This window comes from Lathyrus oleraceus, chromosome 4, assembly GCF_024323335.1.
Source record: "Lathyrus oleraceus cultivar Zhongwan6 chromosome 4, CAAS_Psat_ZW6_1.0, whole genome shotgun sequence".
NCBI classification, from domain to species: domain Eukaryota; kingdom Viridiplantae; phylum Streptophyta; class Magnoliopsida; order Fabales; family Fabaceae; genus Lathyrus; species Lathyrus oleraceus.
In genome coordinates, this window is record NC_066582.1 from 470,771,176 (window position 1) to 470,915,354 (window position 144,179).

The window sequence follows — 144,179 nt, forward strand, 5'->3', positions numbered from 1 at the left end:
CCTGTCCCTTAAGCCTTCTCCCCGGGTTGATGTAACCCACAGGTTTCTGGTCCTTCTTCTTCTCCATCAAAAGAGCTTTCAGTTCTTCCTGCCCCTTAGATAAGCTCAGCATCATTTCCTGGAATTGAGCATTCTGGGCCTGGAGATCTTTGACAGTTTGTTCGAGAGCCATTGTTCAATCTGTTTGAATCTGCTGGAATCTGTTGGAATCTGTTTGATAGGAAAATCGTGAGAACACTGATCCTTTAGAATACCTGTTATGCGATGCAATGCAATGTATGAAATGTTTTCAAGGACTTTCGGGATTTAACTTTGCATAAACTAACAAAAAGAGCTTTTTTTTTTCTTTTCTCTTTTGTTTTTGCTTTTGTTTTTGTTTTTTTTTAGCAGAGTTAAATCCCTAAATCCTTGAAATGGTTAGTACAATGCCATGATATTATGATGTTATGATGTTATGTTGTTAGATAAATAACAAGCACAAGCAAGTCACACAACAATCATTCCTAGGTTTTAAGGCTTGCGTGAGTTCCATAGGTAAATACCCTCCCCACTGAAGTTTGGTTGGTTCAACCTGTCTTAGAATAGTAACCGGGTTCTAGAAGGATCTCAAATCATTGACCTTTCCTTAAGTCCACTTCAGTGCAACACCAAGTGGTTGACCGAAGCTTCCCTAAAGTCCAATCTCAAAGAGTGTAGTATCGAGTCTCAACCAACTCCAGTCGGAACCGAAGCCAGTTATCTCACTACTTTCTAATGGCCAGGATGAGTCAATTAGGGTTCTAAAGGTCTGGTTAATGCTTTTATGACACCACGCGAATGCCAAATATTTCCTCAACTAACATGAGGAACATCAGGACATCCAAAGTGCCACATTAACCGTAGCCATCATTTTGACCATTCCAGTATACGCCGGACAGTCGCGATGATCTCTTGCTACTTACCTAAGGTACACTAGATCCGGGTGTAGGATCTTTCACTCACGCATAACATACCCAAGCAATCCCTTAAAAATAAATCAGACAAATTGAATAAGTGATCTTGTTTTTAAGGTAACCTCTCTTTTTAAATATTTAGGCTCCCCAGCAGAGTCGCCAGTTCTGTCATACGGTGAACTGGACTTTTTTGTGGTTTTAATCGCAATGTCGCGGTTAGCAAGAGTCGCCACCGACTTTTCTTTTATCCAATAAGGAAAGGTGGAAAAGAACAGGAAAGACCTTAATTTAGATTTTGGGTTCGGGAGGTACATTATACAAAGGGAAGGTGTTAGCACCCTTTGTATCCATGGTTATCCATGGGCTCTTAATTGCTCGATCACTTATATTGTTTTTAAAAAAAAAGTGTTTGTGAATTGTTTAGAAAAATTGTTTTGAAAAGAGAATTTAACTTTGTAATGATTCTTGTATGAATGTATACAAAGTGATTATCTCGTTTAGTTTTGAAAATTGTTTAGAAAAATATAACTCGGTAATGATTCTAGTATGAATGTATACCAAGTGGTGATTTTCTGAAGGTATTTTGAAAGGTGTGAGGTGTGAAAAAATGTTTTAGGTTGTGAGCCAGCAATTAAGAGTTATACCGACCCAAGGTCTTTATGAGTATTTCCTATCCTTATGAGGGTAAAACTGTCCTTATTATTGAGAAATAAGTAGTTTTATCCTTTGGATGTAAAAGGGTCATCGTAGGGTCATCGATAGGTCATTGAAGGCAACAGTTACGAGGATATCTTAGCATTCGAAGGGACTATCATCTTTTAACCGTAGGCAACATCGGAGGGTCATCGAGGGACAAAGTTGTATATTCGAAGGCAACATCCGAGGGACTATAATTTATTTTATGATGATTTAACCGAAGGGTCTTTGCTAAGGGTATCCCCACGTTCGCGGGACATGACCGTAATATCGTAATCGTAAGGCAACAAAGAGAGGTCCAAGATCACTTATTCAAAGGCAAAGTTTTACAATTAATTATATAATTAGGATGAAACTCCACATTAAAATTATTAAAAATAATATATTAAAAAATTAATACATTAGAAATTAATACATTAAAAGTTAATTTAGGATGAAACTCCACAAGGGTATCCCACAAATAAAGTGGAATACCTAGCCAATAACCTTTTCCTGGGATATGTGAACCTTTACGAAACTCAAAAAAAGAAACATGTCAGAACACCAAATCAGGGTGCAATCGAAGATTACACCGGAGAAATATCACAACAATAAATAGGATAGGATGAATAATGCATGGCTATGATAAAAACATAAAAAAAACAGACTAGAAGAATCAGGTACTGTCTCGTTCGCCTCTGCCTCGCCTAGCAAAGGCCACGGATTTTGAATTTGAAAACAGCCCCATGTTAGGAACTTTGAATTTTATGGCATTTTATCACAGGAATAACATGGTCAAACATTCAGGGTATTCAGGCGTATTTAGATTCCCATACGAAAGCAAATTATATATCAACATTTAATCATGATACATTATATATGTAGATATGGCCAATTGAAAGTATAAACAATAGAGATACGCAAACCTGTTTGCCAATTCAAGGTTGAAGGGATTGACCACTTGTAGTATCGGAATAAGTTAGGCAGCGGGAATTGGACGGCGATGGCTTCGGTGCAGATGGGCTGCCTTCAGGGTTTCTTTACTCTGAATTCTCCGGGTAGGCAGGGTTCCTATGCCAAAGTTTCTATCCGTCCTTCTCTGTTCTCTCTCTTTCTTTTTCCTCAAGGTTTTGTTCCAAGGAAACCTCAGAGTGTTTTGCTTCTCTTCCTTCTTTCTCCAGTGAATCTCCCAGTGTAAACTCCAAGTCTAACTCCCCCTACTGAAACTTCAGTATTTATAGACTAATTTCGTGGGTAATGGGCTTGGACTGAGGGAGACCCAAGTCCAAAATAATTTGTTATATTTTATTTATTTATTTATTTTAATTATTTAATTAATTAATTAATTAATTAATTAATTAAAAAAAAATTTCTCTTTTTTTTTTTTTTTTTTTGTTTTTTTTTTCGTTTTTTTTTTTATTTTATTTTATTTTATTTTATTTTATTTTTTTTTTATTTTTTTTTTTTAGGAAAAATGATGGGTAACTTTTGGGGTATGACACTCTTCTTTTTCTACTTCTTATTCTTCATCAACATGAAGAATCATCTTCCCTAGTTTCTTTGTAGGAGCTGGTATGACAGAAAAAGAAGTTATCTTTTGAGGAGTCTTCATAGTAGCTCCACTTCTGGTCTTGGTAGGGATCAAGGCAGCATAAGAGACTACCTTCTTCACCTCCTTCAAAACATATGTTAAAGTCTTTTCTTTGGTGGCTTATGAGTCTCCTTATGAGCTTCAGAAGCAACTTGTTTCCTCTTCCTTGAAGGTTTGTATGCATTTTCAGGAGCATCTAAAATATCGTCCATATTTAGAATGACACCGACTTGTTCTCTGGCCATATTGATAAACTCCTGAATCACTTCAGGATTGTCCAACTTGGAGATGACAGGAAAATCCTCATGATAAGTAGTCTTGCTACTTCTGATGCTTAGACTTACTTATTGAATAACCACTTCCTTCTTTGTGATGATTTCCATATTCCCCATAACAACAACAAACATGACATTTCCATATGACTCTTGTAGATTCTGAGCGGCATTAGTAGCTTTTATATTATCAATCACTCTGCTCTGATGAAATAATTCAGACAAGAGTCTGGTATAAGGCACATTCTTCTTATCATGCTTGTAGCTTTCCTTGATAATTTCACACAAATGATTGAAGATATATGAAGCCAGATTTATCTTCTGTCTATTCACCAGAAACGAGATGAAATGTTTATGATCCCATGAAATTTGATCAGTACTTCCTTCCATAGGAATCATAAAACCAATGAGAATTTTGAAACGAAGCCTATGAGTAATCTTCATGTTCTTCACCTTTCCAAAGTCATCAGAGTTGAGAAATAAACTAGACTTAATCATATTTTCATCTTTGTGGCTTTCTTTGATCTTCATAGCAAATCTTCCTTTATTTATCACACTGATGAGCTGAGCAATGTGAGTTTGAGTGATGGTTACTCCATCTCCCATCACTAAAAATCTAATATCCACTTCTTTGAACTCATTCAATCCAATTTCGGCTCTACTCTTCTCTTTGTTAGAAGCAACAATATCTTCATCAAAAACTGCATCCCTAACCGATAAATATTTTACAATAAAAGGGTAGGTTGGTCCATTATACATATCGAAGTAGGGAATCCATCCTTGAACTTCAAAGTACTCTCTCAGAGGATACCCATTTACTCTGAAGGATTCAAAATCAACTATTTGCTCTAGAATCAACTTGAGATCGTGCTCTCTGACCCTCATCGTTTTGGGTTTGATTTGGAAAGCCTTTCTAGAATCTACTTGCATGGGAGCTTGAGAAGAAGAAGATGTAATGTCCCAAATTACTTTTAGGATTATCGATTGACCCCACAAACCAACACGGGTCTTTTCAGCATGCTTTGTCCTCAGTCACACGCTTTTCTGGAAACTTCCTAGAAGGTCACTCATCCAAAGACTACTCCAAGTCAAGCACGCTTAACTACGAAGTTCTTATTTTCCAGGCTACTGAAAAGAAGATGCATCTTGTTTTCGATAGCCTAACATATAAGAACTACATAGTTAAGTGTGCTTGACTTGGAGTAGTATTTAGATGGGTGAGCTTCTAGGAAGTTTCCCGAAAAGCGTATGAGTGAAGATAGAACATGCTGAAAAGACTCGTGTTGGTTTATGGGGTTAGTCGATAATCTTGAAAGCAGTTTGGGGCGTTACAAATAGTATCAGAGTCATACCTCTCGCAGTACGATGTGGTTCGGGGACGAACCAAGCGGAAGTTGGTGAGCATGTAACACTGAGGCCAGAGAGGGCGGAGAGTGGTTACATGTAACACCCGATGGCAATAGAGTGGTTGCCGGTGCACGAGGCATGACAATGAGACATCCCTAGCAGCTTCTAGGGAAAAACCGATTTCACATCGGAATGAGAGGGATCCCGAGGCTGTGTAGGTATGAGACTGCATGGTTGAAGGGAGGCTTATAAGGATCAATTGGTACTACCTATACCAACATGACACATCTTCTTTTCAGTAGCCTAACATATAAGAACTTCATAGTTAAGCATGCTTGACTTGGAGTAGTATTTTGATGGGTGACCTTCTGGGAAGTTTCCCGGAAAGCGTATGAGTGAGGACACAACATGCTGAAAAGACTCGTGTTGGTTTGTGGAGTCAATAAAAAATCTTGAAAGCAGTTTGGAGAGTTACAAAAGACGCCATTGAAAATAGGTTTTAGGGTTCTAAAAGGGTTTTTGAAAAAATTGGTTGTTTTTTTTAGAAGGTTTGAGAACAAAGGTGTAGGTTGTAAAGTGAGAGAAAGTGTGTGGGTATTGAATTTCAAAGTGTTTTGAGTAAAAAGTAATTTTAATTTTGATTAAAATAAAACTTAATGACAAAGAAGGTGTGAAATACAATATTCAAAGTTATTCATCATTATCTGAAGATCATTACTCAACAATTAATATGCACATATTCGAAAACCTTTCATATTTGTGACACATAAGTGGGACAAATGTCAAAAGAAGTTGAAAAGATTTTCCACTTACATGCTATCATAGTCTGATCATCAGAGGTTGGGATGCTTCAGAGGCTAGTCCAAAGCCTCTGATCATCATTAGACTCTGATTCTCCATTAAGAAGTAAGAATTATTCTTTAAAAAAATGCATGTTCAGATTCTTTATGATAAAATCAAATCTTTCTATTTCGAGAGACTTGGTAAATATATCAACCCATTGGTGATTAGTATCAATGAATTGTATATCTATTACACCTTTCTGAACATAGTCTCTAATAAAATGATGTTTTATTTGAATGTGATTGGTTCTTGAAAGTTGAATAGGATTTTTTGTCAAACACATATCAACAATATTATCACAATAAATTGGAATATTGCTTCCACAAATTTGATAGTCTTCTAACTGATATTTCATCCATAGTAGTTGTATGCAACAACTTGTAGTTGGGATGTATGTTGCTTCTACTATAGACAAGGCAATAGTTACTTGTCTTTTACTATCCCAAGATATAAGGGTTTCACCTATGAATTGACAGTTTCCACTACTGGATTTCCTCTCGAGTATATCCCCAACATAGTCAGCATCATAAAATCCAACTAGCGTGTGATCTAGTTTTTTTTATAAAGTAGTCCTAGATTAGTAATTCCTTTCAGATACCTACATAATCTTGCACATAAACATACACTGGATAAAATGTCAAGTCTATAAGTTGTTAAGTAAAGTAAAGAACCTATCATACCTTTATACAACTTCTGACACACTTTGGTGCTAATTTCCTCTTTGCTCAGATTGCAGGCTAGATGCACAAGAGTAGTCATGATCTTGCAATCATCTAATTTGAATTTCTTCAGATTCTCCTTTGTGTACTTTGTCTGGTGTACATATACTCCATCCTTGCATAGGTTGATTTTAATTCCAAGGAAAAACTTCAGCTCCCCCATCATACTCATTTCAAATCCAGCATGTATTAACTCAGAAGACTCTTTGCAAAGAGTAACATTAGTATACCAAAAATGATATCATCAACATATACTTGAACAATTAAGATGTCATTTTTAAGTTCCTTTTTGAATAGTGTAGTGTCAACTTATCCTTTTTGAAAACCATTTTCTAATAGGAAATTACTTAGTCTCTCATACCAAGCTCTGGGAGCTTGTTTGAGTCCATAAAGTGATTTCTTAAGTTTAAAGACATTTTTTGGGTGGGTTGAATCCTCAAAACCAGGTGGTTGTTTGACATACACTTCTTTATAAATAACACCATTTGAAAAAACACTCTTAAAACTCATTTGATATAAAGTGATATTATGATTAATAGCATAGGATAAACGTGATTTGATTGCCTCTAACCTTGCAACATGTGCAAATATTTTAGAAAAATCAATACCTTCTTGTTGATTGTATCTTTGAGCTACAAGTCTAGCTTTACTCCTTACCACTTTATAATGCTCATTAAGTTTGTTTCTAAAGACCCATTATGTTCCAATAACGTTCTTCTTATGAGGTTTGGGTACCAGATCCCAAACATCATTCCTTTGAAATTGATTCAACTCTTTTTCCATTGCCACAATCCATCCATCATCTGATAGTGCTTCATCAATAGAAGTAGGCTCAATCATAGAGATGAGTCATAGCATTGAGAGTTCATCTCGGATTGTAGATCTTATCTTTAAATGACTATCTTTATTTTCAATAATTAGATCTTTTGGATGTGAATACTTATACTTGAAGGTATTCTTGGATTGTGTTTCCTCTTGTGAGCCATCATGAGCTTTTTCAGAAGCTTTGTCCTCTAGATGAGCTTCAGAAGTTGGATTAGCTTCTAGACCATCAACTTCTGGATATTCAGCTTCTGCAGGCTTGGTAGCTTCTGAACCACCAGATTCTGAAGTGTCTTCAGATACATGAACTTCTGAAAAACTTTCAACTAGTTATGACATTTTATTGCCAGACTCTTTGTCGTCAAATTTGATGTGTATTGAATCTTCAACCATTTCGGTTTCAGAGTTATACACCTTGTATGCCTATGAGCATTTAAAGTATCCTAAGAAGATAACCTTTTAAGCTTTGGCATCAAATTTCTTTATATAGACTTTGTTGTTTAAGATGTAACATGTACATCCAGACTGATGAAAATAAGAAATACTTGGTTTTCTTCCTTTGAATAGCTCATATGAAGTTTTGTTTAGAATGAATGTAATCTAGATTCTATTATGAACATAACATGACCTGTTTACAACTTCTGCCCACAAGTACTTAGGTAAATTATTTTCATGGATCATGCATCTAGCCATTTCTTATAAATATTTGTTCTTTCTCTCTACAACTCCATTTTGCTGTGGAGTTCTAGGATAAGAGAACTCATGGATAATTCCATGTTTTTCACAAAATATTTCAAATGAATCATTTTCAAATTCTCCTCCATGATCACTTATGACTTTTAAAATCTTTGATTCTTTTTCAGTTTGTACTTGTATAAAGAAGATGTTGAACACATCCTATGACTCATCTTTAGTTCTAAAGAATTTGACCCGAGGTCATCTTCTATAGTCATCAACTATGACTAATCCATATTTCTTCCTGTCATACGGTGAACTGACTTGGGGTATTTTGCTTTTTATCGCAATGTCGCGGATAGCAAGAGTCGCCACCGACTTTTCTTTTATCCAATAAGGAAAGGTGGAAAAGAACAGGAAAGACCTCAATAAATTTTGGGTTCGAGAGGTACATTATACAAAGGGAAGGTATTAGCGCCCTTTGTATCCATGGTTATCCATGGGCTCTTAATTGCTGGATCACTTATATTTTTGTCTGAAAAGTGTTGGTGAATTGTTTAAAAATGTTTCGAAAAGAGAGTTTAACTTTGTAATGATTCTCGTATGAATGTATACAAAGTATTTATCTCGTTTGATTTTGAAAAAACAGTTTAGAAAAATATAACTTGGTAATGATTCTAGTATGAAGGTATACCAAGTGGTGATTTTCTAGGACTTGCAAAGTGTGAGGGGTGGGAAATGTTTTAGGTTATGATCCAGTAATTGAGAGTTATACCTTCCTAAGGTCGTTATGGGCATTTCCTATCCTTATGAGGGTAAAACTGTCCTTACTATTGAGAAGTAAGTAGTTTTATCCTTTGGATGTAAAAGGGTCATTGTAGGGTCATCGATAGGTCATTGAAGGCAACAGTTGTAAGGATACCTTAGCATTCGAAGGGACGATCATCATTTAACCGTAGGCTACACCGAAGGGTCATCGAGGGACAAAATCGTATTTTCGAAGGCAACATCCGAGGGACCATGATTTATTTTATGATGATTTAACCGAAGGGTCTTTGCTAAGTGTATCCCTACATTCGCGGGACACGACCGTTATACCGTAATACCGTAGGGCAGCAAAGAGAGGTCCAAGATCACATATTTAAAGGCCGTATTTTACAATCAATTAGGCAATTAGGATGAATCACCATATTAAAATCAATACATTAAAATCAGCTAAGTAATTGAGGGTGGATCTCCACATTAAAATTAATACATTAAAATTAATACATTAAAATTAATTAGGTAATTTAGGGTGAAACTCCACAAAGGGCATCCCACAAATAAAGTGGAATACCTATCTAGCTAGCTTTCCCGGCGATGTGTGAACCTTTGCAAAACTCAGCAAACATGTCAGAATACCAAATCAGGGTGCAATCGAGAATTACACCACAAAAGAAACCAGAACAGCAGTAGGGTCAGATAAACAATGCATGGCTATGATAAAAACATGACAGGTGGGCAAAAGTCAGAATAGAAAAGTCGGCTGCTGTCGCGTTCGCTCCTGCTTCGCCTAGCAAAGTCTTAGCGAACACTCGTTGCATGCTCGCTTAGCGATGTGCTAGCGAGCGGCTGCGGATTCCGGTTTTAATAACGATATAATGGCAGCAAGCTTCACACCTTATAGCATTCATTACAGAGATTATGTGGTTAGACATTCAGATGTTCATGCATACTTAAATTCGTATGTAAAACTTAAGATAGTTTCATAAATTCAATCATGATACCATGTGCAAATTAAGAACATAAGGTAGGAATAGCAATGCCAACCTGTTTGTAATCGAATTGTAACCTTGAATTGGCCGATCGGATCGAATTGAGCGGAAGTGACCTTGCTGCCGCCGGCTTTTCCTTCAGGGTTTCCTTTAGGGTTACTCGGAATTCTCAGGGTTAGCCTCCAGGGTTTTCCGTCTGTGAGCGCTAGGGTTTGCTTGCTAGGGTTCTCCTTTCGTCCTTTTTCGTCCTCCCTTTTTCTGACTGGAGTTGTGGTATTTATAATGCCTTTTTTTCATGACCTAATGGGCTCAGAGTGAAGCCCAGAATTTTCTGTTATCTGCCAGCTTCGCTAGGCGAGCGTGTAGCGAACGTTCGCTAGGCGAGCGTGCAGCGAACGTTCGCTAGGCGAGCGTGCAGCGAACGTTCGCTAGGCGAAGGATTTGCTCGCCTAGCGAGCAGGCCAGTTTGGGTCATTTTCTGGATTGGGCCACTCGTGAGCTGGGCCTTTGTTCCTTTAAGATCAGTGTCATAAAAAATGAGTCGGAGTGCCCTGAAAAATGTCTTGAAATATTAATGGGCAAATTTTGGGGTATGACAGCTGCCCCTGTTCAATATTCTTGAACCGAGAGAGTCAGAATGGTATGTACGCCATTCGTGGTCTGGAGGTGGAAGATTATTGAACACTTAGGATGCCCCAAAAATTTGCACTTGTCAATTAGTTAGTCTTGATGGAGATGGGTTTAAAGATGCCATCTAGGAAGTTTGATGATGAGAGCTTCAGAGTACGTCGTACGTTAGAAGATATCTGAAGTCATGGGTGTCACTGGGTCATACGCTAGACCGTATAGTGAGTCATTCATTAGGCCGTCGACTTCACTGGGGAGTTAGAATGGGTCATACGCCGCTGGGGATAACAGATCAGAATGGATCATACGCTAGATCGTATCTGAGTTGCAGAATGGGCCGTCTGTTAGGCTGTATCTGACGAAAAGTAGTCGTACGCTAGACTACACCTCGGGATGTACCGTACGCTAGGTAGTATCTGAGGAATGAAGATCCGAATGGGTCGTACGCTAGACCGTATTGTTGGAGGAGTAATATGTTGTGCCGAATCAAAATGAGATAAGAATCCGAATGAGTCATACACTGCTGGGGATAAAGGATCAGAATGGATCGTACGCTAGATCGTATCTGAGTTGCGGAACGAGTCGTCCGTTAGGCTGTATCGTTACTGGGGGTGAAGGATCAGAATGGATCGTATGCTAGATCGTATCTGAGGTGTAGACTGAGCCGTCCGTTAGGCTGTACCTGATGATGAAGGGGGTAGTCATACGCAGGACTACACTTCAGAATGTACCGTACGCTAGGTAGCATTTGAGGCCTTGAAGGTCCAAATCGGTCGTATGCTAGACCGTATTGGAGTTGTTGAAGGTCGGAATGGATCGTACGTTAGATCGCATCTGAGTTGAAAGAGTCATATGTTGAGCTGAATCAGAATGAACCGTACGCTAGGCTATATCTGATAGTATTTGTATATGTTGTATTTGCAATAAATGTCTGGGATGGGCTTATAGATGCCATCGTTAGGAGGATGTCAAAATGAATGTTGACATGGAGTATATCTGAAAGATGTAGTTGAATCCTGAACGTAATTGATGAGGATGTCCGTCTGAATGGACCTTTGTTTTGACTGTATCAGGGGAATAATTAACCTGAAAAATAAAGTTAGCTTCATGCCATGTCATGATGCATGAGATGTTTTATGCTTTCGAAAATAACTGCGAACGATGTATGCATGCGTATGCTGTGAAATGATGTAATGAATGAATTATGCATCTGAAAAGTTCTTCCAGAGGACTCTACTGGGGAAAACAAATCTCAATCTTCTGGTTGGGAGATACTGGTATCGATGACCCTTTCTTAGCCGGGGATGCTTGATTTCTGTCTGATGGTAGAAATGTTCAACAGAAGCCTGGCTGGGGGTGGAAGAGATGACCCATTTGTCTAGTAATGCCACTCTCTTCTGGGAATGACTGGCTTTGCTGGGGGATAGGATTAGCAACGGATTCATTGGAAAGCATGATTAGACCTTCTCCTCGATCCTGAAGTCTAGTAGTAATCGCTATTTCTATTTTATGCACGCATTTTTGGTAAACATCGATCATATCCAAATGCATATATTAATTCGAATTAAATCAATGGACGCTTATGCAAACAAAACAGAGAAAGTAAAACAAAAGCATTTTTTTTAAACTAAAATTATATTGATTTCGAAAGAGGGCCTATAAACAGGCAATTTGTGTACAAGGAGACAGAAATCCTAGTAAGAGGAAATTGTCAAGAAAACAAAGAGAAAGCTATGCCGAAAACGTCCTATTGACTTTAATTCCCTTACTGCCATTATGTCTTCAAGCCTCTCATCTCCTGCTGTCGGATAGAAGTGATTAGCTTGTTCAGTCCTTTGATCTTGGATGAAGCTGTCTGAGAACGGGACATAGTCATACGCTTTGATCCCTAATTTTTGCCTGGACCGCCTTTTCAGGTTTTCAATCCACCAGGATACCCCTTTTTGCCCAAGCCGCCTTTTCAGGTTTTCGACTTGCCGGGTGCACATTTTTTTATGTTTATCCCTAATTTTTGCCCGAACCTTTTTGGTTTGCCGGGATGCCCTTACTTTTGCCTAGGTACGTCGACCTAGCAGGTCTCTTTTATGCGTAGTATTTTTTGACTATGTCTGCGTTCACGGGATGCGGGAAGTCTTCGCCGTCCATTGTAGCTAGTATCATGGCTCCACCAGAGAATACCTTCTTAACTACAAACGGCCCTTCGTACGTGGGAATCCATTTGCCTCTGGGATCACCCTGTGGTAGAATGATACGCTTTATTACCAAATCGCCAATTCGATATACCTGTCTCTTGACTCTTTTGTTAAATGCCTGGGTCATGCGCTTCTGATATATCTGTCCATGACACACAGCCGCAAGTCTCTTCTCATCGATCAAGTTTATCTGGTCGAGTCGAGTCTGAATCCATTCATCTTCATCTAAGCCCGCCTCTTTTATGATTCTTAGAGAGGGAATCTGGACTTCCACTGGTAAAACGGCTTCCATTCCGTAGACTAAAGAGAAAGGAGTTGCTCCTGTCGAAGTGCGTACTGAAGTGCGATAACCGTGAAGAGCAAACGGTAACATCTCATGCCAGTCTTTGTACGTCACCGTCATCTTTTGTATGATCTTCTTGATATTCTTATTAGCAGCCTCCACGGCACCGTTCATCTTTGGCCGGTACGGAGAAGAGTTATGGTGTTTTATTTTGAACTGCGTGCAGAGTTCAGTAATCATCTTGTTGTTCAAATTAGTACCATTGTCAGTAATAATTCTTTCAGGGATGCCATATCGACAAATGAGATTATTCTTGATGAATCGTGCCACCACATTCTTGGTGACAGAAGCGAATGAGGCGGCCTCTACCCACTTTGTAAAGTAATCAATAGCAACAAGGATGAAACGATGCCCGTTAGAAGCAGTAGGTTTAATCTCTCCAATCATATCAATGCCCCACATTGCAAAGGGCCAAGGTGCTGTCAACACGTTCAATGGAGCAGGAGGCACATGTACTTTATCCGCATATATCTGGCACTTGTGACAGGTTCTGGAGTGATGATGGCAATCAGCTTCCATGGTAGACCAATAATACCCTGATCTCAGAATCTTCTTGGCCATCGTGTGCCCACTAGAATGAGTCCCAAAAATACCATCATGCATGTCTTCCATAATCTTTTCTGCTTCCTTTTTATCCACACAGCGAAGCAAAGTCGAATCATGATTACGTTTGTATAATAATCCATTACTCAAAAAGAATTTAGCGGAGAACTTCCTCAGAAATTTTCTGTCATTGATAGATGCCTCTTCAGGGTATTCCTGAGTTTCCAAATATCTTTTTACTTCGTGGAACCAAGGTTTCTCCTCTACTCCATCAGCGTTAAGTTCATAACAATACGCTGGTTCATCTAACCGTTCAATGGTGATCATGGGAGCTTCGCTGCCCCATCTGACTCTGAACATAGATGACATGGTAGCCAATGCGTCTGCCAACTGATTCTCTTCTCGTGGAATGTGTTCGAATGTAATCTCTTCGAAGTATGGGATTAATGTTAACACCCGCTCTCGATAAGGGATGAGATTCGGATGTTTAGTGTCCCATTCTCCTTTGATCTGACTGACTACTAGGGCCGAGTCTCCATACACCCTCAAAAACTTGATTCTCAGGTCTATAGCAGCCTTAAGTCCCAAAATACATGCTTCATACTCAGCCATATTGTTGGTGCAATCAAAGCATAGTCTGGCAGTGAAGGGCGTATGGCAACCCCGGGGAGATATAATTACAACACCAACACCGTTGCCCAATGCATTAGAAGATCCATCGAAAACCATAGTCCATCGGGATCCAAGTTCGGGTCTTTCATCCGGTCCATGTTCTTCCTGATCAGTAACAAGCATGACATCTTCATCTGGGAACTCAAAATTCATAGATTGGTAATCATTCACCGCTTGATGAGCCAAATGATCGGCTAGCACGCTTCCTTTGATTGCTTTTGGGTAGTATACTGGATGTCATACTCTGTTAAAATCATCTGCCATCTTGCTTTTTTTCCGGAGAGGGCAGGTTTCTCAAATATGTATTTGATAGGATCCATCTTAGAAATCAATAAAGTGGTATGATTCAACATGTATTGTCTTAGTCGGCGAGCAGCCCAGGCCAAAGCACAGCAAGTTTTCTCGAGCAGTGAGTATCTTGTTTCACAGTCGGTAAACTTTTTGCTAAGGTAGTATATGGCATGCTCTTTTCGGCCAGACTCGTCATGTTGTCCCAACACACACCCCATTGAATTTTCTAACACGGTCAAATACATGATTAAAGGTCTTCCTTCAACTGGTGGCATCAGAATGGGAGGTTTTTGAAGATACTCCTTGATTTTGTCGAAAGCTTCTTGACATTCATCATTCCATCTCATCTCTTGATTTTTCCTCAGTAGTTTGAAGAGGGGTTTGCAGGTAGCAGTCAAGTGGGAGATAAATCGGGCAATATAATTCAAACGTCCCAAGAAACCTCTGACCTCTTTATCTGTACGGGGAACTGGCATTTCTTGAATAGCCCTCACCTTAGCCGGGTCAACCTCAATCCCTTTACCACTGACAATAAAGCCCAAGAGTTTGCCGGATCTTACTCCAAAGGTGCATTTGTTCGGGTTCAACCTCAACTTGTATTTCTTCAACCTCTCGAACAGTTTGTATAAATGATCGAGATGCTCTCCCTCAGTATGAGATCTAGCTATCATGTCATCCACATACACTTCTATTTCATGATGGATCATATCATGGAACAAAACCACCATAGCACGCTGGTACGTTGCCCCTGCATTCTTTAAACCAAATGGCATTACTTTATAACAGAACGTGCCCCATTGCGTTACAAACGTAGTTTTTTCCATGTCCTCAGGCGCCATCTTAATCTGGTTATAACCTGAGAATCCATCCATGAATGAGAATACCTTGTGTTGAGCGGTGTTATCTACCAGAACATCAATGTGCGGAAGTGGAAAGTCGTCTTTGGGACTCGCTTTATTCAAATATCTGTAGTCTACACACATTCGCACCTTGCCATCCTTCTTCGGCACTGGTACCACATTAGCAACCCATTGAGGATAAGAAGTAACAGCCAGAAAACCTGCATCAAATTGTTTCATAACCTCGGCTTTGATTTTCTCAGACATTTCAGGACGCATGCGACGAACCTTTTGCTTAACAGGACGACAATCTTCCCTCGTTGGCAGCCGATGTACTACTATATCAGTATCCAGTCCTGGCATGTCGTCATAAGACCAAGCAAAAATCTCTACATAGTCATGTAACATCTGAATCAACCTTCTTTTGACACTGTTTTCCAAGCCTGCTCCTATTTTGACTTCTTTCTTGTCTACTTCGGTACCCAGATTTACAATCTCAACTGACTCCTCGTGCGGCTGTATAGTCCTCTCTTCCTGCAGTAACAGTCTGGCAAGTTCTCCAGGTACTTCACAATCTTCCACACTTCCATCCTCGGCTTGGTAGATCGGATTTTCAAAGTCATAATGAACAGTAGTAGAACTATTATCAACAGGATCCAGAGTGGGTATGGATCTGCAATTCGTTACGTGAGTGTGTGTAAGAAAACATAGCTTGTTTGGAAGATGACAGAAAAGACAAAGAGCGCAATATTTGAATGCAAAAAGTCCATTGATTTATTGAATATGAATATGCTTATGAAAATGACAAAACCCTTAACAAATTAGCTATTGTGCCCCGGGCATAGACACAACGCTTGGAGAAGTTCAATTGTAAAAAAAACAAAAATTTGCAACACCAAAATAGACAATAACAATTACTCCTGACTAAAGGAAATCGGGATAGTGTCTTCAGCCTTCCAATTATTGAGTCCGTCGCCAATTGTTGGGAAAATCCAGCTATCCAGGTCGCAATCGCTGTCAGCGTCTTCTACAGCATTAATTTGACTCTTGGCTACCTTCTCAGAGCTAAACCCCAGGCCAAATTTGTCAGACTTGTACGGTACGTCGATCAGTTGACCCCAGCCAGTACAGCCACCATCTTCAACCACAGCTTGAGCGTCCTTCAGGGAAATCATAGCAGGAGGAGTCCGAATAACCTTGGGCACACCGGAAGTTGGCTTAAGGACAGGATTGGTCGGAGGAACTACTTCAAATGACTGACAAGGAGTCTCAATGAATTCACCATCCATCTCGATGTATCTGAAGGCATGCACACTACTGACAATGTACTCTTCTTCTCCACACACGGTGACAATTTTGCCCTCTGTGGGATACCTCAGCTTTTGATGGAGAGACGAAGCTACAACACCTGACCCATGAATCCAAGGGCGTCCCAGTAAGCAGGAATAGGCAGGACGAATGTTCATTACATGGAAGGTAGTATTGAAGACTTGAGGTCCTATCTTGATAGGGAGGGCTACTTCGCCATGGACAACACTCTTCGCACCATCGTAAGCACGTACCACAATGTCACTAGGTTTCAGTTCGATGCTTTTACAGTCCAGCTTATCCAGCACAGCTGTTGGCAGCACATTCAAGGAAGAGCCATTATCGATCAACACATGAGACAAAGTGATTCCCCTACACTCAATGGAGATATGCAGGGCTTTATTGTGATTCTTTCCCGCTGGTGTCAGGTCAGCATCGGAAAAGCCTAGGCCATTGTCAACAGCCAAGTGAGCAACATAATTTTCGAACTGATCGACAGATGTTTCCTGAGGCACATGAGCAGTCTTCAAGAATTTTATCAATGCATTGGCATGAGATTCAGAAGATAACAGCAAGGATAACATCGAGATCTTAGACGGGGTATGCCCCAACTGTTCTACCACATCGAAATCACTCTTGCGGATGATTTTCAGCACTTCTTCCCTTTCCTGTTTGGCAACATCTTCGGGAGTAACTTCGACCGGTGTCTCTGACTGAGAAGGATTGACTGGTTCCTTTCCTCGAGTTTCAAGGACAGGAGGTGAGATTTCTGGAGAGAAGATCCTTCCACTTCGAGTAATTTTACTAGTCCCAACGATGCCATTAGGATTAGTAGAATTGTCAATTTGCTTTACGCCATGGACGTAAACATCACCGCCATAATTCCACGGAATAGCTTTGCTTGAGGAATACGGGATCGGGCCAGGTGCAGTAATGATTAGGGGAGCTACCCTGGGCTCAACAGTAATCTTCACAGGCGCCCTAGTAGCGGTAATCTTCACTGGAACTTTGGACCTAGCAATCACAGATATTTCTTCAATAGGGTTTTCCGCCTTAGGAATCTTTTCGAAGAGAACTGTACGATCATCCATCAGCCGTTGAATACCATTCTTCAATTCCCAACAATCATCTGGTTGGAATATACAGAGATTGCAATCTTCAGCACAACCTGGAAATAAACCAGCTTGCAATAAATTCCTCTTTATGATCGGGAGAGGAGATGTTAAGTCCGCCACATTGGAAACGTGATCGTCGTCATCCACGGCATTAACCGTCTTGTCATGATTAGGCATAGGAGCAGTGATGACATTAGGGGTCTCCGGAGGCTCAAACTCAATTTCTCCAGCTTCGATCATATCCTGAATCTTATTCTTCAATGACCAGCAATCGTTTGTATCATGCCCGGGGCTATCAGAGTGATATGCACACCTGGCATTAGGGTTATAACGAGAAGAAGTAGTGTTGGGATTCGTAGGAGGATCTCTGAGGGTGATCAAATTTGCCTTTAGCATTCCCTGCAGTGCCTGTGCCAAGGTCATATTGATCCTGGTAAACTGCCTTCTTGGCCTGTCTGGTTTGGGCTGGAAGTTTTGAGATGGTGGTGCTGCAATCGTAACTGCTCCGATGTCATGGTCACGGTTTTTCTTGTTACGACCCTTTTGACCGTACACAGCATTTAATTCATTCCTCCCCTGATAGGACCTTTTGGTGCTTGCAGAGGCAGCCGCCTGTATCTTTCCACTTCGGGTGCCGCTTTCAACACGTTCACTTGTCAATATAAGTTCAGTGAAACCTGATGAAGAACTTCCCAGTAGATGGCTGTAGAATGGGCCGGTCAGTGTGCCCATGAACATATCCACCAATTCTCTGTCAGTCATAGGGGGTTTGACTCTGCCAGCCAAATCTCTCCACTTTTGAGCATATTCTTTAAAGCTTTCTTTAGATCCCATAGTCATATTCTGCAGCTGTAGCCGGGTAGGCGCTAGTTCAGAGTTATACTGGTACTGTTTATAGAAAGTTGTTGCTAAATCAGTCCAGGTGCGGATGTCAGAGCTCTCGAGCTGATAATACCATTCCAACTGTGTGCCAGACAGGCTCTCTTGGAAGAAATGGATCCATAGCTTCCTGTCAGTGGTATGCGGCTGAATCTTTCTCACATAAGCTCTCAGATGCATCTGAGGATAGGACGCACCATCGTACTTAGTGAAAGTGGGGATTTTGAATTTGCGAGGAATGGTCACATCGGAGACCAGATCCAAACTTTCGAAATCCAGACCGGGCGCCTTCTGACCCTCCATAGCTAGCATACGTTCTTCCAGCAACTTGTACTTATCATCTCTTGGAGAGTACTGTTCATTTTCATAATCTTCATCGTCGTCCTCAGGGTTGAAGAGATCGACATTCTCCTCTTCTGAATCATTCTCTGTCTCCTCTTCTGGACCATTCGGGATCCCAAACTTGACTCCTGCGACCTGTCCTTTACGCCTTCTTCCCGGGTTAATGAAACTCACAGCTTTCTTGTCTTTCTTCTTTTCGAGCAAAAGAGCCTTCAGTTCCTCCTGCCCCTTGGATAAGCTTAGCATCATCTCCTTGAATTGAGCATTTTGAGTCTGGAGATCTTTGACAGTTTGTTCGAGATCCATTTTTCTGTTTAGAAGGAAGACCGTGAGAACATTGAACTTGTAGAATACCTGTTATGCAGTGTTATGTTATGCTATGCAATGTATGAAATGTTTTCAAGGACTTTTGGAATTTAACTTTGCGTAAATCACCAACAAGAGAGAAATGTTTATTGCTAATTTCTTTGACCAATGTTCATTACAAAAGGAATAATAATAAAAATACAATGAAAGCTCAAGTCTCCCAGGGGCGGCTTCTTTTTGGGCGAAGATACGCATTGAGTCTTCGTTCCTCATTAAGCTGACTGGTAAGTTCTAACACTTTCTTCCTTTCTGCGACGAACTGAGTCTCGAAAGTATCCCTTTCTTCTCTCAACTGGATCCAGGATCTCTTTAGTTCCTCAACATTGGTAGGCATATCTGGATAAGGAATGATCTGAGGAGCACCTCCTTCAGCTTCAGGTTCGACAATCTGAGGTCCGATTGCAAGATATGGCATGACAAGTTCACGAGCTCTGGCGCGTACCCATCTGAGATAAGGTTCCATAGGAATAGAATTTTTCTGTCCTAATGTACCTCTCTTCACCATGCCCCAAGCTCGTACAAATCTTTGACGGAGGCCTTGGGAATCGTTGTCATAGTCGAACACAATGCCTTCGATGATCATTTCATGTGGACCATCTCTTCGAGCACAACCAAACTGTCGCAGAGCTAAAGCAGGATTATAAGTAATATCTCCTCTTATTCCTAGGAGTGGTACATTAGGGAACTCGCCACAACGGTCAATGATGGTAACATTTTCCTTGAACTGAGGACACCAACAGATGTCTGGGTGGGAGAGCGACATTATCCTTTGAGACCATTTCAAATTCTGCTCGTTCTTCAAGACCGATTGAGGAAGGTGCGAAATAAACCACCTAGACAACAAAGGTATGCAGCACATGAGAGTCCCTTGCTTCTTCATGGTACGAGTGTGGAGGGAATGCAAAATGTCTCCCAGCAAGGTAGGTACAGGGTTATGAGTGAGAAATATCTTAATAGCATTCATGTCTATGAATTGGTCTGGATTAGGGAATAACACCAAGCCATAGATTAGCAATGCCAGGATGTCTTCGAAAGCACGGACATTCATAACTTTTAAGAATTCTCGGGCCTTATTTGTCAGGAATTTGGCAAGTAAACCCTTAACTCCACTCCTTGTTACCCAATTAGCTTCAATGTCGGACTTCGTCATGTGTAAAGCTGCGGCAACTTCTTCAGACTTCGGAACCTTTTCTAAACCACTGAACGGTAGTTGATCAAGGATAGGTATCCCAAGCAGTCTGGAGAATTCTTCCAATGTGGGTACCAACTGATAATCTGGGAATGTGAAGCAATGATGTTTAGGGTCGAAGAACTGGAATAAAACTCTCATCATATCTTCTTTGAACCCAGTGGTAACTAAATTGAGAAGAGAACCATGTCTCTTGATGAACTGCGCATGATCGGAAAGTTCTGACACTAAGTTCTTGAGTTGAGGAGAGATTGCTACAAGATTAATCCGGATGGTCTTCCTGGGAGCCATAGCTTTACAAAACAGAGCAAAGTTAAATCCCTAAGTCCTTGAAATGGTTATAATGTCATGATATTATGATGTTATGATGTTATTATGTTATGATGTTATGTAAACAAACACAAGCAAGTCACACAACAATCACTCCTAAGTTTTAAGGCTTGCATGAGTTCCATAGGTAAGTACCCTCCCTACTGAAGTTTGGTTGGTTCAACCTGTCCTAGAATAGTAACCGGGTTCTAAAAGGATCTCCAATCATTGACCTTCCTTCAAGTCCACTTCAGTGCAACACCAAGTGGTTGACCGAAGCTTCCCTAAAGTCCAATCTCAAGGAGTGTAGTATCGAGTCTCAACCAACCCCAGTCGGAACCGAAGTCAGTTATCTCACTACTTTCTAATGGCCAGGATGAGTCAATTAGGGTTCTAAAGGTCTGGTTAATGCTTTAATGACACCACGCAGATGCCAAATTTTTCCTCAAGTAAACATGAGAAACATCAGGACATCCAAAGTGTCACATTAACCGTAGCCATCATTTTAACCATTCCAGTATACGCCGGATAGTCGCGATGATCTATTGCTACTTGCCTAAGGTACACTAGATCCGGGTGTAGGATCTTTCACTCAAGAATACCCAAGCAATCCCTTAAAAGTAAATCAGACAATTTTAAATAAGTGATCTTGTTTTTTAAGGTAACCTCTCTTGTAATCGTCCCCAGCAGAGTCGCCAGTTCTGTCATACGGTGAACTGACTTGGGGTATTTTGCTTTTTATCGCAATGTCGCGGATAGCAAGAGTCGCCACCGACTTTTCTTTTATCCAATAAGGAAAGGTGGAAAAGAACAGGAAAGACCTCAATAGATTTTGGGTTCGGGAGGTACATTATACAAAGGGAAGGTATTAGCGCCCTTTGTATCCATGGTTATCCATGGGCTCTTAATTGCTGGATCACTTATATTTTTGTCTGAAAAGTGTTGGTGAATTGTTTAAAAATGTTTCGAAAAGAGAGTTTAACTTTGTAATGATTCTCGTATGAATGTATACAAAGTATTTATCTCGTTTGATTTTGAAAAAACAGTTTAGAAAAATATAACTTGGTAATGATTCTAGTATGAAGGTATACCAAGTGGTGATTTTCTAGGACTTGCAAAGTGTGAGGGGTGGGAAATGTTTTAGGTTATGATCCAGTAATTGAGAGTTATACCTTCCTAAGGTCGTTATGGGCATTTCCTATCCTTATGAGGGTAAAACTGTCCTTACTATTGAGAAGTAAGTAGTTTTATCCTTTGGATGTAAAAGGGTCATTGTAGGGTCATCGATAGGTCATTGAAGGCAACAGTTGTAAGGATACCTTAGCATTCGAAGGGACGATCATCATTTAACCGTAGGCTACACCGAAGGGTCATCGAGGGACAAAATCGTATTTTCGAAGACAACATCCGAGGGACCATGATTTATTTTATGATGATTTAACCGAAGGGTCTTTGCTAAGTGTATCCCTACATTCGCGGGACACGACCGTTATACCGTAATACCGTAGGGCAGCAAAGAGAGGTCCAAGATCACATATTTAAAGGCCGTATTTTACAATCAATTAGGCAATTAGGATGAATCTCCATATTAAAATCAATACATTAAAATCAGCTAAGTAATTGAGGGTGGATCTCCACATTAAAATTAATACATTAAAATTAATACATTAAAATTAATTAGGTAATTTAGGGTGAAACTCCACAAAGGGCATCCCACAAATAAAGTGGAATACCTATCTAGCTAGCTTTCCCGGCGATGTGTGAACCTTTGCAAAACTCAGCAAACATGTCAGAATACCAAATCAGGGTGCAATTGAGAATTACACCACAAAAGAAACCAGAACAGCAGTAGGGTCAGATAAACAATGCATGGCTATGATAAAAACATGACAGGTGGGCAAAAGTCAGAACAGAAAAGTCGGCTGCTGTCGCGTTCGCTCCTGCTTCGCCTAGCGAAGTCTTAGCGAACACTCGTTGCATGCTCGCTTAGCGATGTGCTAGCGAGCGGCTGCGGATTCCGGTTTTAATAACGATATAATGGCAGCAAGCTTCACACCTTATAGCATTCATTACAGAGATTATGTGGTTAGACATTCAGATGTTCATGCATACTTAAATTCGTATGTAAAACTTAAGATAGTTTCATAAATTCAATCATGATACCATGTGCAAATTAAGAACATAAGGTAGGAATAGCAATGTCAACCTGTTTGTAATCGAATTGTAACCTTGAATTGGCCGATCGGATCAAATTGAGCGGAAGTGACCTTGCTGCCGCCGGCTTTTCCTTCAGGGTTTCCTTTAGGGTTACTCGGAATTCTCAGGGTTAGCCTCCAGGGTTTTCCGTCTGTGAGCGCTAGGGTTTGCTTGCTAGGGTTCTCCTTTCGTCCTTTTTCGTCCTCCCTTTTTCTGACTGGAGTTGTGGTATTTATAATGCCTTTTTTTCATGACCTAATGGGCGCAGAGTGAAGCCCAGAATTTTCTGTTATCTGCCAGCTTCGCTAGGCGAGCGTGTAGCGAACGTTCGCTAGGCGAGCGTGCAGCGAACGTTCGCTAGGCGAAGGATTTGCTCGCCTAGCGAGCAGGCCAGTTTGGGCCATTTTCTGGATTGGGCCACTCGTGAGCTGGGCCTTTGTTCCTTTAAGATCAGTGTCATAAAAAATGAGTCGGAGTGCCCTGAAAAATGTCTTGAAATATTAATGGGCAAATTTTGGGGTATGACACTTCCCATTCTTTGATGTAGTACCAACTAGACCAAATAAATCAATGTGAAGCAGTTCTAAGGGTCAGGAGGTAGAGACAACGTTCTTTGGTTTAAAAGAGGTTTTATTAATTTTTCCTACTTGACATGCTCCACAAAGAGCATCTAAGTGATAATTGAGTTCTTCCAAACCTTTGACAAGTTTTAACTTGCTAAGTTTAGATATTAATCTCTAGCTAGCATGTCCTAACCTTCTGTGCCAGAGCTACTTTTCATCACTTAATGATAGAAGGAAAAGTACCTTATGATAAGCCAATTCATAGAAATTAATTTTATAGAACTTGCCTTTCCTGCTACCTTTGAACACTATGGACTTGTCAAACTCATTCATGACTATACAGTTGTTCTTATTAAACATTACTTGATAACCACAAAATTTACTAATGCTCAGTAGGTTATGTTTAAGTTCATGTACTAACCAAACATTATTTATAGAAATAGAATAATTACCAATAATACATGTACCAATGATCTGTAAGAACAAAAATTGTTCTACAACAGATTCCATGATTTTGATGATAACAAAGGATGAAACCAAAAATGGCACCCTAACGAAAAGTTTCTAAGTGTGCAGGGTTCTAAGGAAAGAAGGAAGAGATCCGATGACGTCATCAGATACAGAATCATATCAGATACAAAGTATCAGAAGACCAGAAGTAGAAACACGTTCAAGAAAGTCTAACTCTGAGCAAAACAGCAAAATATCAGAAGCATCTGAACAAGAAGTACGCTCTAGAAGTTCTGACTCTGAACAACGGTATGTCAAACTCCAGAAGCTCTCAGCGCTATCTGAAGAAACCATCAGAACTCAAAAGAGATCAACATCAGAAGATTAGATAGCAAAATTCCAAGATTCCCAGAAACATAAAGACTCTGATCATAGATTTCCTAATAAAGAAAGAGTAACGTTAACTTCAAATAAAGGTTTGGAAATGGTTTCCTAATACAGAAAGAGACGTTAACTCCAAATTCAAATGAAAAGGAACTATATTTGGAAAGAAGTCATTCGAGGAGAAAAAGTAGTGTTGGCATGAAGCTATATAAGTTATGGCATTAATTCAAATTATTGGCCATCAATTTCAACGACTACATCACTCCTATATAAAGGACTGCAATCAACATTGAGAAAGATAAATAGAGAACATACTGAAACATCAACACACATAAAAACATTTTATTCTCTCAATCTTCACGAAGCTTTTGCTTAGAACGTGAAACACTTTTTGTTCTTACTGTTGTAATATTTGCTTATCTTAGAAGCACTCTAGATTACATTGTCTTTCATCTATTGTTTTATTTTTCCTCAAGTGACTCTGCGCAGTCTGTATACTTGAGAGGACTAAGAGATCTTTCTCTTAGAAGTTGGTTGTAAATAATCTTTCAAGATTAGTGGATTAAGTCCTTGTTGAAGGCGAAATCACCTTGGCCGGGTGGACTGGGGTAGCTTTGTGTTATAAGCGAACCAGTATAAATTCCTTGTGTGGTTTTTATTTTAAAAAGGTGCTTATTTTCCAAAACAATTCAAACCCCCCTTTCTTGTTTTTCTCACCTTCAATTGGTATCAGAGCACCGGCTCTGTTATTGATTTTCTAATCAAACACTTAACAGTGTAGAGAGATCCAGAACGAGAAAAACTATGGTCCACACAAATGAAAAAGATAGTTACAATGCTAAGCCTCCTGTCTTTGATGGAGAGAAATTCGATTACTGGAAAGATAGAATTGAAAGTTTCTTTCTAGGCTATGATGCTGATCTCTGGGACATTGTCACAGATGGATACAAACCTCCTGTCACAGAGGATGGAGCTGAAGTTCCCAGAAGTAAGATGTCAGATGATCAGAAGCGAGTTTTCAAAAATCATCACAAGGCCAGAACCATACTCCTCAATGCTATATCTTACAACGAGTATGAAAAGATCACCAACAGAGAAACAGCCAAAGACATACTTGACTCTCTGAGGATGACTCATGAAGGAAACTCTCAAGTCAAAGAGACAAAGGCTCTGGCGCTTATCCAGAAATATGAAGCCTTCAAAATGGAGGATGACGAAGCCATAGAGGTAATGTTCTCTAGATTCCAAACTCTTGTTGCAGGTCTCAAAGTTCTAGACAAAGGGTACACAACTGCAGACCACGTCAAAAAGATAGTCAGAAGCTTGCCAAAGAAGTGGAGACCCATGGTCACTGCTCTGAAGCTGTCTAAGGATCTGAACAATATCAGTCTTGAAGAGCTGGTCAGTTCTCTCAGAAGCCATGAGATAGAACTAGAGGAAGATGAACCTCAGAAGAAGAACAAGTCTGTAGCATTAAAGTCCAGATCTGAAAGACGCAAATCTGACAGAACCAAAGCCTTCCAGGCAGAAACTGAAGATGCTGATGACTCTGAACCAGAAGATTCTGATGATGAAGAAGAATTGTCCCTCCTGACCAGAAGAGTTAAACAACTCTGGAAAAAGAGGAACAACAACTTCAGAAGACCAAGACCCAGAGGGGATCGATCAGAATCAACCTCAAAAGGTAAAACTAACAAAGATATTACTTGTTATGAATGTAAAGAAACAGGTCACTACAGGAATGAATGCCCCAAGCTAAAGAAAGACAATTCTAGAAAAGAAAGCTTCAAGAAAAATACCTTTAGGACAAAGAAAGGATTAATGGCTACCTGGGATGATAGTGAATCTGGCTCATCAGAATCTGACTCTGATGAACAGGCAAATGTGGCATTTATGGCTACCACATCCAGAAGCAGCTCAGATGAAGAATCTGAAGAGGTATTTTCTGAACTCTCTCGATCTGATCTAGAATCATGCTTGTCAGAAACTCTTAGCTCATATCAGAAATTAAAACAAAAGTTTAAAAATATAAAAGGCTGTCTTGAAGCAAAATTTGAAGAATGTGGCAAACTTGAGATGACAATTCTAAAACGAGAGGATGAAATAAGATCCTTAACATTACAAAGAGATGCAGCGAATAAAAAACGTTTAGAACTGGAAGAAGTGTTATCTCAAACTCCACAGACTTCAAATGCAATAATTTATAAATACGAAGAAGCCTTTCAAGAATTTCTGAAAAATGGGATAGGAAGGAGTGTCATGGCATCCATGATTTATGGAGTCAGTCAGAACAATAAAAAGGGAATTGGGTATGATTCTAAGGAAGATAAAATTTCTACTGGTGACCAACTTAAATCTCCGTTTTCATATCACTATACGCACCACAAGAACAAAAATTTGAAAATGCTAGAAAACCCAAAGTTATAAGAAACTCTGGGAAAACTAATCAAAGAGGACCCAAGAGATTCTGGGTACCAAAAGATAAGATTGTTTTTGTTGCAGATATCCTATGCAGCAAAGTTCAGACACCAGTCATGGTACCTGGACTCTGGATGCTCGCGACACATGACGGGAAGAAAGTCTATGTTCCAAAGCCTGGAACTTAAAGATGTTGGATTCGTAGGCTTCAGAGGAGATCAGAAAGGAAGGATCAGAGGCTCCGGAACTATTGGTAATGGCACTCTTCCCTCTATATCTGATGTTCTTTACGTAGAAGGATTAATGCATAACTTGTTATCCATAAGTCAATTAAGTGATAACGGTTATGACGTGATCTTTAATCAAAAAACATGTAAAGCCATAAATCAAAACAATGGTTCAGTCCTATTCACAGGCAAGAGGAAAAACAACATTTATAAAATCAATCTTTCTGATTTAAAAGAACAAAATGTTAAATGTCTGATGACTGTTCACGAAGAGCAATGAGTGTGGCATAGACGCTTGGGCCACATTAGCATGAGGAAACTTTCTCAGCTAAATAAACTCGAGTTAGTCAGAGGCCTACCTAAACTAAAGTTTTCTTCAGATGCTCTATGTGAGGCATGTCAGAAAGGAAAATTTTCAAAAACGTCTTTCAAAAAGAAAAATGTTATTTCTACCTCTAAGCCTCTGGAACTTCTCCACATTGACTTATTTGGTCCTGTGAAAACAGCATCAGTCAATGGAAAGAAGTATGGACTAGTCATTGTTGATGATTACAGTCGCTGGACATGGGTGAAATTCCTAAAGCACAAGAGTGAGTCTCACTCTGTATTCACTAGTTTCTGCTCCAAAGTGCAAAAAGAATTTGACTCTAAAATTATTAGAGTCAGAAGTGATCATGGTGGGGAATTTGAAAACAAAGATTTTGAGGAATTATTTGACTCTAATGGAATATCCCATGATTTCTCCTGCCCTAGAACTCCACAACAAAATGGAGTTGTAGAGAGGAAGAATAGGACACTCCAAGAGATGGCCAGAACCATGATCAATGAAACTAATGTGGCAAAGCACTTTTGGGCAGAAGCTGTAAATACAGCGTGTTACATTCAGAATAGAATCTCTATAAGACCTATTCTGGAAAAGACTCCCTATGAACTGTGTAAAGGAAGAAAACCAAACATTTCATATTTTCATCCTTTTGGATGTTCTTGCTTTATCTTAAACACTAAAGAACATCTGAACAAGTTCGATTCCAAAGCACAGAAAGGTATTATGTTAGGATACTCAGAACGCTCTAAAGGCTACAGAGTATACAACACAGAAACCAAAATTATGGAAGAATCAATTCATGTCAGATTTGATGATAAGCTTGACCCTGAAAAGTCAAAGCTAGTTGAAAATTTTGCAGATTTAGAAATCACTCTTGCAGGATCTGATAAAGCTCCAGAAGCAACTGTCACTCAGAACTCTGAAGAAATTAAATCCCCAGAAATCCCAAAGAAAGTTAAAAGTCGTATCAACGTATCTGAAGATTTCATTCTGGGAAACAAGGACGAACCTGTCAGAACCAGATCTACCTTCAGGACTTCTGAAGATACTCCTCTGGGACTAGTGTCTCTGATTGAGCCTATGTCCTATGATGAAGCACTTCAAGATAACGACTGGGTTTCAGCTATGCAAGAAGAATTAGATCAATTCACAAAGAATGATGTCTGGGATCTTGTTCCAAAGCCCAGAGGCACTCACGTTATTGGAACCAGATGGGTATTCAGAAACAAGCTGAATGAGAAAGGAGAAGTCGTTAGAAATAAAGCTCGACTAGTAGCTCAAGGTTATAGTCAACAAGAAGGTATTGACTATAATGAAACCTTTGCTCCAGTCGCAAGGTTAGAATCTATTCGTCTTCTTGTATCTTTTGCTATAAACCACTCTATCAAATTATATCAAATGGATGTCAAGAGTGCATTCCTTAATGGTTATATTTCAGAAGAAGTGTATGTCAACCAACCTCCAGGTTTTGAAAATCCAAATTTTCCAGAACATGTTTTTAAACTTAAAAAATCTTTATATGGACTTAAACAAGCTCCCAGAGCTTGGTATGAACGTTTAAGCAATTTTCTTCTGGAACACAATTTTATCAGAGGGAAAGTTAACTCCACACTCTTCTGTAAGAACCTTAACAATGATCTCATGATATGCCAGATATACGTTGATGATATTATTTTTGGTTCAGTTAACGCCTCTGTTTGTCAAGAATTCTCTGAGTTAATGCAGGCAGAATTTGAAATGAGCTTAATGCAAGAACTAAAGTTCTTTCTGGGAATTCAAATTAACCAAACTTCAGAAGTTACATACGTTCATCAAAGCAAATACATTAAAGATGTTCTAAATAAATTTGATATGGCTGACTGCAACTCTGCAAAAACTCCCATGCATCCGATATGCATTCTTGAAAAGGAAGAAGTAAGCAAAAAGGTTTGTCAGAAGCTCTATCGAGGTATGATAGGCTCTCTTCTCTATCTGACTGCTACTCGTCCTGATATTCTCTTTAGTGTCTGTCTCTGTGTCAGATTCCAATCAGATCCTAGAGAATCTCATTTAACAGCAGTTAAGAGAATTCTCAAGTATCTGAAAGGAACTCCTAACCTGGGCCTGATGTATGAGAAAACATCAGAGTATAGACTTTCGGGTTACTGTGATGCAGATTATGCAGGAGATAGATTAGAACGAAAAAGCACATCTGGAAATTGCCAGCTTCTGGGAAACAATCTGATATCCTGGGCCAGCAAGAGACAGTCAACTATTGCTCTATCTACTGCAGAAGCAGAATATATCTCAGCATCACTGTGCACAACTCAGATGCTCTAGATGAAGAATCAGTTAGAAGATCTGCAAATCTTCGAGAGTAACATTCCTATCTTCTGTGATAATACTGCTGCCATTTGTCTAAGTAAGAATACCATTCTACACTCCAGAGCTAAGCACATTGAAATAAAACATCATTTTATCAGAGACTATGTTCAGAAAGGGATAGTAACATTAAAGTTCATTGATACAGATCATCAATGGGCAGATATATTTACTAAGCCTTTAGCTGAAGATAGATTTCTTTTTATCTTAGAAAATCTGAACATTCAAAATTGCCCTGAATAAATTGTGCCTCTGAAGATGTAAAATGAGACTCTGACATAAACAAACAAGTTTCTGTCTCTGACTCTGATACTTCTATCAAGTTAAGAAGATATCTGAGTTAGAAATCTCCAGGAACCAATCCTTTGGTATTCCTGAAGATCAGATACATCAAAACACGTGGAGCACTTAGCGTCTAACCTTGGAACTTCTAGACAGCTGTCCAGAAGAAATTCAAAGGCCAGACGATTGAGATCTCCTCGAGCAGTGTGCATACTGTTGGGATTAGACATTCATTAATGAGCCTTAATCATTTTTCCCCCAAGCGTGCTAACTTGAGTTCTGTGCTAACGCTGAATTGTGTGTCGTTTTGCATGTGTTTTCGTTTAGGGTATTTAAACACTCCTCTCACATTTCACACACTTATCACTCTCACTCACTCTCAAACCCTCTCTGAAGCATTTCTACAAACACTTCATCTTCATCTTCTTCTTCATCAACTATGGATGCTCAACAACAACAAGTTTTCAACTTTTCTCAACAAATGGAATCCAACACCACTGCCCAAAGTTCAAGCATTTCCACTCCAACAGTTACAGGCGTTTCCATTACTCCAGTGTACAAGGAACCCCATGTTCTTGATCGTGAACCTCATATCAACCTAGCAACCCCCTTTGAGGGACTGGAAGTTTTATGTGAAACACTGGTAGACTTCAACAACATGAAAAGGAATGGAGTAGATCTTACTGAAGAACTCCGTCAACAAGGGTGGGAAAACTACTTCCAAAGGCTTTATGGCCCTGTTTACCCAAATCTCATCAAAGAATTCTGGAGATTTGCTGACGCTGATGACCATTTCATCGTCTCCTACGTATTGGGGGTAAAGATAGTGATTACTGAAAAGTCAATTGCTTCTTTAATGAACATGGAGAAAGATGGAGGAAGAAGGATCTACAACATCAACCCTAGGTCAAGGCGCATTGCTCAGGAAATAAATCCAACCATTTTCAAACTCAACACTGAAGGCAATCCTTCAAAGAACAAAGAACTTCATCAGAACCTCAGAGTATGGCTCAAGATCATTCTGGGAACCATTCATCATCGCCCAGCATCAAACTCCTCTGACTACATCAATACAGATCAGAAGTGCATTCTATATTGCATTCACAAGGGTTTGAAGCTCTGCCTTCCTGCACTACTCTTCAGATACTCAGAGACTCTGTAAGGGAGACAAGAAACAACATGAAACCCAGAACCTACATCCCCCTGGGAAGACTGTTGTCTGATGTTCTGATCGAGAATGGGCCGGTAGATCATCTGGAGAAGAACAAACTGATGGAAGATCTGGCGATAGATACTGGAAGGCCTCTGAACGCCAGAAATCTCAAGAGCATGGGAATCTTGAAGAAGATTCAAGTCAGACCCACGTTGGACACCTCCTGGGACGCCTTGAAAGATCAGAGGAAGCTGCCCCATGGTCTTGCAAGGTTCTACAAGAATGAACCCAGAGAAGCTATCCTCTTCTATATGCAGCGTCTGAAGGATGAAGGAGTCGACATCTCTGACTTCAGACTGGACGATTGTCTAGATTCAGAAGAAGACTTTGTCAGGTTCAAAAGAGGTCCCTCTGAAAAGAAATCTTCAAAGGCCAAGAAAGCAAGGCTAGGAGAGACTTCTGGAACCAGATCTCCAGCACCTCTGCAAGTAACTACTGGTAAGTCTGCTCCCTCTATTCACTCTGAACGTCTTATGGCTTCTTCTAATCCTCTCCCAACACCACCTATATACACATCCTCTGAAACCCCACCTTCTACAACCAGAACCTCACAACCTCTACCCAATTTTAATCTTGCTCATACATCACTACCTCTATTTGAAACTGAAGAAATGAACCAAACCACTTCCTCTTCATCATCTTCAGCCCCAGAATCACCTCCATACCTTATCCTCTCCTCTGACCCAGAACACTCTGACCCTAACTCTCCAACCCTAGCCCAAATTCAGGCTCAAAACCTCGCTTCACAACAACCAACACAACCTGAAGTAACTTCACCACCACAACAAACAACAAACACACCCTCTGAAGCTCAACCCTCTGACATCCACACCTCTGATATCACCCCGCCAAACACCTCCGCTGAAGCTGAACCTGAACCTGAAGCTGAACCTGAACCTCTAACACTAAACCTCAGCCCTCAAACCTCTCCACCTCATACCTCTGAACCTGACCTTTCTATGCCTACCCTTGAGGAAGCCATCATGCTATTCGCAGGGGCTTCAGTTCAGAAGGTCAAGTCTCTGACCAGTAACTCTGGCATCAGTGATGATCCCGATTCTGTAGGGACACACTGGAACAGAGTCATTGGCTGGATGACCTCTGAGGCTTTTAAACTGAAGCACATCTCTGAACAAGTCAGAAACGACTTTATCAGAGATGCTGAGGCAAGAGTACAGGAGAGACTTGCAAGAGAAGCTGAAGAAGAAGCCAGAAGGCTGGAGGAAGAAAGAGCAAGGGAAGCTGAAATCCTAAGGGCAAAGGAAGCTGAAGCTAAAGCTCTGGCCGATGCTGCTGCTGCTGCCGAAGCTGAAGCACAGGCTGCTGCTGAAGCTGAAGCAAAGGCCGCTGCTGAAGCACAGCAGGCTCTGACTCAGGGGGAGTCCTCATCTGTTGTTCCTATGGTTCTCCAGACGCTGGAAGAACTGAAGAAAGATCAGAAGGAACTCCGTGCCAGAATGGATAAACAAGACACTGTCAACGACAACATTCAGAACATGCTAGCTCAATTGCTTCAGAGAATGCCTCCGCCTCCCAACCCCTAGGCACTTAGGATTTTGTTTGCCTGTTGTCTTGCTTTCCTTGTTTCTGATGTTTATTTATTCCTTTTGCCCTTGTCTCCGTTTCCTTTTTATCTGAATATAATGCTTTTCACTTGAATTTCTTTTTTTTTGCTATGTCTTTTTGATTCTGACAAAAAGGGGGAGAAGTCATTAATAGCTCTGATGAAAATACTGTCTAAATACCTTAAGCACTCTGCAACATATTTTTCTTAAAAATAAATTTATCTAACACTAGACTTAAGAAATTGCAGAAGGTATCAAGAAACCTCATTGCTTGGAAGCTCTGGTAAGGACTTCTGAACTCCCTAGCCTATCTCAGGGGGAGCTCTTGTCTATCTGATCTGATATTGTTTATGTTTCATCTGCTAATTGAGTTTGTTTTGTCATCATCAAAAATGGGGAGATTGTAAGAACAAAAATTGTTCTACAACAGATTCCATGATTTTGATGATAACAAAGGATGAAACCAAAAATGGCACCCTAACGAAAAGTTTCTAAGTGTGCAGGGTTCTAAGGAAAGAAGGAAGAGATCTGATGACGTCATCAAATACAGAATCATATCAGATACAAAGTATCAGAAGACCAGAAGTAGAAACACGTTCAAGAAAGTCTAACTCTGAGCAAAACAGCAAAATATCAGAAGCATCTGAACAAGAAGTACGCTCTATAAGTTCTGACTCTGAACAACGGTATGTCAAACTCCAGAAGCTCTCAGCGCTATCTGAAGAAACCATCAGAACTCAAAAGAGATCAACATCAGAAGATTAGATAGCAAGATTCCAAGATTCCCAGAAACATGAAGACTTTGATCATAGATTTCCTAATAAAGAAAGAGTAACGTTAACTTCAAATAAAGGTTTGGAAATGGATTTCCTAATACAGAAAGAGACGTTAACTCCAAATTCAAATGAAAAGGAACTATATTTGGAAAGAAGTCATTCGAGGAGAAAAAGTAGTGTTGGCATGAAGCTATATAAGTTATGGCATTAATTCAAATTATTGGCCATCAATTTCAACGACTACTTCACTCCTATATAAAGGACTGCAATCAACATTGAGAAAGATAAATAGAGAACATACTGAAACATCAACACACATAAAAACGTTTTATTCTCTCAATCTTCACGAAGCTTTTGCTTAGAACGTGAAACACTTTTTGTTCTTACTGTTGTAATATTTGCTTATCTTAAAAGCACTCTAGATTACATTGTCTTTCATCTATTGTTTTATTTTTCCTCAAGTGACTCTGCGCAGTCTGTATACTTGAGAGGACTAAGAGATCTTTCTCTTAGACGTTGGTTGTAAACAATCTTTCAAGATTAGTGGATTAAGTCCTTGTTGAAGGCGAAATCACCTTGGCCGGGTGGACTGGAGTAGCTTTGTGTTATAAACGAACCAGTATAAATTCCTTGTGTGGTTTTTATTTTAAAAAGGTGCTTATTTTCCAAAACAATTCAAACCCCCCTTTCTTGTTTTTCTCACCTTCATGATCCTACCTATATTGGAACATATGCTTTTCTCCTATCATATGTCATGAGCAGCCAATATCCAGGTACCAAGACTGCTGCTTTGATTCTCCCTTAAAGCATATCTGATGCAAATACAATTTCAAATTCAGGTACCCATAGTCTTATGGGTCGTTTGGGGTTAGGTCTGAAAGGATTTTCTTACTTTGTAACTTAGCCTTTATGAAGTAATGCTTGGGATCATTCCAGAATTTTTGTTTAAAATTTTTATGTCTTGAATTGTCCCTAGCCCTTGGTTGTGAAACCTTCAAAACCTTAGACTATGATGTCTTGAGTTCTGGTTTGTTCAGAACTCTTGACTTTAGAGTCTTTGGTTCTAGTTTCTTCAAAACCTTTGACTTTGAAGTCTCTCGTTCTTATTTCTTCATAACCTTTGACTTATAAGTCTCTAGTTCTGGTTTCTTCATAACCTTTAACTTAGAAGTCTCTGGTTCTTATTGGTTCATAATCTTTACTCTGCCAGCAGCTGGTACAAAGTAAGAGTATAGTCATTTATGAGTAAAGCTTGAAGAAGAAGATTTTATTGGTTTAACACAGTTCCAAACCTTATATTGAAAGGTTTTTGTTAAAAACCAATACCTCGTCCTTTGCTTCTACTTACACCATAAATCATGGATGCAAGTTTTGTCCTATCAAAACCATTTATGAAAAATTCTTGAAGAACAAATTCATACTCATCTGGAGATTTATCAGACACTTTTTGAACCTGAGTAGTATGATCTTTTTCTAAAACTTCATTTTTAATTTGCAAAGATTTTAATTCACTTGTCACAAGCTCATACTGCTTTTTCAAAATTTTCATGTGTCTGGCCTTATCTTGACACCGACCCATAAGGTCTTGAACATGAGTAATCAAATTTGAACGAGATAGCTTAGAAAATACCTCATCTTTTTCTTCATAATGTGAACCAGAATCTGAGTCAGATTCTGTGTTTGAAGATGTTAGAGCCATCAGAGCTAGATTATATAATTTATCATTTTTGTCAGGTTCTTCTTCATCATCAAGTTCGTCCCATGTTGCCATGAAACACTTCTTGACTTTGTTTATGAAGTTTTCCTTCTAATAGTTTCCTTTCTTTGACTTGTCCTTCTGCAACTGTAGACAATCAGCAATGAAGTGACCATGCTTCTAGCATTTGAAGCATCCCTTCCGGTCATCTTTATTTTCTCTAAAACTTGATCATTTAAAACCATTACTTCTTCTAGAGAACCTTTTGTTATTTTTAGCCAAATACTGAAATCTTTTGATTATAAAAGTCATCTCTTTATCATCAGAATATTCTTCAAAACCTCCTACATGAGCATCTTCTTTAGGTTCCCAGACTTTAGGAGACTTGGCAAGTTGACCAATAAATTTCATAGCAATAGACTTTGATTTCTTTGTCGGTTCATCTCCTATGAGCTATGTGTCATGACTCTAGAGATTGCTTATCAATCTTTCCAAACTTATTATATTCAAGTCCTTGGCTTCTTGAATGGTTGTCACCTTTGGTCTATATTTGACAAGAAGAATCTTAAGAATCTTCCTGACATGATCAGAAGTTGTATAACTCTTGTTGAGAACTTGAAGTCCAAATACAAGAACTTGAAACCTTTAGAACATGGTTTCAATATCTTCATCTTAATTCATTTTGAATAGTTCATACTGTTGGTGTTGGTGTAAGCCCTAGAGGCCAACAATTTTGGTACTTGTATCGAATTATTTATGAATAATAAAAGGCTTTTTATTTATTATATTTGTTTAATAAAGTCCCTAGAATAGCTAGTCCGTTTAATGTATCAAGTGTGACTTAATCATGAGATCACATTAAACATAAGGACACTATTCTTAAAGTATCCGTAGTCGAGCTTTATTGTGAAGTGGGATAACATTAAAGCATTAAGACTATTATGTATATAGACTGATGATCACATCTCATGGATCATGGATAAAGAGTTATCAAGTCTTAAACATAGGTATGAATATTAAGAGTAATATTTATACTGGATTGACCCGCTATGAAAATACTCTATAGAATGTTATGCAAAGTGTCATAAGTTATTCTCATGGTGATAATGGTGTATATCACCCTTCGACTTGAAACTACTATGGACCCTAGATGTAGAGTCGAGTGCCTTATTGCTGATCAAACATTGTCTGTAACTGGATGACCATAAAGGCAGTTGATGGGTACTCCACGAAGCATGCTAAGGGACATGAGTGACCTAGATGGAATTTGCCCATCCTGCGTAACATGATAAATGTCTATGGGCCCAATATTGAACTGGACAAGGATGACACGGTCTATGCCTTATGTTCAATATAGACATAAGGGCAAAAGGGTAATTGTACACATAAGTATTATCACAAAAGGATTTGTCAGATCACATGACATTTTCGTGTCTTGGGTAGCAGTGATGTGTTTCTAGATACCGCTCACTGTTTATTATGTTAAATACGTGATTTAATATAATTACCAATGTCGCGAAAACCTACAGGGTCACACACAAAAGGACAGATTGATGAGAGATAGAGTAGCTAAGGAATACCGTAATGTATGGTGTCCTTAAGTGAATTGTAGAACATCGTAAGGTACGGTGTACTTAAGCAGAATACGAAATATGGTAAGGTATCACGCGCTTAAGTGATTTTGGCATATTATAAGATATGGGCCACATACACTTGAGTAGGCTTTTTAGCTTGTAGCCCACACAGGTGGTTCTATAAATAGAACCCTTGTGTAGAAACATTTGTGCAGTTGCAATTTCGTTTCTCTCTCTCTCTCTCTTTCTCTCTCTCTCTTTCTCTCTCTCTCTCTCTCTCTCTCTCTCTCTCTCTCTCTCTCTCTCTCTCTCTCTCTCTCTCTCTCTCTCTCTCTCTCTCTCTCTCTCTCAAAGCCTTCATTCGTAGCAACTAGCACTGAGATTGAAGGAATCCGTTCGTGTGAACTGAGTAGAGGCGTTGTCATCGTTCAACGTTCGTGATCGCTCCGTAGATCTGCATCAAAGGTTACAATCGTCACAAGAGGTAACAATTCTATCACTGATCATGCCCATTCGTGAGGATCACTAAAGGAGAAATTTTAAATTCCGATGTGTTTTGGATCGCCCTTCTCCTTCAGTTGGACCAACAGGTTAGCCTTTGCCTCTTTTACCTGCTAATTGCCTTCATAGGTAGCAACCAAGGACAAAAAAATAGTTTTTATAGTAGACTTGTTGATTATTTTTAGATAATCATAATGGGGTAGGGCATCTACCATAACGCCACGTACTCTGTGATGTTTTCTATAGGTTTTCTTTTGAGCAAGAGTAAGGCTCTTTCCGTCAGCCATCATTCCTACTCCATCCATCGGAATATCAATATCATCTTCAATAATATCATGCAACTTGTAACACTCCAAATTTGATTAATTATTTAATTGAATTATTTAGATTTTTATTTAGTTATTTGGTGTTTGGTGTGCCTTTAAAAGAAATTTGGTGATTATATGTGTTGTTGGGGGTGTAATGATAATGGTATGTTGTGGTGAAAATATAGGAGTTTGGTAGAATAATTAGAAAATAACTAGATATTAGTGTTTTTAATTAATATTAGAAATAAATAAAAATAGAAATTTGTGGCTTTATATTAGAAATTATTTAATTAATTATATAATAGAAAAAATAGGATTTAGTAGAGAAATAAGGGGCAATGAGGATATTTAGGATAATAAGTTGGGGTAGTAAAGGAAATGTCTAAATGGAGAATTTCGTTTTATTCATAAATAGGAGATTGAGTGGAAAATTAAATTTATTATTGACTTTAATAATTAAATTAGAAAAATAGAATAATGTGGATTTATGGTGATAATATGAATTAAAAGTATTGAGGGCTAATGAGATAATTAAAAAGAATTGTGTAGAAAATCCTAAGCATATATTCTAAAAGGTGAGGGAGAGTTAAGTTTCATCAAATTCTTAGAAAATTTGAGAAAGAGGCAAGAGGAGAATCCTAGAGGTAGAAAAGTAGAAGAAAAGCATTGAAGAAGAGTTTGTTTGCTGGAATTCTAAAGTAAGGCGGGAGAATAGCTTTCAATAGGGCTTATGCATGAGGGGTGGGGTAGAGAAGTCCTTAACCTCTAATAGGGCATTGAGTTATTGAGTTGTTCATGAAATTTTGGGTTTTTATGATATTATGATGTTGATTAGCTGAATTGATGTGTATTTTTTCGTGTATAATTTGGTATGTGATTATTGTTTTAAAATTGTTAATATTTTTCACCATTGTCAAAAGTTTGAAGCTTTAGGGTTAATATTTTTCGATAAAATTGAGAACTTATGTGTTAAATTGTTGTTTTAATCATTAGATAATTGTAGTACGTCAAATTCTGAGATCGAGGCTTTTTACGGAATCGAAATCGGAGGTCCGGAAGTGCTTTTATGGTGGAAAATGCAGAAAACTAAATTTGGGGAATTTATCCACGGATTCTGGGACTTAGTGATGAACTGGCCATGGGAAAAAAATCCAAATTTGGGTGACGTGCGTCAACCATCACGATTTCCAATATGTCCAACCAAAAATATCATAACTTGAGATTCGTGACTCCGTTTGGTACGCGGTTCAAAGCGTTGGAAAGCTAACGCGTAGTACTATCTTATGGTGATGCCTTAAGAGGTTGAATGTCCACTTACTGACATGAATATATTATTTTACTTAAGGTTTAATATTGATGATTGTGTTTCTAACTGCTGATTTGGGTTTTATGTGGTGTGTTGTCGTGCAATTCATATTAATTGCTGGGCATATTTTTGGTGACTTAAATTAATTAATTGCATTATTACATTGGGTTATTGAGTGTTAATAATTGATTTAGAAAAATTATTTAATTGTTATAATTAAATCGATAATGTTATTTGGTGTTGTTATGTGACTAAAGAAAGATGATGTTTTGTATACAGAAATTTGATTGTATATGATGTATGAATATTTGGGTTGTGTGATGCTCGTATGTGAATATGTATAATTTTTATGGTGGTGGTAGTTTGAAGGGGGAACTACGTTGTTGTATGCTATTTATGTTTTGAGGTTGTTTATGGAACATTGTATAATTAATTATTTTGATCATTATGTTTGCATAATGAGTTGATTAAATTGACGTGATGTTTGAAATATAATTCTATTGAGATGAAGTATTAGTAAGTAAGAGAGAGAGAGAGAGAGAGAGAGAGAGAGAGAGAGAGATCTTTCCAGGTTTCTCCCACAAATCGATAGTAGTTCAGTCTCTTTACACTTCCAAGGAATTTCACTATAATCACAACTGATTATAATTTGCTCAAGCACGCAAGCAAGAGACATCCAATGCTCAAACATACAAGTAAGATACTTCTAATTCTTAATCATACAACAAGAGATTTCAGATGCTCAAGAACACAAGTAAGAGACTTCTAATTCTTAATCACACAACAAGAGACTTCAGATGCTCAAGAACACAAGTAAGAGACTTCTTACAATCTAACTTACAAAGAAAATTGATATACAATCAGAGGTGTAAACAAAATACAACACACTAACACTCTTTAAGACTTAAGAATTTCTAAAATATACAAGTGTTAAAAAACTCTAAGTTAAACTTGTGTTTTTTGTTTGACAGAGTAACAACTCTTTTATTGTCAATGCTTCGTTATTATTTTTTCAAGTCTTTAACTTCTTTTATATATATATATATATATATATATATATATATATATATATATATATATATATATATATATATATATATATATATATATATATATATATATATATATATATATATATATATATATATATATATATAGATAGAGATAGAGATAGAGAGAGAGAGAGAGAGAGAGAGAGTCGTTGAAGAGCACAAGTGAGTCTTGGAGAAACTTGATCAGAGACGTTGAAATGTTACTTGATATGGTTAATCCCTTTGAAAAAATATTTGAAATTTCTTTGCTTCAAGAGGAATTATTTGTTGCATCACAGTTGTCTATGAAGATTTTTGTTTAAATCTTCACATTATTAGAAGAAGACATATTGCTCTATGAGTCTGAAATTGACCTATCAAAGTTTCATCGGTCCTTGCATTGATTTACTTCAGAGTATGATAATGATCTATCAGAGTCTTCTTGATCCTTGCGTTAACTAACTTCAGAGTTTAAGTCTTCAGATTTTGAGGTTCTAATCCTCCAAAGTCTGAGTCTTCAGAGTCTGATTCTGATCCTTCAGATTCTAGATCTTTTTAGCTTCTCTTTAAATGTTCATTTAGTATTAGAACTGAATTTATATAATAATTTTTAGTCTATAGTCCTGCACACTTAACATATGTTAGTATACCTAATTGTTCTAAATACTTTGTTATCATCAAAACTTTAGAGATATGGTACAAATCAATTTTATTCCAACAAACATGTTGCGAAAACTTCTAACTATTTAACTCGCCATGTTTATAAGTAGTGGCAACTGAAAGATCAAGGACAACTATAAACGAACATCAAAGATCAATATCTAGAATTCCACTCACGGAAACACGTCAAACTCAAGTGCATTCAAGCATTCTATGAACTACGTCACACCCTAGCTGGTCACGTCATCGTAGTGTCAAGAACAAGTGACAACACGTTTCAATGATGGAAGCACATTAAATGCGCCTAATCCCTCTCACTTTTCAAAAACTAATCCCAAATGATTCAATTATGATTCACACCAGACTATGACATAGAGGTCGGTCAGCGACACTTAAGGCTTACCCTAGCTCATTCAGTACTCATCAAAACCTTGAAGCAATTGTTCTGGACCGGCCAAAGGCCCAATGAATCGAGGCTCAATCTGTCTCAAGCTCACTCTACTCAACCCAACATATAAAAAAATTCACATGTTATGAAAAAGTACACAATCTATGATCTCCATTTCACTTTACTCTTCTTGAATACTTAACTGACTTGGACGTTGGAGTTGCTAACCATGCAGATTCACCCCACACCACCGAAAAAAAATTGAAGTCATCATATAAATCAATAAACATTCATCTCTCATCATCATTTATGATCCCTTCGAGAACTAGAACTTTTATTTCTGGTTCCCGAACGGGAACATCTTCAAACTAAGAAACCATATTGGCACTCATACTGTATTATCGTGAGCCACGATCAAATGGCTTAAAATAAAAGGTTGATAAGTCAATAAATCAAAATGGGAGTACAAGATAAAATGTGATGGAAATGGAATAAAACAATAACCTGCAAGACAAGTGATAAATGGTTATGCTCAAAACGAAGTTATTGACTTCAATGAGATATTTTTGTTAATTATCTAAGTAGCGTAGGTGATTTGTGTTGCATTAGATTTACATCTTGAGCAATAAAATGAAAGATTGTTTTTCTTCATAGAGAGCTTGAAGAAGACATGTATATCATTCATCTAGAAGGACTTTAAAGAACAAGAAAAAGAAAAAGAAAATTTGGTTTGTAGATTGATCAAATATCTATTAGGTCTAAAGCAATAACTCATATGTTGGTACATGAGATTTTATTCTTTCATCATTAGTCTTGATTACAACATAATGGATTTCATACCATGTTCAGAAAAGGTTAGATAATGATTTTATCATTTTGTTGTTGTATGTATCTAGATGACATGTTGGTAGTAAGTCTCAACTAAGGTAGGGTCCCATAATTGAAAGCACAATTGGTTAGAGAATTCGGTAAGAAACACTAAGAGACAACCAAACATGATTTTTGGGATGCAAATTCACTCAAATAGGATAGGCATGAAAATTTGGCTTTCTCAAAAAAACACCTATATTAAAGTCTTGTGACACTTCAACATGCAAGATTCTAGGTCAATATCTCTACCCTACTAACGCTATGTTTTGCTATATGTAACACTATTATTATTTTAAACATAAATAATTTGATGATGAAACCAAAATCATTTTTTGTCAATGTTGAACCAAACACATGTTATAGTCAATGGTTGTTATTACAAGGAAAACATCCACATGAGTTGTACCTAGAAAATTGTGAATTATGCTTATGAATAATCTTTTTAGCATGTTGAGTTGATTTTTCCATTTGTTCTAAGTGCTGCTGTCTAGCTGTTTCTCTCCATTCCTCAGCTTTCCTGTGAACCACTGACATCCTCTTCATCAACTTCTCTTCTAAGTTTGATTTCATCTTTTGGATTTTCACCTATAAATAAATAAAAGCATGCTTAGTTACTTTCAATGACTTTCAACTTTGAACTCTTAAAAAATTTCTTGGAATGTGTAGTACTCTTTTCTTAATCAAATTTGTGGTTTTCAATGATTTTGAAGACTTTGTAACATTTTACAGTACTAATATACTAAGGTTTTGAATAGACAATGTTATTATTCCTTGTAGTTTTCAACTTGGATTTTGTTTTTAATTAGTACATTATTCTTATGGTATGAATAAACTAGTAGATTGATTCCCTAGGGAAGCATGGTCAAGAAAATAATACTAATGAATATGGTTTCCATGAATTGGGGGTGGCTCGATGAATTAAGGCAACAATACCCCATGTGCATCACAGAAAAAACTGTCATCTTGAAAGATCAAGATTCTCTTCGGTCGAGATGTCCCGACTAATTCAACTAATATCAATGACCTAATCGCGTGGATGTATCTAGGTGAATGAGATAACTCAAATAATACGCGTTAGTTGAATTAGATGAATGTAAGTTGTTGGTTCAGATTTCGATCGAATCACTCGATCAAGCCTTAATTGAGGTCAAAAAAGAGATTTGGCAAAGAAATACCTCAAGCTTTCTTGACCTAGCTTCTGCTTTAGCATTTTGGAGGTTAATCCAAGCTTGGATTTTTGCTTCTTCTCTTTGATACCTGCATCAATGCAATTCACAATTTAGTTCTAGCCAATCCATATAAGATGATAGCACGAAAAATATCAGACCGACGAGACCTCCAAGTCAAGGTTTAACCACTTCAAATCACTCGCATTGGGACAAAACCATGATCAAACCATGCAAATAAGCAAATCATAGAAAATGTTGATTCATAGTATCATCTGACAGAGCTGTCTTAAGTTTTCAAACATGTCAAACTTTAGGTCATGTTTAGTAACCTGACTTGCACGTCCTCAAAGACAGCTCTGTCATCTGGTTCGTTCGGTTTTTAAAACATTGATACTAAGGTTTATTACCTAAGACAACACTTATTCTTCTCCTCTTCTTCCCAAGTAGAAGCAATGCAATCAGAATCAGCTTTCAAACTAGCATTATGTCGCAAACTTTTCGATATCTCCTTCTCCTCCTCTTCGCTCGAACTCCAATTCGGCGCAACCAAATCATACTTGGCTGTTCCAAATTGCAGTTTATCAAAATGACACTCTTCCAGCTTAATACCATCCACACTGCAGCCATTGCCATCGACATTATCCAACGCCAACGGTCCTGATCTACTAGCCGGAGTGTTATGCCGCGCAGGCGATGAACTCTTGAACGGCGTATGACATCTCGAAGTCGTCGAACTTCCTAACGGAGTCATCTCCGTGCCAACATCTTTGTGTTTAACCTCATGAATCACTTCAGTGTAAGCAGCATCATTCATTGATTCATCATAAGCTTTGTTTTTAAACAAGAATCCTTCTTTTGTTGGTTCTGAGTAGATGAATTTCGGTAAAACAGGTTCTATGCTGTCTGTAAACTTATCTACATTGCAAAAAAGTTGAAAAAAGGTTAGAATTCAATTAAGACAAAAAGAAAGAAAGAAAAAAGCAGAAAGTGTAGATTGAGAAAAGCTTATATGATAGTGAAGTAACCTTTTAGAACTATGTCTGTTGGATATGAGATTCCATTGAAAGCTCCAAGACTGTTATTGTGGTCCAAAGTTGAAGAAGAACTTTGACATTTAGTAACAACTTTTGAAACCTTTTCTTCCATTTTCTGCTTAAAGCTATTATTGTTATTATTATCACATTGTTTGGCTCCAATGTTTGAGGATTCTGAAGGAACAGCTTTAAGATTGATGTTGTTGTTGTTGTGAGCTGGTGAGTCATGACAGGAAGTGCTTATGAGCCATTTTTCAGCATCATCCCATTTGGAAGGAAAACTCTTTCTTGGAAGATTGTTTCTTCCAACAATGGAAGAAGAAGGAGAAGAGGTGAAGCTGAAAAGTGGTCTACCTGGTGTTGAAGGAGGTTCTAGTTTTCTCAGGTGTGTTGAAGAATCATTGCTGAATCTTGTGTTTTCTGCATTTGGTTTTGGTAATGGGAAAGATTTGACAAACTCAGAGGTTTCTCTTAGGTTAAGCTTGCAAAGTGGATCAATGAAATCATCAACAAAAGGGTTGTTGTTGGTGTAATAGTCCTTGTTTTTTGCATACATGTTTTGAAAGGTTGGTTTGTGGAATCAGAAAAAAAGATGGTTAAGAAAAGGAAGAAAAAGAGATGGTGTTGTGGTACAAAGACAGATGAAGGTTGTTGAGTGAGTCTATATTGGTAGGGAGGTCCATGGCCTTATTTTTGGGGTCACTGTTTTCTAAGGAGGGAAGTTACTTTGACTAGTCTGGTTGCTTCAGTTATCTCCATTTCTTAATAGTAACTTTTATTAATGGACTAAATCTCAAATAAATATAAAATATAATAAAATGTCTCTAACTCATTTATCTTAGTATTATGATGATGATGTATGAAGTTTGGTTGGTGAGTGAGTGAGTAGAAAGTGAGGAGCATGAGAAGGAGTGAAACAGGATAAGCTGAAGAAGGAAAAAAGAACATAGACATAGTTAGAAGGAGAGACTAATAAAATGAGTCACATGTAAAGGGACAAAGAAACAGTCCTATTTAGACTTACTTTGTCTTCTCATTTTCTTTCATATATCTCGAGGACAAGGATTGGATTGGATGAGGAACAAGACGAAATTGTAGTAATTATCAAAAGAAGAGAGGATCTTTATGTAGTACAAATATTTTTTCTTTTTTCTTTTTCTTGCAAGAATATATGAATCAGCATAGCATAGATTTGGTTGGCTTGTCATTGTCCTACTAGGTCACCTAGTTTATCTTGGATTTTGATAAACATGCGTTTCTCTTCTAAAATTTATATTTCGATTACTTATAAGATCGATTAGATTGATGATATGATATATGTGTATAATTTTTGTTTAATGTTTTTCGACGATAATGTTGCAATTAAAAATAATGCAAAGAAAATTTGTAGAAAGTAGGAAGAAAGAACATAATTTCGACAGGAATGTAAAGACATGAAAATGACTTTAATGTAAATGATTTTTTTCTCAATAACATTTAGATACTTCGAGTGGTTTTGAGTTTGATACAATATTGAACATTATGAATCATAATGTTAAGACTCATATTTATAATACTTCGACAGTAACGGTAACAAACGGTATTTTCTCCAAAAAATGACACGTTCTTGTTTGCATGTGTTTTGCCTTTCATAGGCTTTCATGCGTCCTTTGAAGGAACGGATAAGGCCAAAATATGGTTATTAACCTCATTTTGAATCATCTTCGTCGAACTCATCTTCGAACCGTTTCAGAAACTCCTAAATCCTATAACGCTATTTCGACAATATAACATTTCTTTGCCAAATTTCAGTCGAAAAGACTTTGCCTAACTCCCGTCGAAGTCAGCTTGGATTTCTTCCAAATATTTCCTTAAGTTTTATACTTTACCTCTTATATCTTTTTGAGTATCGAAATTACAGCTAACAAATTGCCCCCCAAAAATATCTTTTTCGACAAAATGAAGAAATTGACATTTTTTGAAAGCTTTGACGCGACAATACTTACTACTGTGATGTCATAGTCATCATGACCACTTTTCCAAAACGCCCTATCGAAAACGTGTGAACTGTAAACACCATCATTATCCCTATATTTGTGGGAGCAATATAGCAACTAAAAGGGCAACTGTCTGCTCAACCAATGAAAAACATACACGCGTCCCATTATTCGTTCCACTTGTCTTCACACATGAAATATGAATGGCTTTTTTTTTCTCATTGTCATACCCCAAAATTTGTCTTACCCTTTCCATCTTTTCATTCAATCCTTGACTTCGGAATCATCTGTAAATATTCATTGCTTCATTCATATTATCCTTGACTTCGGAATCATCTTTTCAACCAATATAACATTTCTTTGCCAAATTTCAGTCGAAAAGACTTTGCCTAACTCCCGTCGAAGTCGGCTTGGATTTCTTCCAAATATTTCCTTAAGTTTTATACTTTACCTCTTATATCTTTTTTCAGCGTCGAAATTACAGCTAACAAATTCCTTGACTTGGGAATCATCTGTAAATATTCATGCTTCATTCATATGCATCATTCATCCAATAAGGTGATCATTATAGATTCAAAGCTTTTGGCTTGCAAGCTAGGGTTTGTGTGTGGATCAAACCTTCAAAGGCATGGCATTGACTTTTCATCTAAGCATAGGAAATGTGAAACCCTAATTTCATGATCTATTAAAGTATGAATTCAACAAGATTTCATCATGGCACTCCTCAAGGGTCTCAAACCCTAATTCCTTGATAACTTAGTTTTGGTTCTTCATGGTACCTGGGCCTTGTCTTGACCATCAAAACCCTAATTAGGGCTTATATTAGAGATTTGCTTGTAAGGCGTCTTGTTTCATTCAAAGGCTTTATTTGGGAGGAATGCATCATGAAACCCTGATTATGGATGTTTGGTGCCTATGTGCCATTTGAGGTTGACTTTTGACCTTGGGGTTAACTAAAACCCTAATTCATATGGAGAGGGTTCTTGACCATCTTGTTATGCATCATCAATCATTAATCTTTCTTTGGGCATAAGATTCATTCATCTGGCCCATATGCCCACACGATTGGATTGTCATCTAGCTCAAGATTTAATTCAAACATTCATACATATGCATTCTATCTAGTCTTTCTTGGTCCATTGGTGATTGGCACATGGTATTTTAAAATTCCTTGAGTGCATGAGTGCATTAGTGCATTGATCTTTGATCCATTGTTTGTCCTTGATTCATTATGAGTCATATGGGCATTCATTATTTGTTTCATCTATGTATCTTGGTTAATTTGGTTCATATGGCATCATGTGATCATGTTTCAATTGGTTAAAGTGTGAGATTCATGCATAAGTCAATCAATCAAAAAGCCAAGTCCTTAATCCACATACATGCATGATCATTACATTTAAAACAATTGAGTTTTTATTCATTCATAAAGATATACATTGTCCATTACAAAAGAAAATGCAAAAATGCAATTTTTACATTAGTTGACTTTTTGGTCAACTAGTTGACCAAAGTCAACCCACCTATTTTTACATGACCTAAACCCTGATGCTCATTGTATCTTCATTATGGCACCTTTCCATGTGATTCCATGATCAATTTCTTCATGAGTAAGTAAACCTCATTTTGCTCTAAGCCATGTTTTGCCATTCAAATGTCCATACCATGAAGTCATAACCAAATGCCAAGTCCTACATCCTTGCATTCAAAATGAACCAATACATCACTTAGCATTCAATATAACTAAACATGCATATTCATTATGATTCAAGGCATATATAAATATGTACATGTTCTAACAAGCATACATACATGAAATTCATTACCAAGTAATAGTATATTCTTTCAATAAAATTCAGAATTGCATCATGAGTTAATTTAGTCACAAACCATCATGCATAAGTAACCAAAACAATCTAATAACCAACTCAGTTTTACTCATGACAAATTCACAAATTCATAAGGCCAACTCACCATGTAATGCATTTTAGTCCAAATTCATGCCTTTAAACTAGACTTTCATGTACAAAAGTTCAACTTAGATCAGAGCCACTTTACCTTTTCAACAGCATCCTTTGGCAGGCTTATAGCAGTGAAGTAATGCTTAGTTTTCCTTAGATATTTAGTGGAAGAAACTCATGGAAACTCATTGGCCCTGCATTTCTCAAGCAAGCACGATAACTGGCCCTCTAACTCCACCTGCATAGGCATGCGAAACAACAAAATCATTTATATGGGTTCTGCATAATAGGCCATCAAAGACAGGACCAAAGCCAACCTTTTCATCTCAAACTTCACCTCATAACATTCATTTTTTAAATCTGATTTCTACAAGCTCATAAGGTCTCAGTTCGAAAACTAACTATTCACCCATAATCCCAATTCCATGACTCATTTAATAACAACACAATTAACAAGTATACCAAATTGGAAAATGCATAACAGAAAAACTGAAGCATAATAGGAACCTTGTTTGTTAACAGAACACGAATTGGAGTTCCACTGTAACTGTTGGAAAATATATTATTTCCGGTTTTATTATTGTCTTTAATACTATCTTTATTTTTCTTTATTCTCCATCAAGGAGAAAATCAATTGTAATAATTGTATCTTCACTATATAAACCAGTCTAAGGATGACGAATAAATTATTACAACTTTTATCTATTTTTCCAATATGGTATCAGAGCATTGGGTTAGGGGTTACCGTAAAGCTTTCCTCAACCTATTTTTGTTGGGTTAGGGGTTACCATAAAGCTTTCCTCAACATATTTTTGTTGGTTTAAGGGTTACTATAAAATTTTCCTCAACATATTTTTGTTCGACCCGATTCACATACCCGTTTAGCCTCCTATGGCGAATAACAATAACAGGTGGTCTTCCTCATCACAGGCCTACACTAGATCCAACCATGGCGACCAACCACAACCTGAATCTGAAGGCTCTGTTCTGCCTACAAGGAACCTTGATGAGGGAAGAAGGTCAGACAAAGTTCCTTGGTGTGATCACTGCAAGCGCGAATGACATACACGTGAAACTTGTTGGAAGCTCAAAGACAAACCTCCTAACTGGAAGAAGAAAAGTGGTTGTGCATTTCAGGCTAGTAATTCTGATCAAGGGCAGCAACCTCCTCCGTCTCAGTTTCCACTCACTATGGAGCAACTAGACAGGTTGTACAAACTCCTTGAGTCTTCAACCCCTTCTTGCTCTATAGCAACAAAAGGTAATTCTGCATTTTTTAGTGTCAGTCCCAGTCATACTTAGGTAGTAGATTCAGGAGCATTCGATCACATGACAGGTGAATCTACTATGTTCTCTTCATATAGTCCATCTGCAGGTAATCAAAAAATAAAAATTACAGATGGCTCTTTTTCAGCCATTACAGGTAAAGGGTCAGTTGTGTTGTCTCCAATGTTAACTCTTAAAAATATCCTTCATGTTCCAAATTTATCTTGTAATTTAATATCCGCCAGTAAATTAGCCCAATATATAAATTGTCAAACTAATTTTTTTTATCTCACTGTGTCTTTCAGGATTTGAGCTCGGGGAAGATGATTGGCAGTGCTAAGGAGAGTGGAGGACTATACTACCTTGACATTGGATCTGCATCACAACTACCTTTAAAAATAATAAGTTCCTTCTTTGAGTCTTTTTCTGTTTTGAATAATAAAGATGACAACATTATGTTATGGCATTTAAGATTAGGTCATCCTAGTTTTCTTTGTTTAAATGTGAAGCATGTGAATTTGCAAAGCATCATCGTTCCCAGTTTTCAATATAGCCTTATAAACCATCAAAACCTTTTTCTATTATACACAGTGATGTTTGGGGCCCTAGCCGTACAAGTACACTCTCTCTTAAAAAATGGTTTATCACATTTATAGATGACCATACAAGAGTATGTTATGTGTACTTGTTAAAGGGGAAATCAGATGTTTGTCAGGCTGTAAAGAATTTTGTTTTAATGGTGCAAAACCAATTCCAAACAAATATTCAAGTCTTTAGAAGTGATAATGGCAAAGAATATTTTAACACTATCCTGGGTGATTTTTTCTAAAAAATGGGATTGTACATCAAAGTTCATGTCCTAATACTCCTCAAAAAAATGGAGTGGCCGAAAGGAAAAATAGACATTTACTAGAGGTTGCTAGAGCTCTACTTTTTTCAAATAAAGTACCAAATTATTTATGGGGTGAAGCTGTTTTAACAGCTGCGTATTTAATTAACAGAATGCCCTCCAAAATTCTGAATTTTCAAACTCCTATTAATGTTTTCAAAGAATGTATTCTTAATACTCGTGTTTTAACTGATTTGACTTTAAAAATCTTTGGTTGCACAGCCTTTGTTCATGAACATAAAAATGTTGGAAAACTTGAGCCACGTGCTATAAAACGTGTCTTTGTTGGATACTCCCCAACCCAAAAAGGATTTAAATGTTTTGATCCAAAAAATAAGAAAACGTTTGTCACTATGGATGTTACATACTTTGAAAATAAACCTTTTTTTGATGACACTCATCTTCAAGGGGGGGAGATAAACGAAGACTCGTTTCAAATTAAGGACATGAGTTTTTTAAATAACTTATCTTTTCCAATATCACAAAATTCTAAGATTTTTACACCTGCACCAACAGAAAATGACCATGATTCTTTATTTGATCCTACTCCTGTCATGAGTAACGAACCTTGTGAATCCGAACCTACATTTTCTCTTGTAGAAAATAATAAGAATCCTGAAAACAATGATAGTGATGATCTAATTGAAATGTCACAAAATAATGAGTCACTTCAACAAAACAAATTTGAATTAGGAAATGGGACTTGGAAAGGAAAGGTTTTTGTGAAAAAGCACCATAAAGGAAAGGACAAGTCCACATCTCAACACTGCCAGGAATATGAAGCGGGGAATGATCAATTTCCTAACAAAAGAAAAGGTAAGTTTATCTCTGTTTCTAAGAGTCGTATTTTGTATCCTAATATAGATGATCCTGTTGCCATTAGAAAACCTGTCAGATCTTGCACTAAACATCCCATGTCCAATTTTATATCATATTCAAATTTGTCTTAATCTATGTCTGCCTTCACTTCAAAATTGTCTAGTGTAGAAATTCCAAAAAGTGTACAGGTTGCTTTAGAAATTCCAAAGTGGAGGGAAGTTGTACTTGAGGAGATGAAAGCTCTTGAAAAGAACAAAACTTGGAGTGTTACATCACTACCAGATGGCAAGAAGACAGTTGGATGCAAATGGGTGTTTACTGTGAAGTATAATTTAGATGGGTCAATTGAAAGGTACAAGGATCGCTTGGTGGCTAAAGGATTTACTCAGACCTATGGTATAGATTACTCAAAGACATTTGCTTCTGTTGCAAAATTGAACACTGTCAAAATTCTTTTGTCTCTTGTTGGTAACATGGATTGGCCTTTGTATCAATTAGATGTTAAGAATGCCTTTCTTAATGGCGATCTAGAAGAAGAAGTATATATGGACATTCCTCCTGGCTTTGAAAACAAATTTGGGTCAAATGTGTGCAAACTAAATAAGTATTTGTATGGATTAAAGCAGTCCCCTAGAGCTTGGTTTGAAAAATTCACTCAGTCCATGAAGAAACAAGGGTACATCCAAGGATAGGCTGACCACACCTTGTTCACAAAATTCTCCCACGATGTGAAAGTTGTTGTCCTGATTGTTTATGTTGATGATATTGTCCTTACTCGAGACGATACAGTGGAAATGGCAAGAGTAATAGAGAAATTGGCAGTAGACTTTGAAATTAAGGACTTGGGATTCATGAGATATATTTTAGGTATGGAGGTTGCTCGGTCAAAAAATGGTATTGTGGTTTCGCAGCAGAAATACATTATAGACTTGTTGAAAGAAACATGAATGAGTGGATGTCGTCCTGCATATACCCCTATGGATCCTAATGATAAACTTTGGGGAGAATGTAATGTTTCTGTTGATACTGGGAGATATCAAAGATTAGTTAGGAAACTAATTTACTTGTCACACGCTTGACCTAATATTGCTTTCTCAGTTAGTGTAGTGAGTCAGTTTATGCATTCTCTTTTCGATGAACATCTTGACGCAGTCTATAGGATATTGAGATATTTGAAGGGAAATCCTGGAAAAGGATTATTTTTTAAGAAGACTAGTGAAAAAAATGTGTTTATCTTCATCGATGCCGATTGGGCAGGTTCAGTCACAGATAGAAGATCAACCTCTGGATATTGTACCTAGGTTTGGTGTAATCTTGTGACATGGAGGAGCAAGAAACAAGGAGTTATAGCAAGGAGTAGTGCAAAGGCCGGGTTTAGAGCTTTGTCTCAAGGTATTTGTGAAGGATTATGGATCCTTAGAGTCCTAGAAGAACTTAAGATGAAAATTGAGTTTCCATTGAAATTGTACTCTGACAGTAAAGCTGCTATTAACATAGCTCATAATCCAGTTCAACATGATAGAACCAAGCATATCGAGATTGATCGACACTTCATAAAGGAGAAGTTAGATGCGGGAATCATATGTCTACCCTTCGTGACTTCAAGTCAACAAACTGCGGATATCCTGACCAAAAGTTTGGCAAGACCTACTTTTGATTATTTGATAGACAAGTTGGGCATGATAAATATCTACGCACCAACTTGAGGGGGGGTGTTGGAAAATATATTATTTCTGGTTTTAGTGTTGTCTTTAATACTATCTTTATTTTTCTTTATTCTCCATCAAGGAGAAAATCAATTGTAATAATTGTATCTTCACTATATAAACCAGCCTAAGACTGACGAATAAATTATTACAACTTTTATCTATTTTTTCCAATAGTAACTAACCTAATGTAACACTTATAGAAGCATAATCATCACTAACTGAATTCCAATCCCACTTAACTTGAACCCACGCCTAATATAACTAACTCGAATTACATAACAAACATATTAACAACTTTTCTCATTTGCAACTGACTTTGAATTTGGGGTGAATTTCTAAGCAATTTGAGTAGTATCTCATAACAGAATTTTAAATGCTATAAATCGATGCATCCTTCACTCATTGGAGGAGAGGTTTTCATTCCCATAATTTCCATATTTTCGATCTCTCTGATCTTAACCATTTCCCTCACTTCAAAGATTTTTCTCCATTGTTGCTCAATGCCTCACACTGAAGCTCTGGAACAACGAGAGCTAAGCCCTAATCTCTTTCTCACTCTTTGAGAAATCAGAAGTATCTCTTAAAATCACAAGTGCATATCTCAACCATTCTCTCAAATTCATCTCAAAGAAGAAGGAAGAAGAAAGCTTGGAAGGATTCAGAGAATTACCTGGCATCTCTAGCACGACGTTCCAGTGAGTTCATGTTCGATCTCCACCCTCTTGCTTCATTCGAGTTACCACGGTGTAACTTGTGTTAAGGCGGATCAAAGCCCTAACATCTAGGGCTCTAATTCCACGCCTCCATCATTCAATTTGCATTTAGGTTGTTAGGGTTCTTCCCTAACCCTCTTCGACTTTGATGCTTAAGGGGAAATTGGGAGGAATTGACTTAGGGCTCGGGAAGAGGATGAGTGGCTGGTCATGTTGATAGGTTCTTTTCTTGTTTCTGGTGGCCACCACCACCGAATGCGATTTTAGGAGCAGTGGTCCACGGTGGATCGAAAGGTGGCTTGACCAGAGACATGATCCACTGATCCTGCACGCCTTCAATTAGGTTTAAATTTAATTTGGTCAGGTGGACACGTGTAAGGTCACCATTGGTCCACTATTTTAGTCCTTTATGTGTTAATTCCCTTGCGATCGTTTCTAACCGGGTTTGGATCGTTTTGGAGGCTTGGCACCCCCTACCGCTTTGACACCTCCAACTTCACAAGATTTTATTCCATTGGGCCAACAGCCACAAGCCCATGCGCATTTCCTGCTCTAGCACCCTTCATTTCAGGATCTTCACCCCTTCCAGGCCCATTTTCTTTTGATTTTATTATTTGTTTTTGTTTTGATTAATTGTTTTTTGCCATATTAAATCTTGATAATTAGATTAATTGGGAGCTTAATTAGGATTAGTGTCTTGTAGAATTTAATTAGATTTTGATAGTTTTTTAATTAAAATTAATTGTTTTAATTAGAAATAATTAGAATAATTAGTTTTAGTTTGATTAAATTATAGGTTTAATTCCTTAATTGTTCATATGAATTTGACCATTTTAACCTTGGGATTTCAGTAGTGAAATTCATGTTCCCTTAGGATTAGGAATAGATTTAAACTAATTGATCCTTTTAAGCATATTAACTTTCATGGGATAGTTGGTAATTTGACTAATTTGACCTTAACATGTGCATGATCCCTTAGGTATAACTTATACAATTTTTTTAATCTTAGATTAGGTTAACCATTGATTACCAATCTAGTTCAAACCATTTGATTCAAGTTGATCAAAATAAATTTTTATTAACTAAATCCTTTGATGATGCATAATCCCACAGTCTATTCAAGTTATCAAAAGTCCATTGATCACTTGATAAGACTATTTTTGTAAAGTTGTGGATCTCAAGGCCTCAAATCCATAATTTCATGTAAGGCATCTCAGGCAAACCGAGCAGTAGACTATACAAGGCATAACAAAGGTGTTTCTTCAAGAGCTTGTCAACTAAGATTCCAATTGTGTGACAAGAGCCTTAAGAAACAGGGAATGAATAAGAGTGGAGAATTACATTAACTCATTATGAATATCTTTAGTGCAATTCGAATCAAATGATTGATAAAGTCTTCATCATCACAAGAAGCAACAAAGATTCTTCTCCAACAACTTGAAAGTTATGATGAGAATCACATGCCACGAGCCATAAGTAGTAAAGAATGAATGAGAGTGGAGAATTCTATTAACTCATTATGAATATCTTTGAGTACGGGACGAATGACCCAGTTGCTCATCATATTCACATTTACTCATAGACTTTAGTTTGGTCCATATCCAATGGTTGACAAGTCTTCTTCATTTACTCGTATACCATTTCGCTTGCCTCAGTCTCTTGTTGTCAGCCCTAGTACGCTGAACTACGAAAGCTCTGACTTTCTCGTTGCACGATGAGAATACGTAGGCATGGGGATTCAGATTCTACGTGAGCTACCCTATTTATTGATCTTATTCTTCATTTTTTAATTCATCAATCAATAACATCTTTTTTAGATCAAATACATTTTTTCTTGGATTCCATGCACATCCTTTTAGGACGATATAGCGAAAGTCCACCTTATGAACCAAGAGATGTTTAGAAATGAACCCAAACACTTTATTCCTTCTTTTTTAGCTAAGACACTTGTTTACTCTTCGGTTCAGAGTTTATTCCTTCATGGATCCAAGATACAATTCTTCTTTGATTTCAAATTGTTTGTTCCCTACAATGATACACTATTCTTTATACTAAACAACACTACAACTAAACCTTAAAGTTGTCTTTGTCTTATAAGTCCCTATTGTCTAGGAAAACATCTCTCCTTTTATTCCAATTGTAGTTAAACTTTGAAGTTGTGTTTGTCTTGTGAGTCCCTATTGCTTAGACAAACATCTCTTTGTTTCCACCATTCTTTTGGTACACGTTATACTTCTTATCACTATCAATCTCTTCTCCTTTGTTCTCGTGGTTCAATGAACTACGAGTGCTCTGACTTTCTCATTGTCCAGTGAGAATACATAGGCATTAGGATGTGAATCCTTGGCGGGCACAATCCTAATTATTATTATTCCGCCTTAGAGCATCATTCATATCTTTCATGAACCATTATCTACCTTCAATCATTGAATCATTCACTCCATGTGATATACCATATCTTTGAGTCAAATACATTATCTCTTTGAGCTACATCTTGTGTCAGCTTGTGAATCAAGAGTTGTTTGTGTTGTGAAACCAAACACTTAATTCTCTTTGTTTTTGGCTATACCATATAGTGGCACCATGCTTCCGGCTATCCCACATATGGTTCACGTCAGTTTTACTCTTGGGTTCAGATTTCATCCCTTTTTGGAATCAAACAACATAATCTTTTGGTTTATACCATACATTAATCACAACTTCGTTTCATCTCCCACCACTAGTTCTATGAACTACGGAGCTATGAATTCCTTATTTCACTATAAGGACATGTAGGCATGAGGGCACTAATCCTCACCGAGCACTCTATCTATTCTTTTCTTTTACCTCATTCTTTCGCGAGTAATCTTTAGGTATCACTCCCATTCGAGTAAGAACAATCAAAACGGTTCTCGTTGAGTACAACAGATGTTAGGGGTGTTAATACCTTCTCCTTGCATAACTGAGTTATCTCTTTACTTCGGGTTTTATTGATGTTTTTCCTTTCCTTCGGGAATAAATAAAGTTCAATGGCGACTTTGTTATATGTTTGAGCGTGCAATGTGTTCGGGTATATTTTCGCTAGCTTCAACTAGCGACTCTGTTGGGGACCTATGTTACTTAGAGTATTCCCTAGTCGCTAAAAGAAGTCGAGCTTAACTTTGGTTGTTTCCTCTTGTTTTAGGTGTTTATCTCTATGCTTTACTCACTTTATATTATTCATCATTTATTTTACTATCTTAGATTTCTGCATACTCTATCATGCTGGATATCTATATATATATATTGTTATTGGGTTGGGGTTGATGTTACATAAGTGAAGCTCTATACCCGAGATTAGTATACACACGGGATATATTTGTGGATAGTCGTGTACACCTACATTTTATGCGTTGGGTTATCATGAGAGCCACACCCAGACTAGATTCACCCTGAAGTACTTTTGTCCTGCGAGAATTCGTTATGACAAGGTATTTTCATTTTAAGTTGATGACTCTTAGAGACCTTCTAGGGACCACCTTTGAAGCCTAGTACATACCTGTGAGGGGGATATGGGTTTTTCTTGCAGGAAACCATAGACTCTGCATACCTTGGTTCTCATATTGCGTCGAACCTCTAAACTTAAAACAAACAACATGTACAGATTATCTAGAATGTATCATAGCTTTGAATCTATGTGATAAATAGCATCCCATCATACATTATCATCACATCATAATAAAAAATTTGCATATGCACTTTTCTAAGAATCCAATAGCCAAGTTTGTTGATTGAGTACTCAAGACAAAACATGACTTTCAAAAGAAGAGGCATTCATAGTTACAAGGTCGTGGAACCACAGTTGAAGGTTTTGAAAGGACTATGGGAACGCCTGATTCTTGAGAGTAAATAAGAATTCAAGAAGTCTTATGGTAACCTTCTAGGAATTCTGAACACTGAAGTCAACACCATGGTTGTGCACACTCTTGTGCAATTTTACGATCCTCCGCTGAGATATTTTACCTTTCAGGATTATCAATTAGCACCTACTTTAGAAGAATACTCTCATATTTTGGGTATTGGGATTAAGAACCGAGTTCCTTATGTCTGCAATAAAGAACTCCCTAAATCCCATATCCTTGTTGAAGCCCTTCACCTAGAGAAGAAGGAAGTAGAGCTGAATCTGAAGCTTAAGAGTGGAATCCATGGTTTTACCTCAAAGTTTCTGGTGGATAAGGCCATTACTTTTGTCGATGCTGAAAGATGGATGGCCTTCAATGCCATTCTAGCTTTAATTATGGGATTGTATTGTTTCCAAATATTGAATATTTTGTGGATCTGGATGATATCCATATTTTTCTGACTCAAAATCTCGTTCCTACTATTATTGTTGATACTTACTACTCTATACACATAAGGACTCAAAAGAAGAAAGTAACCATCATATGTTGTATCCCTTTGTTGTATAGATGTTTTATTTTGCATATACCCAACAAAGGTCATTTCATTGAGAATAAAGACAATCTAAAGTGGTCTCAAAGGATCATGTCCTTGAATGCTGAAGATGTTTCCTGGTACTCTAGAAGCTACGATAATGTCAAACTCGTCCTAAATTATGGTGACTTCCCTAATGTACCTCTTCTTGGTACAAAAGATGGAATCAACTACAATCTGAGATTGGCACTATGTCAGTTGGGATACCCTAGGGTGGATAAACCTGATTCCAATTGTGTCAAAGATTTTGTCTTGTACGAAGGGGTTGACAATCCAAAGTTACTCAAGAAGATTATTAAGGATTTGGGAGAGATATGTCCTCAAGGAAGAGCTGAAATGGGTAAGAAGAACTGCATAGCCAGGGAAGCTTATACCAGAAAGGTGAAGAACATGGTTAAAGAGATGTTGTCGCCATTTCCATCAGAGTCGTCTATGAGCATCAAGCCTCCCGAATTCACTATTAATCATATCTCTGAAGTTGATAAGCTGAAGGGAATCATCAATGCATTAGAGAAAGAGAATGTGAATCTCAGATCTAGTCTTGGTAAGATTTCATTGGAGAAGGAGAACTTGAAATTCAATATGAATCAGAATAGGGATAAGGCACTTCAAGAGGACAACGAGGTTCAAGCTGAGTCGTACAAGAGAAGAAATGTAGGTGAATCATTGAAGGGAACTTGTGCTAGTCTATCAGCTAAGAAGAAGAAGCTAGCAGAAACTCAATATTAAGCCTGCAAATTGGAGCTTAACTATAAGGAGCAAATCAAGAAACTCTAAGACCAATTGGAAGTTTGCAAGAAAGGGATTAAAGATGAACAAAGTCGTGTCAAGAGGCTAGAGGTTACTCTTCATCAGCTTCATACTAAGCTAGACCAAAGGTTAGAAGGGACTCGTGGGTTGAAGGATCAAGCACACAAAGATATGAAGAATATCGATCTGCTCAAACCTCCCATAGATATTTCAAGTGGGAAAGCCTTTTCTTCTAGTTCTGAATCAGAATATGATGAAGTAGGGTTTGATGCTCACCTTAGCCTAAAATCTAATACTCCTAAACCTGTCTCTATTAAACCCATCAAAGCCATTCATATTCAAACCTTCTCTCCTTAAAACCAACAAGTAAACCAAACATGTTCTGCTTCTGAAGCTGAACATGTAAGCATTATCCAACCAAAAACTACTTCCCCGTCAAATATTAAAGCACCTCAATCATCACCTTTGTAATCACCTTATAAAGAACCTAGTTCTGTTCAAACTCAACTCTCAGGTTAAGATGCATCTGAACACCAGGTTGAAACTGAACAAATTGTTCATGATCTATCTCTGGTTCAATTCACATCTGAACCTAGAATTGAATCAGAACATATCTCTTTTGACTTCCTTCACCTTGAAACCTCTATAAACCTATATGTCCCATAAAACCAATCCATTGGCCCTTCAAAGCCTAACACCTCATCCCATCTACTTTTTATCCAATCAAACCTATATGAAATGAAAACTATATTTTTGGATAAAGTGCAGATTCGGATCGATGAGAGAACATCTTCTTCTGACCCAGTAGCCTATACTACTAAGTGGGATTCTCTTTAGACCGTTGTTGAATCAGTTATTCAGAATCTGAAGATGTTACTTCAGAATATGCCGCTTCTTCTAGGTTTGTGCAAGACTTTTTGGAAGAAAAACTGGCCTCTGTTACTGCTTCTCAACAAGCCATTATTGTCAAGCAAAATGAAAAGGATGAAAGGACGAAGTCAACGGATGCTAGAAAAAATATTATGGGTGCTAATCTTAGAGTTATGTTGGGTCTTTTGAAGAAATCATAGGCTTAGGATTTAAAACCTCTTTTGTTATGTTTTTTTTTCTTGTTTACTAACTTTCTGTTATAATATTCCCCTTCTTTCATGCTTATGTATTTGTTATGCTTGGTATTTATTTATTTGCATGCTTATGTGTTTTTACTCTAAGCCATATTAATTTTGGGAATCAATTATTTTCTCTGATAAAATTAAGAACAACTTGTACTTTCTTTGAGATATTTTGGATGGAGTATGTCTGCAATTTCTTGGAAGATTGGTACATTCAAAAGGAAATAAGCAACTACTTAAAATGTATTATTGCAAAAAGGAAGTAAAGAAATTCATAGTTCATTAATTCAAAAGAGGGAGTACAAGATCATTTGGGCTACACAATTTTGTCTAAATCAGAACAATATCCTCGTGCACAACAAAATGTCTTTCAAACTATGTCTCGCTCCTCACTACCCTCATATGAGTCATAATGCAATATCTTCCTTGGAATCTTCTTTTTCTTCTTCTTCAACATCTTCTTCTTCTTTTTGCCTTCCTCTCCCTTAGTGCATCTCTGACAGTAGTCGACCCAGATGGTTGGGCCTATTTAGTTGATTGTTATTGGTGTTGCACCAAGGTGGTAGTCTTGCTCTCAATAATGGTTTCTGTTGAGACAATGATCTTTGCTTTCTCAAAAGGAGTACTCCTGATGTTGGGAGGTAAGAAGAGTTTATTGAAGATGTGGGATATCTGTCTATGAAGTTGTGCTTTTATAGAAGAGTTTAAGTGACTTGTACACAACTTTTGGAAGTTGAAACATCTGAAGATTTAATGCTTAATACTCTAGCTCTTTAGTGCAATGATTACTTTTGATGGTTGTCATTCTTGCATGACATGTGACCGTCTTGATAAGTGCAGAAACATTTCAACCTCTTTGTTTGGAAGTGCAAAAGTTTTTTTCTATTTTTATCAGAATTTAACTTTTCCCACATATTTGTCATTCATAATATTTCTCTCTCTCTCTCTCTCTCTCTCTCTCTCTCTCTATATATATATATATATATATATATATATATATATATATATATATATATATATATATATATATATATATATATATATATATATATATATATATATATGTGTGTGTGTGTGTGTGACATGTCCTTGTTCACTTTTTGTTGATGTTAAAAAGGGGGAGAAATTCATGGGAGTATTTAAGAGGATAAAAGTATTTTTTGAATGCTTTTATTTACCTAAATCCTAATTATTTTGACATTACTTTTATCTGAACTTTGTTATATCAAAATATGTTTAATTAACTTGGATAAAATTTAGGGGAAGCTTACAAAACTCAACCTTTGGACTATTAGACTCCGGGGGAGCTTACAAACCTCTGGCTCAGATGTTGTCAAGTTAGTTAAACTAACCAACCATTATTCTTAAATACATTTGTTTATCATCATCAAAACGGGAGAGATTGTTGGAACAAAATTGTTCATATCCCTTGGGTTTTGACTATAACAAAGTACTTAAAAAACAAATGGGTATAGTAACATATGTTCAAGTGTGCAGGGTCACAAGCTTATAATTCAACTCTGATTTAATCTTGTTAAATACATATTTTGAGAAGCATAGTAACTCAAAGTTTGAATGATCAGAATATGATGACTCTAAATATGTTCATCAACCTCTAAAGGTTGAGACTCTGATCATGGTGTTCCAACATCTAGTGACATCTCATATTTTGAAGGCTAAAGATGTCTCTGGTCCCTACTCTGTCTCCTAGACAAACCTGTCTTGTCAAATTCCATATTTAAAAAGAGAGTCAACTTGGTCCAATTCACGTCTGAACCTAGAATTGAATCAGAACATATCTCCTTTGACTTCCTTCACCTTGAAACCTCTGTAAACCTATATGTCCCATAAAACCAATCCATTGGCCCTTCAAAGCCTAACACCTCATCCCATCCACTTTTTATCCAATCAAACCTATATGAAATGAAAACTATATTTTTGGATAAAGTGCAGATTCGGATCGATGAGAGAACATCTTCCTCTGACCCAGTAGCCTGTACCGCTAAGTGGGATTCTCTCTAGACCGTTGTTGAATCAATTATTCAGAATCTGAAGATGTTACTTCAGAATATGCCGCTTCTTCTAGGTTTGTGCAAGACTTTTTGGAAGAAAAACTTGCCTCTGTTACTGCTTCTTAACAAGCCATTATTGTCAAGCAAAATGAAAAGGATGAAAGGACGAAGTCAATGGATGCTAGAAAAAATATTATGGGTGCTAATCTTAGAGTTATGTTGGGTCTTTTGAAGAAATCATAGGCTTAGGATTTAAAACCTCTTTTGTTATGTTTTTTTTTCTTGTTTACTAACTTTCTGTTATAATATTCCCCTTCTTTCATGCTTATGTATTTGTTATGCTTGGTATTTTTTTAATTTGCATGCTTATGTGTTTTTACTCTAAGCCATATTAATTTTGGGAATAAATTATTTTCTCTGATAAAATTAAGAACAACTTGTACTTTCTTTGAGATATTTTGGACGGAGTATGTCTGCAATTTCTTGGAAGATTGGTACACTCAAAAGGAAATAAGCAACTACTTAAAATGTATTATTGCAAAAAGGAAGTAAAGAAATTCATAGTTCATTAATTCAAAAGAGGGAGTACAAGATCATTTGGGCTACACAATTTTTTCTAAACCAGAACAATATCCTCGTGCACAACAAAATGTCTCTCAAACTATGTCTCGCTCCTCACTACCCTCATATGAGTCATAATGCAATATCTTCCTTGGAATCTTCTTTTTCTTCTTCTTCAACATCTTCTTTTTCTTTTTGCCTTCCTCTCCCTTAGTGCATCTCTGACAGTAGTCGACCCAGATGGTTGGGCCTATTTAGTTGATTGTTATTGGTGTTGCACCAAGGTGGTAGTCTTGCTCTCAATAATGGTTTATGTTGAGACAATGATCTTTGCTTTCTCAAAAGGTGTACTCCTGATGTTGGGAGGTAAGAAGAGTTGATTGAAGATGTGGGATATCTGTCTATGAAGTTGGGCTTTTATAGAAGAGTTTAAGTGACTTGTACACTACTTTTGGAAGTTGAAACATCTGAAGATTTAATGCTTAATACTCTAGCTCTTTAGTGCAATGATTACTTTTGATGGTTGTCATTCTTGCATGACATGTGACCGTCTTGATAAGTGCAGAAACATTTCAACCTCTTTGTTTGGAAGTGCAAAAGTTTTTTTTCTATTTTTATCAGAATTTAATTTTTTCCACATATTTGTCATTCATAATATTTCTCTCTCTCTCTCTCTCTCTCTCTCTCTCTCTCTCTCTCTCTCTCTCTCTCTCTCTCTCTCTCTCTCTCTCTCTCTCTCTCTATCTATATAATATATATATATTATATATATATATATATATATATATATATATATATATATATATATATATATATATATATATATATATATATATATATATATATATATATATATATATATATATATATATATATATATATATATATATATATATATATATATATATATATATATATATATATATATATATATATATATATATATATATATATATATATATATATATATATATATATATATATATATATATATATATATATATATATATATATATGACATGTCCTTGTTCACTTTTTGTTGATGTTAAAAAGGGGGAGAAATTCATGGGAGTATTTAAGAGGATAAAAGTATTTTTTTAATGCTTTTATTTACCTAAATCCTAATTATTTTGACATTACTTTTATCTGAACTTTGTTATATCAAAATAAGTTTAATTAACTTGGATAAAATTTAGGGGAAGCTTACAAAACTCAACCTTTGGACTATTAGACTCAGGGGGAGCTTACAAACCTTTGGCTCATATGTTGTCAAGTTAGTTAAACTAACCAACCATTATTCTTAAATACATTTGTTTATCATCATCAAAACGGGAGAGATTGTTGGAACAAAGTTGTTCATATCCCTTGGGTTTTGACTATAACAAAGTAATTAAAAAACAAATGGGTATAGTAACATATGTTCAAGTGTGCATGGTCACAAGTTATAATTCAACTCTGATTTGATCTTGTTAAATACATATTTTGAGAAGCATAGTAACTCAAAGTTTGAATGATCAAAATATGATGACTCTAAATATGTTCATCAACCTCTAAAGGTTGAGACTCTGATCATGGTGTTCCAACATCTAGTGACATCTCATATTTTGAAGGCTAAAGATGTCTCTGGTCCCTACTCTGTCTCCTAGACAAACCTGTCTTGTCAAATTCCATATTTAAAAAGAGAGTCAACTTGGTCCAATTCACGTCTGAACCTAGAATTGAATCAGAACATATCTCTTTTGACTTCCTTCACCTTGAAACCTCTGTAAACCTATATGTCCCATAAAACCAATCCACTGGCCCTTCAAAGCCTAACACCTCATCCCATCCACTTTTTATCCAATCAAACCTATATGAAATGAAAACTATATTTTTGGATAAAGTGCAGATTCGGATCGATGAGAGAACATCTTCCTCTGACCCAGTAGCCTATACCGCTAAGTGGGATTCTCTCTAGACCGTTGTTGAATCAGTTATTCAGAATCTGAAGATGTTACTTCAGAATATGCCGCTTCTTCTAAGTATGTGCAAGACTTTTTGGAAGAAAAACTGGCCTCTGTTACTGCTTCTCAACAAGCCATTATTGTCAAGCAAAATGAAAAGGATGAAAGGACGAAGTCAATGGATGCTAGAAAAAATATTATGGGTGCTAATCTTAGAGTTATGTTGGGTCTTTTGAAGAAATCATAGGCGTAGGATTTAAAACCTCTTTTGTTATGTTTTTTTTTCTTGTTTACTAACTTTCTGTTATAATATTCCCCTTCTTTCATGCTTATGTATTTGTTATGCTTGGTATTTGTTTATTTGCATGCTTATGTGTTTTTACTCTAAGCCATATTAATTTTGGGAATCAATTATTTTATCTGATAAAATTAAGAACAACTTGTACTTTCTTTGAGATATTTTGGATGGAGTATGTCTGCAATTTCTTGGAAGATTGGCACACTCAAAAGGAAATAAGCAACTACTTAAAATGTATTATTGCAAAAAGTAAGTAAAGAAATTCATAGTTCATTAATTCAAAAGAGGGAGTACAAGATCATTTGGGCTACACAATTTTGTCTAAATCAGAACAATATCCTCGTGCACAACAAAATGTCTCTCAAACTATGTCTCGCTCCTCACTACCCTCATATGAGTCATAATGCAATATCTTCCTTGGAATCTTCTTTTTCTTCTTCTTCAACATCTTCTTCTTCTTTTTGCCTTCCTCTCCCTTAGTGCATCTCTGACAGTAGTCGACCCAGATGGTTGGGCCTATTTAGTTTATTGTTATTGGTGTTGCACCAAGGTGGTAGTCTTGCTCTCAATAATGGTTTTTGTTGAGACAATGATCTTTGCTTTCTCAAAAGGAGTACTCCTGATGTTGGGAGGTAAGAAGAGTTGATTGAAGATGTGGGATATCTGTCTATGAAGTTGTGCTTTTATAGAAGAGTTTAAGTGACTTGTACACTACTTTTGGAAGTTGAAACATCTGAAGATTTAATGCTTAATACTCTAGCTCTTTAGTGCAATGATTACTTTTGATAGTTGTCATTCTTGCATGACATGTGACCGTCTTGATAAGTGCAGAAACATTTCAACCTCTTTGTTTGGAAGTGTAAAAGTTTTTTTCTATTTTTATCAGAATTTAATTTTTCCCACATATTTGTCATTCATAATATTTCTCTCTCTCTCTCTCTCTCTCTAGGTTGATTGAGTAGAAGTCCCTTGCTAGGTTGCTTGAGCGGAATCACTTTCTAGATTGATTGAGGTGTGAAGTCTCTTGCTAGTTTGCTTGAACAAAGTTGTAATCAGGTTTAATTATAGTTAAAAGATCTTATTGAGACAAGGGGAGTGGACTATTGTCAGTTAAGGAGAAGAACCATGATAAACTTTATGTGTTGCTTTGTTTTGCTTCTGTTTCAGATTGTTTCCGTTGCTATCATATATTCTAATACCAGACTCTGAAATTTGTTCAGATTATGAAATTGCTTTTCAGAAGTGAAACATTTTTATAATACACGATTCAAACACTTTTCTTATGTATTCCTCTCACCTTCAAACGTCACTCTCCTTAGTACCCCAATCTTCAAAGACTGACAGTCTCACGCCTAACCCTCTTTTTTCTTCCAAGGCTAGAAGTTTCAGCATTTGCTTAATTTTCCCCTTGATACGTGTTGGCCTTTGCAATTTTAGTTATCGCGATCGTCTGATGTTTTGGAGGAATGGAAGGAGGAGATTGCATGCTATCATTACTGATGTCGAACTCACTCTCATTCTGAGGAGACTAACATGGTGCAATTATGTTAGAGAAGTTAAAATATAAAATAAATAAAAAAGATAGATTTGAAATAAAAGTATAGCAGAAGGTGCAAACCAGAACATCCCTATCGGAAGAATCTTTGAAATCATTCTCTAGTTGTTTTGTCCTTTATGGCCCCGCGGTAGTAAAAGTTTCCGTTGTCTTTCGAACCTGAAGGAAAAAAAAAACATATTGGGGCGCTGACGCGAAAAGACAAAAGGGAGAGGATGTTAGATATCATTTTTACCTAAGAAGTTCTTGTAATGCTGGTACCTTAAGAGCCATCATCCGACACCTTTGGATTTGAGTGAATGCTTGTAGAAGGTAGACAAATGAATTAGAATCCAAAAGGAATTTAAGGAAAGACAGGACGAGTTTCACTTTAGAGCTAGTCAACCAAGATTACCTTGGTCCCTCATAAAGAGAAAACATCAACCAAGCATTGCACCGTAAGTGTATGATCTGACACATTAGCGTAATGAAACGCCCATCAGTCTTCAAACTCTTGGGTTTGGTGATAAGAGAGTGAATAATCAAAGGAACCAAGGAAAACCTCATTCCTTTTACAAAATAACTGGAAGTTCTTAAGCCACTTTTAATTGGGTGTGACGACGGAGAAGGAAAAATCCTCCCCTTAAGAAGCTAAACTCTTAAGGAGCAGTGAGCTCAAATAAAACTGCCCGACCTCCAAGTTTAGATAATAAGGAGCAACCTTTAGTTTTGACTTAGAAGAGGTAATCCTTAACCACGGAGCTATGGGATTGAAGCATGCATGCAGAGTAGCATGTATATCCCTCTCTTCTTGATGAGACGGATTGGGGAAATGGTTTCCTAAACCATTAAGGACCACATTAACCACTGACAAATGGTGCCATAATCCAAGTGAACATCTTGTACCTATAGAACATTTGGAAATAACTCTCTAAGACCTCAAAATACACAACCTTGCCATCGACATGAGTGAGTTGGGAAAACCTTGGACCTTTGAATCCCAACTCTAAGCTATGAGGAACTATTGTCTTGAGATAAGGATCGAAAGTGGTGTTGAACCATAATTTAAAAGCCAGATAAGGCCACATATCTGAAGGCTATCAGGATTCACCATTATCTATAAGTCTTGGGAGATTCATAAAGGCTACATATAATTAACCTAATGAGGCAAATTTTCCTCCCTTCATGAAGTTGAGTGGCTAAAGGGACATATTTATTTGCCATTTGAATAGATAGATCACAGAAAACAAACAAGGAAAGCCAGTAACTTAGGAAAATAATATGTTCCTAATCATCTACTTGGTCTATTGAACCCTGGTGATCTTTGACGAAGGAGCTATAAGAAATTATGTTGAACCCTGGTGATCTTCGACGAAGGCTCAAATGCCTCTCCAGTTGGTCTAAGGCCAACGATTACACAATGTCGACGACTGTGGGAGTTATCATTCCACAAGGAAGGTGAACTTTTTTTGTCGCGGTATCCCAAAAGCACATGGATGCAATGAGAATGTAAGAGTTGTATTTGGGACCAACTCATGACAACTGGATTAGGTAAAATATGCCAAAATCCCTCCAAAAATGTTTTTTCTTCTATTGGACCATATCCAACCATTTGATCTAATCGACATCTTCAGTTGGAAGAGAATAACAAAAAACCTATTTTAAAGAAGTAAAAATCAAAAGGGGCATCCATGAACACCAAGGGTTCGTAACCATAGAAGGTATGGAAGAAATATTTCAGCGTTTGCGGTTTCTTGGCGTGCATGGGTAGAGGACCCATGAACGCATGAACAATACCTACAATGGAGTAGGGGATCAAAGAAACACGATACCTTAGGTTTCTTCTTCCACCATGGGAAGTTCAGGAATGTAAGTATGGTCATTCAAGTAGAGTGGTGCATTAATGACAACAACAAAAGGGGGATGTGACTGAACTTTGAGATCCATTATTGATTCCAAAGGTTTCTTAAGAAGAAGCAAAGTGGAGAAAAATATTTAAGTGGCCACTCGACACCATATCAAGGTCGAGGTGTTCGATGAGCTCCAAGGACTTAGAAGATTGAGAAAATCAAAGACTGAAGAAAGGACTTAGCGCTATCAGCAACCATCCTCGACGAAAGGCAACTACTAATTGCTATTAGCAGTTACGAACGTGGGATAATGGTTCTTCCGTAGTTTTTCAAGTAGTGGCAGTGTGACATTGCACATAATTGCTCCCGAGATTTTTCGAGTTAATCTCACAGACTTTTAAATTCATGATTGTTTGTTAAAAACACTTATGAACAACTATCAATGGTCTTGATCTCACATCTAATTATGCAGAACACTCGATTAACATTCAATGCGACTGTTCCAAATGCTACAAACATCAAAGTTATCCCACTTCTTCCGACCAAGGCTAAACTAGAAGCCCACACGAAAAAACCCTTGTTTCCAGCAAGCAAGAACAAGGGCATATATGACAAATGTTATGGACCGGTCATACGACTCACACATCAAGGCCAATTGCAAGCATTATGAGAAAATATGTAAGAAACATGTACAACCTCACCCAAGCATGGAACATAGGATTTCAATCTCCTATTAATTTTTCATCGTCAAATTTAATCGGACATGATCGACACGTCACAACGGATTAAGTAGAAGCAGTTTTAACCGTTCTCCACATATAAAGCTAGACACACGCTTAGATCTAAATATTCTACTCATTCCTTTATTCAAATCACATATCATTCATTCACCGACTTTAACGTTAGAATATAATATTGTTTGTTCATTATACTCCTCCGTTTATGAAATTCACTCAATCACATCTATCCCTATTATCACACGGTTCCTAATCTTTGAAAGGAATACTTCAATTATCTTCTTCATATCATTCTTATTCTCTAACATAATCAAAAACTTAATTATTCTTACTTACAATCCAATCGGGAGGAGAGGGAGTACCAAGTTATGATCTTTCTCTTTAACCAATTATTAGATCTTTTGATAATTAGTAATTTCAAATATAAAAAGATGCTTCCACCAATGGACCTATTAAGATAATTGTCCTTGAAACCGCGCCTTGCATTATTAAAGAAGCATTGAGTGCTATTGTATTGCGTACACGCCTCATTCGTTGGTGTACGTGGAACTTCAATTACCACTGGCTAATTATAGTTTAATTACTCATGACTTACGTAACAAAATTAATCTAAAAATGTTAATCTAGATTCCCCTCATTATATCTCGTGGCTGCAAATGAGTGTTACCAATATGTGATAAAATGATTGGCGCATTAAAATACAAAGATGACATGATCAGATAATATTAAAAATTAAATGGTATAACAATAACATATTGATTTAGGATTCAATCATTAATAAAGAATATATTGATATTGATTCATTAATGTAAACATATTGATTTCCGAATTAAGGGATATACATATTGTGTTAGTTATGGGAAGCAATAATTAAGATGCAATGGTTTTCATATAAGAAAATTAAGAAATGTTTAAGTAAAGAAAACTGCACCCAAGTGAGTAATAATAAATCAGAGAATCTTTTTTTGTTTTCCTATTTCTATTCACAAACTTGATTCCTTATTTTTTGCACGTAAAGTATACAATCACTATCGCAACTCAACTCACCCATCAAAAATTAATATTTATTTCATTTATTTATAGTCAGATTGCAATGCTGACTATATATTGCGTTAGGTATACAAACAAATTCTCTTTCAACGACTTTAGTGCACAATAAATAATCGTATGCATTTGCTTGCAATTATGGTTTTCCACTAACTTCCTTTGAGATTCCAGGTATTAAAAAAATGATGTGGGGATATTGATGTATTATATATATATATATATATATATATATATATATATATATATATATATATATATATATATATATATATATATATATATATATATATATATATATATATATCATTTTAAAAGTAATTATTATATATTTTATCTATATTACAATACTGTAATTATTATTGAAGGAATATTTGGTCCTATATAATATACAGTCATCGGTTTCTTGAATATGGAGTTCGATGTATAATTATATTCAATAATTTTATAGAACGTTACATCCTTACACAAAATCAGATGTAGAAGGAGATTTATGAAGGGGATCCTAAAAGAGAAGCAAACAAATGTGAACCATTAGGTAGTTATATTGCTTATATGTCAGTGTATTGTGTCTATTGTGAGAGAGGTTATAAATAGGGGTAAGTTTCAGGAAGACACTCTTGAGTTAGTCACTCTATATCATCTTAATAGAGGCACGACAATGTATCATCTAATGAGGAACAAAGATGTCGTATATACGCAATAATTGTCTTTTACTTTATATTTTAATATTAAGATTTTGACATTTTGTATTATGGTTTGTTGTATTTTATAAACATTGATGTATGGTTTATCAACATTTTTGTTTGAATATTTGATCTTATTATTGAATGGAAAATGTGTATAATTTATTATGGAATTGGTTTAAAAATGATTTATAATGTAAGATTTATTTAAAAATATCATTTTTTTAATTTACTATTTAAGAGTGTCATGAGTTTAATCACTACGCTAAAAATGACTTTTAACAGCGCATCTTAGACAGCGCTTTTAAAAGAAAGCGCTGTCTAAGGTTAAAATTAAAATAAAACACGGAAAATGTTCCAAAAAAATAATGAAAGCGCTGTCTAAGGGGGGGTCTTAGACAGCGCTTTTAGAAAGCGCTGTCTAAGACCCCCCCTTAGACAGCGCTTTTAGAAAGCGCTTTTAAATATAGACCTTAGTCAGCGCTTTTGATAAAGCGCTGTCTAAAGTCTTTAAATTAAAAAAAAAATTAAAACCAAAAGCGCTGTCTAAGGGGGGGTTTAGAAAGCGCTTTTGGAAAGCGCTGTCTAAGGCATACCTTAGAAAGCGCTTTCCACAAAAGCGCTGTCTAAGGTCTAATTAAAATAAAATTTCAGACTCCATTTCAATTTTCGTTCTCTGTTCTTTTGTTTTCCCTCCTGCGAACGTTGAAACCCTAACAGCGAAAACCATAACAGAAAAATGTTGATATATATATATATATATATATATATATATATATATATATATATATATATATATATATATATATATATATATATATATATATATATATAAGTTAATTTTTATTTGAACGAAGCACTGTGTCTCGCCAATTCACTTGAAGACCAACGCGATGGTTATTTCCATACCGATTTCTTCGATAAGCCTTTACCCCCTCATGTACTTGTTCAGAATCCTTCGCTTAAAGGTCATAAGCCTCGTGCAGGTTCGGTTTCTAACTTGGAGTTTCTCTCTTTTTTGAAACGCTATTTTCTGGTTTTTGATTTTGTTTTATGGTTTTTAGATACTTATTTTGGACCTGGAACGGTTGATACTATCAAATGCCATCTAAATGCTGCTGAAACGAAGGTGAAAAATTGTGCTTTTGTTGTTTTTTCATGTGATTGGTTATTTAGGGTATTGATTTGCATTTTGATTTTGATTTTGATTTTGATTTGTGTGTAACAGGGTGAAGTGGATGTTGTTTTTGTTAATGCAACACTGTCTGGTATTCAGCTTCGAAATATGGAGGTAAATTTTGTTTGTGTAATTTGTAATTGAATGTGTGAGGCGCTGTCGCGTTAGTCATTGAATAACCTCCAAGGGTTGGCATGTTGCTGAAGACTTGGGTCCTGAGAGTGTGCTCTTTTCAAGGTCTCAGATTTGAATCCTGTTCGATACTAATCTTTGCGTTGGGTCTGTTGTGGCAACTCATTTGATGTTTAGAGCTAGTAGATATGGTAGTAAATATGGTTATCAATGTTATTATATTAGTTTGAGTTTCTGTAATTTATTTAGGTGCTGTAGCTATGGTGGTGCTTGAGTCAACTTGCAGTCTGTAATATATTGTAACTGTTAGCACACCTTCTGCTCTTTATTTCTTTTAATGCAATTTGGTTTTTAAAAAAATGGGCCTCTCGCTAGTGGACGGTGGGATTGTCCTCGTTGGATTAGTCAGTCTCACGGCCGGATACCAAGTTTCAAAAGAAAAAAAACATTAGTCATTGAACCTATCAAAACTATAAAAACATACCCAAATGCATTTTGATGGTCAATTTGGTGTTCAACCGTGTCTTCTGTTTGTTTGCTAGTTTGGTCCTCCATCGTGTTTTCTGTTAGTATGTTGTTTGGTCCATAAAATTACTACTAACAAGACACACTTGGGGTTGTTTCTGTTACTGCTAGAGGGCTTGGAGTAAACCTGTGGTGGACCGTGTTGGTCTTATAATTGAGATTTTCAATGCTCATGCATACACTAAGGAAGCTAGGCTCCAGGTTAGTAATGTGGTTTCATTGGGCTGTTCAATGGTTTATGCCTGAGGGTATTGTCTCTTGAACCAAATTGGATTTAATTGAGTTGAAGCTCTTGTTGCTTTTTAACTTAGAGTTATACTTTGTCATCTTTGTAGGCTGAACTTGCAGCTCTGTCGTACAAGAAGTCGAGACTCGTTCGTGTTCTTGGCCCTGGTGGTCGCTACACATTTGGTGCTTCTGGAGAAGCTGAAGTTGTTAGTGCTCGAGGGTTGTCTTTTATTATTACTTCATTCCCCTGTTTTTATGATTTTGATGCCATTTTTGAAGTGGAAATAACATTATATTGAAAACTTTTATTGGTGAGCGGGTTAAATTGCAATATAGGAAATTTGAACTCTTATGGGAATCTATTACTTTTTTGCTTGGGAAAATTGTTTGGTTGCCAAGTATTACTTGTCATAACGGTTTAGTTTTCTGTTTACATTGTTGTTTGTTATGAAGTACAACTGTGATTGAAAACAGATTATAATTTATATCCCTTTTCTTCACGTTCCCTTTCTCTTATGCATATATTTCTGGAAGAATGTGTAATTCTGTGAATCTATGCATGTCTTGCCTAATCTATAGTATCAATAATTAGTAAATTGTTGATTAGAAGAATAACATCTTACCTTGATACTTGTCAATATCAGGAGAGGAGGTGGGGGCCAAGGTTTTATGAGCGGTGCTGGAGAAACTGAACTCCAGCTTTAGCGGCGAAGGTAATATATAACTGTAATACTAAATTTACAAGATACATACATTTATCCTCAAGTAATCTATTCCTGCTTTTTCTTGGCATAGCTTATAGTTTCCTCATAAATTCATATTATTTTTAAAGCTGTTTTTGACATTCTCATTGCATCAAGTCATTGCAAACATTCACTGTAATTGTGTTTGTGGCCACAATAGTATTTGGATTGGATGGCAGAGATGTTAAGAGAAAGTGTATGTTATAGGCTATGAAACCTATATTCGCTCTAAATTAAGATTTGATCACACCAAACTCTGGTCCTAATTGAATCGTTAGATTTAATGAACAACATTGTTAGGAGTTTTGTGGTGTTTCAAACTTCCATGCATGCAGGTTTATTTGAGATTAACCTGTTCTTTGCACTTATATGTAGTTTCGCCGGATATTTCTCCTGTCCATGATGTATGAACCACTAGTTAATATGCAATTACTATTACTAATTGCATAATATTACAACATTTTTTTGTGATCACCTCTTATTACATAATTTGGTCACTGAATTGTGAAACTCTCTTAGAGTCTTAGAAAGGAGGAATTATTTACTAACGCAAATTGATGAGGTTCGTCGTACCCGTGTTGTGCAACGTGCTGGTCGGAAGAGGCATGGGGGTTCGTCTGGTCATCGCTTAGCCACTGTTGCTGTCGTTGGGTATACAAATGCTGTAAGTCGTCTACCTGTATAAGTACATATATGTTTGCTATATATTGTAATTAAACAGCATCACTGATATATGCCTTTCTTTGCTTTTATTAGGGAAAATCTACATTAGTTAGTAATCTAACGGACAGTGATCTGTATAGTGATTGTCGGTAAAACCACCTTTACTTGTATTTGTTTGCATCCTCAAAAGTTATAATTTGACTTTATAAATTTCAACTTTTTGTGGTGTTACATGTATTGCAGACTATTTGCTACCGTGGATCCTAGGTTAAGAAGTGCAGCTCTTCCTTCAGGGTAATGTGACCAGTAAATCCAAATATTCTATTTTTTTTCATACACTGGTTGGTAACATTGGTTATACATGCGTTACGTCACTGTTCTAATTTTATTTATAGGAGGAAAGTGCTTTTTAGCGACACTGTAGGATTTATATCTGATTTGCCTGTTCAGGTAATGACAAAGTTGGTATATTGGCGTATCGGATACGTTATTGAAGTTTATATTAACATTGGTTATGTATAGGTTTTTGAAGTTTAAAATGAATTGAACTTTATAATTGTTAGGATATTCAAAGATACTACCTTAGTTATGTATTTTCGTCTGGATTAATTGTTTACTTTAATAAGTAGGAAAACCATGGATAAAACATGGATCTGTGCCGATCGAATGACCAAAGAGTACGAGAGTGGGGTTAGCCAAAAATTGGTAGAAAAAAGGCCAAAATGGCATATATAAAATGTGATAATTGTCTGTCAAAATCTGGTTGAAAACAGGTAGAAATTCTGGTTTATAAACCTGGAAAAAATGTGGTTTAAAACAAAAGCTTCAAAAATTTTCGTATACCTTAGACAGCGCTTTTGTAAAAAGCGCTGTCTAAGGGGGGGATTAGAAAGCGCTTTAGGCAAAAGCGCTGTCTAAGGGGGGGGCTTAGACAGCGCTTTTTGAAAAGCGCTGTCTAAGGTATACCTAAAAAAATTAAAATAGGAGGGTCTTAGAAAGCGTTTTTGGCCAAAGCGCTGTCTAAGGGGGTGGGGCTTAGACAGGGCTTTTCAAAAGCGCTGTCTAAGGTATACCTAAAAAATTTAAAATAAGAGGGTCTTATAAAGCGCTTTTGGCCAAAGCGCTGTCTAAGGGGGGGGGGGGGGGGGGGGGGGGGGGGCTTAGACAGCGCTTTTAAGATTTAAAAAAGCGCTGTCTAAACCTTTAGCAGCGGAGGTTTAGACAGCGCTTTAAAGCGCTGTCTAAGGCTAAAAAAAGCGCTGTCTAAGGTCTTGTTTGTTGTAGTGAATCCGAAGATTAAAATTTGGGTCTTTTTTGACAACATAGATAATACACATGCAACACATCCATTGTAAGGAAATACATTGACAAGATTAACCCGAAAATTAAAATCTATACTTTTTTTTTGGCAAAAATGGAAGTGTCACTTTGGTGAAGTGATTTGATGTATAATTTGAAGGAAAATTGCGATTTAAAACGTAGCGAAAATTAAAATTCTCCTTTAGTGATCCTTACGAATGGGCATGATCAGTGATAGAAATCGTTACCTCTTGTGGCGATTGAAACATTTGATGCAGATCTAAGGAGTGATCACGAGCGTTGAATGGTGACAACACCTCTACTCAGTCCACACGAACGGATTCCTTCAGTCTCAGTGTTAGCTACTACGAATGAAGGCTTTGAGTGTGAGAGAGAGAAAAAAACAAAAATTTCATCTAATGAAATGCTTCTGCACAAGGGTTCTATTTATAGAACCACTTGTGTGGGCTGCAAGCTAAAATGTCTACTTAAGTGTATGTACACTACGCCAAAAACTGGAATAGACAGCGCCCCTTAGAGGGCGCTTTATTACAAAAGCGCACTCTAAAGTGAAGAGAAAAAATAAGGAGCATACTACTGGAATAGACAGCGCACTTTAGAGGGCGCTTTTGTAACAAAGCGCACTCTAAAGTGAAGCGAAAAAATAATGAGGAAATGGAGGGACACCAATAGAGGACGCTTTATTGAAAGCGCCCTCTAAAGGTAACCTTAGAGGGCGCTTTTAAAAAAGCGCTCTCTATGTCCATGTACATTTCCAGTTTAGAAGGCGCTTATGGAAAGCCTTAGAGAGCGCTTTTAGAAGCGCCCTCTTAGGCCCCCTTTAGAGGGCGCTTTTGTAACAAAGCGCCCTCTAAAGTGAAGCCAAAAAAATAATAATGAGGAAATGGATGGACACCAATAGAGGGCGCTTTAATGAAAGCGCCCTCTAAGGTTACCCTTAGAGGGCGCTTTTAAAAAAGCGCTCTCTAAGTCCATGTACATTTCCAGTTTAGAAGGCGCTTTTGGAAAGCCTTAGAGAGCGCTTTCAGAAGCGCCCTCTTAGGCCCCCTTTAGAGGGCGCTTTTTTTACAAAAGCGCCCTCTAAGGTCCCCTTTAGTAAACATTAAAATTATAACATATACTGCATGTCTCTTTATTTTCCCTCTCTACAAGCTATTTCGTTTACGTAATTGGGTTTTCTCTCTACTGCGATTACTCTCTACTGCGATTACTCTCGTCCTCCGTTCGTTCTCCCTCCCTCACCGTCGTCGTCGCCGTCGCCTTTTTCTGCTGCTGCGTTCACGTTCACTGAGTTATCTGCGTCCATCGTCACTGTTCACTTTCTTCTCCATCGTTACCGTCACCTTGAAGGTATTTCTCTTCTCCATCGTTACCGTTCACTTTCTTCATGTGTTTGATTAGGGCATTTTCTAAACTTAGTTTTACATTTTGTGCATTATGTTGATTAATGTTGTTTAGGGCAAACTGAGTTTTTTATTTCTGATTGAAAACTGATATCATTTGAAGTGTGTTTGAGCTTGTGCTTGGAAGTTTGATGATTATGGATGCAAGTTTGTTCATGTTCCAAACACCATAAGTTTGCATTGGTCTTTTGTATGCAGTAGGTGTGTGTGAGTTTGTATTCAATAATGATAAAAAAAAGAGTTTAGATTGTTGTAACATGAGAGAAATGGAAGGTATATGAATGTGTTTTTTGTGTAGCTTCACGAATATGGTCATTGTCTTACTTGGGTCTTATTGAATCATTTCTATATTACAGATAAAATGGCTAACCAAGACGATACCCATGACGCGAATGGATCACGTAACAATGTTGAAAAAGAAATCAAACGAGGATTGACTGTTATGAAGTCAATCATTCGTGCAAGAGACAAGGGTGTAAAATTTGAAGTACATTGGAGTGCTGAAGACCAACTAATTGAGCCTAACGGTTCAATGTTGGCAAGTTACATTGGTTTCCTTGTTCGACAACATATTCCGATTACATGTGATAATTGGAGAAGTCCGGAATTGAAGGTTGGCAAAGAAAAAATATGGTCCGAGATACAGGTACTTACCATATATTGTTATATGTTTTTTTTGTGACTATTTGTTGACCATATATTGTTATAATATTACTTATAATAACACACTCCATGTGTATGTTTTTTAGAGATCCTTTCACATCGATGAAAGCCGGCAAAAATATTGTATTCAATTGGCCGGAAAAAGACTCTGAGGATTTCGATCCTTTTTGTCCAACAAATTTCTCAAGGATGAGGAAGGAAAATTTGTTGAAGCAGAACGGCCAATGAAGTATGCCGAGATTATTTCAGCCGATGAATGGGATAACTTTGTCGCCAAACGAAGAAACGAAAAATTCCATGTAATGTCTATTAATTATGGTATTATACAATTGTTAAGTTACTTGGTTCTAATATGCCTTAAACTTTTTTATCCAGGAAGTAAGCGACAAAAATCGGAAAAGGGCATCAAAACCCGCGTATCCGTACAAAAAAGGGCGTACGGGATATGCACGGTTACAACAAAGAATTGTGAGTATATTCAAATGCTATGAGCTTATACATTGTCACAATATGTTATAATTGATGATCTTATAATCTAATTCAATGTGTAGCTAGCCGAGGAGAAAAGTGACGCAACATCTCTTCCGGAGCACGTATTATGGAAGGCTGCTCGGGTTGGGAAGGATGGGGCTGTCGTTGAAGCGGTCCAAAATGTTTATGACGAATTTGTAAGTATATGTAACATTATTTCTTTAATTATATCGAAAATTTTGTTAGACATATAATTCATTTTTAATCTCCTCTAATAATATTTCAGGAGACTTTATCCCAAACCTTACCTTCAACCGAGGTCCAGGATTGCAGGAGCGTACTTAGTCGAGTACTAAATGTTCCTGAGTATTCCGGTCGTGTGAGGGGTAAGGGTTTTGGTGTGACTCCGTCGTCATTTTATAAAAAACCAAAAACAAAAAATCCTACCAACAAAGAGGTGATGGAGACCTTGGCGGAGTTAAGGGCACAAGTACTCCAACTGCAAAACGAGAATGCAAGGTATAGAGAGGAAAGGTGCGCTTCCGAGGCAAAAGATACTAGTGACCGAGCTAGTATCAATTGTCAACCGAAATTTCCCGAGGTAATTATATATGTTATTATGAAATTAAAATAGCACTTTTTTACTTGACACATATACACGTTAACAATAAAATTTATTATTGGTTTAGGGCATTTCACCTTGTCAGCTGTATCTATCGTCACCAACTTATCGCATAGTTGGCAAGGGAAAAGTGCACAATACTTCGGGTGAATTACTTCACCATAATCCCCTCCCGGTGGGATATATGAAAGTTTCGGTTGACCTTGTATTAGATACGGACGCCCTTCTACCATTACCTGACGTTGTTTCAGAGACAACGTTGATGCGAGATGCAGTCGGATCCTTTGTTGGTTGGCCGTCAGATCTAATTTTCCCAGATGCCGAGGTATATATGTTCTAAATGATTATGAATATTTAGTATTCACATTTCAATTCAGCTACAATTATGATATTTAATCAATCCTTATTACATGGTAATGTTAGACTCCTACAAGACCCACACATAAAGCTGGTAAAGGGATTTCAAGACGCATCGAGTCGGTTGCATCTCAAAAAGAGGTACAAATATATATACCCATTTAATTATATATGCAACGATTCTGTTGCATCACAAAAAGTCATGATTTATTTTATATGAATTTTTAGGTTCCCGGTCGAAAGTTGAAAAGCGCTGGTAAGGATATTCCAACGACGTCCGGGACAAAATCTCAAATTATGATGCGTCTTGAGAAAATGGTGGAAGAGTCCGATATTATGCACGGGGCCATTCGTAGTATAGATTTTGATGAAGGTGTTTTCGGAATTGCTCATTTCGAAATAATTGCAAAGGAGGACATGCAACAACTTTTTGAACACGACGAATTGGGCATCGCTGTCATTCATACATACATATGGTACTCCGATCAATCTATAATTTACTTAGTTGAACAATTTATTTACACATTTCAATGAGTAGTCTAATGTTTATTATGTTTCTATTTAAGGTATATGTATGTAACATTGATGCGGGGAACTGAATTGTGTAACCGTTTCAATTTTATTGCTGCTTCCCGTATCAACGCAACGTTAATAACGAAAAATCCAACATCCGTAAAGAATGATCTAGTCGATAGATTCATGGCGGCCGACGATAATACTACATCCAGTTTGTATTTTTTACCGTTTAATTCTGGCAACGGGTTAGATTTTCTTTCTAATAATTTCATTCTAATCTATGTATATCTTTTACGTAGAAAATTTTCATTCATCTAAATTTTTGTTTTATTTTACAGTGGTCACTGGGTGTTGGTTGCTATGGATCTTTCGAGACTCATAGTGTATTATCTGGATTCGTTATTGGGTGATTGGAGTAAATATCCGAGTATGAAGAAGACGGTTGACGCGTAAGTGAAATTCCCCTAAATATTCGTGTGTATTTGTATATTTAATTATGTCTGTCAGATTGATCTCAATATACGTTTTTATTTTGTTAGGGCAATACTAAAATTTAGATCGAAAAAGAATTATCGTAATAGGAAGGACATTACCTGGGTCAGAGTTGAGGTATATATTAAGTATCTTATTTTTGCTTAATTATAATAGTGTTTATTTTTTGCTTATAATAGTGTTTGTAAGAAATTAACTATATATATATATATATTGTTTGTTTTTCTGTGTAGTGTCCTCAGCAAAACAATTCGGTCGATTGCGGATTTTTTGTATTGAGATTTATGAGAGATATTATTGCGTTGAATCGTATAGACATCCCAAAAATGGTATGGAATAATAACTTAGGGTTTATTTTAATATTATCGGATATTTCATCTAATTTGTTACTAAATCTTGAATATGTTTTATTCTCTTAATTGTAGTACTTTGACGAATACAAATCTTACTCAAGAGCTCATTTGGATGAAATGAAGGATGAATTGTGTCAATTCATTATTGATCAAAGAATCATATAACTAGGTTGTATATTGTTGTACATATATGTATGGAATGTTATTGTTGTATGTTGTTGTTGTATATATGTTGTATATTGTTGTTGTACTAGTTTTACTAAATCATGAATATATTATTGTATATTGTTGATCAAAGAATCATATATTAATGTTGTATATATGGAGGATTAATGTTGTATATAAATGGATTCATGTTGTATATATCAATGGATTAATGGTGTATAACATTGGATTAAAGGATGAAATCAATATGAATTTTACACTTTTGCAGCATGCGAACAGGTTCCCAATTAAATACCCACTGCTTTTCAAACAATTTTTTTTAAAATAACTAACACTTTAGAGGGCGCTTTCTGCAGGAAGCGCCCTCTAAACACTTTACATTGACAACTTTAGAGGGCGCTTTGTCCAGAAAGCGCCCTCTAAGGTGGCTTTACATTGACAACTTTAGAGGGCGCTTTATCCAGAAAGCGCCCTCTAAGGTGGCTCTCTAAGGTGGCTTTACATGACAACTTTAGAGGGCGCTTTATCCAGAAAGCGCCCTCTAAGGTGGCCCTTTATGGACCACTCCAGAGGGCGCTTTTTTCTGAAAGCGCACTAGAATGTGGCCCTTAAAGGGCCACTTTAGACAGCGCTTTCTCCAGGAAAACAAAGCGCTGTCTTTACCTATGCCAGCGCCACTTTAGAGGGCGCTTAAAAGCGCTGTTATAGGCCAAAATAAGCGCCCTCTTTTCCCTTATTTGGCGTAGTGGTAACCCATATCTTATGATATACCAAAAATCACTTAAGCGTGTGGCACCTTACCATATTTCGTATTCTACTTAAGTGCACCGTACCTTACGATGTTCTACAATTCACTTAAGTGCACCGTACCTTACGGTGTTCCTTATTTACTCTATTTCTCCTTAATCCGTTCTTTTGTGTGTGACCCTGTAGATTTTTGCGACATTGACAATTATATTAAATCATGTATTTAACATAATAAACAGTAAGCGGTATCTAGCAACACATCACTGCTATCCAAGACACGAAAATATCATGTGATCTGACAAATCATTTTGTGATAATACTTGTGTGTACAATTACATGTTTGCCTTGATGTCTATATTGAAAACAAGGCATAAATTGTGTCATCCTTGTCCAGTTCAATATTGGTCCCTTAGACACTTATCCTGTTACGCAGGATGAGCAAATTCCATTTAGGTCACTCATGTCCCGCAACATGCTTCGTGGAGTACCCATCAACTGTCTTTATGGTCATCCAGTTACAGACAATGTTTGATCATCAATAAAGCACTCGGCTCTACATCTAGGGTCCATAGTGATTTCAGGTCGAATGGTGGTATATACCACTATCACCATGAGAATAACTTATGACACTTTGTATAACATTCTATGTAGTATTCTCATAGCGGGTCAATCCAGTATAAATATTACTCATAATATTCATACATATGCTTAAGACTTGATAACTCCTTATCCATGATCCATGAGATGCGATCATCAGTCTATATACATAATAGTCTTAATGGTTTAATATTATCCCATTTCACAACAAAGCTCGACTACAGATACTTTAAGAATAGTTTCCTTATGTTTAATGGGATCTCATGATTAAGTCACACTTGATACATTAAACGGACTAGCTATTATAGGGACTTTATTAAACAAATATAATAAAGAAAAACCCTTTTATTATTAATAAATAATTCGATACAAGTACCAAAAATATTGACCTCTAGGGCTTACACCAACAATCTCCCACTAGCACTAGAGCCAATTAGGCATACCCTTAATACCCATAGATCTAATATGGTCATCATGCTTCTGCTGCGCAAGAGGCTTTGTCAGTGGGTCAACAATATTGTCAAGTGTAGATACTCTGCATATTTTCACATCTCCTATATCTATTATCTCTCAAATGAGGTGACAACGCCTAAGTATGTGTTTGGATCGTTGGTGAGATCTAGGCACCTTAGCTTGTGCGATAGCACCATTGTTATCACAATAGAGATCAATGGGATCCACAATGCTAGGAACTATGCCAAGTTCACTAATGAACTTTTTGATCCAAATATATTCCTTTCCTACACATGAGGCAACAATATACTCGGCCTTAGTTGTAGAATCAGCAATTGTATCTTTCTTTAAACTTTTCCAGCTTACAGCGCCATCGTTTAAGTAGAACACATAATCAGATTGCGATCTAAATTCATTCTTATTTGTTTGGAAGCTAGCATCGGTGTATCCAATTACAGCAAGCTCTTCTTGACCTCCATATATCAATAATGAGTCCTTAGTCCTTCTCAAATACTTAAGGATATTCTTGACAACTACCCAATAAGCATCACCGGGATCAGATTGGTACCTACTCGTTTCACTTAAAGCATACGAAACATCCGATCGAGTACATAACATGGAATACATGATATATCCTATTGCAGATGCATATGGAATCTTATTCATGTGATCCCTTTCTTCCTTAGTTGAAGGGGATTGTGTTTTTGATAGACATGGGGGTCATGTTGCATAGGTATGAATCCTTTCTTGGAATCATGCATATTAAAGCGTCTTAACACTTTGTCTATGTATGTACTCTGACTTAGGCCAAGTATTTTTTATGATCTATCTCTATAGATCTTGATTCCTAATATATAGGTTGTTTCACCTAGGTCCTTCATAGAGAAGCATTTCCCCAACCAAGACTTTACTTGTTACAGGGTAGGAACATCGTTTTCAATGAGTAATATGTCATCTACATATAATACCAGGAAGACAATCATGCTCCCACTAACCTTCTTGTAGACACAAGGCTCATCTTCATTCTTGATGAATCCATATTATTTGACTGTTTCATCAAAACAAAGATTCCAGCTTCTGGAAGCTTGCTTCAATCCATAGATTGATCTCTGTAACTTGCATATCTTTTGGGCTTCTTCTGGTATGTCAAATCCTTCAGGATGTGTCATGTACACATCCTCAAGAAGATTCCCATTAAGGAAAGCAGTTTTGACATCCATCTACCATATTTCATAATCATGATATACAACGATAGCAAGTAAAATCTGAACAGATTTAAGCATTACAACTGGTGAAAAGGTTTCATCATAGTCAACCCCATGAATTTGTTTATATCCTTTTGCAACAAGTCTTGCCTTATAGGTATGTACCTTACCATCCATATCAGTCTTCTTTTTGAAGACCCACTTGCATCCTATAGGGTTAACTCCTACAGGAGGCTCTACCAAGGTCCAAACCTGGTTTGTGTACATGAAATCCATTTTAGATTTCATGGCTTCTAGCAACTTCTCAGACTCTGGACCAATTATGGCCTCTTGGTAAGTTACAAGCTCATCTTGATCCATGAGTGATACATCACCTTGATCAGTTATGAGATATCCATATCTCTCAGGTAGGTGATGTATCCTGCTTCACCTACACCGGTCTTGTTCTACTTGAGCATGTTGTTCTTCCACAACTACTTATGTTTCCTGCTCTAATTCCTCCATAGGTGTATCAATGCTTTGTGATTCTTGAATTTCTTCAAGCTCTACTTTCCTCCCACTGATTCCTTTGTAAATAAAATCCTTTTCTAGGAAGACTCCAGTTCGAGCGACAAACACTTTGCCCTCAGAAGGATTGTAGAAGTAACACCCTCTTGTTCCTTTAGGATACCCCACAAATAATCATGTTTCAGATTTGGGCTCAAACTTAGTTGAAATTTTCCGTTTCACATAAACTTCGCAACCCCAAATCTTCCTGTAAGACATACGTGGTTTCTTACCATTCCATATCTCATATGGTGTCTTCTCAACCTTTTTGGATGAAACATGGTTAAGTGTGTAAGCTGTTGTCAATAGTGCATGTCCCCAAAAGGAGTTTAGAAGATCGGCGTGACTCATCATGGATCAAACCATGTCTAACAAGGTTCGATTTCTTCTCTCAGATACACCGTTCCATTGGGGTGTTCCAGAAGGAGTAAGTTGGGATAGAATCCCACACTCTTTCAGATGATCATTGAACTCTAGGCTTAAATATTCACCACCTTAATCTGATCGAAGAGTTTTAATATTCTTACCTAGTTGGTTTTGTACTTCATTCTTGAATTCCTTGAACTTTTCAAAGGACTCTGATTTGTGTTTCATTAAATACACATAACCATATCTACTAAAATCATCAGTAAATGTGATGAAGTATTGAAAATCTCCTATGGTCGGTATCTTCAGTAGTTCACATACATCAGTATGTATGAGGGCCAAAAGATCATTAGCTCTTTCACCTTTTCCTGTGAATGGAGACTTTGTCATCTTTCCAATTAAACAAGATTTACATGTCTCATATGATTCATAATCAAAAGAGTTCAAGAGTCCATCTTTATGGAGTTTGGAAATGCGCTTCTCATTTATGTGGGTAATCGACAATGCCAAAGGTAAGTTGGATTTGACTCATTAGGTTTCATCCTTTTAGTATTAATGTTATAAATAGACATTTCAAGATCAAGGACATATAGTCCATTGTTCATTTGTGCAATAGAATAGAATATATCATTCAAATAAATTGAGCAACAATTTTTCTTTATTATGAATGAGAAACCAAACTTGTCCAAACAAGAAACGAAAATAACATTTCTGCTAATTGCAAGTACATAATAATAGTTCTCTAACTGAATTATTAAATCACTAGGTAAAGTCAATACGTAAGTTCCTACGGCTAAAGCAACAACCTTTTCTCCATTGCCAACTCGTAGGTCAACTTAACCTTTTGCCAAATCTCTACTCCTTTTTAGCCCCTGCACATTGGTAAAAATGTGAGAACCGCATCCAGTATATAATACTCATGATGCAGAAGTAGATAGATTAATTTCAATAACAAAAATACCTGAAGTTGAAGTCTCTACTCCATTCTTCGTATCTTCCATGTACTTTGGGCAGTTTTTCTTTCAGCGTCCAGTCTTACCGCAATGGAAGCAAGTGTCATCCTTTGCTATGCCTTCACTAGGCTTCAAAGCAGAATCTGTGGGTTTGGGTTTGACAACTTCCTTGCCTTTCCCTTTACCACTCTTCTTGGTGGGCCTTTTATTCTGTCTCTTTCCATTTCCGATCATCAGAATAGACTTCCCTTTTGACTTCAGGTTCTGCTCAGCAGTTCTTAACATGCCTAGCAGTTCAGAAGAGTTTTGTCCATATCATTCATGTTGAAATTAAGGACAAATTGATTGAAGTTAGCTGGCAACGATTACAAGATCAAATCAGTCGCAAGTTCCTTTCCGAGGGGAAAACCCAACCTCTCAAGGTTCTCCACATACCCAATCATCTTGAGCACATGGGGACCTACAGGGGCTCCCTCAGTTAACTTGCCTTGAAAAATGGCTTTTGAAACTTCAAACCTTTCATGCCTCGCCTGTTCTTGATAGAGCATCTTCAGGTGTCTGATCATATGGAACGCTGCCATGTTCTCATATTACTTTTACAACTCCGAGTTCATGGTAGCTAGCATGAGGCAAGCAACTTCATTGTCATCATCAACATGCTTCTTATAAGCATCTCTTTCTGCCTTAGGTGCAGAACTAGGAGGTTCCTCTTCAAGAACAGGTGTCTCTAAGACATACAGCTTTTTATCATGCGTGAGGAGAATCCTCAGATTTCGGTGTCAATCCAGGAAATTTATCTCAGACAATTTTTCCTTATAAAGTATTGATCGCAAAATGTTGTTCGAGGTGTTTGTTGTCATGGTAATCTACATGAAAAATATAAAAATTTAAGTATCATTAAACTAACATATTTAATTAGGCCTTTAATTAAATATGCTCCCACTATTTTACTCAAAACAAATGACCCTCATCATTTGATTCAAAAAATCTCGTTGGAAGCTTTTCTAGTGGATCGAGATCCACATTTTACTTTGTTTTAAGTCCGCGTAGGCGGATTACACAAAAATAGGTTATTTAGGTAGGAGCTTCTTCCAATTATATCTAATACAACTCTCGAATATTTTAGTTGGGTGAATAATTCTTTATTCCAATCCATCATACAGATCATTTCCAACTCTTGCTTCTGAATGTATATAATTTTATTATAATTTGTTTAGTTAAGTTTGACCCATTGTTTTAGCAATTGGATATTACAATTATCATATCGCACCTTACTAATATAGAACATGCACCTCGCGTAGGGGAAACCTACATTATTTGATACTAGTCTTAATGAGTGCTAAAACTTGGAAAGCATAAACTTAATATTTAATTTGAGAGAATTTGCAATTATTTTGATCTCACCAGCTTATTTATCATATAAATCATCTCTCACGTGCATCAACATACATACAAAATGAAACAGTTATGGTCCCTATCGCAATTGTTCTCCCAAGCCAATGAGAGAACATAAGTTAACCGAATAACGATCTAAGTTTCTCCAAGCAAGATCTGCAAGGTTGCCCTCCTTTGATATTGTATTATTCTCTTCTTCGGAATATTACATTATATAAAAGAAATCCGTTTTATGTACGAGGGAGTGAGATGAGAAAAGAAGTTACATTAAGAGATTAAAAGAGAGGCACGACACGCATGTCGTATTTTAAAATCCCAAAAACAAAATAAAGGAAAACTAAGGCCATAACCGATCACCACAAGACAATAATAATAAACACATTATTATTATTAATTTAAATTTTATTCATTAAATAAACCAAATTAAATTTCGGCGATTGATCACACTACGAAGAGTTAGCCGGGGGTTCCGCTGTCCGTTTTTCGCATCAACACTTGATACTTTAAAGCACAACTCTTGTGCAGTTACAACCCTAATCGCATAACTCTTTGACAGCACAAACCTTGTACCGTCATGAACCTTAATGCATCAATTTTATACCGTCAAACACACCTCGATTGTTAATTCAGTATGATTGATCAACACGCCATTGCTTCACTATACTAATGTCGGATTTTGAAGCAAATGACTATTGATCGCTCAAAAGGAAAACAATCATTAAGTTTTTGAATGAACGAAATAGAAACAATATCTCATATATACCATATTTTGCATCAGAATTACTTATATCATATATATAAATTGATCGGTCTCATTTGTGTAACCTATGGACGATCGATGTATCGCTGCTTCACCATACTAATGTCGGATTCCGAAGCATAACCAACATCAATCATCCAAATCATACACACATGATGTCAAATTTAATTACTCGTTTATTATTTAATTTATTCTGTCTTTTAATCGTATTAATATAGAAAACACATAAAATAAACAGTTATCAGATGCATGGTTTCGTAAGTGGCTCTAATACCACGGAAAGAAAATTGTGATCCAAAACGCAGTAGAAATTTTAAGGGAAGGTATTACCCTAAGAGTCTCGTCTCATATGTTTTCTTAAGCTTCAAGCCTAGTTATGTCTGGTGTAGCATTATCAACTCAAAAGATATTATATCTAAAGGTTCTAGATGGAGAATTAGAAACGGGGAGAGTGTAAAAATCTGGAAGGAAAACTAGGTTCTAATAATTTCGGATTTTAAACTTCTTAGCTCCAATAGATCGTTGGATCCTAAAGTCGGGGTTTGCAACCTTATTGACAGAGATTTGGGGCATAAGAACATGGAAGCTCTCAAAGCCAATTTTGATCAAAGTGACTCAGGGCATATATCCAGCATCCCTCTCTCCGTCAGATTTCCAAAACACAAGCTGATTTGACACTTCGAAAAAGATGGAGAATACTTAAAACAGCTTACCGCCTGCTAGGCGAGTATGGAAGGAACAGCAGACCAGGTCCGTCATCAAGTTCTGGTTTAGAAATGTTGAAGAACTTATGGAGGACTCCAGTCCACGAGCATGTTAAGAGCTTCATTTAGAGGTTATCCAAAAACATCTTCCCAATGAGGAGTAACCTACGGAAGAAAGGAATTGGGTTAGATGACGCCCTTTCTTTCATCTCTCCCCTAAAAGCTCACATCATATTTACTTGCATTGTGAATTCTACAAGAGAGTTTTCTTCTCTTCCGTTATGGGTGTTCAGTTGTCAGCTTGTTCAGGTGTGTTTGACTGACTTTTAGAAACTCTTAAGAATAGAGATAGATATTTAGTCCCAATGATGTGTACTGATTTATGGAAAATTTGGCAGACCCTTAATAAAATAAACACCGACTATAAAATTACATAACTATAAATCCAATTCTAAAGAAATTTTGTAAGATTGATCAATAATATACTATCAGAATTTTCAATTGTTGTATTGATAAAATTCAATGTATATGCCGAATTATTAAGTGAAGTAGCCATATAGAATAACTTAATTACTCCATATAAGAACTTGATCATCATTAATATAATATGAAAATATTCAACAATTGTTTTAATTTAAAACCACTGAAACCAAATATAATTGGCTTGGTAACAAAATACTATGGGGCAACACAATGAGTTAAACAAATGTGGTCCCTACGACTTTATCTTATAGTACTATACTAATTAATTAATGCATCGTGACAAGACATGATAATCTACAATAATTGAAATATTATTATATAAACAAAAGTAGATAAAATCGATGCTCACTAACTATCATTAACATCCATTTCATTTTTTTCTCTCCTCATTTTTCTTGTTCTTCAAGTATTTGATTCATGGCTCTTCACTGCAATTCTTTAGCTCAAATCCCAATTCAGAAATATGATCATTCGTTTGTGAAATATTCAAACAATTTGTTGATCTCCAAACGATGCTATGCTCCAAGGAAAAAATCATCAGTTGGTCAAGTAGTGTTTAAAATCACAGCATCCATCAAGAACAAGGTTAACTAATATCTTTATTATTATCTTTCTTTAATTCTCTAGAGCAAGGAACTTTTTCTTAATTAATGTTTAATTTGATGTTAAACAGGTTTATGAGGATGAATCTCAAGGCATAGTTTGTTATCAAGATGAGAGTGGAGAAATAATTTGTGAAGGGTGTGATGAAGGACCTTCTTATAGACAAATTTCAAGACCGATCCAACAAACAAGGTAGAGATAATTCAACTGGAAATTTTGGTACTAAATTTATAAATATATATTTTGTTTTAACCGAGGATGTTTTTTCTTTTTTGGGTTTAGGGATATTGAAATTGTGAATCTACTAAAACAAAGTTGGTTTCAAATTGCTAAAGGGGGTGAAGAAATTGATGATGCAGTTGAAGGATTTAATTTGAAATTCAATAAAAGAGTCTAACTCTTTTGACTAATCAATCAAGCCTTTGTTACATATACACTGTTAGCTTTGAAGTTTGAACAGTGTAATAATAGTAGTATGTATTATAACTATAGTTGTGAATAGTGAATCAAATAGTATATGTGCAGTAGGTTAGTTCCTGCAGCACATTTTTTATTTTACTTGCAACTTGTACAAATTAATAATAGCAATGTTTTTCTCAATTTCTTTTTTTGCACTCAGATATAGTTGTATAATACAATGTTTGAACTTCAATCACTTCAAACTGTAACTACCTCATCTTTGTCATTGTAAAAAATTTAAAGTGTACACCCTAAAAATACATTAATTGATAACTCAAAAAGCTTTGTCTTTCCCTTTATGATAGTGTCCTTTATATAGCAGTTTTAGTCTATTCCATTTCCATAAAGCTCATTGATTGGCATTAAGACAATGTTTCCTCTCTAAGACTGACTTTTCATGGCCGTCTAAGTGTTGAGGCGTATATGTTCTAGGTAAGAGACAGAATGTTCAAATAGAGAACCTTATGTTCTAGGTAAGAGACAGAATGTTCAAATAGAGAACCTTATCGGAAACTTCTCCTAAAGCATTTAGGAAAAGCATGCCCAATAATATGACAATGGTGTCACAAGACATTATGTTTTGCTGAACTTCCTTGGTCAATAAAGACCTTTTCCACCTCAAAGTTGGCGATGAAAATTGTAATAATCAATTGAGTTAAAAGGCCTCATTCCTGTTTCTTCAATAAGAATCTCCAAAAAAATATCTGAATTCGAGACAGTGATGATAAATGAAATTTGAGATACTTGGCGGCGTCTGAAAAATTATACATGTATATATGATGCTGGAAACAGACTATATGTTTTTTGTACATAGATTTTCATCTGGAGGTCATTAAATACATTTACTCCAGACAAACACCATGTGGCTTCTAACAGCTTTGTGTGTGTATCTATTACAATTGAACCAAAAGAATTCCTATAGAATTTAAGAGGCCAAAAACAAAAACCAAATAAAAAATATGGATGGAGTTGATGATTCCCCAAAATGGAAGCAAAATTTACACAAACACATGAAAGAAAGAATCATTCAGCTAAGGGCCTAGACTGTGTATTGTTTTCTTTTTCTTTGTTTTCTTTTTCTTCACCTAAATCAGACTGAGAATGACTAGGAATAATAGATGGTGGGGACCACTGATCTGGAAGCATGAGAAAGTAAGTGGTCATTGCTTTCCTGAACCTTTTCTTGTACTGCTTTGGTGATATAACTGTTGGTGGTGTGTTCTTTGGTCCTCCAAGGATTCCTGAAGCTTTCACCCATGTTTCAAGATGCTTGTCCCATGTATACTGCCTCATGAAATCAATTATTCCAAGAACTAACTCGTCCTTTTCTTCATCCACCCCAACTAGTAATGAATAGTCCATTACATCAACTGACTGCAAAAAGACGAAAACATATGCATGCATGTCAAATGGACTTAACATTAAGGTGTTTATCCAAACAAAGCCTAAGTAAGAAAAAAGAAAAGGATACAGATAAGTGTAAAGTATAGTGTGGATGAAGATGCGAAACTTACTGCAAGAAAACCAGTATCATTCCAGACGGCTCTTTCTAACAGACGTTTTGCTTTGTTTCCCACAAAAATAGGAGAAGTTGGCATTGCTTCAATCAAGTTCTGGTCCAGCAGAACTTTGTTTTTCCCTGTACTATCTGGATTATACCGAGACCTAGAAGATCCTTTGAGATCGTAAAGTCGTGTCACGGTCCTCCTAAATAGAAGATTCTCCATAACCAAAACGTCCATCTTTGACTCTTTACCTCCTTTGAGATGCTTTGAAGTAACCTTTTTCCAACCAAAAATTATGCGGTTAAGATCTAGCATTATAAATTAACAATCTAATTCTAATTACCAATACATTTAAAAAGATGATTTATAGCATGATCCTTCCATCGGTGGTTATGTGAGTTGTCTTGCTTCGTTCCTTACCCTCCAAGAGATAAATAACCATCTAAACTTCTTTCAATGATTTAGTTAGGCAAGTTATGTTACTTGGTTTTTAATATAATTTCACAACTAGACTCGGTAGTTTCCATCTTTGCAAACGAAATATGATGACTTAGTTACTTCAACATTTGAGGCTCTAAGAACAAAATAATAAAAAATGTAAGGCATGAAAAGACAAGTACCTGGTATATGCCAAGAATCTTTGCCAGGCATGTTGGACTTCCTGTTCCTATGGATTCAGAAAGGTACTTGAAGTATTCAGGACCAAATTTAATGAATGATTCAAGTTCTGTTTTGGTAACTTGTTTGATGATAAATCGATCATCCAAGGTTTTTGCAAAGAATACATTACTCTTCCCACCTTGAGCTCTCCATTTCTTACAGCGACTTAGAGACCTTATGTAGTCAAGCTCTGAAGGACAACATACTCTTCTTAAGGCATCAAATCGCTTCGCATAGTAAGCCGTCACAGAATATTTTACCTTTCCAAGGGGACCGTCTTCTCCAAAGGAAACTCTGGCATGCATAGCTTTTGTATACATCACTGGGTCCAACATTGATGAGTTACGAGAACCAGACATTGACAATATCATATCCTCGATTGACCCAAAACTTTTTTGAGAATCAAAAGCTGTATCATCGGCAGATGAAAATGACTGGAAGGCACCAGAATCCGAAAAATAAGATGATGCCAATTCACTCCCATCTTTTGGTTTCTCTGATTCATCAGATAACTGGAAATGATATTCCGATGACATCAAGGCATAAGCTATAATACTTGAGGGTTCATCATCATATATTGGAATTACACTGTCATTAACACCGATCGGCAGAAGCATCCTTGCACCACCTTGGAGTCCCAGCTTCCCGTATGACGATACAAAAACGGGATTGTAGTCCACTAGTGTTTCAATCTTCTGGCTACTAGCAAACAAACTCTTGTTAAATTGGCGATAGAAGTTTACAAAGGGCATCCCTAACCAACTTAAAGAGTCTTCCAGATTATCATGACTTTTAAGAGCAGAAAAGATGCTCTTGGAACCGTTTTGGTCTTCTGCTCGATCCCCGAGATAGTAGGTTTCTCTTTGTGTAGTGGTAGTCAAAGCATCTGCTATAGATATATCAGGGTTTATGGAAGTGCTATCCTTTTGAATTCCAATTCCTGACTGGTTTTCACCTGTCCATTTTGCATCAAGTGTATCAGACAAACTAGGTACAACGGGAAATGGCCCCTCCGAGAGAGCTCTACGAACACCCAATTCAGGTTCTAAAAGGTCCGATTGATCATTTGTGCTTTTGCTGATAGAAAGATTGGGCTGTTCTTTCTCGTTTTGTTTATTTTTTACCACATCAATTTCTTGAGGAAATGCATCTGATTGGGAACTTTTGGCATCAACTAGTCCATGAATAGAGTCAGTACTGCTGAATCCCCTTCCTGCCAAGGAGACCCCAGTCATCAAATTTTCATCTACAGATATTTCCTTATCTTCTGAAATTGAATTGTTTAAACCAGTTTCATTGTTGGAATTAGCTAAGCTGTCTGCATACACAAGGCGGTGGTCCCACATATACGATTGGAAAAGTAACTGCCTCCACAGTCGATTAATTTCCAGAATGTCAATTCCTGGTTGGCCAATTCTCTTTTCTTGGTTTAAAATCTTTTTAAGAGTTTCCTATGTAAACAGAAGAGAGAACCGTGAAACCACAAGCCTTTAAAGATATGTATATGTTTCTACAATTATAGAATTTAATAAAACCTCCGCCCCTTTAAAATTAAGACTGCTAACATAGTTAATAAATCTCCTATCCTATCTAACATTAAAATGATAAATATTAAAAAATTCTAAAACAAGAATGATCTTATACTGCCTCCGTCCCTAAATATAAGAGACTCTTGGGTTTTTTCTTTGTCCCTTTTTATAAGTCCATTTCAAAGTGCATTTTTACTGGTATACTTCTAAAAATGTTACATATTTTTTTCTGCTTTTTGCACTAAATACTCTACACAAATATTAAATAATTCTCTCTTCTAAGGATAAACTTGTAAGATCATACAAATAGTCAACAAACTTAATACACCAACCAACTTTTTTTAATTTCCGTGATTTACTCTAAAGGGCCTTATATTTAGGGACGGAGATAGTATCTCTCAAGACTAAAAGTTACTGAATACAAAAATAAGCATTGTAACGAACTTGAGTGAATGAAGCTATAAATTCAGGTAAAATTACTGTTAACCTCACCTCGAATTCCAGTTTCTCCCTTTGCAACATTCCTTCCAGTTCAGCAACTTGACGTCTTAATTCCGGTGTTTTATGACCACTACTAATTTGGACTGAATTAGATTTTTTCTTTCCAATTTGACTAAGACCATTGAGTACTTCTGAGAATAAAAGCTCTGCTCGATTGACCATCTGTAACAACCAAAAATTAGGTTCACTATAATGTAACCAAAATTTAAAATCCAGGACTTCAAATATCAAACCTCCTCTGATTCTTTCTGTATCCAATCCTGTTTCCCGTGATCAAAATTCAGTTTGTGTGGAGGAAGGTAGACTGAGTGAACATCAATTGATGCATATCGAAAACAAGCAACCATTTTCCCGAATCTGCAAGAGAAACATGAGCATCGTGATCAATGCATCCCACAAAGGACGCCATAAGATTCCTTCTCTTACATAATCATGTTGATACAGTATTAGAAAAGAGTTCAATGAATATACATCGACAGTATAAATAAGTTTTACACATACATTCAAACTTAGTTCACCATCTTAGCAATTTAAATAGGTTTAAAAGTAATATTATGCTGTGGCTATATATGTGTAAAATTTGTTTAGACTGTCGTTACAGAGTTATTATACACATTAATTTTCAAATTCAATCATTAGTTTCTTAAAAATCATGAAGTTTGTGACCTATAAAATAGAGATCAAGACCACGTACATGACAGTTTTGTTATAAATGGCCAACATATATAAAAATTGGACTAGATGAGTGTTTAGGTCAAACACAAAAATAGGGGAGATTATAATCACCCATAAAAGCGAAGACAATCTCTGTGTAGAGAATGGCCACAGCTTGCCACCCTGCTGGCTGCAGCATGGTTTGAAAAACTGAGCTCCAAAAACTTTCCAAATGATAAACCCCAAGCAGCATCAGACATTACTATTCTCTGTGTGGCAGGAGGAAAGCCACTGATTCTTGGACACCGCAAGCACCTGTGCCACATCCAAATCTTTCCCTCCCTTTCACCAGGCAGGATAATTTCTGGTAGTTTTTTTACCGATATGGTAAGTGTTCCCTGTCGATGAGTATAGCAATGCACATGTGCTTCCGATGGCATATCACAAGAATCGCATCGATAACTCTGGAAAGTAAATACATTTATTAATTGTGCAAACTATTGCCGTAGTTCTAACAAATGCAGATGTATTCCTATAACAGACAATTACCTGATCAAATAAATGGTCCCGCAGGAACCGACCCAACGGCTTGTCAAAGCTTCCATAGTATTTAATTCGAAATAGATGGGACCTCTCGCACACGGTTCCCTTCCATACACAACGAGATGACAAAGACACCAAAATGCTTTGATGGTCAGAGGGTGATGGAGGAAACTCTTCTTTTTGAGGAACTGGTTCTTCATTTGTGGTTACAAGCTTCTTCTCGGTATGGTTTTGAGCATCATTTGGAGGTAACGACCCAGAAGCGCTTAATTGATTTGCATAGATTTGGCTATGACCATTTCGAGAATTTTCAGCTAAAATGCCTTGATATATTTGCTCTGAAGTTTCTGTACCATTTACAAAGGTATCATCCATGACTACCAGAGTGTTATCCACCGCAGAAGTTTCTTTTACCAGGGGTTGTTTGGGAAGAAGCTTCCTATGGTGCAATTCAGGAATATCATCTCCTGAAGCAACAATGGAGGAGTAAAAGGCAGTTGAATGGTTAAGATTTGATCCAGATGGCAAAGATTGAGAATAACCATTAGATAAGGATCCTGTATTGCAAACTGGGGAGACTAGTTCAGCAACTGTGCCACTTTTGGTCCTCCGTGGTCCAGTGTTGGGATCATGAATCTGAGACTTCTCATTGCCCGGAACACTAAAACCAGGAACCGTTGAGATTGACCTTTGAATGGATGACGACTTATTTGGAAGGGCGAGACTGTTTAATGGAAGTTCTGGCAGCGAGACTCCTTCATCAGCAAGAAAAGATGTCTCCATGGCCAAATGGTAGGCTGCAAAAACTGCATACTGAACCACATGCTTTACCTTTTTCAGTTCATCCATGTCAGCTCCTCTAAGTAAAATCTGTTTAATCATAAACAATAGAACAATGAATTCTTCATACAAAAGTAGAAAGATTTATCGGTAATTTGAAGTCACAGTTTCTGCATATTTTGTTCTTATTATGTTGAAATTACATGAAACAGATAAATCAAGACTTACTGTGCAACCTAATGGTTTTGGGCAACCTTCAAAAAACATCAATGTTTTCATTGGTTTTTTTGCACCCTGAACAGCAACAATTAGGTCTTCGAGAAATTTTTCAACATGAAACGTTTCACAGTAACCCAACTTTTGTGATGAAAGATGATCAATTGAAGGCACTATTTGAGTGCCAGTACAACGTGCTAGGCGCTCTAAAAGCTGTCTCTTTACATTGAGAACTAGTGTTATGTCTTTTGCAAGAAGATATTCTTGTGCATATCGAGAAACTGATTTCTCTACCAGAAGGATACTTGGCTGGTGTGAAGCTATCTTTGCCACTGCCATCTTCAGATGGTCCATTTCCTACACAAAAGAGTATAAACCCTTAGCATAAACTCATATTAGCCTAACCCTTAAAAAGTGTTACACAAGAACAACCTGCTGCAATAGGGTATCAACACTAGACAAGAGATTAGTAACACGCTGATATTCAAGAGCCCCTCCAAGGATCAATAAGCGAGGTTTATCCACTTTCGACGTCATTCGCCGATGAGCCACATTTTTCTTACAAACAACTCCTTTAACCACCACACTGTAAGAAAATAAATCCAAGAAGTCAAGGAAATGTAATGCCAGGACTTTGACATATACAAATTTCTCTTTGACCCATGATTGAGTTTAATAATATATTGCACTTATAACAGGAAATAAAATCTAGCGATCAACATAAAATCATGATTTAAAATCAAGTATACTAATGGTGTAGATTTTTGTGAAAATTAATAAAAATATCTATCTGGCCCTGACACTTCATGTTTAAGGCGTGTCCGGCATGTCCGGTGTTGGACACTGACACGACACTGAACACATGGGGTTTACTTTTGATAAATCCATTTTCTCATTATTATCGGTGTCGACATGTTTGTGTCAATGCTTCATAAAAAATAACTTTGCGTACAAGTTCTGATTACTTCTACTATTCCCATTTCCCATATTTATAAATACGGAAATGAAGAGATATAGGACTGATCAGAATTGGAAATTAATTAGCACATTGTAGATTTCATTTGCCACCTTACATTTGATTGCAACTCCTTGTCTTCTAATTTGTTGTTTTTTATTACCTTAACAAATTCTATATATCTATGGAGAGGTTTGTTTTCATTGATTTCGTTTAGTTTATTTTCATAATCTGTTTCCTTTTTCTATTTTGGGAACCATAAATAAGGTATACAAAAGCAACAGCACCACTTCTCTTGAATATTTTTGTTTAGCAGGTTATGAAAGGTGTTTTTCCACATTGAGACTCACTGTGTATTTATGCATTAGAGAAGCACGAGGTCTTAAAATCTGTAGCTAAAAGCCATCTAGAATGATAAATTTGGAATAACTGATCTAGAAGAGCATAAAACAAAACTAGATAGAACATAGAAGTTAAAATCATATCCTTAAAAGTATAGTATTCACCTTTCAATGCGGCTCCCACATGCTATGCATTTGACTTTCGAATAACCAGCTGGGTCCATCCCTCCACCCTTGCTCATATCTGGTTTCAGTAAATTAGCAGCTTCCCATGACAGAGATATGATTATTTCCAACCAACTGTTTTTGTTATTGTCTTCAACTGGTAGGTTCTCAACCTGTAACAGCTGCGATACCAAAGCCCTAAAGTGTCCATCAACTACATTCTTCATTACTTTCTTGTGTTCCTCATTTGACCTATCTCTCTGTCGATACTCCCCACTTCCAAAACTGCTTGAACTGCGAAGATAGCCCCACTCTCCAGTGTCATTCCCATCATTATCATCATCGTCATCATACATACTAGTTTCCCGGTCATCTTCTTCATCTTCTGGTTCAGGGGGGAGCCACAAAAGTCCATTATTTTCAAAATCGACAGGTTCAGCATCAACATCCTCTGAAACATATAACAAGGAAGGTGCTTCATTTTCATCACAGACATCAGGTTCATCTTCATTTTTTGCAATAACTGGTGTTCCTTCCAAACCACATGCATCAAAGTTGTACTTTGAAGAGAGTTTTGCATCAATGTTTTCTCCATTGGGATGCACTTTCTGTGAGCCATCAATATTGTTTATTCCATCAAGCACAGCTTGTCCATAGTAGCTATTCACTTGAGGATATTGCCTTATATCAGAATCCGACCGATATACATCATACTCATCCTCATCATCGTCACTCCTATAAAAGATAAAAGCATATTGACCCATGACAATTTTGGACAAACTAGCAGCATTCATTGATAAGTCACGTATTAATGTCATGTTTGGATAAACAACTTAATTAAGCGCAAATAGCAGAAGCATTTATCATTAAGTTCTTATTTAAAAGCTATTTCTATAACAAAAGATGAAATAAAGCTATAAGTTGTTTTCATAAACTCTGTTGAAGAGTTTTCGGAAATTTCATAAATTGTTTTCACAAGCTCTCTCACAAGTCACAAGTACTTATGTAAGTAAATAATCTCAAAAAGTCAAGTCAAAAAGATCATAAATATAAAAATTGTTGGGTGATAGAGAATGCATTAAATAAATTGCAGATATTTTACTCAAAATAAAGGTAAAATAAATCACAGACATTTTAGTAAATAACATCCACACATTGAAATCACGTGATTACAGAATCCTGACGACTCTGATGCCCATTAAAACAAAATGATATCTGTGATCACTTATCAGATCCCCATCATAATTCAAGTTATACTAAAAATATAATATATGGTTGTGAAATTCCTTTGAATTTTCCATAATCACGATGAAGAATATGATTTATTAAAAAACAACATGAAAACAAAACTACATGAAAATGTGTTATTAAGGAAATACCAATGTGAACAATCAAGAATCAGTTCTCACTATCAATGAATGTAAGAGAAGTAGTGCAATACCTGCTTATTGAGAACCCGTATTGCTTCGTTAATGGGTCCCCTAGGTCTTCTACAAGATCAATACTCCTGGCTCCTATGGATGATAAACCTTCCCTATCAGTTTCTTTTGCCCTCTTAGGTGATTGATGTGATTGATGTAGGTTGTTCACAAATGAACCCTGTTGTTTTTGTTTATAAGAACCAACTGAATAAGGCATGGAGCAAATAGTAATGTTACTACTGTTAACCGTGGCACTAGTTTTAGTACTAGACACACTAGAAGCTGACATTGTACGTTCAAGATTAGAAACCTGGCCACTGTTATCAAAAGAAACTATACCCTGCTCCCATTGCTTGTAACAGTAATTACACACACGAATCTTTTCCCACTCATCCCAAGAATTCCTCTGAGTTCCGCTAAACGGGGCAGGAACGGAGTTTGTAGTACACTTGGAACAGAAAATCCGTCCACAGAGACGACAATGGTGTCTACGATTAAACAAAGAGAATTGTGCATCACACTCGTAGCATACTCTACAACTGTGATCCGGCATCCAAAAATCACGCGACACGTTCGCTGGCTCAGATTGCCAGGGTATCCATGATTTAATGATGCTGACAAGCTCAGAAAATGCCTTGTCTATTGCATCCATTGACAAACAAAAATCCAGCTTCCACATTCATCATGATTCTCCCATTTGCCACTCCTAACCGACCATATTCACGATTCAGAAATTAAAAACTCATACTCTCAAACTCTCAATATCAATCTCTTCTATAGGCTATTAAAGATCAATTGCTTCCTCTATTAAACTTTGATTTCGAAACATTTCGAAATATCAATAAAAGGAACCCTAATTCACCAATCACTTAACCTCTGAAGCTCTTTCTTTAAGATTTGACTAATTCAAACACTCTATCAATTGAATTGAATGTACAGTACAAAACATCAAAAACACGATCAGAAAATTAAGCAAGGTGAATAGATAAACGAAGAACGGAAACAAACCCTGAATCAATCATCAACGACTTGGAATTTGGATCTTTGATAATCATCATCGTCAACCACAAAATTAACCCTATAATCGATGAAGAAAAAGAAAAAATTGATTGAAAGAAAACAACTCTCTACGATTCTCTACACGAATTTGGAAAACCAGAGATCAAAGGAAGAATGAAATTTTCGTTCTGAAATGGAATTTGAGTAACGAGTTTTCCATTTTGTTCTATCATTCTCTCGTTTCATATACTAGTAACCCTTTTTTCTCTGTGATTCCTGACAGAGACCTGCTTAAATAAAATATTATAATTGCGGTATTATAAAATTGGTGTTTATTATTTTATTTTTATGAAATGAAAAGTTGTTTAGTTTTATATGAACAAATATTATACGAAGTCAAAGATGAAAATATAAAGCAATTTTAACCATTAAAAAGATAAATGAAATCTTAATATGAGTTAGGAAATTAAGTGTAACTTTTGTTTTGAAAATTGTGCCTGAATTTTTTGAAAGTTGAAATTAGTTTTTCAATATTTAAACATGTATATTAGTACACAAATTAAGAATTTTTAATTCAAATAATTCAGTTTTTTTTAATTCCAAAATAATTCATATTTTAGATAAATTCTCAAGCTATCTCAGTTAAAAAAAATATTAACACATAGGTGTCAGATGAATTGACGTCTACCCTTAAATTTAAAGAGGATGCGCCAATTGGATTTGCTTCTCCACATGTGCTGCCAATCCAATTGGGGTCTGTGTGTAAGGAATAAGAGGAGACGCCAATTGACTTGGCGTCTGTGTGTTGTGTATTTTTTTTTTGTATAAATAGAGGTGTAGTGTGATTCATTTTTCCACTTTTTTTATTATATTGCAAATATGGTTCGTCTTTGTCTCCGCTATGGGAAAGTGATTTATTCGAGAGACAAGCCTCAGATGGAGATGCTCTTCTAGAACGTCTGTAGTTTCGAGCAACTATAGAGGGAGTTGGTTCGGCGTTTAGATAGAGACATACCTGAAGACGAAAAAATTAGAAATATTGAGAGACACGATGTCGTACGTGGGTGAATGCGAGTTAAAAATGATAAGGATGCGAGGGAAATGATGTTTTGACCAAATGATATTAGTTTGATTGTTTTAATCAGTTAGATATGTTGTGTTTAGACGTTATGGTTAAGTATTTTTATTTGTTTTGATATTTGTTATGTGTGTTGTTTATTCATATATGTCACCAATGTTCGTTTTGTGATATCTGGTTTGTTGTTGGAAAGTGTTGTTGTTTTTAAGTGTGTTTAAGTTGAGGTGATGTTTCTTGTTAACATTGTTGTAACAAAAAGTTATTAATATATCAAATTCAAAGGTTACAAAAATTGAAAGAAGGTACTAAATTATGATGTAGAGGTTGCTCCGAGATTGGAACGTGTTTTCTTATTGTGTCCGGGTTGACGATATATACTACATAATCTTACAATTTTATCAGCTGTATCCATTTATATTCTAATAGGCATGATGTTTGATCGTCCTTTTTTCTTTCTTCACATCTCATCATTGTGTCAAACTATATCCCCTTAATATGGAGGTTAATATTCCTCCATTGCTAGCACTGAGAAGCTTTCAGTATAGACATTCATGATGGTAATGGCCTTGTAAACATTGGATATATGGTTGTAAGTGTCCTGACGAGTATGTGTGCATGCCGCAATGACATTGGAGCAAGGTATACGGAAGGCCTGGAACTTGCCACAGTCACACTAACTTATGTTCAATCTGACAGCATAGGATAAATTAGGCCCCCTCATTATGGTATATTGTTTCCTGTGCACTAAAATTTTGCCTATGACGGTCAAAGATTGTAACTGCATATGTGTTAGCTTTGATAGTTTCATCTTTCACCACTTTCATACATCATTCACTGAATAATTGATCTGACATTAACATTGTACTCCATCTTTCGCCTCTGGTTGCGAAGGTCGATGCAAACCTAAAATAGGTTGTTCTCACCAATGCGGTTATTAATAGATTTTTAATGTCGTTAAGACGTCGTTCATGCATTCCACAAGGTTTGTTGTCATGTGGCCACATCGACATCCTCCGTCAAATGCCCTTGTCCACTTCTCTAATGGTATGTTATCTACCCATCTTCTTGTATCTTTATTTGACAATCTAATTTTATTACAGTAATGTTGAAATGACGGTTGAGTTAGAGCATATCCTACATTCATCACATTTTGTGAAGGTTCTTGTCTTTGATTGCACACATTCAGTTTTGTGCGATATGTCTAATGCAATATAGATGGTTAGAAGGAGGATTATGTCATCCGTTATCATGGTTATTATAAGCACTCTCAATAGCAGCATGTCTGTCTGAAATCAAACAGAGATTGACTTGTGGAGCGACATGTGTTTTGAGATGACTAAGGAAGAAACCCCAACCACCAGCAGTTTCACCTTCAACAAGAGCAAAGGCAATGGGAAAGAAATTATTGTTTTTGTCTTGTGCAACAGCCATAAGCAATATGCTCTTGTATTTCTCGTATAACCATGTTCCATCAATTTGAATAATAGGTTTGCAGAATGCGAAACCTTTGATGCATGGTTAAAACGCCCAAAAGAGTTTGTGAAATATTTTATTTCCATCAAAGACGCTCGAATAATAAAAATTAGGTATTATATTACATGCTTTTAATTGGTTTATTTTTATTTCTCGAAAGTAGTGGTTCTAGTATGCATGTTATGTATTTACCTTTATTAAGACATGTAGATATAATAAAAAGTTGTAGTTGGGGTCCTTTTGATCTATAATGTCATACAATTGCTTATTGTTCTTAATTATTTTGTGTGAACCTTTTGATCTATAATGTCATACAATTGCTTATTGTTCTTAATTATTTTTAGGTGAGATACTCTTTTAATCTGATTTTGGACACATATGAAATACTGACCATTAGTCTATGTGTTAGACCTATGGCAATTGTTGTACTTACACTGGTTGAATAGGAATAGAAGGCCCTAAGTAGTGGCATAGGAAATTAACATTCTATATATCGCCTAACCCTGCTTACATTGGCGGACTAGGGATAGAAAACTCTGAGTAATGTTTAATGAGTTATTTCGTGAGGGATCGACTATAACAATTTTGTTAATTCATCATGGGGTTATAGTGATAAGATCATTCATACAAGACATCAAACATCAACAATATAGGAATAGAGGATTCTAAAACACAATCTGACCGCTTTCGTGATTCTTTTTACTCGTTTATTTATTTTCCGCACTAAAACTCGAACCCCCATTTTTTTTACTATTTTTTACACATTGCACATATTTGTCTTGCTTGAAGGCAATCCCTGTGTATTTGATCTTTTTATTACTTTGACATTACACTTGCCGAGAAGTCATCCGTTTCTTTTTAAGCATGTTTTTTTCCATCTTCATCTCCTATTCGTGTTCTGGAAAACTAGGATTTTTATTTGTCTTCGTATTCTCTTGTTCTCCTTTTCGTGTTTCAAGTTTTACCAAATGAAATGAAACTATTCTTCAGGGTGTCACATGAATTTCATTATAAAAACTAATAAATTCAAAATAATAAAAAAAACATGTCAGAGAATACAATACCACTTAGACTTCCACATATACAAAAGTTAATGTTTTTTCTCAATATTTAATAAAAAGGATTAAGTTGGCTAACGAAATTATTTTTAAGATACTTATATGTAATGTTTAAGTTAAGGAGCCAAAATATGCATTAAGCCTAATTTTAACGTGAGTAACCATGATATTAAAGTGGTAAGGAATTTTAGCTCCTTAGGTAAGTTGTCACAGGTTGATTTCAGACTCTTGATATTAGAAAATAAACTGGTTGGAAGAGGATAATTCACCATATGTATACGATGGGTTCCTCGATAGAGATTTGTCATTGTAATATCATGTATTCTCTTAAATGTTAATTTCCTTATTAAGTGAGACAAATTGGGTAATTACTGTGTTAAGAAAAAATTTGAGTAGTAAACACTCTTGAAATTCTTACTAATTAGTAAGGAGGGATGGATTAGGAATTTGAAGGTTTAGGTAAGGGTATAATCTCCATTTCCCAATTTGATTTCACTAGAAGACAAACAAGTTTACTACTTGTTTCTCTTTTTCTTTCATTCTTTCCTTCATTCTTCTTTTATTCATAGCTAGTAAAGGAAAGTGAGAGAGGTTGAGAAAAACTTGAAGAGAGGAAGAGAAGAATTTTTGGGAGCAATGAAGAAGGAAGCAAAATTTCATCTCAATTCATCATCTTCTTATTCTTACAATGTGGGTTTTAGTTAGTTTTAGCTTTGGGGAAAATTTTCATGAAAATTAGGAGTTGGGGTTTTATGAATCTTTATTTCGTTTGTGAAATTGATGGTTGATGCATGATCTTCTTGTTGTGTTGCATATCTATTATTGTTAATTCATGATGTTTGATGTTGTTTGTGTATAACATAATGTTATATTGATGTTGTGTTATTATGTTAGAAGTTATATTGGATTATTAGTGATTAATTATGTTAAGAAATGATGAAACATGGTTACATCTCCTTGTATGATGTTGAATTTATGGTATAAAATGCTTGGGTATGTTAGAACATGATTGAATATGGTTTTGAATGGTTAGAGGTTGGAGAATATGTGTTTTGAAATGATTTTTCTAAAAAAAATCCATAGGGAAATCAATTTACGTCCCAGAGAAATTGATTTACATGTCCTAATTTTTCATGTTTTTTGTGGCAGGGAGGTGGTAAATGGATTTACTCCCCTGGTAAATCAATTTTCCTGTTTTTCCCCCTAAATTCGTTGGCATGGAGGTGGTAAATCAATTTACTCCCAATGTCAAATCGATTTCCTCCCCTGTTTTATGACCAATCACATTTGTTTGAAGCTTCTAAGCTATCATGGATGCCATATATATATATATATATATATATATATATATATATATATATATATATATATATATATATATATATATATATATATATATATATATACACACACATATATATTCAATGAATGAACAATAACTGATCAAATTCTATGATAATGAATCAGTTTAACCCTAGGATCTTAGTTAGGTTAAAAATGTAAAGGAACATTAACTTAAGTTGTAAAGAATAACTTAAGTTGTGATGCTCGATTGTGAAAGGTACATCGGTGTGTACCCATGAATGAGTAGTCACTTGAGACGAATTGTTCCATCTACGAGAGTGCCCGAATGACATGGATGGCTAACAATAGTATAAATGTGTGTTTAACTAGATTTGTATGGAAAGATATTGTGATAATGTGATTGATGTGAGTCATCACGTATTAAGGAATAACCATTTTTCGTGCTTGTCCCGAATTTGGCCCTTATGTAAAGTCGTGGCTGAGATAGACAGATAATAGGAATTGACTACCACTACTACAAATAATACATTTTGTAACGAAACTTTCACCTCATCCAACAAAAAACCGAGGTGTAAACCATGGACGCGTCACATTTTAATTAATTTATTTTAAAATACCATATATTCCCTCGGTTTAGCTGGAAACCAAGGGATAAAGTATTTAGAGGGCACACATTCGAATCTCAACAACTACATTTTAGCACATTTTAATTTTTAATGTAGGATAGACCGAGGAAACATGACCGACGTGACAAAGGTCTGTGACTCATGTCCATAGTCCCAAACGTGGGATCAGCCGTTGAAAGATACTTTTTTGTTTGCATTTGTGAGTAGTGGTTTATTGGGTCATTTGGACCTAAGTTCATATGTTTCCATATGAAGCAAAATCACATAGATACTCAAGCTTGTATTATATCGTACGAATGTACATACATAGGATAAAGGTGGGTAATTTAAATTAAAGTATTATATAGTAACACATTAGAGCCGAGTGGAACCATAAGATAAGAGAATCCATTGAGATTATTATCTCACCCCAATTATATTGTTGAATTTTCAAGTAACTCAAGGCAGGAAAAAAGGAAAAAGTGAAATCTCACGAAGATGTTTTGAATACTATGATGTTTCTTGATAATTTATGTTGTATATATGTCTATATCCTAGCATTTTGTCACGAACTCATGTATATCATGTGTCATATGATGTATGTATTTATTTCGGACATGTATATATATGATATCGTTAGGCACTTATATTATGTCAGTACCAATTAATATTATGTATGGTATTATACTAGATGTATATTAAATATGGTTGTTACAATTGGTATCAGAGTAGGTTTATTCTCGACCTAACCTTGAAACATCATAAGTAAATAAAGTCATGTCTCATATGTGTGATTGTCATTGTGGTCCTTTATATCGTATCTTATGATGTTAGGCCTGATCGACTTAACTCTATATGTATGATACTCATGATCATTGTAGACATACGCAAATCAAAATCAGAAGAAATATAAGAAACCTTAGAAAAAAGGGCAAGAAAGCTAACATCGCATTGGAGGATAACGACATAGATTCCTCATAGGATAACGACATTGGAGGATTACTCTGGTAGTCAAAGGCTATTAATAATCTACGTGGCAGTGACGTGGAATTCCAGGTAGATTTGACCAATTCTTATGATGGAGTTATCGTTAGAAAAACTGTCACTAAAAATTATTTCTGGATTTTTTAGTGTTGTTCTTAGTCATCTTCCTTAAAGTAACAAACTTTCCCAAATCCAAAAATTCATAACTAACAACATCCCTAGGTTTATTTATCAAAAGGTTCTTATATAAATGACAATATTTCTATTAATCGAGCTCAAAATGAATTGTTACAATAAGGTTTACTTATACTTGCTAATCGATAGAATTAATTAGGCTAGTTAGCAGCCATTTAATCAAGTCCATGTACAATAGAATTAGAATAGTAAGAAAATAAAAAATACTAGGGAGAGCTCGTAGGTGTACAACCATGGAAGTTAAAGGATTGTTGAGTTTGTCTCACGAAGAAAATAAGTGGCAAGTACATGATACATATGTTTCACCACTACACATGTCAATCGTATCTTAAATTGAGACGAAATTAAATCCAATCACTATTATTGGTATCTGTAACAAAAGATAATCAAAGAAAAAAATTCAACTGCAATAGAAAAAAAACAAATAAATTAACAACAACATCAACCGACAATTCTAGTTGAAGCAATCAATGGGCACCACCAATCTTACTCACCCACAACCAGTCTAAAGCCGCCATCACCTCCGTCCAACATCGCCGCCCTCATAAACTTCACCACCGACAACCACCTCACTTACTCCTATCCCTTGGCGTCACCATCGCACTTGTTAACCCACTTAGTTCTTAGTTCGAGTTAACTCACATCGTTCAACTCCCAAAACCAGTTAAATCCCTAACCTTCCTTTTGGCACAATCATAATCGATTATCCTTCCTTTCGTAACTTCATCGCATTGATTGGAGGGTTTTGTTCTCTAAAGCACATTATGATGATGTCTTTGAAAATGAGCAGCGTCCGGTCTTGCTATTTCCATTGCCTCTTTTTCATCTGTTTGGATTTTTCCCAGTGAGGGCTATGACTATGGGGGAGACTCCGGTGTTGATGGAAAGGTTTGATTTTGAAAGGGATGCTGAAGTTGAAGAAAGGTTGTTAGTTATCGGTTTTTGGATTTGGGAAAGTTTGTGAGTTTGAGGAAGATGACTAAACATTCAAAAACCCATAAATAATTTTAGCGACGAATTTCCAAGGCTAACTCCATCACAAGAGTTGGTCAAATCCACCTGACATTCTACATTACTGCCAAGTAGATTATTAGCAGGCTTTGATTAACATAGTAAACATAAAGGATTAATGTGGTTCAGTTTGTATAGTTAAAGGACTCAAATGGTCATTTTTCTAGTTAAGGGGAAAAATGAACCATGACTACAAGTTATAGGACTAAATGATTCAGTGTGAATCTCTTTTTACTTTTAACAAAGAAGATGAACCCGACAAGTTCAATGAATGTGATACTTTAAAAAAATAAAATTTGCAATCTTCAAAATATATTTGTCAAATTAACTAAAGGAAGAGATAACTTGAATCTTTTGTTAGGAAATCAAAGAGCTTATTACAATTAAGCTGGTATTGGCTATAAATCCAACAATAATAGTAAAAAATTTATTAACATTTGTAATTCTAAAACAACATCTCATTGCAAGACCTTAAAATGAAACTATTGTAATAAAGAAAGTCATGTTGTCATGTTTTGATTTATCAAGAAAATTCAGGAGAGAAAAGAAGGATATCCTCTTTCATACTTCTATAAGAAACATTGTGAGCCAAAAATGAAAAACATATATGCATTATCAAATGCTTCTAATATAAAATCCAATGATAAGAATGTGTATGAAACTAATAATAGATGACCCAAGATGATACAGGTACCTAAAGTCAAGACCTGAGTTTTTATTGTAGGAATGCTTTACAATCTCGAACGCTAAATGATACATTGATAGCGATTGTTCAAAGCATGTGATTGGTGATAAAACCTTATTATCCTAATTATTTCCTAAGAAAAGAGGTTTTGTCCGGGTTTGGTGACGTTGATAAGTCCCTTAGTCCAATGATTGGAGAAGTTCTTTTGGTTAAAAGGCTAAAACATACTTTGCTTAGTATAAGTCAATTACATGTGACAAAGGTAATAATGTAACATTTGATTCTTCTGAACGTATGGTTATAAAATCTAAATCAAATGAAATTATATTCACAGGCTCAAAAAGTGTAAATATCAACATATTCAAATTAAATAAAATTCCTTCAAGTGAGGTATGTCTCCTTAGTAACAAGGATGAATCATGGCTATGACATTGAAGAATAGCTCACATATGGACTACTTAAACAAGTTAGTCCACAAGGAACTCGTAGACGATCTTCCAGACTTGCATTTCGAAAAGAATAAATTATATGATGTGTGCCAAAAAGGCAAGCAAGTAAGGGCCTCTTTTAAAGAAAAAATATGGTTTCCACTTATCGACCCTTACAACTGTTTCACATGGATCTTTTTGGCCCATGCAGATTCGTAAGTTTGGGTGGAAATGTGTACACCTTGTAGTTATGGATGACTATTCTCGGTACATTTGGAAAATATTTATATTTTAGAAAAGAGATGTGTTTGCTGCCTTATAGAAGCTCACAAAGGTTATCCAGAACGAAAAAGGAACAAGCATTACATCCATTAGAAACAACCACGGTGGAGAATTCCAAAATGAGGAGTAAAACATTTCTTACTCCATGAACTCTCCAACAAAATAAGGTAGTGGAGAGGAAAAAATCTCTAGAAGAACTTGCAAGGACAATGCTCCATGAGACATATTTGTTACTATAACCATTAGTAACAGATACAAAGTTGTAGGATCTACCTTTTATGTTTTACCTACGGATTTAGACTGTAGGTATAGAGCTACGTGAAAATTTTAAAAAAGATTTACCTACTGAAGTTAGTCGTAGGTATAGAACATAGTAAAATAATTTAGCGTACACTTTATTTCTATTGCTATATAATTTAGTGACATCAAATGTACTATTGGTATACTAAATAAATATTTCAATCCATGATTTTTACCTTTTTATACCTATAATATTTACCCTTAATATATATTCCGTTATCAATTTTTATGCATATAAACTCGATTCATATTCGTGATACTTAATTATATATAAGTTATTATTATAAAATTAATCAAATTGCTTACACCATGAAAAGATATATTTATAAATTCAAAATAAGATGAAAGCTTCACACTATATATGTATATATATTGAATTAATATAATGTCTTGCAAAATATATATAATTAACTATGGCTAAATCATATCAATCATTGAGTAGTTTAGAGCATTATACTAAAAACAAAAAAGATAGTTTGTCAACAACAAAAAAAAAGATAAATTATTTCTACTTAATAGTTAAGTTTTCATCTTCAAGTCTCATTAGTAGCTTCTAATCTTCACCTACAAGAAATAATAAGAACATGTGAGTAATAACACAATTAAACATAGATACCTCCATTTCAAAAAATTAGCATGTAATTAGTTAGTACCTTTTTCATTATCCTCACTATTGTTTGAGCTACGAGAATCTAAATGGCCAGAAACATTAGAAGTATCAGTAACCTATTACAAAATTTAGTGATAAAAATTAGTGTTAAATCAATAAAACAACTTATATTTGTATTTTTATATGAAGATTAGTAAATTATGATATAGTTGTCTAGCAGCTTGAATTATATCATTCACGTCTTCTCTAGAAAATCGATGCTGAATCAATGTCATGACATTTGCTAACAAGCCCTTCATATGTTTAACTGTATCATGTAACTCTTCATTTTCAGACACATGCACCTTTGATTTTGAAGATTTAGGAAACTTTCCCATACATCGCACACGCCATTTTTTTACAGGCCCTTGTACTTTAAAAAATATGTCATCCTTCAAAGACATAGAATCTTGAATGTTTTGCGATGATTGAGGTGTTCAAGCCTCATTACTATGCTTGTTCATTTCATCTTGTAACATAAATAGTATTTGTAAAATCAGCTATATCCAAATTGAGTTATATTAATTTATGTCATCCTTTTATCCAAATGAATAATATAAAATCAGCTATATCCAAATCGAGTTAATATTTATAAGCTCTCATTCAGATTGTTCATAATGATGTTGTTTTAAAGTATAATAATAAGAATCCTTTGAGACAAGTCTATGTCATGAATACTTTAATACTATCTTTGTTCCTTTTTATAAGAGATAATTTATTTTTTAGGTTCACTGAATAATCAATATATCTAGTCTATAAACGGACCAAATACACTGATTATTCAATGAATCTAAAAAATGAATTATCTTCTATATAAAGGAATGAAGATAGTAACTTTTAAGTAGTGTATGACTATATAATTGTATGTTTATATTATTTTTTATTTATAATTTTAATTTTTAATCATACAATTGATATATGGATTTCTAATTGATGTTCTAGTTACATGTATGTTGGATATTTTACAAATATTATTTATTTAGATGGAAACTTAAACATTATTTTTATTTATAATTTTAACTTTTAAACAAATATTTTTTTTGTTTTTCTGAATATGAAAACTTAATTAAAAAGGTAAAAATCATGATTAAAATACTTATTATTTAGTATACCGATAGTACATTTGACTAAATTATATAGCAATAGAAAAAATGAATAGATAAATTGTTTTACTATGTTCTATATTTACGACTAACTTCAATAGGTAAATCTTTTTAAAATTTTCTCGTAGAGCTATACCGACCGTCCAAATCCGTAGGTAAAACACAAAAGGTATATCCTACAACTCCATATCCGTTACTAAGGGTTATAGTGATGGGCAAATGCCGTTGGTATAAGCTAACAGAACTCAATGAAAAAATTTAACCGTCTGTTTGGCTATATCTACGAAAATACATCCTTTACCTACGAAATATGACTGTCACTATATATCAAGTTATTATTTGAATTTTTTACTCAAATATCCCATATTTAAAAAAAAAATCTCAAAATAATTCAGTTTTCAATAAATTTCTCAATCTACCTCAGTTTCAAAAAAAATACCTAAGACATAGGCGTCAGACCAATTGACGCTTACCCTTAATTTTTAAGTGGGGGCGCCAATTGGATTGGCTACAACACAAGGTGTTGTCAATCCAATTGGTGCCCATGTGTAATTTGGAAGAGGAGCCTCCAATTGGTATGACGCCTCGGTGTAATGTGTAATTTTTTTTTATAAATAGATGTGTTGTGTAATTCATTTTTTCACATCTCATTTCGTCATATTGCAAACATGTTTGGTGTTCGTCGCCGGTGATTTATTCGAGAGACAAGCCTACAATGTTGATGCTCTTCTGGAACATCTGTAGTTTCGATCAACTGAAGAGAGAGATGGTTCGTTGGTTAGATGGAAAAATATCAGAAGGGGAAAAATTAGAAGTATTGAGAGACTCGATAGTATATTTGGTTGGGTGCGAGTAAAAACTGATAAGGATGCTAGGGAAATGATATTTGGACGAGATGACATCAGTTTGATTGTTGTAATCAGTTAGAAATGTTCTGTTTTAAGTTTGCTTATGTTGTAGTGATGTTTGTTGTTAACCTTGTTGTAACAAATAGATAATGATATATAAAAATCTAAGGTTACAAAAATTGAAAAGAGATACTAAATTATGATGCAGATGTTGCTCCTAGATTGAGACATTTGTTCTTATTGTGTCCTGGTTGACGATATATACTACAGAATTTTATCATTTTATCAATCGTATCCATTTCTGTTCTAATACGCGTACTGTTTGGCCATCCTTTTTTCTTTCTTCGCATCTCATCATTGTGCCAAACTATGCCGCCTTCATATGGAGGCCATTATTCCATCATTGGTAGCACTAAGAAGCTTTTGTAAACATCAGGAAGGCCCGAAACTTTCCATAATCGCACCAACTTCTGTTTAGTTTGAAAGCATAGGATAAATTTGCTTCCCCTCATTGTGGTTCATTGTTTCCTATACACTGAAATTTTGCCTATGACAGTCAAAGACTGTAACCGCGTGTGAGCTAGCTTTGATACTTTCCTCTTTCATCACTTTCATACAACATTCACTGAATATTTGACCCGACATTAACACTGCACTCCATCTTTCACCTCTGGTTTCGAAGGTAGATGCCAATCTAAAATAGGTTGTTTTGACCAAAGCGGTTATTGGTAGATTTCTAATGCATTTGAATACGTCGTTCATGCATTCCATAAGGTTTGTTGTCATGTGGCCCCATCGACAACCTCTGTCAAATGCCCTTGTCCACTGCGCTGATGGTATGTTATCCACCCATCTTCCTGCATCTGTATTAGACAATCTAATTTCATCACAGTAATGTTGAAATGGCGGCTGAGTTAAAGCATACCCTGCATTCACCACTTTTTTGTGAAGGTTCTTGTCTTTGATTACACGCATAAAGTTTTGTGCGATATGTCTAATGCAATAGACATGGGTAAAAGGAGGATCATGCCATCCGTTATCATGGTTATTGTAAGTACTCTCAATGGCATCATGTCTATCTGAAATCAAACATAGATTGGCTTGTGGAGCGACATGTGTTTTGAGATGTCGAAGGAAGAAACCCCCACCATCAGCGGTTTCACCTTCAACCAGAGAAAAGGCAATGGGAAAAACATTATTGTTATCGTCTTGTGCAACAACCATAAGCAAAATACCCTTGTATTTGTCGTATAACCATGTTCCATCAATTTGAATAATAGGTTTGCAGAATGTAAAATCTTTGATGCACAGTTCAAACACCCCAAAGAGGCGGTGAAAGATTCTATTTCCAGCAACACAGGATCCGTCTGGCATAAATGCTGGAAATGTCTCCATAATTGTAACAGTTCCTAGTGCGTATGTTTTGAGTGCCCATAAAAATCGTGGCAATTCTTTGTATCAATCCTCCCAGTTGCTCAATACCTGTTCAACAACCTTTGTCCTTGCAATCCATGCTTTCTTGTAAGATGAAGTATAATTATATCTTGTGACGATATGAGATATTATTATACTCACCTTCACTGATGGGTCTTTGTTAACAAGCGGAAAAATGTCTTGACATATCAATGCAACGCTTAATTTATGGTGATCTTGTACAATATTAGTTGCAATGCAATTGTGAGGCGGGTCTATAGAAGCTATCTCCCAAGAGTCGCTTCTCTTCTTGTGAGACGCAGTCAACCGAAACTTGCAAAGGATGTTACGATATTCAATGACATACCTTCTCGGATCAGTGCGTTTCATGATGAAATTAACAGAGTTATTCATGTGAAATTTTTTGATAGCTCACATACATTCTTCTTTAATGCGGAACATGACTCCCACTTTTAACTCACCCTCTGATTGTGGATACGGGTTATAAAAACACTGTTGGATGTTTCATCGTCATGCAAATCCATGTTTGTCATATGTTTAGGCAAATTATATATATGACTTGGAGGTAATGGCGCTGGATGATCGTCATCTTCAATGTTGTTGTTCAATATATGATCGACCTGTGTCCCAGTCTCTTCTTCTTCATCAACGAAGTTGACTTCTTCTTCTGCTTCTAGGTCGGCTTCATCTGAGTTTTATGAATCAAATTCATCAAATTCAAATTGATTAGTTATCTGAGATTGCTGAGATGGTATACTTGGTTGAAGAGTAATATATAACGCAATAGAGTTGCAACCAGAATGTTCGTGACTAACAAACATATATTCAACATCTTCATCGTCCCGTACCTTTAGCGGGAAAAATTTACATTGATTGTTCCCGAAATAAATTGGATTTTGATACGTGATTTGTGACACAAGACCAGATCCTATGCAGAATTCAATTCATTTTTTCAAATGCAAGAAATCTGAATTTCTCTTGATCGTAAGTCGAATAGTATCGGTGTTTCGAAAACAAAACTCGTATAGATCACACTCATATGTCTCACAGTTATAGTGAGCATTGATATTATATTTGGGTGCATATGACATTGTAATGTTTTTGTGCATATGGCATGGTACAGATCAGTTGGATTTGAGTTCATCGCCGAAGATATGTACTTATATGACCCACGTCAGGCAACTTACACACCATAAGGTTCAACATCTAACCCCCAACAACATTGTCAGACCGGTTACTCACAACCCCCTATCCATCAGAATTTCCGATCAACAAACACACAAAACTACAACCCTAACATGCCAAACACCCAACCACAATATCAATAGCATACCCCTTACCACCACTAACAAGTAGATCATCATCAAGACACCCAACATCGCTATGCACCCAACACAACACCCTATCATAGCTGCCTTAGCCAAAATACTCAACGATCATTTAACATCAATTGTCGCTCCTCCTACTATAGCCAAGAAGCCCAAACATCACAAAACCAAAACCTTCAACAACCATATGGCTACCAAACACCACAATAATTATTTCAACTTTTCCTCGACGCATCATTCACACCAATGTCTCCCTTCAATCGTCCTGTTCTCCCTCCAACAACTCAAATACAGCCCAACTACTCTGGCATGGGTCATGAACTCAGTTATGGTGGTACCCCTTTTATGCAAATACAAGATTGCGTTGATTTGTTTGACTATCTGAGGCAATCTCCTGCAGTTGGTGGTGATGTTCCTGGGGCCTCAGATACTCAAACACCTGGGGTGAATCATCAACGTGAGTTAGGGCCATGAGTTCGGGTAGCTAAGGGATGTGGGATCGGATGTCGGTTAGGTGATCCCGATCATCGACATTAGTCTTTTTTGTGTAAACGCGTATTAATATGAATTGGTCTGATTTCGACTTTATCTAAAATGTACAATGTTTTAAAAAAAAATACGAAACACACAGAAGTGTCAGACCAATTGACGCCTCCTTTAAAACTTAACACACAGGCGCCAATTGGATTGACAGCACTAGGTGCACTAGCCAATCCAATTGACGTCTCCTCTCTAAGTTTAAGAGCAGACGCCAATTCATCTGGCGGCTCCTCTTCAAAGTGAGATATTTTGAAAAATAATCTATAAAATGAGTTATTTTAGGATTTTTTTAAAAAATAGGATTATTTAGATAAAAAATTCTTATTATTTAATATTTTTGAGCAACATTTAAATTATATACATCACAATAAATTTTGAGATAACGTTGATTATTCTCAAATTAATAAAAAATAAAACTAAGGAGATCAATCAAGATGAGAATATTCATGATAGTATTATTTCATCTTAATTCAAAATTACAATAATATTATTTTAAGATGTCTCATTAAATTTCATTATAAAATTTTTACATAAGTGTTTAATATATTTTGATGTTATATTTAATTTGACATATATATTAAAAATGTTTTACATATATTTATTAATATTTTTATTTTATCTAATTAAAATTAATTTAATAATATAATCTTAAAACAATTAATTTTTTAATATAAAATATTATTTTATTTTATTTTATATTTATCGATTAATATAATTATTAATTTATCAAACATTCAAATTAATTTATCAAATATTAGTGGTAAACTATAAATTAACAATAATGAGATTAAAGATAATGCACCGTAAACTAATTTTACACTATCATCCAATAAAATTATAATATTTTATCATGTCACACCAATATTTTAAAATTAAACACATGATCTAGTGGGATATACTTCCGTAATTTGTTGAAATTCAGAAAATATTCTTTTTATTCATTAACAATCACTGGTTAGCAACTATAACTATTACTTATCTGCTATCGCATAGGTTATTTTACATATGTAGTTTTAAAATATATCTTATGTTTGTGTTATTTAATAAAGTCAAAGAAGTAACGTGTAGCCGTTAGACTTGTCAGAGTTTACAACAAAACGGTTAAAGAAAGTGAAAGCAAAATATGGTCATATTATATACACACAGATTCCACGAATGTCCTTTTGTCTTCATGAGTAAAATATTCCCAGACGAAATTTCCTTTTTCTGAAGCGAATAAAATAAAGGGATTTTTTTAGGCGGGTAAACAATAAAGGGATGATAATTGAAATATATTTTCTTGAAGTGTCCATCCAAACTTTTTTAAAATATAAATTGGATATCTGTATACAACTGTAGAGGACAATATTAGATGGTGAAACTCTTCCTTAAGAGACCATTAAAACTTTTATTCATGCGAATGCCAATTAAATTGTATTTATACAATAAATATATTTTATTTTTATATATAATGTTCAACAATATTTAATAATACTATATATATATATATATATATATATTATATATATATATATATATATATATATATATATATATATATATATATATATATATATATATATATATATATATATATATATATATATAACTTTAGATAAAAGTATAATTGAAAAACTTTAACTCTAAAGATGAATTTCTTTGTAAAATAAATTGTTTTAAAATAATTTACATTTTCAGTTTTTAAGTTAAAACATTTAGAAGTGTACTTTTAATTAATAATACATGTCATGCATCACTGTTAATTTAATATCTTTCATCAATTGTGAATTCATCAATATTTAATAAAAATGATATAGTAAAAGTCTTATTTTATATTTTTTATTTCGTAGTTTTTTATTAGTATAAAATAGTTAAATAGATATTATTGGGGAACAGATGAAATATAATAATTTTGAATATATTAAAATTTATTATAAGTGAGAGTGTTGAGAATAACAAGTGTAAGTAGTTTGGAAAAGTTTCACATTGATTGAAAATATGGAGATTTGAACATTTATAAGTGGGAGAACCCACACACCTATTGTCTTAAGGTTTATGGTGAGTATATGATGTGTCTTTCACAAAAGTGTGTTGTTCTTAAAGAAAATCCTCATAGTAAAAAATGTTCCCTCGTGTTGTCCCCCTTAATTAATTTGTTTGATGCGCATAATAGGATATAGGCATGGTGTGATAGAGAGTTGTATAGAGACATAATAGACACTTATTTTGTCATGTGTTTAATGCACATAAGATAAGAAATTGGATAATATTATTTTATTCTATCATGTGTTTGGACGCACTTGACAATGACAAGATAATATATATCTTGTAAAGAAGATATTCATCATCTATTTTAATTTAATTTTGATGAAGACAAAATGTTATAAAAGAAGAAAAAGTTTGAAGTCAAAGATCAAGTGATCATAAATTTTGGAAATCAAAGGAAAGATTTGCGAGAATTGATCTTGATTATCGTATGCGTAACAATTCATAAAATATTTCTTCAGATGCTCGAGAAAATCATATAAATCTTTTTCTATAAAAGACATGAACATCAGGCAAAACCTTTGAAAATAAGCCATCAAAAATTGAATTGTGCACTTTTTAAATAAGGTAATCAGTTAACTGATTTAAGTAATTGGTTACATGACGTTGCTGATTTTTACACTTTTTAACCATGTAATATGTTAACTGATTTAAGAAATCAAATACATGACCATTGTTGTTTGAAATTTGGAAATCGTTATGTATTTTTTAAACAAGACAACCATTTACCTGATTAAGAAATCGGGTACAAAATATAGAATTGTTTCTTTTCATGAACCATTATCATTATAAACCATTGCAGACCTTCATGGAAATGTCTCAAACTTATGCATCTATTCATAGAGGTTTTTTAGTGTGTATTTAAGGTTAGATACATTAGATTTTCAAATTACCTTTTTCATTCAAATTTTAAAAAACAATTCAAAGCGTCTAGTTAAGACAACTTAATTAGTAGTTGTATAGGGGTATCAGGTGCAGGGGCGCAAGTTTGAACTCACGGCATCCCACTTGTTCAGCTTCAATAAGATGGACTCCAGCCATTAGGCTACTTAACCCAAAAAATAAAACAATTCAAATCTTTTTTAAGTGTTCATACATCAAAAACAGTGAAATTTTTCTGTATAAACTTTCATAGCATTGCAAAAGTTTCTTTAAAAATTCAGAGCACTTAAGGTTCATATATTATTGAATTATGCATTAAAATCAACTTTATAACTTTATCTTGAAGTTCATTCAAGATTCATATTCTAAAGTTTATTCAAAAGTGTGTTGTAATTTAATCACCAAGGTTGTGGTGATAAATTATTTGTTGTAAAAGATTATTTAAATTTGTGTAATTGAAAGTCCACCATAGTTTTTAGTGTTTGTGAAAAGATCATTTGAATTGAGTTTATCAAGTAGGAGGATTTTTAAAATAAGAGATAAGAGGATTAAATATTAATCGTTGGATTAGACGGATGATCTTGATGAAGTCAAGTGCCAGCATAGACAATAAATGTTCATCAAAACCATCTATTTAATCTAATGGTTATCATTTAATAATCTTATATCTTATTTTAAAATCTCTCTTACTTTATATATATATATATATATATATATATATATATATTCTAATGATTATCACTTGGAGCATTCATAAATTGTCTTATATCTTATTTTAAAAACTCTCTTACTTTATATATATATATATATATATATATATATATATATATATATATATATATATATATATATATATATATATATATATATATTCTAATGATTATCACTTGGAGCATTCATAAATTGGCTTATAATACTTACTACAAATATAATCCTAGGTTTGGTGAATGTGAGATAATTGAGTTGTCTCACAAGAGATTGATATCTTCTCAGGACTTTCAATGATTCCCCTTGACTCGAAATAAAGCTTGAAGTTGGGATCTATGGAAGTATCAATGGGGAAACAATCAAGCATACCTGTTCCACTTAGATACCCATAATATACTTATGTTGGTTGATTGTAATGTATGATGATAATTAAGAAACTTCAATATTCAAGAAGTGTATGATTTAATCCAACTTTTTCCTTTGAAATATTTTTAAAATATGGATTTTAATTTGCTTGATAACATTTGGGTCATCACTAGTGATGACTTTATCATCAACATATACAATAAAGAAGATATGGAATTCGATGGATGAATGAATGAATAAATAAAACAAAGTGACCTATTTCACACCTAGTTATACTTATTTATATCAAGGAAGAGCTAAAACAATCAAAATAAGCACACTTAAATTGTTTTTATTCATAGAGAGAACGACAGAGTCGACATACAAGTTGAGAGCCACCAAGAACAACAAATTCGGGAGGTTTCTCTATCTAAAATTCCTCTTGAAAATATTTGTGTAAAAAAGCCTTTTTAATGCCTAGATGGTGAAGCAACTGATTATACACTAGATCCATGGCAAGAAAAAGACAAACATAATTTATATTGGTTGCTATATAGATAATGTGTCACCATAATTAAGATTAAATATCTACGTGTAATCTTTTTTTACCAAACAAGTTTGAAATAATTGATCTAATGATCTTGCAAAATTTTCATTATATAAACCTTTTGAAATCCCATAGTTTTTTACAAAGGTAATGAAATTAAGTTTTAAGTGCTATTTAATGTAATGTGGCCATCTCTTTCACCATCACTTGACGCCAATTGGGATCGGTCACAAACTCACCTTTAGACTAAGGGGTAAACACATAATTCAAAGAAGAAATAAAGGAAACATATGAAGTTGACAAACAACCATTGTTTAAAACAAAGACACGTTTATGATTAAGATGGAGATTATGAATAGTTTTTTCATAGTTAAATTGGAAATCTGGGTACGAGTGACACGACCATGTGAGTTATAGATGATGTTGATGGATCAATGTAAGATGATACCATTGAATAATGTATATGTTACATACAAACACACAATGGATGTGTATTATAAGCTACCACAGGTGTCAACCCGACAAATGGGATATCTCGTACATTCAAAGTGCATTTATCATCAAATGGCACTGAAGTTGAAAAAAAATGGGAAAGTTTCAAAGAACATGACATTAATAGAAATTAAGTATCATTTAAGTTTTGAGTAAAAGCAACAAAGCCATTTTAGTACATATGAGTAACCTAGAAAAATACGTTTTAGACACTTAACTTAAAGTTTGTATTTACCTCGAGTGAGGTCATGAACATGTGCAACCAAAGATACGAAGATGAATGAAATATATATTATATGTGTACTTGCTAAAAAAAGTACATATGTGTAGAAACCCTTGGTTGATAAGGATTTCTAGAGGATTTAGTATTATGTGAGGTTAGAGCAAGCTCGTGAGGATGGGAGTCTCTATTTTATGGATGTTTTGTATGAATTTGAGATTGATCCCCTCAAACCTAAGGGTGAGATATTTATACGAGCTCACGGGCTTGGATTTAGGGGATCATATGAAACAACAATTGTCCCACCTTAACCATGAAACTCGTTAACTGCTTACTTCTAAGGAAATCATGGCCAAAAATACTTCCACATGCGGTTATAGACTGCATACACATCATTATCCATGCTTTATCATCAGGGCGAGGCATTTAATAAGTGGTAATCATGTCTAGGTGTAATAATCATAGGTAGACTCCTATTAAGTATTATTCCTCGTATCGCACCCTGCGTGTCTTTTACAAATATATTACTACACAGACCATCAAGCATGATGACTTAAAAAAGGGCAAATTGATTAAGCTTATATTCCACGTGGTTTTTGAACTTTCATACCATGTAAGTCCCATGAATGGATGAAAGTGAGTCCTTTAGGTAAGGGTGAGTCCCTTAGTTAGGGGAAAGTCCCTAAGCAACGAGTGAGTCCCTCAGTTAGGGGTAAAGTCCCTCAGCCAGGGGTGAGTCCCTTAGTTAGGGGCGAGTTCCTCAGTTAAGGGCGAGTCCCCCAAATATGACTTATAAAATAGTACAGAAAATATGAAGATAACAATCAGGGTGTCATATTAACAACTCCAAACTTCAATTCCAAAAAGGTGAAATTTTTAATTCAAAAAGCATAACATTAACAACTTAGTTCTCAATAAACTTAAAATAAGAAAACATAATAAGTTAATTTATTCAACATAACTTAAGGTCTTAGCTACTCCTTAACCCGATGTTACAATATCAGAGCAACATCAGATACAAAACTAAACAACTAATAAAGATATGAAAAATGCAAGCAAAACAAACTAACGAAGAGGCCAACTATGTCATCCTTAGTAACATATAGCTAATCATTCCTCATTCTCAATCTGGGAATTACCTCAGTCAAGTACAACAATGGGGAGCATAGAAACAAGAAAGGGGTGAGAATATATTCCATAAGTTTAATGGTGTATAAACAACAAGGATAGTTCTCATGAAAATATAATTAGTCAATACATATGTATAATATACAAGTTATTATGCAATGCATATTTCATCTACTCTCATGCATGTGGTACCATTCTACAACCCTGGGCCGAAGTCTTACAACGTTGGATATCAAAGTTATAATATTGAGGGATCCTCAACACTGGAATGAAGTCCTACAACACTGGACTGAAGTTCTAATATATTCTTTGATATGCATGATGCATGATGCTATAAACAATTGCAACTAATCTTCATTCAAACTTCATACTCCAATTATCAATTGTCAATCACAACCCTGTACTAAAGTCCTACAATGATGTATATCAAAGTTATGTTAGTGAGTGATCCTTAACACTAGACGAGAGTCCTACAATGTAGGTTCTTTCAAACCTAAATAACAAACTTATCAGCATAATAACCACTACCTTTTAGGCTAAACATTGGTTCTCCCTGAACCTTAATTCATCAACACTCAACCCTGCCTAATCGCCAATCGGGTGCATATTCAATCATTAATAATCAACCATATTAATCCTTTTCAACAAAATAATCATTCGACAACAGGCCTTAAATATAAAAACAACGAGTCAAACAACTCAATATGGCCATAATATATGGCTAATGGTTCGATAGTCTCGCCATGACAATCGTCAATCTCTGGGTGAGTCACACGTCATCGCTGACGGTTTAAGGGATGAGTGCTTGTTCTGGGACACTGACGGTTGGTACGTCACTTGTCTAATGCCTGTCATCACTAACCATTTGGCATCTTCCTTCCCCTATGCATGACGGTTGGCCCGTCACGCTAGTGACGATCATCACAGTTGTGCAGAAAGCGATTATGCGTTTTCAATTGAAACAACTTCAATTTTCCATTTTATTAATCAATCCCATATCCGTAAAACATCTATAACACGATTTTAGACATATAACAACATACTGCACATCAAAACATCCGTTTAACATTTTTCACGTTAATCAATCACAATTTATTCATCAAAGCATAACATATCATATGAACAATAACAATCAATTTTTCATGCTATACACCCACACAAATTTCTCATTAACAGTAGTAAAAATTAGCATCATTAACATGGAAACATAAATCAACCATCAACCTAATTGTGAAGGTTTTACACAAACCTCACACAATTCAATCAACACATCATAAACAAGGAAGAGAGGCAGAAGCATCCCCTATATCCTATGGGTTTAACACCCTTATGAAATAATCTCCCCCTTACCTCGAATTTGCAGCAAGATTGAAGCTTTGGCTATGGAGTTTCTTCTCCTTCAAATTCTCTCATAAGGTTTGCTCTTCTCCCTAACTCCTTATTTCTCCAAAGTTTTCTACGTACTGACACTTTTCTCTCCTCTACTAAAAAAACCTAATTTACTTTATTTTACTAATTATCACTAATTCCCCTTCATTAATAAATAATTCTACCCACATCCCTAATTTTAATTAAATCCTGCTTTTCAACTAAAACTCATATTTCTCACAATTTTCACTAAGTAAATTATTAAAATTAAATAAATTCTACCAACTCACTAACCCATATAAAATATCTATTAAACTCAAAGCCGCTCTAAAAGTTAAATAAAAATTATAATAAGACTAATACAGTATTATAATAAAATTTGGGGTGTTACAACTCTCCCCTACTTAAAGGATTTCCGCCCTCGAAAATTACTTGAAGGAAACAACTCTAGATAAGACTCCTTCATCCGGATCTTCAGATCCCACGTCACGCTTCCGTCAGCAGGCTCTCCCCACACCACCTTAACCAAATTAATCTCTTTACTTCTCAAGTGTATCGCTTCTTGATCCTTAGTTTGCATGGGTGATTCCTCCACAATCAAGTTATCTCTCACCTATACATCATCCAATTGGATCACATGGGACGGATCTAGAATATACTTCTGAAGTTGAGACACATGAAAGACATTATGAAGATTTTAAATATATGATGGTAAGGCAACTCGATAAGCGACTTCACCAACTCTCTGAAGGATATGATAAGGACCAATAAATGAGGTGTAAGCTTTCGAGACTTCAGCGCACGACCATCACCAATCACCAGAGTGACTCTCAAGAACATATGATCTCCTTCCTAGAATTCAAGAGATTTTCTTTGCTTATCATGATAACTCTTTTGTCTGCTCTATGATGCCTTCATCTTTTCCTGAATCATCTTAATCTTTTCAGTAGTCTGCTGAACAATCTCTGGTCCAAGCACAACATTTTCTCCTTATTCATACCAACACAAATGTGTCATCCTTCTACCATACAAAGCTTCAAAAAGGGCCATTCATATACTATAATGGTAATTGTTGTTATAAGTAAACTCTGTCATTGGTAAATAACTATTGTAATGACCTCATTGATCTAAAACACAAGCCCTTAACACATCTTCCAAAGATTGGATAGTCCTTTATGCCTGACCGTTCGTCTACGGATGGTAAGTAGAACTCAATATCAACTTGGTCCCCGGGGATGCTTGCAAGCTCTCCCAAAACCTTGAAGTGAACTTTAGATCTCTATCTAAAACAATTCCCAAAGGAATTCCATGTAGCTTCACAATATCATTGATGTAGATCTCTGCTAGCTTCTGCAACAGGTAATTGATATTTATCAGAACAAAATGATTTGACTTAGTCAGTCTATCTGCAACAACCCAAATAAAATCACTTCCTTTAGAAATATTTGGAAAACTTACTACAAAACCCATATAGATATTATCCCACTTTCACTCAGGAATACTCAAAGATTGCATTAATCCAGGCCGCTTCGGATGCTCGATCTTCGACTTCTGACAAGTCAAACAAGAATACACAAACTCTGCAACATCCTTCTTCATACCTGGCCACCAAAACATTTTCTTAAGATCCTGATACATCTTCATGGCTTTGGGATGAATACTCAAACCACTTATGTGACCTTCTTCTAAAAATCTATCTTGATATTTGGAAAATTTTGGACATAAACTTTGTTCCGAAATTTCATAATTTCATTATCATCCACCTTGAAGTCTACTTCTTTACCTTTATTAATCAATACCAATCTATCAATAAATCCCAAATCTAACTTCTGACCTTCCTTGATTTCTTCTAGTACATTGTTAATCAACTTCAACATACCCAACTTTCAACTTTGTGGCGTCATCTCACACACCAAGCTAAGATCTATGAACTGCTCAATCAAGTCCATTTATGTAACCATTAGCACCAACATATGCAAATACTTCCCACTTGATGCATCTGATGCCACACTAGCTTTACCATAACGGTGACATAACTCAAAGTCATAATTCTTTAAAAATTCTAGCCATCTGTTCTGCCTCATATTCAACTCTTTCTAATCAAACTAATAATTCAAACTCTTATGATCATCGAAAACTTCATACCTCAAACCATACAAATAATGTCTCCAAACTTTAAGCATGAAGACTACTGCTGCCAACTCCAAGTTATGGGTAGGATAATTCCTCTCATGAGTCTTAAGTTGTCTATAAGCATAAGATACAACTTGACCCTTTTGTATAAGCACACCACTTAAACCCATCTTAGATGCATTACAATACACAATAAAATATTCACTCGCATCTAGTAAGATTAAAATTGGTGTTGACGTCAACCTCTTCTTCAGCTCTTGGAAACTTTCCTCACACTGGACATTCCAAACATAAGCTTGTCCTTTCTGAGTCAACTGAGTCAAAGGCAGTGCCATCTTAGAAAATCCTTTGATGAACCTTCTATAGTAACCAACCAAACCCATAAAACTTATGATCTTAGTAACCAAATTAGGAGTCTCCCACTACAACATTATGTCTACCTTAGACAGGTCAACCATTATTCAACCACCAGAGTTTACATGACCAAGGAAACTTACTTCTATTAACCAAAACTCGCACTTGGAGAACTTAGAATACAATTTCTTGTCCTTCAAGGTCGTCAACACAATTCACAGGTGTTCTGCATACTCTTCGTCTGACTTGGAATACACTAGAATATAATTTATGAACACCACAAAAAACTGATCCAAGTAAGGATGAAAAGTCCTATTCATATACTCCATGAATACTCTTGGCGCATTAGACACATCGAACGACATAATTGGATACCAATAATGATTGTAACAAGCTCTAAATGCAATCTTAAGTATATCCTCTAACTTTACTCAAATCTGATGATAACCCATGCATAACCTCATGCTCTCGTCTTTCTTCTTAACCAACAATACTGGCGGTTCCCAAGGTGATATACTAGGTCTGACAAACTTCTTCTCCAACATATCTTCTAACTGCCTCTTCAGCTTACTTAAGTTTGATACATGCATTTCATATGGTGCCATTGACACAAATCTTACACCAGGTACTAAATCTATGGAAAACTCTATTTCACGCTCCGATGGAAAATCATTAATATCCTTAGGAAAAACATCAAGGAAGTCACACACAATCGATAAATCAACATCATAACTTCGCTCTCCACTCTCAAGGAAGCGAACATCACAAGCACTTGATCATCTTGCTTCAAGAACATCTCTACTTGGTTAGCGTATATGAATCTCGAATCCTTACTCTCTTCGGACTTGGGAAACAACACGGTCTTATCAAAACAATTGATTTGTACATGGTTAAACTCTAACTAGTTCATTCCCAAAATAACATTTAGCTAACTTAGTGGAAAACAAATTAAGTCAACTCCAAAGTCATTACCATAAACGAATAGGGGACAATTAAGACAAACCAACAAAGTAGTCACATAACCATTGGTCGGGGTATCAATGACCATACTACCCTTCATATGAGACACTACCAAATGAAATTTGATAACACAATCATGAGATATGAATGAATATTCCGCACCCATATTGATGATAGTAATCAATGGTACACCATTTTTGAAACACATGCCTCGAATCAAATCATCTGACTTGAGGACCTCAGCGCCACTGAGAGAAAATAATTTCCCGATTGTATGACTATTCTGACCTACACCTAGTTCCCTTTTAGGGTTTTGACAATAAGTGTTGATGTGACCTTGCTCTACATGTATGAAACAGGTCAAAGTGATATTCTTTCACTAAGAGACACGATGACTTGCCTTCCCACACCTAAAACAAGTTGGTGTAAAGGGAGTGGCTCCCCTACTGATTCCTTTCCTATTTGCAACTTTCTGATTTCTTTTGACACCTGGATTTGCATACGGATTTCCACGATTATAATTAGAAAACTTCTTCTCACTCACACTCTTATAATGAGTAGATCTAGCTCTATCATCTTCACTATAGATCCTGCACTTGTTAACTAGCATTGAGAAACAACGAATCTCTTGATAACCAATAAACTGCTTGATCTCCGGATGTAGCCCATTCTCAAACTTCCCACACTTAGACCCTCTAGTTTCTACACCATTATAATGCATACAATATCTAGATAACTCCTCAAACTTATCTGCATAGTCATCCACAAACATGTTGCCCTGCTTTTGCTCCAATAACTCAATACCCTTTTGGTTACGGACATTAGCTGGAAAGTACTTATCCAAAAACTCACTCTTGAAATTATTCAAAGTGATAGTAGTGCAAAAACCTTCTAATCTCTGACGAGAACACCAAAATTCATCATCTTCAGACAATATATGAGGTTCAAACAACACTTTATGTGCATCAGTACATACCATGGCTCTAAAAATCTTTTCAATCTTCTGAATCCAAGTTTTGACACCTTCAAGGTTGTACCTCTCCTTGAATGTAGGTGGGTTGTTCTTCCGGAATTTGTCCAACCTACAAAACTCATCAGCTCCACTATTCTGATTTTGATTAGCATGTAAAGCTTCATTGGCATGAGCCATCACATGAGGCATTGTCTCGAGAGCATCAACAATCACACGATCATTTCTACCAGCCATTTCTTCCTGTACAACCAGCCATAAACAAGTTAACTAGTCGCAACAGTAAAGCAATGGTGATCACGAGAAACAAAAAACACTAACAGGGTCAACACCCATGTTGTGCACAAGGGTACTATAATTTCTCAACACCTAAGCACAAATGGATCGACCAAGCTCAAATACCATTTGTAACACCCTAAATCGCTTTTAGGATTACCGATTAACCTCACAAACCAACATAGGTCAGCATGCTTTGTCCTTACTCACACGTTTTATGGGAAACTTACCAGAAGGTCACCCATCCAAATACTACTCCAAGTCAAGCATGCTTAACTATGAAGTTCTTATTTGTTAGGCTACTGAAAAGAAAACGCATCTTGTTGGTATAGAAAGTACTAATCAATCCTTATAAATCTTACTTCAATCATGCATTCCTATACATGCACAACCTCATGATCCCTCTCATTTCGATGTGAATTCGGATTTTGCCTAAAAGCTGCTAGGAGACGTTCATTGTCATGCCTTGTGCATCAGTGACCACTCCCTGTCCTCGTCGGCCTTGGGTGTTACATGTCCACCAGTTTCCGCTTGGTTCTTCCCCGAACCACATTATGTTGGGAGAGGTCTGCTCTGATACCAACTATGTAACACCTAAAACCCTAATTTCATTTATAAAATAATGCATAAAATATGAAGAGAACAACCAGGGTGTCACATTAACAACTTCAAACTCAATTCCGAAAAGGCGGAATTTTTAATTCAAAAAGCATAACATTAACAACTTAGTTCTCAATTAACTTAAAATAATAAAACATATTAAGGTAATTTATTCAACATAACTTAAGGTTTTAGCTACTCTTCAACCCGATGTTACAATATCATAGCGACACCGAGTACAAAACTAAACAACTGATAAAGATGCGACAAACACAAGCAAAACAAACTGACGAATAGGCCAATTATGCCATCCTCGATTAGAAATAGCTAATCACCCCTCGTCCTTAATCTGGGAACACCTGTGTCAAGTACAATAGTGGAGAACATAGAAACAAGAAAGGGGTAATAGTACATTCCATAAGTTTAACATGTATAAACAACACGAATAGTTCACATAAAAATAATAAGTCAACACATATGTACAATATAAAAGTTATTATACAATGCGTATTTCCTCTACTCCCATGCACGTGGTACCATCCTACAACCCTGAAACGAAGTCCTACAATGATGGATATTAGAGTTATATTACTAAGGGATCCTCAATACTGAACCAAAGTCCTACAACACTGGACTTAAGTCCTAAGCTTATCCCAAATATACATAATGCATGATGCTTTAAACAAATACAATCGATCTCCATTTGAACCTCATACTCCCATTATTAATTGTCAATCACAACATTGGAACAAAGTTATTCAGCACTGGACTGAAGTCCTATAAGGCTGGATATCAGAAATATGTTACTGAGGGATCCTTAACACTAGATCATAGTCCTACAACACTAGACCGGAGTCCTACAACGTTGGTTCTTTCGAACCCAAACAACAAACTTATCAGCATAACAATCACCCCCTTTTAGGATAAATATTGGTTTTCTATGAATCTTAATTCATCAACACTCAACCTTTCTTCATCGTCAGGCGGGTACATATTCAATCAGTAATAATCAAACATATTCAACCTTTTCAACAAAATAATCATTCGACAACATGCCTTAAACTGAAGAGAAGAAAACTCTACAAAAAAACAAGTCAAATAGCCTAATACAGACACTATATAGGGTTGACGATTGGATCATCTTGATCATGATGGTCGTCGCCCTCTAGGTAAGTCACATGTCATCACTAACAGTTTAGGGGACAAGCTCTTTTTTCTGGGGTGCTGGCAGTTGGTCCATCTCTCGTATGACGCTCGTTATCGCTGAAGATTTGGCATCTTCCTTCCTTGACATATGAAGGTTGGCCCGTCATGCTGGTGACGATTGTCACCGCTATGCAGAACTCGATTATGCAATTTCCTATTGAAACAAATCTAATTTTCCATTATTATAATCGATCTTGTACCAGTAAAACGTCTAAAACTCAATTTTACCCATATAACAACATATTGTACATCAAAACATCAGTTTAACATTTTTCACATCAATCAATCACGATTTCTTCATCAAAGCATAACATATCATATGAACAACAATAACCAATTTTTTATGGCATATACCCACACAAATTTCTCATTAATAGTAGTAAAAATTAGAATCGTTAATATGGAAATAGAAATCAATCATCAACCTAATTATGGAGGTTTTGCACAAACCTTACACAATTTAATCAACGCATCATAAACAAGGAAAAAGGGGTAGGGCATCCCCTATATCCCTTAGGCTTAACACCCTTATGAAATAATCTCCCCATTTACCTTGAATGCTCTCTTAGGGTTTGTTATTCTCTCTAACTCCTTATTTCTCCAAAGTTTTCTATGCATTGACACTTTTCTCTCCTCTATTAAAAAACCCTGATTTATTTTATTTTACTAAATATAACTAATTTACCTTCATTCACAAATAATTCTATTTTCATCCCTATTTTTAATTAAATATTTTTTATCACCCAAAACTCATATTTCTCACAATTTCTATTAAGTAAATTACTAAAACTAATTAAATAAATTCTACCAACTCATTAACTCATATAAAAATATCAACTCAACTTAAAGACACTCTAAAAATTAAATAAAAATTATTATAAGACTAATAAAATATTATAATAAAATTCAAGGTGTTACGCCTTGCTTTGAGGCTATTATGAAATTCTCCTAAAACAATTATTGGTTTGGATGGATGACTCTTATTGTGGCTTCATTGAAATGGGAGGGGTATTCCTTTAGTTATTATGAGGGACCCCGTTGAGTGTTAAAAAGGTTGGTGGTGGGAATCTTTATATGTTGACTTGTTGTGAATTGATGTACTAGTTTCTTCACTAAATTCTGGTAGCTGGTGGAATATCTAAAGTTGCATGAGTATGATGGAATATCTTCTTTCTGCCTACATCATTAATAATCGAATTCCAAAATCTTTGGAGAAATATCTAAAGTTGGATGAGTACGGTGGAAAATGAGATCTTGACAAAGATGTGCAACATGTTTATGATCACTAAAAATATTACCACTTCGACGAGGCAGCTAAATGTAAACTCTTTGCACTAACATTGATCAGATCAGTGTGGCCCTAGTTTAAATATATACATAAAATGAGCATCAATTCATGGACAAACCTCTTTGAGAACTTCATAGTTTGTTTCACAACTTGAAAAAGCACATTGTAACGATAGCCTCCCTCGGTAGGATAACACATGGGAATAATGAGAGTTTATGATTAAGTGGCCATGGAAGTGGGAGGCTCCAATGAGAGCCTTAAGTGCTGGATTTTATAGAATAGTCTGAAGCAAGATAACTCCTTTAGGGAGAAACTAAGGCGCAAGGAAGCCCATATTCTGAAGGAACTATTAAATAGGGAAGAACCTTTCGTTAGTCTTGAATAAAAACTTTTTACTCGAGGGAAGATTTAGGCGAACACATATGCAAACTCTAGCTGGTTATCTAGAAAATAATCCAACAGACAAAGAAAGGAATCTGACTACGGGACACATTACCGGTATGACAATTATAACCCCACCCCTCCTTAACACCTCTTGGGAGAAGATTTACTAGGAGTGTGCTAATATTAAATTTCAAAAATCCAGAATAAAAATTCCTTTTTAGTTAGAGAATCCTCCCAAACAGACAAGATGAATTATTGTCGCTTCCACAAGAGTCATGTCTATACAACGAACGACTACATCCAGATTAAGGATGCGATTGAAGGTTTGATAAAGAAAGACGAGTTTTATAAATATACTAAAGGTGGTAAGAGGGTTATAAAAGAGTTTCCAAATAAAAGGTCCCCGACCGAAATGGTTGATGCAACATTCACTAGTAAAAAGGGAGAGCGGTGAGGAAGAGGGGCGCATAAGGGGAAGCTCCGACACATTGTAGTCATTAAAGGATGTGCCCCCCGAGAAAAGGCCCCGTAAAAAGGAACGATGAAGAGGAAGATAACTGAGTTAATGGTCATCAATAAGAAAGTCAAAAGTACCTCTGCCAAAACCCCAGACAAACTGATACCCAAATTCTAGGATATCGACAAAGTTAGGGGAATCCCAAACGGTATCTGATTGCTGGCCATCGCCGCCACTATTAGCCACTTTGACATATTTCAAAACCTGATTGATGGCAGCAACTCTTATGATATAATGTACTATGAGTTGTTCGAGAAAATAGGCTTGAAGAAAGAGAATTTATGATCTTACGAGGGGTTCGACTTACAAGCATTCAATGGCATGACGACCCGCCCTTAGGGATACAACAAATTAAGTATTTTTGTAGGGCAAGGGAAAGATTTTAGGATGGTGGATTCTTGGTTCTTCATCTACAAGAGCATCTACAAGTGCATAATCAAGAGACAGGAAACCCATGTCAAGACAGGTCCTGAAGAAGCAAGCCCGGTGAAAGGGTTTGATATCAATGAACCAGCAGAAGGAGAGTCATATGGTGATGGTGATAGGACAATAAATGATCTAATTAAGTAAGTGACTAAGGATGGCGAGGATTTGAACATAAATGAAGCTGCTGAAAAAGAAAGTAAGTTGCTGAAAAAGAAAGTATAGAGGTAGGTGACAAAGAGGAAACTAATAACATTGTAAGTGAAGAAGAAGAAAAGGTTGTGGAAGAAGAGAAAGTTATAAAAGAAGATCAAGGGAAGGATGAAGAGAATGACGAATAAATTGACACATGGAAAGCTTATTACGAGGACTCAAAAGAGTATGAAAATTAGCCTAAATAGAAAAAAAATGTTGTAGGAAAGGACCTAAAGGAGCCCCTGCAGGAACAAGTCGTACCAGAGGTCGCTAGCCCTACAAAATAGAAGACCCCGAAGAAACCTCAAAACCCAGATAAGCTTAAGAGTCTAGTCAAGAATAAAATCCATAAATAAAAAGAGCCAAAGGAATTAACAGCTACTTCTAAAGAAGGTCAATGAGACACCCAAGAGACAAAAGGCGTGGTAGAAGAGAAGGAAAGAAGAGCCAATAAATAAGAAGAGGACAAGAAAAGAAAAAGAGCAGAGAAATAACAGGCTACCAAGAAGAGCAGTAGGCTTAAGGCCTAACTTGTATTTATTCCCCATATTTTAGTTGATGACTCATGGTGTGCCATAACTCACCAAATAACAGTGATGACCATGTTCTTACTCTATGTTTTAGAGTGTGAAAACTTCCATCATATCTTTGGTTTACATTTCATCCAACCATCTATCTCGTAGCTTGTTTTTTAGGTTTTTGTCATTCCAATTATACAATTTCAATTATGTCATTTTGATTTCAATTTAAATTAATGAAATATCTATGTTTGACTATTTGTGTTTAATTAAGCTGTCTATGTTATAAAAAAAGAGAAATAACTACCTTCATCCCTAAAATAGTAGAAATTATAAGAACTTGGGAGATTTGTATTTTGACTACTGACATATTGAAAAAAAGGTCTTGATGTTTAAAAAAATCAATGCACCTACATATAACTTTCTGATAACCTCTACAACACACGAAGTAGTCAGGAAAGTAGTTAGTCTCTTAAGAAGTTTGAATTATTTTAAAATGTGGAATAAGGTTTATTATATGATTTATTTTAGGGGAGGAAACATTATTTCTTAAGGCTACCACAAGGACACACTGCATTTGTAAATAAACACACAAAGGTGTGGAAAAAGAATGAAAAATACCAATGAGCATTATAAATAAAGTTTTTGTGCCCGAAATAGGAGGAAAAAGTTCCTCTACCCGAAACTAGAGGAACAAGTGGTTGTCTTCACTCAGAGTAACAAGTTGGACTTATTACAAGTGACACTCTGTCAGGTGAAAAGGTGAGGCATCTAGAAAAACTTATCAATAATAATGATAACAATGAAAGTGCAAGCCTTACGTTCATAATGAGCAAAAACCAAAAAGCTAAGTAGTTAATCCCCCCTCATGAAACTGAAATTGAATTCTTGGACCAAAGGATAGAATAACCAAACTAGGATTTAGGCTGACTATATTAACTCAAGAGTTCTGGCATAACATGCAGCATTATGAAAATACACACATGCACTAACATGAATAGAATTTGAAAAGGCTTAATTGTGTCAACTTTTGGAAGTGGTCCCTTTAGATAGATTGAGAGTATATGAATTGAGTTGCTAGAGTAAGAGATGGAAGGAAGTAAAAAAATATATTTTATGATCGTATTTGTCGCATCAAGTGAGGAAAAGTCATTATTCAAATTTGGGGGTGTGATAACTCACATTTTGCGAGTTACTATAAACCTTTTCACTTGAATTTATCTTTTTAATTTAGCTATTTACTAGTTTAATTTAATGCATTTTGTTGTCTTTTAGTAGATTATAAAGAGTACAATAGGTGCTATTATTTGTTAGTTTTTATGCATTTGTTACTTGTGTATAAATGACTTATGATGAGCCCTGACATGAAAATTCTGGAATAACACTGATCGACAAAATAGCAAGTGTACTATTTTTACCGATGTAGTAATAAGGAGTTTTATTCCCAAGTATCGATCTCAGGGATTGCGTAGGAAGTAGTTACTTTACTTCTGATTCTATTAAAACAAAAAGATAAGGGTTTGGTTGGTTTTGGGAATTTATAACAATAAACACAAAAAAGATAGTAGAAATAATTGATTAAGATAAAACATGTTAGGGTGAGTGGTTGATTTAACCAGTTATGAATTCAGTCAAGATTTCCTTAATACACATGAAACATTCAATTACCTAACCTCAGAATGTTCTTCCTTAAGTCCTTAAAGAAGAAACTATTAAACTACCAATTCTTACTCAAATGTCCATTCAATTAATCATTGGTTTTAATCATAAACAATATTAAGGTTTATGGTGATTTACAAAAGTTCCTAGTCCTAGATGATGCAATTGTAAACCCAACTATGTGAAAACACTAACAATCACAATCCTGTTATTGATAGTCATAGATCTAATTGTATTTGTCTGATACAAAAGCATAATAACATCACACAATTGAATTGAAATACGTAACATGGTAATAAGGAAATCCAATGTTCGAATTCATAACATACGATCAAATCAGGACCACCCCCCTAACATTGGGGGTTTAGCCTCTCATAGTATTCAAAGAAATCATAGTGGTAAAATTAAACATTACAAATAATTAGGAGATTTTGATCTTCAATGGTTGATGCCCTTGAATCTCGCCGTCTTCAGATCCTCCGTAGTAGCTATCTTCTCCAGTGCAATGTTTTCTTTCGTACGTCAAAAAGTGTCCTTCTCTTTCTCTCCCAAGTCTTCTAATAGCCTCAGATGGATTTTCTCTCAGCAAAAAGTCCAAAATACCCTTAATGAACATGGCATATCCACACAACATGAAGTAGAATTTCCCAGCCGCGCCCATCAACACGGCCGTGTTGATTCACACGGGTGCCCGTGTTGATCTTCAAAAGGTGTAATTTTTAGAGCAAGCTACAGAGGCATCAACACGGGCCGTGTGGGTTCACACGGGTGCCCGTGTTAACCCTCTGTTTTACCTCTTTGAGCTCTCTTTTCCTGGCAAACAACACGGGCCGTGTTGATGCACACGGGGGCCCGTGTTGACCTGCTGTATCTTCATATTTTTGCCTTTCTGAGCATCCAACAATCAGCTATTAGTCCTTTTGAACCTATGCAACAACCTGTAACAATAACACTACAAAATCGAAGCATAAATGAGACTTTTTGACACAAACATGTAACAAAATGCAATGCGATAATAAACTAACAAAACATGTTAAATGACTATAAAACAACTAAAAACAACCACAAATCTTACCAAAGTGATGAAAATATGTCGGATCAAAGGTGGGAATTCAATGGAAATGGTGACCGATCAAACACTTTAGCTCCAATTGAAAGTGTAGATCTGGATGCAATTGAAGTCACAAAGAGTACACGTTCATAGTTTTGGGTCTTACGTGGCACCAATATGCAAGATGGAGTGTATTTGAATCAAATAGCAAAAAGATAAGAATAAGGCGCTAAAGGAAAAAAATAATGCATAGTAGTACACCCACTACAACGTCTAGCTTGTCTACTTGCTGCAATGGATGGATGCAAGACACCGCCTCCAGCATACTTGCGCCATTAGACTGCCACAAAACACTTTGTTCCCACATGCTGATTATACCTGGCTCTGCAATGGTACGAAAATGAAGAATTAGAGGGAAACTTGTTGATTCCTTTGGGCCATAACTCACGAATATCCAAAGGCCCACGATCCAAGACAACACAAAAACCATAGATGGAAGTGACTATAAAAGGACCTCTTAGAGGAAAAGTAAGGAGGTTCAGCAAGCCAGAGAGAGAAACATTGAGTGAAGATTAGTGAAGAGAGTGAAATGAACAAAGTGGAGAACTTCTTTTTCTCATCATATCAAGTGTATGCTACCGGTATCTGGTGTGACAGAGGTTGTCTCTTGTTGATTAAAGATTTCAAGAAGAAGAAAAAGTTACTCTAAGGTTTTCATTTTTTATTTAGTGTGCGTTTAAGAATGTTTAGCTTAGGATCCAATATTGATGTATGTACTAAGCTCACCATGAGCTAAACCCTTTTATGTTGAGCAATGTGAAGTTAATATAAAATAGTTATTTGTATTAAATGATGTGTTGTTAGTACTTTATTTTATCATGTGTTAAACTATCATAAATATACTTCTTTGAATGCTCAACTTAGGAAAAGATACAAGATTGTTATTGTGAGAGATCTAGTGGCAAGTGAATTTCATAATAAAAATGATTGAAAATAGTAGGATAGAGATATTTAATACATTATCTACTTTAGATAGAAAGAACTACAATCATAGAGGATATTCAAATAAGACCAGACATGAACTAAAGTTACAAGTGAAGCTTAGAGATTTGTCCCCTTTGCTTTAATGTATATGTTTATGATGTTGTAGAGATACACCACAAGACCACTTTCTGACCTCTTTTGGCACGACATAAGACATCATGTACACATAATTGACTAAGTTATATGAAAAGATTATTTCCCAACATACTATCCATTATTGATTTCATTCTACTCTTATTAACCTGTATTTGCTACCGTTGACTCCAAAACTGAACCTGTGACGACCATTAACTATATTTATTTCTTGCTCATGCTCATTTACAAAATAAAGTTTAACAAATCAATCTAAGTTATTTTTTACTCTCTGTGGGTTCGACATCCTTACTATTCTATCTTTTTCTACTTCAAAATGCATGTATACTTACATGTGACATCACACATTTTTATGCAACATCATCACCCTTATCATCATGGTAATAACTCTTCTTCCCATAATTTTAGGAGCGGAGACACTAGTCACACACCATTAGAAGACCAACATCCATTAATATTTTCCTCCCACTGTTCTTGAATGAAACACGAGAACGGTTCAACCACATGCTTGTGTCTCATCAACAAAGGAATTTGTTCACCAAACACATCATTGACTATTGTATCCCTAAGTATTTGGAGAATCCCTTGAATATGGAAACTTATGATTCCAATAGCGACCAAAATGAACATGACAACCACATGGATACCGTACTTGACTATCACCAAGCTATGAGTGTGATGAAGTGAAAAAGAAAATATTCTAACACTCAAAGGAGCTATCATGACATGGTTTAAGACTCTATGAGACAACTCCATTAGCTCATAGAGGAAATTACATGACAAATTTACTTCCTAGTTTAGTGTTCATACACGTCAATTAAAGATAATGGTCATACTCGATGGCATTCACCAAGGGAAGAAAGAAACACTTATGGAGTACATTGACAAATTCACCAAATAAGCATTGGAAGTTAGAGGAGTGAACATCAAGTTAAAATGCTATATTTTTAGAAAATACTAAGGGAAGATTGTATATTAGAAGAAAATTTAGGATTAAAAGATATGGAGTGCATAAGTAACCTTCTCGCTCGAACCCAAACCTATATCAGTTATGAAGAAAAAAATTCTAGCTAAAGATGTTAATAGAAACCAAGCATTTGGAAATGGAATGTTAGGAGACAAAAAAACTTTGTTAAGATAGGCATAAGGAAAGATAAAATAAACCATAATCTAGTTTGTTATAGTACACTTTGTTAAACACTTTTATGGAAATAATCTTGTAGGAATGCAATAATACTTAGTTTAAGGAAACCAGAGTGAAATACCCCTCACACCGTGAAAGAGTCAGCATAGACTGATAAGACAAAATACTACATATTTCATAAATGTCATGGGCATGAAATTAATGAGTGAATCCATATAAAAGATGTCATAAAAGATTTGATCAATAAATGAAGTTGTATGAGGTATATCAAGGATGAAATCCAAATGGGAGACGATAAAAGGCACATGGATTCCCCACGAAAATTTATTCAACTAAGTGAATCCCTACGTATAAAGAGTTCTCCCTATCAAGGTAGTACACCGCCTAGAAAAGGAAATGAACCTAGCAAAGGAAGATACAAAAATGAATATTAGGACAATAATAAAAGGAAATGAACCTTCAGAGCCTCCATCTTTGGATTTTATCATTTTATTGCATCCATCATCGAACGGTTCCCACCACTAAAGATGTCTTCTAAAGGAACTGTAAATAATTATTTTTTTGCAGAAATGTTGTATATTGATCATAATAGTGAATTTCCCTCCAGTAAGAGCTATGAGCGTCCCATAATAGGATTTAAGAACAACGAGAAGATAAGAGGAATTCCTTATGAGATATTCCCACTTGTCATCACAATGACCATGGCCAACTTTAACGTTTCAAGAATTCTCATTGAAGAGGAAAGTTCTTGCTACATAATGTATGTTGTATTCTTCACTAAATTGGGTTGAGAGAGAGAGAGAGAGAGAGAGAGAGAGAGAGAGAGAGAGCACCATCATACACTGGCACATATTTATAAGGCTTCAACACAAATGTAACACATCCTTCTAGATTCATTGATATCTTGGTTATCTTCGGGGAGAAGAAGGACACTACAATTGCAGACACCCACTTCCTAGTGGTTCCATGTAAAATATTTACAATTGCATTTTGGGAAGACCCTTCATAGATACTTTGGTTGTAGTTCCACCCATCATCCACTTAAATATGAAGTACCGCAACATCCATGACGAGGTGGTGACAATTTGTCCAAATATGGCAGGATCACGTCACTTCCATAAGGCCATGTACAAAAACTTGGATGTCGCTACCATCTAGGAAAAGGAAAACGTAAAAGATGTTATTTAGTTTAGATATTACCCTAGACGTCAATGTCACATACTTCAATGCATGTATAAAGGAAGCTAGTTTCGAGGATGAACATAATTGTAAGAGGCATCTCCTTGTTAAGGCAAGAATGAAGATCCCAAGGCCGACCCCTAATGGTGACTTTGTCTTCGTTTAACTCGTTGACAACTCAACACATATTGTAAAGATTGGGTCAAACCTTCTATGTTCCATGGAATATGGAATTATCATAGGCCTCAAGGTTAATGCGTGCTTTTTGTTTCCCCCCAAAGAGATACTAGGCATCGACCCTAGCGTGATGTGCCATTAGTTGAATATTAACCCTTCTGCTAGGTATGCCGCCCAAAGAAGATGATGACACTCATCAGAGAATGCTAAAGCCACCGCCTACATTATTGATAAATTCCTCTTAGAAAACACCATTTTTTTATCTGAAGTATACAAAATGGTTGTCCAAAGTACCATTAGTCAATAATTCATCTGGAAAGTGGAACATTGACTACATTAACCTCACCACAGTATGTCCCAAGACAACATTGATGAAGGAAATTCCAATTACAAGTATAATATAATCCTATTTGGTTTGAAAATGCAGGAGCAACATAGTAGATGATGGTCATAATCTCTAAGGAATAGATTGGCAACATGCTGGAGGTGTGCATACATAATGTCCCAAGAACTATCCTCGTTGATGAGGATTCTAGACACATCGAAGTTGGATATGATTGTTGTTAATACCTAAGAAAAAATTTCATTTGGGATTTTGCCTACTTTTTCACTATCCTGGAACCCGATAATAGGTATTTATGGGTTTCCTTTGAAATCTTCTCTCTCTTCTTGTCTAACTGCCATTAGCTCGATGATTCTTCTTTTTACCGTGAGTTCCTTGGTCAAGGGAGGCTTCCCGTGATGGATGCAATGTATTTAAGTTTTCCTCTCCAGTATTCCTCCTCATCGACATTGTTGTCTTTCTTTCCTCTAGCCCAACTAAATGCCTTTATAGTTTTCTTTAGGGACCTTTTTCCATGGTGCGGGGGTAGTTTTTTCCTTGGCAATTCTTCTTGCCTCTTATAATTTTTCCTTTTGTCATGATCCTCCTTATTGACGCTTTCCTGGGTGTACCAGGTAAGTCGCCCATTCTTGATCAACTCCTTAATTACATTCTTCAGGTGGACACATTCATTAGTGTTGTAGATGTGACTTTTTGAAAATGATAGTACTTTGATTTATTTATCTTTGTGACTCTCTGACTGGATAAAGGTTCTTAATCCCGACTTGTTTAAAGTTGATGTTTGCGAATTATTTCTAAATTTTCTCCCTTGATGTGTTAAAAGGAGTTTATGATGAGAAGTTAGCTTAAGGCCATTGACTTTCATCATCCTGACGAAGATTGAAGTCTTTCTTAATCGCCTAAGTGTGTATGGGGTTCTCTTCTCCTAGGACCCTCTTTCTTTCTTCGACTATGATATTTTCCTCATTATTAATATAGAGCTAGACCATCTCCAACATGTCATTTAAGTTACGGGCTCCCACCAGCCTCAATTTTTTTACGAAACATGCAGTTCAACTTCAACCCCTTATTTAATATCCAACATTTCAAATTGTGGTTTGTTTCCCCTACTTCTACCGCCACTTTTGTGATCCAGTCAATGCGTTATCGTGGAATTTCCTTTTTTATGCTATATTCCACTGTGCACAACTATGGTGACAGATTTTTGCTTTCTCACTTTGAATTAGGTGGTGAAAGAGTCACAGAACCCATTATAGGATCTTATGCTTTCGTCTGGGAGGTATTGAACCATGTCAGGGTAGCTACCTTAAGGGTTAACATAAATAACTTGTATTTTATTCTTCCATGAGCATGATAATTGTCTAATATGGTATCTATATGCTCATATGTTTGTTTCAATTCCTTTTTTGTCATAACTCTCTAACTTTAAGGGCTTTTCAAGAGATTTGGGGATTCTGGTATCAAGGACCCGTCTTGACAGTTGATTGCTCTCTCGATTACGAACTTGTGCTTTAGCGTCATATCTCTCATCCCTCAATTAATGATGTGATGGAGTTCAATGATGATGACGATCATATGGTGACATGTGGCTCCCGCCTCTTCCTCCAAAACCATGAGGTGTAGTTTGGTATCCTCGATGATGCAGATTGAGGCCTGGTTATCTAGGGGACACCTTGTGAAGTGAAGAGGTGTCAATGAGGATAAGTTCTGATTCAGTTATTTGCTCGCTGCATGAAACGGTATCACACATAAAATCATCATTGGTGGAAGCAAATTGGAAGTTTTCTTCAATCCAAAGTATCCTTCCAACGAGGAAGTGCAAATTTGTTGTTGCTGCATTAGGTTATAGACGTTATTTAATAAACTAGCTTGTAGTTGTTGGGGATCATGGAGCATTTCATGTCTAAGAACTATTGGGTTGCAACGAATTCTGCTCGATGTTTGGCTTTGGAACAGGTGTAGAAAAGGTGTAAAGGTTCGAAGAACTTGGAAAGTTCATTGTCCAACTATTAAAGGTGCTAGATTTTGCGGCATTGTAACTATTTGAGGAATAACTAAGACTCAAACATCTTCAGCTGGCGAAAGAAGTGAAACCTCTCTCATCGGACCGAGAGTGATGGTTGTAACAATGATCTTAACGGACACATTGTGTGCGTCGACCAAGCGAATGCCTTTCGATTTTGCCATGATAGCAGGAACTGGATCAATGATCTATATGAGGAAGAGATCACTTATTTGAGAGAGAAAAGATCAATGATTTAAAAGAGAAAATGATGATGGTCTGGATTCATGGTGAAAAAATTGTGGTTTTTCGTGGAAATTTGTGGGAATCAAGAGTCATTTTTCGCTGACTACGCCATTGTTATGTATTGGAAACATAAATATGTGTAGATTGAATGAAACAAAGTTTTGGTGAGGTGGAGTGAGCTTCTGACACAACAGAGGAGAGATGGACATGCAAGTTTAGTATTCCAACGCGCAAGCCAACGAATAAGTGAGAAAATAGTTTGAATGTGTGAATGAGATAATATCTTAAATTGCGCTTGTTGTACTTTATATAGTATGAGCGGTTTAAACCGTCTTCGTAAGATTCCGCTCATCATACAGGTTATCATTCGATGATATCCACCAATAAAAAATATACTAGAAGCCAGAATCACGTGTTGTTAAGTAGGGCGAAGTCTGTATCTTTTCGTACACTGTTTATTATTTGGCTTGCGAGCAATCCTCAATAATATATATTTTTAATCAAGTGAGATACATAAACAAGCTAATTCAATCAATACTAGTAATTACAAGATAAATTATAATCCATAATTATTTTTAATTTTTAATTGTGTATATAAAAATAGATTGATTGTAGTGGATAATGGATATGTGCTTTGACTACTAAAAAAGAGAATCTTACTTGAATTTTTAGATACATTTTATTGATCATAAAATCTTGTTATTTCTCTTTGCAACCAACTCGATAATTAGATTTATGCTTAATTCAAATGAAAGAAACTATGAAATGATTTGTTAGACTAATTTACATTAAAAAAACCTTAATCATGTTTATCTTGAATAAAAGAATTACAGATATAAAATATGATAAGTTATTATTATAAAGAGAAAATGTCGAGGATTATTTTTAATAGAAGAAATTATGAAGGAGTTGAAAATTGAGAGTGAGTTGAGAAAAGGAACAAGGGACGCACGCACATCACAAAACAAAACGCGTATGCTCCGTGGTTGAATCCAACAAGCAAGCAACCTATAATTTTATTTATTTGTTTTTTATATAATGATTAAAAATTAAGTGCAATTCCGGAGAACATCAAAGTCAAAGCAACAATATTTGAAGTTCATGATTAAATAAAACTACAATATTCGAGGTTACTTTTTTATGTAGACTTTGTCTTTGTAATGAAGAAGAAAAACACAATATATCATACAGGAAATTTTCAATTTTGGATTAAAAATATTTTTAGGATTAACTACTATATAGTGTTCTTGTTGTTGTATACTTTTTAGTGAAAGTTATGATGGTATGCATTCCCTCTAAAGATTATAAAATCTACAAGGATGAAATGGCTGAGATCAAAGTAATTATTGTATAATTTTTTGTCCCCAATTTTCTTCTTTGTATTGTTGAATGAAGAATACATATTTACAAAAAATTTAAAAAGTAGGAATAAGAGAGTGGCAGTTAAAATTTGTTTGAAAGAGGGTTTAAAGTATATTTAGAGAGGTCAAAACGGTTAGAAGATCTAATTCAATATTTTAGTTGACAAGATGTATTTGATAGGATTGTATTCGATAGAGTCGAATACAACATGTAAGTGTCAAAGTGTGTAAGCAGGTATTCGACATAATCGAATACTGCAATTTATAAATTGTATGTTGTATTGCATATATATACAGGTTACAGGTAACGTTGTAAAACAATGTACAACTCTTCACTTTAATATCAAGACTCTTGAAGAGTCCAAGAATCTTCTTCTAGGTATTCTCAACCAGAAAAAATATGGTGTATGGCTTACCTCAAGTAAAGGAACCAAGTCAGATGTGTGCGGAATATTGTAAAGCAAAGCAGGCTAGGAAAACATTCAAACATGACTTGTCCATGAAGCCAAGAGAAAAGTTGGAGCTTGTTCACTCTGACGTGTGTAGACCTTTTGAAGTAAGGTTGAATGGAGGTAATTTCTATTTCCTAACCTTCATAGATGAATTCATCAGATATGCGTGGATTTATCTTATTGAAAGGAAGAGTGAGACATTCACCCAATTCAAGAAGTTTAAGTTGCATGTCGAGAAACAAAGTGGATTCAAGTTAAAGAAACTGAGAACTAATGGTGGAGGTAAATACACCTCTAGAGAATTTGCAAGATTTTGCAATGAGGAAGGTATAGAGCATAAGGTCATTGCACCCTATACACCTCATCACAATGGTGTAGTTTATAGGAGAAATATAAGTATCCTGAACATGACCATGAGTATGTTAAAAGCTAAAAAATGCCAAAGAGATTTGGGGTGAAACATCTTTGACAGTATTATACATTCTAAACAGATGTCCAACCAAGAAGATAACCGAGAAGACACCTTATGAGGCTTGGACAGGAGTGAAGCCAAATGTTAGTCATCTTAGATTTTTTGGATCAATGTGTTTTAGGCATGTACCTGAACAATTGAGGAAAAAGCTAGATGATCGAAGTCAAGCCATGTTGCTCATAGGTTATCATTCGACTGATGCATACAAGTTGTATTCAACAAATGATGATAAACTAATGATCAGTAGAGATGTTCTGGTGAGCGAAAGCAAATGGTGTAATTTCACTCAGGGATCAATTCAACATGAGCAAGATATAGTCAGAATTGTGCTTGAAGAAGACTAACAAACTGAAGTCACAACCAATCAAAATGAAGAACCACCTGAGCAGAATGTTAAAAGATCTACTAGAACGAGATTTGAGTCGACAAGGCTAGCTAGGTATGAGAGATTTCCAGATTAAGCAATCGATGTAAATGGTGACTTCAT

The 144,179-nt window shown here is 35.8% G+C and overlaps 4 protein-coding genes and 1 pseudogene across 4 annotated transcripts; 3 read left to right on the forward strand and 2 right to left on the reverse strand.

Annotated features, from left to right (window-relative positions):
• Positions 1–42,045: 42,045 nt before the first annotated feature.
• Positions 42,046–45,036, reverse strand: LOC127076201 (uncharacterized). Its single transcript, XM_051017785.1, has 5 exons — positions 44,967–45,036; positions 43,934–44,868; positions 43,316–43,823; positions 42,915–42,996; positions 42,046–42,324 (listed from the first exon to the last, which is right to left on the reverse strand). Exons 2-5 carry the CDS (start codon positions 44,496–44,498, stop codon positions 42,103–42,105), a joined length of 1,377 nt encoding a protein of 458 aa, XP_050873742.1. The 5' UTR covers positions 44,499–44,868; positions 44,967–45,036; the 3' UTR covers positions 42,046–42,102.
• Positions 45,037–57,203: 12,167 nt separating this feature from the next.
• On the forward strand, positions 57,204–58,456 carry LOC127138005 (uncharacterized). Its single transcript, XM_051064412.1, has 2 exons — positions 57,204–57,538; positions 57,703–58,456. The coding sequence occupies exons 1-2, from the start codon at positions 57,204–57,206 to the stop codon at positions 58,454–58,456; spliced, it is 1,089 nt and encodes a 362-aa protein (XP_050920369.1).
• Positions 58,457–71,104: 12,648 nt separating this feature from the next.
• On the forward strand, positions 71,105–82,266 carry LOC127138006 (GTP-binding protein At3g49725, chloroplastic-like; annotated as a pseudogene).
• A 6,323-nt stretch (positions 82,267–88,589) lies between these two features.
• Positions 88,590–89,496, forward strand: LOC127076203 (uncharacterized). The gene is made up of 3 exons (XM_051017787.1): positions 88,590–88,878; positions 88,967–89,088; positions 89,179–89,496. Exons 1-3 carry the CDS (start codon positions 88,711–88,713, stop codon positions 89,291–89,293), a joined length of 405 nt encoding a protein of 134 aa, XP_050873744.1. The 5' UTR covers positions 88,590–88,710; the 3' UTR covers positions 89,294–89,496.
• Positions 89,497–90,108: 612 nt separating this feature from the next.
• LOC127076202 (1-phosphatidylinositol-3-phosphate 5-kinase FAB1B) lies at positions 90,109–99,924 on the reverse strand. Its single transcript, XM_051017786.1, has 11 exons — positions 98,646–99,924; positions 97,205–97,939; positions 96,176–96,329; positions 95,756–96,100; positions 94,754–95,617; positions 94,337–94,668; positions 93,784–93,907; positions 93,542–93,712; positions 91,481–92,971; positions 90,870–91,136; positions 90,109–90,729 (listed from the first exon to the last, which is right to left on the reverse strand). The coding sequence occupies exons 1-11, from the start codon at positions 99,302–99,304 to the stop codon at positions 90,379–90,381; spliced, it is 5,493 nt and encodes a 1,830-aa protein (XP_050873743.1). The 5' UTR covers positions 99,305–99,924; the 3' UTR covers positions 90,109–90,378.
• Between the last annotated feature and the right edge of the window lie 44,255 nt (positions 99,925–144,179).

Coding starts and splice junctions, on each gene's coding strand:
- LOC127076203 (XM_051017787.1), top strand. CDS start 88,711: ATGGCTCTTCACTGCAATTCTTTAGCTCAAATCCCAATTCAGAAATAT. Junction 88,879..88,966: donor CAGCATCCATCAAGAACAAG/GTTAACTAATAT, acceptor GATGTTAAACAG/GTTTATGAGGATGAATCTCA. Junction 89,089..89,178: donor AGACCGATCCAACAAACAAG/GTAGAGATAATT, acceptor TTTTGGGTTTAG/GGATATTGAAATTGTGAATC.
- LOC127076202 (XM_051017786.1), bottom strand. CDS start 99,304: ATGTGGAAGCTGGATTTTTGTTTGTCAATGGATGCAATAGACAAGGCA. Junction 97,940..98,645: donor TACGGGTTCTCAATAAGCAG/GTATTGCACTAC, acceptor TATCTTTTATAG/GAGTGACGATGATGAGGATG. Junction 94,669..94,753: donor GGGACCATTTATTTGATCAG/GTAATTGTCTGT, acceptor TTTACTTTCCAG/AGTTATCGATGCGATTCTTG.
- LOC127076201 (XM_051017785.1), bottom strand. CDS start 44,498: ATGTATGCAAAAAACAAGGACTATTACACCAACAACAACCCTTTTGTT. Junction 42,997..43,315: donor AAGAATAAGTGTTGTCTTAG/GTAATAAACCTT, acceptor GCATTGATGCAG/GTATCAAAGAGAAGAAGCAA. Junction 42,325..42,914: donor CTAGGTCAAGAAAGCTTGAG/GTATTTCTTTGC, acceptor ATTTATTTATAG/GTGAAAATCCAAAAGATGAA.
- LOC127138005 (XM_051064412.1), top strand. CDS start 57,204: ATGGTTGTGCACACTCTTGTGCAATTTTACGATCCTCCGCTGAGATAT. Junction 57,539..57,702: donor CTAGCTTTAATTATGGGATT/GTATTGTTTCCA, acceptor TTTGTTGTATAG/ATGTTTTATTTTGCATATAC.